The sequence below is a fragment of the Elephas maximus genome, chromosome 5, assembly GCF_024166365.1.
Source record: "Elephas maximus indicus isolate mEleMax1 chromosome 5, mEleMax1 primary haplotype, whole genome shotgun sequence".
Taxonomy (NCBI): Eukaryota; Metazoa; Chordata; class Mammalia; order Proboscidea; family Elephantidae; genus Elephas; species Elephas maximus.
The window spans coordinates 109103548-109247726 of record NC_064823.1 but is presented as its reverse complement, the minus strand read 5'-3'; the positions used below and the strand labels follow the sequence as shown (position 1 = coordinate 109247726).

Genomic DNA, 144179 nt, shown 5'->3' with positions numbered 1-144179 from the left:
AGGCAAGAGAAAGCAGAAACTATGAGACTAGGGTAAGTAGGAGTTTTGAGAAGGCAGAAGTCAAAATATAGGCAGAATAGAGAATGAGGTACTTGGCTTGGAGCATATTAGAGATAAAGACAGAAGGAAGATGTGCCCCAGAATCATCAGCCACTGGCTTGAAGGTCAACAAAGTCCAGCTTCTGGGAGAGAGGGGAGGACAGGAGGGGAGGCGGCAACGAGATAACAGGCCTCTAGGACAGCTGTAGGTTCCCTGAGGGGTGCAAACAGTTAAGCACTCAACTACTAGCCAAAAGGTTAGTGGCCCAAACCTACACAGAGGCACCTCAGAAGACAAACCTGGCAATCTGCTTTCAAAAGGTCACAGCCACCAAAATCCACATGGAGTTGCCACGAGTTGGAGTGGACTATATGGCAACTGATTTGGTTTGGTTTTGGTTTAGGACAGCTGAGGATCCTAAATGACCTTCCAGGTGCCATAATTCATTCTGCGCTCCATGCTGCTCAGCAGTCTTGTGGTTGTTCTTCTTCTCTGGAGGGTGTGTGACTTTCCCTGGTTTCCCAAGAGTCCTGGCAACAAGCTTGAGATTCCTGTTTTCGCTATTTCCATGCATACTGGCAATACCACCCTTTACTTAAGTAACAAAGTTAAATGTATTTCTTGCCTTCAAGAAGTAGGTGCTCTGTGTGTGTGTGTGTGTGTGTGTATTTGTACAATGCGTGTGTGCTCGTGCAATATTTGTGCACTGGGAAGATAAGGTGAGAGGCCAGAAGATGCGAAGAGTAGCAGAGCAGCAATAAGTTTGAGAGGACAGAGAGGGAACAAGGTAGGAGTCTAGAAAGGGGAGTAATAGAAATGGACAAACTCCTCTGGGCTTCTTCACACCTTTGTCTGGCACCAGGTCCTTGGCTTCCTGGGCCCCTCAGATTTCCTTTCTCTTAAATACACTACATAGAAAGAGAAAAGGACACATGCCCCTTCTATTTACATTACTGATCCACGGCTGTGCTTACTCGGAAAACTCAGCTCCTCTCCTTCTGAAGAAATGCCTTATGGACTGTATTAGCCAGACCTCTTGGTTGTAAGGAGTCCCTGGATGGTGCAATTGGTTAACCTGCTTTGCTGCTAAACGAAAAGTTGGAGGTTCAAGTCTACCCAGAGGTGCCACGGAAGAAAGGCCTGGTGATTTACTTGCAAAAAAATCAGCCATTGAAAACCCCGTGGAGCACAGTTCTACTCTGACATACATGGGGTCTCCATGAATCCGAGTCAGCTCCACAGCAGCCAGTTTTCCTGGTTGCAAGGGACAGAAACCCAGTTTGAGCTACCCTAAACTAATACCCGGTCCACACCCTGAGTCTGCCTCTCCTCGCTTGTCAGGCATTTCTTGCAGGCCTGCTGTCTCTGGGTTGCATTCCTGATGGGGCTGCTCCTGGGCTGGGCAACTCTGGGTCCACAATTTGACAGGGACCCTTAGGCTACTGTGACGGGAAGGGTGAGACCAGCTTTTATTTGAATCATATATTTGCCCCTTATCAAGGGTTGTGGGGGCAGGCATGGCAAGGCTGCTGGAGGAGCCATTGGGAGCCCCCATCTGAGTCGGCTGCCTGCTCTATAGACCTCACATTCACATATAACCAGCACAACAGAGACCACACAGCACATCTTCCAGGTAGACTTGCTGCTCCCCATCAGCCCAGTAGGAGGCAGCATTGCCCCTCCTTGCTGCTCTGTCTCTCTGGGGCCTGTGAATAAGGCCAGAAAAATGATTTTATCTTCACAAAGCTCTATCATGCTTCAAATGTCAAACTTCTCCAAGATTAATATAGATGTTCCTCCTTCTTTCAAGACCTCAAATTTTAAAATAGAATCATAAAATCCTAGCACTAGAAGGTGTCTTTGGATCATATCACATCTACCCCTCTGAAGAAATAGACTTATAGAGGTGAAATATTGAAATACATATTTTAATATTCAGTAGCAAATTGCTAAGTCATCTGAACCAAAAAAAAAACAAAGGGAGATAAATACCTAAATTAGGTATTGGTTATCAATTTCTGAAAGCTGGGACTAAACTTTTAAACAACTTACAGAAAATACTGAAGTAACCTTTAAGAAGAGACACTTGTTTCAAATTATTTGGACGAGCACTGTGCTATAGAAATATAATGTGAGCTTCAAACACAAGAAACATAATGTGAGCTACAAACAATAACAACAACAAACACAAGTATAGACGTGATTTTAAAGTGGCTACTGGAAAATTTATAAAAGGTAAAAAGAAACAAATGAAAATAATTTTAATGATCGCTGTTAGGTGCCATCGAGTCAGTTCCAGTTCTTGGAGACCCTATGTAAAACAGAATAAAACATTGCCAGGTCCTGCGCCATCCTCACAATTGTTGCTATGTTTGAGCCCATAGTTGGAGGAACTGTGTCAGTCCATCCCACTGAGGGTCTTCTTTTTCGCTGACCCTCTACCAGAGCATGATGTCTTTCTCCAAGGACCGGTACCTCCTGATAACGTGTCCAAAATTAAGTAAGGCGAAGAAGCCTTGCCATCCTAGCTTTTATAAAGCATTCTGGCTATACTTCTTTCAAGGCAGATTTGTTCGTTCTTCTGGCAGCCCATGGTATAGTCAATATTCTTCACCAACACCGTAATTCAAAGGCGTCAATTCTTCTTCCGTCTTCCTTTATCATTGACCAACTCTTGCATGCAAATGAGGCAACTGAAAGTACCATGGCTTCGGTCAGGCACACCTTAGTCCTTAAAATGACATCTTTGCTTTTCAACACTTTAAAGAGGTCTTTTGCAGCAGATTTGGTCCAATGCAATATGTCCTTTGATTTCTTGACTGGTGCTTCCATGAACATTGATTATGGATTCAGGTAAAATGAAATCCTTGACAACTTCAATCTTTTCTCCGTTTATCATGATGTTGCTTATTGGTCCAGTTGTGAGGATTTTTGTTTTATGTTGACATATAATCCATACTAAAGGCTGTAGTCTTTGATCTTCATCAGTACGTGCTTCAACTTCTCTTCATTCTCAGCAATCAATTTTAATAATACTATAATAACGTTTAACCCATATAGCAAAAAGAAATTATCTTTTCAATATGTTATCAATATAAAAATCATTTTGTACTTTGGAGGGTTCTAAGTCTTTGAAATCTGCTGTGTATTTTACACTTATAAACTAGTTGCTGTCCAGTCAATTGCAACTCATAGCAATCCCATGTGTGTCAGAGTAGAACTGTGCTCCGCAGGGTTTTCAATGACTGATTTTTCAGACGTACAGTATTTTTATGCAAATAACGCATACATTCTATGTTTATTTATTTGGGTAAAAATATGGCAGATCTGCAGACTACTCTCCAAGGTGCCTCTGAGTGGACTTGAACCTCCAACCTTTCAGTTAGCAATCTAGCCTTAACCATTCGCACCACCCAGGAAGCACAATTCGATTCAGAATACCCACATTTCCAGTGCTCAGGAGCCACGTGCAGCTACTGGCTACCTTATTGCACAGCGTAGAATTGAGCAATGGCTTTATTCAGGACCTTGTAAATTCTTCGGGACCCCCTGCACAGACTTCTATGCTCACTCAGAGCTCTCTGAAGAAATGCATTATACAAATAAAATACAATGGGCTGATAAATTTTCATCAAAAGGAGCTTTCTGTTTCAACATAACCTAGTTTTAATGCCACCTCCACTGCTCAGATAAACTCCAGAAGGACACATAATAATTACCTCATTATTATTCTTAAGCCATGAACTAAAGTGGAATTGGTCAGGCCAATGCCAGTGGGAGTCTGAAGGAAGAAACTGCCCTGCCCTCTCCCTGAGGGACCCTGCGCTCTGTGACCCAGGAGGACTTCAGAAGAGATCAGCCAGCTGCTGAGAACAAATGATTATTTTTCTCTTCAGTGTGAAAAACACTGGAAGCAATTTTCATATACCCACCCTCCTTTTTGCAGAGAATGGTGGAAGAGGCGGGTGGTTATCACAGCGTGTTAACTGAGGACAAAATTGAGCTCATCAAGCAGCTTGCTCTTTCTTTACAACAACAACAGCCAAAAGAGAAAAACAGCTTTCAGGATTTTGAGTCGCTTTTAAGTGCTCATGAAAGAATGCAAGAGAAAAAGCAAACCATCTGCCGTGGAGTTGATTCCAACTCATGGAGACCCCACATATGTCAGAGTAGAACTCTGCTCCACAGGACTTTCAGTGGTGACCATCTTTCAGAAGTAGCTCACCAGGCCTTTGTTTCCAGGAGCCCCTGGGTAGGCTCGAACCAACAACTTTTTGGTTAGTAGCAGAACGCTTCACCATTACTGCCACCCAGGGACTCCTTTGGAGCCTTGGTAGCACAGTGGTTAAAATGTTTGGTTGCTAACCAAAAGGTCAGCAGTTCAAATGCACCAGCTGCTCCTTGGAAACCTTATGGGGCAGTTCTACTATGTCCTATAGGGTTGCCAAGAGTTGGAATCGACTCCACGAAAACGGGTTTGGTTTTTTGGGTTGGAATGTCTTTGAAACAATAGCAGTTTCAAACTCAACATCAAAGTGGAGGCAAAGTCAAGGCCAGCCTGGGCACCAGCAAGGAGTGAGTAAGGAGTTGTTCTCATCCTTTCCTCCAGGTCCTCCCTAGTAAAGACAGAGGCTCTCACCAGTGTCCGTTTTGAGTAGTGGGTATTTCACACTCTGCTCTCCTCAGTGGCCCTTGAAGTTTATTCTGTTATTGTTGCCTGGCACATAGTTACAGAGCCAAGGTTTGTTCCATGCCCCTAACCTCCCTATCCCAGGGGCTGCTACTTTTCTTACTTTCTTGCAGCCCCACGGGAGTCCCTGGGTAGTGTAAATGGTTAATATGCTCAGCTGCTCACTGAAAGGATGGAGTCTCAAGCCCATCCAGAGGCTCCTCAGAAGAAAGGCCTGGCAATCTACATCTGGAAAATCAGCCATTGAAAACCGTGTGGAGCACAGTCCTACTCTGACACACACTGGGTGGCCGTGGGTTGGAGCTGATTCAGCGGCAACAGGTTTCACTGCAGCCCCCCGATATCGGCAGTGGTCTCTGAGGTTGAGGGTTTCTCACTAAACAGTGAGTGGCGCTTCAGGCAGACCTTGAATGGCCTCATCATAACTGCATTGAAGTAAAGTAAGCATCTGCCCTGAAAGGAGGCTATTTTCCCTTGATTTGTGGATTCCCCCTCAATGAAAGAATCCGTGAAGACAATGTTTGTTATTCTGAGCCTCTGAGTCTCTTGCTCTAAAAATCACTATTAACATTCACTGACCATTTACTCTGTTCCCCACCACTCTCTATAATTACTTGTATAACACTTATTACAATATTAATAATTTCAAATTCTGGAATTCCTCCGGCTACCACCACTGACTGCTCTGGCAGAGATCATAACAGAGGGTCCAGGACAGAGGTGGAGAAAAATGTAGAAAAAAATTCTAACTCAAAGAGAAAGACCAGCCTTGCTGGCCTGACAGAGACTGGAAAAACCCTGGGAGTATGGCCCTGGGACACCCTTTCAGCTCAGTAATGAGGTCGCTCCTGAGGTTCGCCCTTCAGCCAAAGCCTGATCAGGCCCATAGAACAAAATAAGACTATAGGGGCGCACCAGCCCTGGGGCAGGGACTGGAAGACAGGAGGGAAGAGGAAAGCTGGTAATAGGGAACCCAGGGCTGAGAAGGGAGAGTGTTGACATGTCACGGGGTTGTTACCCAAAGTCATAGAACAATGTGTGTACTAACTGTTTGATGAGAAACTAGTTTGTCCTGTAAACCTTCACCTAAAGTACAATTAAAAAAAAAAAAAAATCTGGAATTCCCGGAGGGTACAAACGGTTAACACACTCAGTTGCTAATCTAAAGTTTGGAGGTTCAAGTCCACCCAGAGGAGCCTTGGAAGAAAGACCTGGTGATCTACTTCTAAAAACTCAGCCATTGAAAGCCACGTGGAGCACAGTTCTATGCTGACACACACGGGGTTGCCACGAGTCAGAGTCAACTCAACAGCCAGCGGTTTGGTTTTAATTCTAAACTCTAAGTGCTTTACATACATTATCCCATTTAATTTTCCCAACAGCCTTCTGAAACGTGTGCTTTAGTTATTTATCTTCGATTTGCAGAGAAAGCCACCTGAGGCACAGAGACAATAAATGACGTGACAAGGTCACACGGCTGGCAAGTGGTGGAACTAGAATGCCAACCTAGCCCATCTAGCACCAGCTTTTAAATAAGTCAGCTATGCAACCCTGTAAGCATTGTATTGCAGGACCAGGCAGTGTTTTGTTCTGTTGTACATAGAACACAAGGTCACTATGAGTTGGAACAAACTCGACGGCATCTGACAATAACAACAACATTTCTAACTTACACTTGAGGAAACGAAGGTACAGAGGGCTCAAGACACTTGCCTGGGATTAACAGCTAGTCACTGGCAGAGCTGGAATTTGAACCTACGCTATTTGGCTCCAGGGCTTGAGCTGTGACTCAACAGCAATGGATTTGGATTTGGTCTTGGCGATGATTTTCTCTCTGCAAATATTGAATGTCGGCATGGGGAAACTGGGAGTTGAGAGCTGAATCTCATTAATGCCATAGCTGGGGTCTACACTTTCCTCGGGGTTGGCTGTTCAACTCCTCCTTGAATTCTGTGAGAAAACCATTGAATCCCCCCTCACCTTGTCATTTGTCATTGTTGTTGGTTAAGAGAGCTTGAATCAGTCTCACAGTACACTTAAGAGTCCCATCTACTCATGAAACCAATGTAACTACCTTTTAAGATATATCATTAATTCTAAAAGATCTTCTCCCCATTTGCCCAATTTAATGAAGGTTTTCTCTATTTAGGTCCTACAGACTATGCACCATGTTCCGAATAGCTCTGTATTGAAATAAATTAACTGATAAGCAGTCAACATTAGCAGGGCAGGGGGCAGAACTCTTCAGTTTGTGTAAAGAGCTTCAAGCAGCAAAAAAAAAAAAAAAAAAAAAAAACAGCTCTCCATTCATGCATGCATGGGCTAATCCCAGGAAGCCACCATCACACAGCATGAATTAAATCTGCTGAGCAGGGCGTGTCTGGTATGCAAGCAAATTCCTCTCTTTCTTCTATTTTTAATATTGCTGACCCACTCCACAGCCAGTTTCTCTCAACACACAGCATTCAGAATCCAGCTAAATTTTGAAGGTCTATTTTGTCCCATGGTATTATTTTATCTTGCTATCAAGCTAAATCCACCACCTCTCTGTCAGTTTGTCATACAGTGGTGGCTTATGTGTTGCTGTGATGCTGAAGCTGTGCTGCCAGTATTTCCCAATACCAGCAGGGCCATCCATGGTGGGCAGGTTTCAGTGGAGCTTCCAGACTATGACAGACTAGGAAGAAATGCCTGTCAAACTACTTCCAGAAATAAGCCAATGAAATCTATGAATCATCTGGGGTCTTAAAAGCTTGTGAGTAGCCGTCTAAGATACTTCACTGGTCCCACCCCATCTGGAGCAAAGGAGAATGAAGAAAACCAAAGACACAAGGGGAAGATTAGTCCAAAGGACTAATGGACCACAACTACCACAGCCTCCGCCAGACTGAGTCCAGCACAACTACATGGTGCCTGGCTACCGCCACTGACTGCTCTGATAGGGATCACAGTAGAGGGTCCCAGACAGCTGGAGAAAAATGTAGAGCAAAATTCTAACTCACAAAAAAAGACCAGACTTACCGGTTTGACAGAGACTGGAGAGACCTGGGAGTATGGCCCCTGGACACCCTTTTAACTCAGTACAGAAGCCACTCCTGAGGTTCACACTTCAGCCAAAGATTAGATAGGCCCATACAACAAAAGAAGACTAAATGGGCACACCAGCTCAGAAGCAGGGATGAGAAGGCAGGAGAGGACAGGAAAGCTAGTAACGGGGAACCCAAGTCAAGAGGGGGAGAATGTTGACATGTTGTGGGATTGGCAGCCAATGTCACAAAACGTGTATTACTTGTTTAATGAGAAACTAATATGTTCTGTAAACCTTCAACTAAAGTACAATAAAAAAAGAAAAAAATTAAGAAATAAAAGAAAACCCTATGGAGCATAACAGAATATCGTCTGATACAGTGCTGGAAGATGAGCCCCCTAGGTCGGAAAGCACTCAAAATACACAGTAGACACAAGCGTACCAAAGATCATGAAGAAGGTGAAGGACTGGGTAGCATTTTGTTCTGTTGTACGTGGGGTCCCCAGGAGTTGGAGCCAATGCAACAGCAACTAACAAGGACAAATAACATCAATCTAAATATAAGGCGCAGTACACATGACAGGCACTGAAACATGTGGGAAGTGACTTAAAATGTAAGGTGTAAAGACAGGGGAAATCAGTACCTCTTAATTTCTTTAAATAAGGTGGCCTCTGAAATAACCATTGGGCTTAATACAACAGACTACTTGCAGAATTGTTCAGATGACTCAGCCTCGATTCCTGTCGAGCCACTTCATGTCCTGGACCTAATTTTCTATCTGCATTTAGGTGTATATCACTCCTACAAGAACCAGCTAATACAGAAATTCCCCAGGTGGAGCAGTGGTTAAAACCTCAGCTGCTAGCCTAAAGGCGAGCAGAGCGAATCTACCAGCCACTCCTTGGAAACGCTATGGGGCAGTTCTACTCTGCCCTATCGGATCTTTATGAGTCAGAATTAACTCAATGGTAATGCGTTTGATTTTTTGGCATCCCCAGTTTGGGATGTCAGTGTTTTCATTTGTGGCCTGTTGGCAGAACATTGTAAGATGAAAAGTAGGATGTAAGCAGAATTCTTAGAATCTAGAAGGCATATTGCATTGGGCAAATCTGCTGCAAAAGACCTCTTTAGAGTATTAAAAAAACAAAGACGTCACTTTGAGGACTAAGGTGCATCTGCCCCAAGCCATGGTATTTTCAGTAGCCTCATATGCGTGTGAAAGCTGGACAATGAATAAGGAAAACCAAAGAAGATTTGATGCCTTTGAACTAGGTGTTGGCGAAGGATATTAAATATATCATGGACTGCCAGAAGAAGGAGCAAAACTGTCTTGAAAGAAGTACAGCCAGAATGCTCCTCAGAACCGAGGGCGGCAAGAATTTGTCTCACGTACTTTGGATATGTTATCAGGAGGGACCAATCCCTGGAGAGGACATCATGCTTGGTAAAGTAGAGGGTTAGAGAAAAAGAGGAAGACCCTCCGTGAGATGGACTGACACAGTAGCTGCAGTGATGAACTCAAGTGTAACAATTGTAACGATGGCACAGGACCAGGTAGTGTTTTACTCTGTTATATTATGAGTTGGAACCGACTTGACGGCACCTAACAACAACAGTAGTTGTAACAATGTGAGGTGAATGGGTCATCAGGAATCAAAAGGTGACTATTTATCAGGGTTAGTCTATTCTTCAGTTTCTTCAAAGGATTTATACTGCCCTCTGAGATGATCTTGTCCATTAGTTTATTTACTCTTATCTCCTCCTACTGGAATGCATGCTCCATGAGTGCGGAAACTTTATCCATCTTGTTCACTACTCTATCTCCAGTATGTAAAATAGTTTCTGAAACAGGATAGATACTCAATATGTATTTGTTGCATAAATGCATAAACAAATGAAAAGGCTGAAGATGACTTTTGGCTTTAATACCTTTCCCAGTGCTTAGGCGTCACCCATTTTGAGAACCCTTCTGGAAATTACCTTAAAACGCTTTTTCCATACAAACAAGGGGATCATTGAGAGAGGAGCTGCCACCGCAGGTCCAGCTGAAAATTTTCTCTTAAATTGTAAAGTTACAACCCATTGTCAGTGGAGTTTGACTTCAGGTGTCTCCAATACTCTTGAGGCTTTCACTAACACTCTGCTCAAAGTTCTCTGCCCACCACACAGAACCACACTCACATTTTCAGGTTTTTGTTGTGCCAGCATTCCTTTTCCTGGTATCAATTACCTGGATTGATACTAATTATTGATTACTAAGTAAAATATTACTTCAAAGTAGTGACTTAATACAATACGTATTTATTATTGCATAGTTTCTGAGTCAGGAATTTGGGAGCAGTATACATGAATGCTCCAGATTGGAGTCTTTTGTGAGGTTGTGGTCAAGATATCTGTTTAGGGGTGCAGTCACGTGAAGACTTGACTGGGCCTGGAAGAATCACTTACAAAATGGCACACACATGTGGCTGCCAAGTTGGTGCTGGCTATTGGCAGGAGCCCTCCATTCCTCACCACTTGGATCAATCCATGGGGCTGCTGAGGACAAGAGAAGTGGCTTCTCCCACAGCAAGCAATCCAAGAAAGCAAGATGGAAGCTGTAATATGTTTTATGACCTAGGCTTGTACGTCACATTCTATCATTTCTGCAATGCCCTCTTGGTTACCCAGTTCAGCCTGAGTCATTAGAAGGGAACTACATAAGAGCTGGGTAGCAGGAGTCAAGGAGCTATACTGGAAGCTCAAACATATTTTTCAAATAAATAAACGAATTATTTAGTCAACTCCGAGTTCTCTAAACTCGAACCATTTGGATCTAGTGTCTAGCATGAGAGCTTAGTTTTCTGGCAACACAAAACTTTTTATTGGTTTTAGTGTTTTCACTCTGTAGGGCCTTGGACAAATGATCTACTTTCACTGTGCTTCAAGTCTTAAAGTGGGAGTCATATAATCACCATGAAATTAAATAATTTTAGAGCCATGGAGAATGTTCTTTATTAAAACTGTCCCAGAGGAAAAGCCACAGGCAAAATTGTGAAGTTAGGAAAACTAATCTTTTCTAACCCATTTCTATAAACCTCCACCATCCCCACCCTCACCACCTTTGCTGCCTCAGACATGAAATATTCAGTTCACTAGACAGACACATTTTTGCAGGATTCGTTTTTACATCCCTTGAGAAAGTAGCAGTTGGTGAGAACCATTTTGGATAGATGCATTTTTTTTTTTTTTTTTTTTTGGCTTTGAAACCCATCATTAAATCTTCTGTTGAACACCTGAAGGAAATGTTAGGTGTTAGAAAATCCTTAACAGAGGAACCATTGACTGTGGAGAGATATTCATGTATCTAGATCAGACTGAGAAGTCCCTGGGTGGTGAAAATTGTTAACACAAAGGTTAGAGGTTGGAGTTCACCCAGACACACCTCAGAAGAAATCCCTCGCAATCTACTTCTGAAAAACCAGCCATCGAAAACTCCATGGAGCACAGTCCTACCCTGACACACACAGGATCACTATGAGTCAGAAGCGACTCAACAGCAGCTGGCTAACTGGTAGACCTGACTAAGGGTCAACGGATTCTCACCTCCCATCTCAAGCTCTTACACACTAATGAATGGAAGGATAAGCAAAATTTACTTGTTTGTTCATTTAACAAATATTTTTTGAGCACCACCTTTGTGCCAGGCATGGTTCTAGGTGCTAACCTTCTCACTTCAAGCCTTTGCCCAAATATCCTCTTTTCAGTGAGGCCTAGTGGCTGCCATATTTAAAATTACAACCTATCCCAGCCTTCCCTCTCCCTTAACCTACTCTGTTTTCTTATTTCATAACACGTATTACCTATTCATATACTATCATTTACTTTTTTATTGCCTTTTATTTGTTGTCTTTCTCCCCTTACTCCACTCCAGGCCAGAATGTCAGCTCCGCAATGCCAGGGATCTGAACCTGTTTTACTCACTGATGGATGCCAAGAACAGTGCCTGGCTCACACTAGTTAGTGACTAGTTGGTGAATGAATTCAATTAATGCTGGGGATACAAGGGTGAATAAAACAAGCAAAATTAGCTGTCTTCTAATGTCCACCAACAGATGAATGGATAAACAAAATGTGGTACGTACCTACAACGGAATATTACTCAGCCATAAAGAGAAATGAAGTCCTGATTCATGCTACAACATGGATGAACCTTGAAGACATCATGCTGAGCAAAATAAGTCAGTCACAAAAAGACAAATACTGTATGATTTCACTTATATGAAATAAACAAATATATAGAAACCAAAAATTAGTGGTTACCAGGGGTGGAAGGGGAGGAAAGGGGGCATTGAGTTTATGTTAAAAGTGCTGGGATAATTTGGAAAAGGATAACAAGAATGGTTTCACAACTTAAAGAATGTAATCAGTATCACCGAATTATACACGTAGAAATTGTTGAATTGGTGTGTGTTTTGTTGTATGTATTTTCACCACAATAAAAAATTTTTTTTTAATTCTCTGTCTTCTGCAAGCCCGCTTTCTTCCCTCTCTCTCTCTTTTTCCATTCATGCATACAGATGGGTTAAATCCAGGTACCATGCTATCACACTGTCCTTTTGGGCCCCTGGTGGCGCAGTGGTTAAGAGCTCAGGCTGCTAACCAAAAGGTCAGCAGTTCGAATCCACCAGCTACTCCTTGGAAACCCTATGGGGCAGTTCTACTCTGTCCTATAACGTTACTATGAGTCAGAATCAACTCAATGGTTTTGGTTTTTTTTTTTTTTTTTTTGCCTTCCAGTCATCACCCTGGTGGCGTAGTGGTTAAGTGCTATGGCTGCTAACCAAAGGGTCGGCAGTTCGAATCCGCCAGGTGCTCCATTCCCCACACAATCTGCAACTTCTATCTTCTAGAGTACCCTAAGCACTTTGCTGCAAAACCTAGATGCCCGGGTCACCCCAGATTCCTATTTCACGCTTGTTTTTATGAAGACAAAGTTTGCTCTTCAAATGTAAATTCTCCCCGCGCCAGCCATGCAGCCCAAACTGTCAGCACTGCGGTACCTCCAGCCTTAGGGAAGAAAACCAATTTGTTTTACTTTCAAATTAGTCAAAACAGGGTCACAAAGCTACTCACTTTGTGATCTCATAAAGTTAAGATCCCCCTATTTCCAAACTAATACGGCACTGGGCTGGGATTTCCAAGCTAAGAAAAAGACAAAGCGTGTTACTCTCCACAGGCCACATTAAAAGTGAGGGCATTCTGCTGACAGTTTAATAAAAACCAGGACGTGCCAAACAGAAGGCACGCAGAGAACCATAACTGGATTTAAACAAGGGGGCTCGAGAGGGCAGATGAAAGGTTCTTAATGAGCACAACCAACAACAAGAATGTTTAAAAGGGGGTTTAATTAAAGTGCGTGAAAGCGGTAAATGGCTTAAAAACATCCACGAGCTTTCGGCACAGATAATTACACTGGTGGATGAGACAAGGATTAGACGTAAGGAAGTATTTTTCTGGGTGGTGAACAAAAAGCATTGTAAGCCAAGACCAACTGGGCAAAAGACCAGAAAACTGAAGAACAGAGGTGTGTAGAGGGGGAAAGTTGCTGAAACCAGCAATGAAGAGCTGTTTCAGGAAGTTAAAGGAGTGTTTGGTGGGAAAGCAGAATAAGAGAAGGACACAAAAGAAACCTTATTGGCTTTGTTTCTTTCCCGGAAAAAGAAAGGCCGGTAGTATTTGGTCCTGCAAAGCAGGGATAGAGTTGCCAGCCTTGATCCTCTAGACTGTTCTGTCCAATAAGGTAGGCACTAGCTATATGTGCTACTTAAAATTAAAATGATAATAAATAAAATTCAAAATGCAGCTCCTCAGGCACCCTAGCTGCATTTCAAGTGCTCAGTAGCCACATGGGACGCAGTGGATAGCACAGATATAGAACATTCCATATAGGGCAACCCTACTGTAGAGCTTGACAAGTGGAAAAGCAAATACTGATCGGCATCTGTACCAGCTTGACCTGTTAGGCTCTTATTCTCTTCTCCCCCTAAAGAGGCAGACTGAGAATTTTAGAGTTGGTAAGGGCCTTGGCAACCAAAGTCAAAATTCTCAATGCTCCTGGTCTTTTTGTTGTTGTTTCTTTGTTTTCACAAATGAAAACCAGAGAGGTAGTTTAAGCCATATATTGAACATATATTTATAAAGATGCCAGAGACACTGAGGTGAATAAAACACAGTCCCAAACTTTCAGGTGCTCACATTTTACAAAGAGGGATATGAAAGGTGATAAATATAATAAAGGGTGCATAAGACACTGTAACAGGTTGGATTTTCAAAAAATGGCTACAGCAATATTTTCAGTTCCACATGTTATTCTAGAACCTTCTGCTACCCATCAAGGCGGGGGGCCTATTTCCCTTCCCCTCCAACCTGGGTGGGTTCATGAATGCTCTGATAAATACAATATGGCAGAAGTGATGCTACATGACTTCCAAGGCTAGGTCATATGAAGGATTTAGCTTCCACTTGGCTCTCTCACTTCCTCTGCCTTTGGAACCCTGCACCTTGGAGCCCTGAGCCAGCTTGTAAAAAGTCTAACTGCTCTGAAGTCACAATGCTTGAGAGACCATGTGAGAAAAAACAAAGATACATAGAGAGATACCCAAGGACCCCAAGCTATCCCAGCCCCCAGTGGTTGATCTTTTCCAGCATCAGCCACCAGCTAAATGATTGAACCTGTCATTAGATGATCCCAGCCCAGGCTTTGAGTCTTCCAGATGAGGCCCTGGACATTGTGAAGCAGAGATAAGCTGTCCTTGCTATACCATGTTGGAATTTCAGACCCACGGAATACAGAAACAAAATAAATAGCGGTTTTCACTACTAAATTTTGAGGTAGATTGTTCTACAGCCACAGTAGTTGTAACAGTCACTCTAGAAGCATTAAGGGGAAGCTCTTCATTCTACTTGTTGTTGTTGTTAGTTGCCATCAAGTCGGTTCCCACTCATAGCTACCCCATGTACAAAAGAACAAAACACTGCCTAGTCCTGCACAATCCTCACAATCATTGTTGTGCTTGAGCCCATTGTTGCAGCCACTGTGTCAGTCCGTCTCATTGAGTTTTCCTCTTTTTCACTGACCCTCCACTTTACCAAACACGATGTCCTTCTCCAGGGACTAATCCCTCCTGATAACATCTCTAAAGTATGTGAGACATAGCCTCACCATCCCTGGTCCTAAGGAACATTCTGGTTGTACTTCTTCCAAGACAGATTTGTTTATTCTTTTGGCAGTCCAGTGGTATATCCAGTATTCTTCACCAACACCACAATTCAAAGGCATCAATTCTTCTTCATTATAATACTTTGCTTTGTCTTCTTGAGCCACCTTTTGAAATCTCTGTTCAGCTCTTTTACTTCATCATTTCTTCTTTTTGCTTTAGCTACTCAACGTTCAAGAGCAAGTTTCTGAGTCTCTTCTGACATACATTTTGGTCTTTTCTTTCTTTCCTGTCTTTTTAATGACCTCTTGCTTTCTTCATCTGTAATGTCCTTAATGTCATTTCACAACTTGTCTGGTCTTCAATCATTAGTGTTCAACGCATCAAATCTGTTCTTAAGATGGTCTCTAAGTTCAGGTGGGATATACTGAAAGTAGTACTTTGGCTCTCCTGGACTTGTTCTAATTTTCTTCAATTTCACCTTGAACTTGCATGTGAGTAATTGATGGTCTGTTATGCAGTTGGACCCTGGCCTTGTTCTAACTAATGATATTGAGATTTTCCTTCGTCTCTTCCCACAAATGTAGTTGATTTGATTCCTGTGTATTCCATCTGGCGAGGTCCATGTGTACACTCGCCATTTATGTTGGTGAAAAAAGGTATTTGCAATGAAGAAGTTGTTGGTCTTGCAAAATTCTGTCATTTGATCTCCAGCATTGTTTCTATCACCAAGGCCATATTTTCCAACTACCATTCCTTCTTCTTTGTTTCCAACTTTCACATTCCAATCACCAGTAATTTTCAGTGCATCCTGATTGCATGTTCAGTCAATTTCAGACTGCAGAACCTGATAAAAATCTTCAATTTCTTCATCTTTGGCCTTAGTGGTTGGTGTGTAAATTTGAGTAATAGTTGTATTAACTGGTCTTCCTTGTAAGCATACGGATATTATTCTATCACTGACAGCATTATACTTAAGGATAGATCTTGAAATGTTCTTTTTGGTGATGAATGTGCAATGCCATTTCTCTTCAAGTTGTCCTTCCCAGCATAATAGACCGTATGATTATCCAGTTCAAAATGGCCAGTAGTGGTCCATTTCAGCTCACTAATGCCTAGGACATGGATCTTTATTTGTTCCATTTCATTTTTGAAGATTTCCAATTTTCCTAGATTCATACATCTTACATTCCATGTTCTTTTTATTAATGGATGTTTGCAGTTGTTTCTTCTCATTTTGAGCTGTGCCACATCAGCAAATGAAGGTACCAAAATCTTGATTCCATCTACATCATTAAGATCGGCTCTACTTTGAGGAGGCAGCTCTTCTCCAGGTGTCTTTTGACTGCCTTCCAACCTGAGGGGCTCATCTTCCAGCATTAAATCACACAATGTTCCACTGCTATTCATAAGGTTTTCACTGGCCAATTCTTTTCAGAAGTAGACTGCTGGGTCCTTCTTCATATTCTTCTTAGTCTGGAAGTTCAGCTGAAACCTGTCCGCCATGGGTGACCCTGCTGATATTTGAATACTGGTGGCATAGCTTCCAGCATCACAGCAACATACAAGCCCCCACAGTAAGACAAACTGACAGAAGCGTGGAAGGAGGGCAAATACCTGTTGCCCCCATAAGTCAGACTTCCATAACCCAGGGAGTTACTGTACTGACCCTTCCTCTTTGTTTCCAAGTTTCACATTCCAATGACCAGTAATTATCAATGCAACTTGATTACATGTTTGATCAATTTCAGACTGCAGAAATTGGTAAAGATCTTCCATTTTTTAACCTTTGACTTTAGTGCTTGGCACATAAATTTGAATAATAGTGGTATTAACTGGTCTTCCTTGTATTCAAATGGATATTATCCTATCACTGACAGCATTGCAATTAAGGATGGATTTTGAAATATTCTTTTTGATAGTGAATGCAACGCTGCTCCTCTTTAATTTTTCCTTCCCAACATAGTAGACCATATGATTATCTGATTCAAAATGGCCAATATCACTCCATTTCAGCTCACTAATGCCAATTATATCAATCTTCAAGTGTTCCATTTCATTTTTGACAACTTCCAATTTTCCTAGATTCATACTTCCTACATTCCATGTTCCGATTAATAATGGGTGTTTGCAGCTGTTCCTTCTCATTTTGATTCATGCCACATCAGCAAATGAAGGTCCAAAAGCTCTATGCCACCATCTGTCTGTCAGTTTTTCATATTGTGGTAGCTTATGTGTTTCTGTTATGCTGGAAGCTACACCACTAGTATTTCAAATACTAGTAGGGCCACCCATGGTATTTGCTAAGGCCACCCTAGTATTTGCTAAGACAGATTAGCAAGAAGGACTGGCGGTCTACTTCTGAAAACTTGGAAAGCCTTATGAATAGCAACAGAACATCGTTTGATATAGTGCAGGAAGATAAGCCCCTCAGGTTGGAAGGCACTCAAAAGATGACTGAGGATGATCTGCTTCCTCACTATGCTTACCAAAATAAACCGACTTCACTGCTGTTGAGTTGATTCTGACTCAGTGACTCTATAGGACAGAGTAGAACTGCTGCATAGGGTTTCCAAGGCTGTATATCTTTACAGAAGTAGACGGCCACATCTTTCTGCTGCTGTTGGTTCAAACCACCAACATTTCAGTTAGCAGCCAAGCACTTTAACCACTGCACCACGAAGGCGCCTCACTTAGGGAAGTCAAATAGGACGTACAAGAGATGCTGGTATTTGAGCTAAATCCTGAAGGATGATGCCTAGGAGTTCACTGAAGAGGCACTCTTCCAGACAGAGGATAACCAGTTGTCATCAAGTTGACTCCAACTCATAGAGACCCTATGTGTGTCAGAGTAGAACTGTGCTCTGTAGGATTCTCGATGGCTGATTTTTCAGAACTGGATTACCAAGCCTTTCTTCCAATGTGCCTCTGGTTGACTCAAACCTCTAATCTTTCGGTTAGAACATTAACTGTTTGCAATACCCAGGGACTACAGGCAGAGGACAGAATGCAAACTGCAGAGCCAGAGAGCAGCACCGCATGTGGAAACTGTTAGTAGCCAGGTATGGCTGGAGTGTAGGTGGGTGTTGTGTAGGTAGAAGTTTCATCCATTCAGTCTTTTATTCATTCATTAAATAAGTACATATGAGCCCCATTGTGTCAGGTACCCAGCTATGTACCAGTTAATATCGCTTTTCACTGCAAATCACCCCCCCAAAAAAAAAGCAGGTTAACTACTAAGGACATATTACTTACTTAATGAGAAAATCAGAGCTGGACAGTTCCAGAAAAATGGCTTGTTGTCTCAAACCAGTCTCTTGCCATCCTTCTACTTCACCAGCCTCAGAATGTTGGCTTTTCATATTGATACCTCACAGTCAGAAGTTCACTGTAACAGCTCCAGGCATCACGTCTTCTCATACCACATCCAAAGACAAGGGGCAAAAGGGTGCCAGAAGTTTGTTGTTGTGCACTTCTGTACTTTTATCAGAGAGGAAAGTATTTTTTAGAGGTCCCCACCATGCAACTTCCCCTTACATCTAATTGGCCAGGAGTGAGTCACATGGACATCCTAGCTAGGGAGGAGGAACACAGTGGGGGCTCTGGGAAAGTGAGTTTCTGGCCTTTCCAGCTTCTATTGTGGGAGACAGGCAAGAGAAGGCGGAATTGGGAAAAGTTTTGAGAAGACAGCCAGAAGTGCCTGCCACAGCTGTAGTGGGACTCAGCAAAGCAGCTGAGACATAATCCTGCTTTCAGGATGCTCGACGATGTTATGCAATGCAGAGCCACGGAAAGCCATGGGAAGATTGCAGGCAGCACACAAGTTTGTTCAGTAGCATGGTGGGAAGCAAAGGAGAGAGAAAGACGGGAAAGGAAAGTGATAGTCGTTCCCACACCGTGCCTTCACAGCTTTTCAACGCCCCCCCCCAAAAAAAACTTTTTTTTTATACTCATGTACACACTCTGTCTCAAACACACTCACACACTCAAACTTTCATACATACTCACACACATATACTCTCCCTCAAACACACTCATACACTCACACACATTCACACATTGTCTTAAACACACTCCCACACTCACTCAAACTCACATACATTCATGCACTCACACACTCACACATTCACACACACTCACACACTCTCAAACATACACACATATACCTCGCCCTCACCTATTTATGATTTAATTCAATAAGAACAATAGCACATGTTAGAAAACTCTGGTATATTATAAGAGATGGATTAGACAGGACCAAGTCAGAGTCAGGAAGATTAGATTTTTCCAAAAACCCACCCTAGTTTCAAAAAAGAAAATTGAAAGCTAAGTTTGAAAAGCCTACTTCATTATTATATGATCTATAGAAACATAAAAATTACCTTCCTAAGAATTCCTTTAAATTTAAGCTTTTTATTTAATGAGCGAAATGGAGTTAAGACAGGAAGGTGTAAGTAAACTTCCTGAGATTCGAAGAACTTTCCAGGACATTAAAAAAGGAACACAGAAACACTATAACACAAAGAAGAGTTAGTGCACCAGAGAGAACCCCCCTCCCGACAAACAGTACTTCTTTCCTCAACATAGCTGGGGAAATGTGACTATTTATCACTGAGCTGTCAAACCACTTTTTCTCTTCTCCAGTGTGGTCCTGGGCTTGATAGATAGTGTTCAAACAAGGAACAGCTCTGAGACATTCTAAAATAATAATTAAGCAGCCTACACAATTACGCCACCTGTAAAGGTCTCTAAGCATTTTTCTGTGGATAAGAAATATACATGATTACCCAAAGGCTTCTGAGTGTTCACATACAAAAGGCATATTGAGACTGTGATTACCCTGGAAGGATAGAGTAAGCATAAAAGAAAATTGGATTATTCAACTAGGAGAAGTTATCTTTTTGTGGAAAAATTAATCTAGCTACTAGGTCTTGTTTTTTCTCCAAAAAAGCATTCAACCAGGAGATTTGAAGAATCCACAGAGATGAAGAAGGAAAATATGTAAATGCTATGTGTATGGGTTCCAAAATCAGATATTTCTGAGAGAGGGCCTTTTTGATTCAAAGATACCAAACGTTGTAACGTGAAGCCAGAAAAAGATTATTGTGGACATTGCAGTCCTTTAGCCTAGACCTCGGGTTTCTCAGAACAGGGAGGTCTGACTATTGTCTCTAAGTTTGTGCATGTCTGATGCCTGGAGGGTGGTATTCATTTGATGTATTCTAAGCATGAGGGCTTTCTTTTTACTTTCTGTTGGTAATTGCATGCCTACCATTATCAGATGGGCAGAAAACAACCCCAGTGTACTTGATTTGTTTCCTTCTTGATCTCTCCTCATTACTTCATCATTATCATCATCAGTAATGGCTAACTTGATTATTTACTCTGTGCCCCGCACTAGGCTAAAATGTTTTCATTGATTATATCGTTTATTCTTCATTACAACATTGTGAGTTAGTTATTTTTTTATCTCCATATTTTTTGTTTAAAAACTGTTATTTGGGATGGTTAAATAACTTACCCAAAACTATACAGTTGCAAATGGTAGACTGAAACTTGAAGCCAGGTCTGATAGACTCCCAAGCTCTTAACCACCATGACTCTCACCATGCTGAAGAGTTGACCTGTGTTGTCTTCTCATCCAGAATGGCCTCCCCGTCTGGGCATACCCAGATTGTCCTCATCCTTTGACATTTAAATCCTCCTTTCTCCCTGAAGTCTTTGCTAATAGAGGATACTTTAACCTCTCTCTTCTCTGAATTCCTTGTAGCACTTTTCATCTAAGCCTCTCAGCTTAGCACTTGGCCTAAGTGCCTTTGATGTACACACTGAGGTCCTACTCCCAAATGGTGCTCAATAAAGTCAACATTTTGTTGGTTGCTGGATTGATGGATTGTTGTGTCCATAATAGTCAAGGCTGATTACTCTCTATTGTTTGATTCCTACAGTGACCCAGTCTATTGAGCATTATTAGATTCTTAATAAAAGTAGGACAAAGGTAGAGTAGTCACTATCAACCCTAAAATGTTCATTCAGTGCCACTGGAACACTGCAGAGAGATGCAAGTCAGCCCTGGGCATCTGACACAGCCCACCTCCTGTTACCCATGCCTCTCCCAACCAATGGTTTAGGGACCAAGAGGGAAGGTTTGTGGGAGTAGGTAGGGTTGTCAGTTAAGCAGTAGAGTAACTAGGTGGCAGAGGAGCGCGAAAGGGCAGGGTTGAGGCACATTCCAACCTTCTGTGAATTTCTATTTCCAATTGCATTATAGCTACTAGGATACATGATTGGACTAACCACAATTTTTAAAAGATGCCTAATAAACAAGATCTTGATTATCTCATGCTCTGGGTAAAAAGTGATGTGTAGATTTTTTTTTTTTCTTGTATTGTTTGGTATATTTGTGTGGACGATTAGAGTTAGAAAAATCTTCTGGCACTCCCCGTTCCCCCTGCCAAAGCCTTGGCCTGCCTATATCCTTGTTGTCCTTTGAATCTCGGTTTAGAAGTAACCACCTCTGAGAAGTCTCCCATAACCCCCTCCAGCACATTAATTCTACTGCCACATCTCATACTGTATATAACTGCCTGGATATCTGTCTGTTCCCTTGAGGGCAGAATCTATAACTTAATCATTATTAAATGCCTTGAGTCCAGCAGAATGCCAGGCACAAGTTAGATAATTGTTGAGTGAATGAAACTAGTCCAACCCTTTATAATGCCTGAATATCTTTTGTATCATCTTTGCTTTACCTGGTGGGTACAAAGCACTCACCACTCACACAAGACAGACTTCTCCACTTTTGCCGTTAGCTGCCATTGAGTCAGCCCCTGAGTCATGGAGACCCATGCACAGTGGAACCAAATGCTGCCTGATCCTGCATCATCCTTTTGATTGGTTGCAGATTGGACCATTGTGATCATGGGGTTTTCCTTGGCTGACTTTTGGAATTAGATTGCCAAGCCTTTCTTCCTAGTCTGTCTTAGTCTGGAAGCTCCACCAAAATTCGTTTGGCATCATAGCAACACACAAGCCTCCACTAACAGGTGGGGGTGGCTGTGCTTGATGTGCATCAGGCAGGAATCGAATCCATGTCTCCCATATGGAAGGCAAGAATTCTACCACTGAACCACCATTGCCCCCTTTTTTCCAGTTTTAGAGGGTTCTAATATCAATATTGATATTTTTTAAATATCAGAAAAATAATTCTTCCTTAAATTGGGCTCGTATCTGTCTTCTTGAAATTTCACCCATTGGTCCTACTTCTGCCATCATGAGCTACACAAAATAAGCCCAATCCCTATTTCATCAATTATACCTTGAGTGTTTGGAGTCACATCTGTCCTTCCCGGGCTGGGCAAATTATCTTCTCCTTAGTCTTTTTTTTTTTTTTAGTCTTTATACCAAACATCTGGATACTTATCAACACATATGAAATATATTTTGCCATAGTGAAGACTGTTTATAGGAAATCAAATAGATTTCAGACCCAAAAGAAGTAAGACAGTTCTTAAGGCCAAGAACCGCTTGTTATTTCTCTTCATATCCACTGTCTGGCACTCAATAGATATTCAAATTAAACTACTTTGTCTCTTCTTTTATTTTATAAACGGGAAAAGATGAGGATGGCTCCATAAAGTCTCCCCTAACACTGCCCTTCTTCAATCCCAGCACCAGCTCCGTGGGAAAGAAATCATCACTCTTTCAAATGCTTTCACCGCACTTTGTACAGCCTATTTAAAAATACTGATCACAGTGTATTTTAATGAACTTTTTCTTTATGTGTTTATTACCCCACTAGACAGTGAACCCCTCAGGAGGGCAGGCCCTTATTTGTTATTGTGTCACCAACACCTGAAAATGAACTTTTTAAAATTTTAAAAAGCAAAGGTATCACTTTGATGACTAAGATGCACCTGACCCAAGCCATGATCTTTTCAATCACCTGATATGCACGCAAAAGCTGGACAATGAAAAAGAAAGACAGGAGAAGAATTGATGCATTTGAATTGTGGTGTTAACAAAGAATATTGAATGTATGGTAGGCTTCCTGAAGAGCAAACATATCAGTCTTAGAAGAAATACAACCAGAATGTTCCTTAGAAGCTAAGATGGAAAGACGTCAGCCAGCTTACTTTGAACACGTCATCAGAAAAGACCAAATACTAGAAAAAGACATCATGGTTGGTAAAATAGAGGGCCAGGAAAATTGAGGGAAACCCTCAATGAGATGGATTGACACAGTAGCCACAATGGGCTCCAACGTATCAAAGATCATGAAGATGACGAAAGACCAGACAACATTTCATTCTGCTAATAATAAGGTTGCCATGAGAAGGAATTGACTCGACAGCACTTAGCAACAACAATCACCAACACCTAGCCCAATGCCTGTCACATAATAGATATGCAACGTATGTGGTAAGTGTAAAGGGATATCTAAACTAAAAATATCTTACTCGTACACGTGATTCCCTAACCTGTCCATTTGTAATAAAAGGATAAAGTTCTGCTTTGATGAGCCATTTGGGCATGAAAAGATAACTTTACACATAATGTACTGCTCAAATATTTTTGAGACATCAAAAGGGAGTCTTTCCAGTCTTTCAGAAGAAAAGGTATTTGCTTTATGTATATGCAGTTAATCTGTAGAGCACAGTGTGCCCAGAGCTGTGCTTAATTGCAGGACTGACTGCTTCAATGGAGGCACCCTGACGTTCCAAAGCATGATGCCTGGAGAGTGCAAATAGCTCTTGTTCCTTCACGGCAATCTCTTTGGAGAAACAGACATCTGAGCCAATGGTCCTCCCATGGTGTGAAAGCTTTAGAAGTCAACCCTTACAATGAATTTTTTTTTTAATTAATCTCCATCGTCACTTTAATCTTCTTTAGGGATCTAATGGATTGGTGAGTTAGAAGTCAAAAAGCCATGACAGAATTTACCCGAGAGGTATCTTCATCAGCTGTTATGAAAATGGAAATGTGTACACTAAGAAATGGTAGTGACAGACACACCAGGGCAACTTCAGTTCAAATAGAAACAGAGATTACTGAAATTTTGTTAAGTTGCCTCCAAGGACAGACACTGAATCTACAGAAGTAGAATCCAGACAAAGACTCCATGGCAACCATTACTAGGGACAAGGGTCACTATGAGTCTGAATCAACTCTATGGCAATGGGTTTGGTTTTTTTAATTAAAGGAGAAGACTGCTGGGAGCAATTGATTGACTTTTATCTTGTGGACAGTGCAAAACATATAACTGCCCTGTTTCCCTTTTGGAGTTCGCTGCTGAAAGAGTGACCTAAATTTGTGGCCCATCCTTAGGAAGGCTAAGTCTACATTTTGTGCACAGCCTCTTTGCTAACACCAGTTTATGTCTCATATTTCTAAAGTCCTCATAAATTAGTTTGGGAACAGAGGAAGGAAAAATAGAAGTCCTGTTAGTATGCACAGGGCTTTTTGACTGGTGGGCTTCTCTGGTGGTCAATCGGACTAGTATCACCGATTCTTTGCGTGATCAAGCTTTGCTGCTGTTGGTTGCTGTTAAGCTGGCTCCCACTCACGGCGACCTATGTATACCAGAATAAAACCTTGCCTGGTCCTGTGCTAGCTTCACGGTCATTGGTGCCTTTGCGTCCATTGTTGCGGCTACTGTGTCAGTCCATCTCATTGAGGGTTTCCTTCTTTTTCACTGGCCCTCTACTTTACCAAACACGATGTCCTCCTCTAGCAATTGGTCTCCCTGAATAACATGTCCAAAATAAGTAAGCCAAAGTCCCACCATCCTTGCTTCTAAGGAGCATTCTCGCTGCACGTGTTTCTTCTAAGATTGATTTGCTTGCTCTTCTGGCAGTCCACGGTATACTCAACAGACTTCGCCAGCAACACAATTTGAATGCATCGATTCTTCTTCTGTCTTCTTTTTGAATTGTCTAGCTTCCGATTGCATATGAAGCAATTAAAAAGTCAATGGCTTGGGTCAGGCTCATTTTAGTTACCAAAGCTACCCTGCTGGTATTTGAAATACTATTTGGCATAGCTTCTCACATCAGAGCAACATACAGGCCGCCACAGTAATACAAAGTGACAGACAGGTGGTGGATGATTGGGCTAGATACCACTAACTCTTTTCTCTTGGGCTGATCAGTTTTGCCCGAGAGGAATCCTCTCAGGCTAGAGAAGACTATAAAACTTCTTTCCCTTTCTGCAGGTTTTCAGCACCCAGTGGGGGGAAAGGGAGCTAGGAAAGAGAATATTCACTATTCAGTTGCTTTTAGTTGTCCATCGGGGGACTGAGGTAAGCATGTGTTTCAACCCGCCACGATGAACTGCAAGTCCTCCCAGTGGTGTCAGGGTGACGTGGGCGCTATAAGTGATTGCAGGAGCAGCAATGTCAAGTGACCATATGGCCTGGAGAACACTCAACTGAACTTTATTGGTAACAAAGCTGTGACTTTTCAGTTTAGGTAAACTGTTCTTTGGATTAATTAATATAAATTTATTGTGGTAAAATATGTATCACAAAAAAATTGCTGCTTTAACCATTTTTAAGCACACAGTTCAGTAACGTTAATTACATTCACCATGTTGTGCCACCATCACCGCTATCCATTTCCAAAAGTTTTTCATCCCCCCAAACAGCAAAAACTCCCCCTGCCCCTCCTCCCCACAGGTCCGGTGACCTGTAATGTGCGTGGGCCTCTATGCATTTGGCTATTCTAGACATTTCATATTTCTAGAGATCATACAATTTGTCCTTTTGCGTCTGACCTATTTCACTTAGCATAATGTTTTCAAGGTTAATCCACGGAACATGTATCAAAACTTCATTTCTCTTTACGGCTGAATAATATTCCATTGTATGTATAACTGCGTTTTGTTTACCCATTCCTCTGATGATGGACGCTTGGGTTGGTTCTGCCTTTTGACTATCGTAAATAATGCTTCTATGAACACTGGTGTACAGATATCTGTTCGAGTCCCTTGCTTTCAATTCTTTTAGGTATATACCTACGAGTGGGACTGCTGGGTCATAAGGTAATTCTGTTCAGCTTTTTAAGGAACTGCCAAACTGTTCTCACAGCAGCTAAACCATTTTCCATTCCCACCAGCAATTCACGAGGGCTCCAATTTCTTTGTAATACTCATCAACACTTGTTATTTTTCATTTTTTCTGATAATAGCCATCCTCGTGGGTTTGAAGTGGTATCCCATTGTGGTTTTGATTTACATTTCCCTGATGACTAGTGGAGCCCTGGTGGTGCAGTTGTTAAGCACTCCATTGCTAACCGAAAGTTCATTGGTTTGAACCCACCAGCCTCTCCGTGGGAGAAAGATGTGGCAGCCTGCTTCTGTAAAGATTAAAAAAAAAAATTTTTTTTTTTTTTTTTTAAAGATTACAGCCTTGGAAATCCTATATGGCAGTTCTACTCTGTCCTTAGGGTTGCTATGAGTAGAAATCAGCTCGATGGCAACAGGTTTGGTTTTTGATGACTACTGACTTTGGGCATTTTTTATGTGCTTATTGGCCATTTGTATATTTTCTTTGAAAAAATTTCTATTTAAGTCCTTTGCCCATTTTTTATTTGGATTGTTTGTTTTTTTGTTCTTTGAACTATTTTAACCTAGCAGTTTCCTAGGGGGCTTAAAGAATCCATCACTGAGCGTTCCAGGAAAGAGCTGTGCCCTGTGTCTGTCATCTAGGCTCTAGGGCACGTCCAGTCACTGAGGACCTCACAGTCTTTAGAACCACTGTTGAATGAGGTATGGGTACACACCAGGACAAATCTACTTCCTCAACAGGGCTGTTCGAGATTAGATTACAGGCTAGGGTACTGTAAGTGGATGCCAAGTCTCCTTCTCTGTGTTTATCATTTCTCGAGAGTCCTCACAGTGTCCTCAGGTAGGGACAGGCCTCCAAGTGACCCTCAAAACCGAAAAACCAAACCTGTTTCAGTTGAGTCAATTCCAATTATAGCAACTCTATAGGACAGAGTAGAACTGCCCCACAGGGTTTCTAAGGAATGTCTGGTGGATTTGAACTGCTGACCTTTTGGTTAGCAGCCATAGCTCTAAACCACTACCCTACCAGGTTTTCCATAAGTAACCACGGAGCAGATTCAAACCCAGGAAGGTTTGGGAGGCTGGAAGAGTTTGGAAGGCTGCTTATTTTGTGCTAGGCACTTCTACTTGCCAAGAATGCAACAGAGAAGAAAATAGGAAAAGTCCCACCCTAGTGGAGTTTACGTCCTAATGGGAATGGAATGAAGCATAGATTAAACATCAAAGGCAGCAAGACCAATTTTCAGAAAAACCTTCCTACTCATTCTAACTTGGTAAGAAATGGAAACACAAGTGATGCGTTTTGGCTTCTCATTCTTAGGAAACACAAGATCTTTATAAACGCAAAAGGAGTGAATGCACTGACCACACAGGAGCAGAATGGCAAGTTGGAGTCAGCAACCTTCCCCGACCACCCAGTGAGGTCTGTACTAGATGTCCCTGCCACATTAGTTGAGGAGCTGATGATAGAACATACCAATTTTTAAATGTCTGCATTTTCTCTGTTGAACGTAGAAACACATGTAGAGTGCTGAGCACAGCGTTTATGAGATAAATGCAATATAGCTGCTAAAATTAATAGCCCAATTTTATACCTTTATTGTTCAAGGCTGAGAGTTTACCCATCCATTAGCAGAAACACACCTCTTAACTGAAACTTTGTTCCCTGAGGCACCTGGATTTACAGTACAGGTAAAATTTCTCATGTAACTCTGAAGAAAATCATTGAGGAAATTGAGGTCTTCTCTTAATATTTAGAGGATTAAAGACTTCTTTTATTATCTTAACGTGGAGCAAAGAGTTAGGCAGGGTAGCGGACACTTGTCTCTTTGAGGTCACCCAGCATTCATTCATGCTCCTTCCAATTAACAGCCCCCAATTCTCTTTTGGAAATCCTGGTGGTACAGTGGTTAAGTGCTATGACTGCTAACCAAAGGGCAGCAGTTTGAATCTACCAGGTGCTCCTTGGAAACTCTATGGAGCAGCTCTACTCTGTTCTATAGGGTTGCTATGAATCAGAATCAACTTGATGACAATGGGTTTGGTTTCGGTTTTGGAATTTTCTTTTGGGAATTCACCTCTCACTAAGATGCCCACCACTCCTCACCCCCCATCCCAACCCACAAAGCACAAAGAATGAACATGTGACCTCAGCCAATCAGCTCACTCACACTCCCCAGCCACAGTGATTAGACCCAAGTATGAACACGTGTTCTGATCAGAGTTGATGAAATACAATGAGATTCTTTGTGGAAATGCTAGGATAGAAGAAGTTGCTCTTTCCTAATAAGCTTGAACCTGAGACCCTGGAAGATCTGGGACTGTAGCCATCTTTAAACCAGGTGGGAAATGGAACCAGAGCTAAAATTAAAGGAATGGAGTTGAAAGAGAGAAAGAAAGGAAAGACAGAAGATTAGAAAAGGGAAGAGGAAAGAAAAATTGGATCCTGGTGACATTATATAAGACCAGGATCAAAGCATACTTGAAGCGTTGTAGGGGAAAAAACATCTCCAAGTTTAGTAAAGCAAAAAGACAGTTTTATTTGGCCTATATTCAAAACGACAAAAGTTAAGAAGTGGACAAAGCATGTTGCCAGAGCTATGTCTGCCTGAGTCCAAGGAAATATTATAGAATAAGCAAGAACGGGAAAATGGACAAGCATGCTGCCACAGCCATGTCTGCCCAAGTCCAAGGAAAGTTACAGAGTCATCAGTATACATTAACATTACAAATGGGCAAAACCATTGAAAGCTTCACCTCTTCACAGACTGGCTAGAAAATGTGATCCTACATTTTGGATAGTCTTTTTTAACAATCATTGGTACAGGTTTCAGTAATGACAGTCAGGAGGGTCTTCATTGGTCCTACAAATTTCTGTTCAGTAAATGTTAATAGAAAAAGATAAGAGTGGAAAGTCTTTTGTGTTTTGGCTTATGTGAAAGTTTCCTAAAAGATATTTTCTAAGATTATTCTATCTATTGTCTTTATACCTCAGGGCCCAGTTGATGTGTCCTTGCGAGCTCTTGTGCGTCCAGCTCCAGCTGGGTCACATTCTGTATGCTCAAGGACAGGCAATAATGACCTAATGTTATTTCCTAAAACAGAAGCTAGAGACAGAGTCCTAAATTTTTCAATTATGTGAATTAATAATCTCCCATTTTTACCGAAGGCAGTTTGCATTACATTTACTGTCACTTGCAAAGGAAGAAGCCCAGTTGATAGCTAATGTGGCTATCAACACTGAGTGGTAAAGGACACCACTGATACAACCTGAAGGAAAACAGGCCAGGATCAGCAGATTTGATAGAAGATATAAGCAAGCAACAGATCTTCTGGGTCTTCCCCCAGGAGCTATGACTGCAGAGAATTTGGGAAAGGATGCCACTGTTCATGTCAGGTAATATTGTGCCTATAACCCGTAACAAAACCCATTGCCGCCAAGTCGATTCTGACTAATAGCAACCCTATATGACAGTAGAACTGCCCCATATGGTTTCCAAGGAGCACCTGGTGGATTCAAACTGCCAACCTTTTGGTTAGCAGCTGTAGCTCTTAACCAGTATGCCACCAGGGTTTCCACTGTGCCTATATGTTCATAGATTTGGGGAGGACATATGATTTGATTGATTGCAATTAAGAGAATAACAAGCTACCCAGTAGGACAGGTTTCCTAGATCTCTCAGATTCCAGAAAGAAATGTGATTTTCATAGGATTCTAACATACAGATTCATGGAAAAAATGCTGAGTCCAGGGAAAGGGACTCACTTCCTGCATTCTAATCCCAGAAACTCTTTTTAAAACAAAGTACAAAATAAACTACCCCGTGGTGCAGATATTCAGGGGATTCCAGACATAATGGAGCTATTTAAATTTCACGCAATTATTACAAACACCTGGTTTTTTAGAGACTGCTGGTCCAGTGAGTAAGAGCTTGGCTGCTAACCAAAAGGTCAGCAGTTCGAATTCACCAGCTGCTCCTTGGAAGCCCTATGGGGCAGTTTTACTCTGCATTGCCAAGAGAGTAATCCTCCTTCATATGAAAGTTTAACTTAAACCATGCTCCTGCCCCAGGAGAAAACCTCCATCCTAATTAGATGATCACACTTTGTGTTTTTTACATAGAGCTCAAGCTTCTATAAGTTTTTTCAAGGGTTCTCCATGGGAAAATGAGATTTGGGGATAGGATTAATACCAGAGCATGTACCCCAAAGTTTCAAAGAATTATCATTATTCTTAAAATCATATTTTTCATTTTCTTAGAAAATGAAGCTGAAGGGACAAAAAATTATTTGTTGGCTTGTTTCCAATGTAAAACAATATGGGTAAATGTGATGGGAAAATTTAGAAATGAATAATGGTAATGGTTGAACAACATGATAAACATAATGTTATGGCTTGAATTGTGTTCCCCCAAAAATATGGGTTTTAAATTCTAACCTCTACGCCTGTGGTTATAATCTCGTCTGAGAATGGATTGCCCTTGTTATGTGAATGAGAAAGGATTAGTGTAGGATGTGTCTTGAGCCAATCTCTTTGGAGATATAAAAGAGATTAAACAAGCGATCGAGAGACGCAGAGATGGGGGAAGACAGACGCCAAACCACATGAAGAAGCAGAAGCTCAGAAGAGACAAGGACCTTCCTCCAGAGCCGACAGAGAGAGAGAAAGCCTTCCCCTAGATCCGGCACTCTGAATTTGGACTTCTAGCCTCTTAAAGTGTGAAAAAATAAATTTCTGTTTGGTTAAGACACCTGACCCAAGCCATGGTATTTTCAGCTGCCTCATATGCATGCAAAAACTGGACAATGAATAAGGAGGACCAAAGAAAAATTGATGCCTTTAAATTATGATGTTGGCGAAGAATATTGACTATACCACGGACTGCTAGAAAATGAACAAATCTGTCTTGGAGTGAGTACAGTCAGAATGCTCCTTATAAGCAAGGATGGCAAGACTTTGTCCCACATATTTTGGACATATTATCAGGAGGGACCAGACCCTGGAGAAGGACATCATGCTTGGTAAAGTATAGGATCAGTGAAAAAGAGGAAGAACTTCAATGAGATGAACTCACACAGTGGCTGCAACAATGGGATCAAGCATAACAATGATTGTGAGAATGGTAAAGGATTGGGCAGTGTTTCATTCTGTGATACATAGGGTCACTGTGAGTCAGAACCGACTCAACACCACCTAACAACAGCAACAAACAACAACCTTCTTATACATGTTAGTACATGTGACTGCACATAATAATAATAATAAAGTTGACATCACATCAATTCTGACTCATGGAAACCCCATGTGCCTCAGAGTACAACTGTGCTCCATAGGATTTTCAATGGCTGTAATCTTACATAAATAGATTGCTAGGTCTTTCTTCCACAGTGCTACTAGGTAGATTCGAACTTCCAACCTTTTAGTTAGTTAGTAGCCAAGCATAAACAGTTTGTGCCCCCCAGGGACCTTTGCACATAATAAGCACTCCATAAATATTTGCTATCATCATCCTTGACATCAGTGTTGCTAAATAAACTTAAAACTCAGATAGGTTCCATAATTTGGGAATTACATGGCTAGTAACTGACAGAGCCCCCAGGCTTCTGTCATTTTGTCATTCTTTGGGATCTTGCATGTTGCTGTGATGCTGGAAGCTATGCCACTGGTATCCAAATACCAGCAGGGTCACCCATGTTGGACAGATTTCAGCTGAGCTTCCAGACTAAGACAGACTAAGAAGAAGGACCTGGCAGTCTACTTCTGAAAAAAATTAACCAGTGAAAACTTATGAATAGTGGCAGAATGTTGTCTGACATAGTGCCAGAAGATGAACCCCTCAGGTTGGAAGGCACTCAAAATAAAACTGGGGAAGAGCTGCCTCCTACAAGTAGATTTGACCTTAATGATGTGGATAGAGTCAAGCTTTTAAGACCTTCATTTGCTAATATGGCACGATTCAAAATGAGAAGAGACAACTGCAAGCATCCACTAATAATAAGAATGTGAAATGTACAAATTATGAATCTAGAGAAATTGGAAATCTTCAAAAATGAAATGGAGTGTGTAAACATCAATATCCAGGCATTAGTGAGCTAAAATAGACTGGCATTTCCCATTTTGAATAGGACAGTTATACAGCCTACTATGCCGGGAATGACAACTTGAAGAGGAATGGGGTTGCATTCATCATCAAAAAGAGTGTTTCAAGATCTATCCTGAAGTACAACACTGTCAGTGATAGGATAATATCCGTACGCCCACAAGGAAGACTAGTTCATATGACTATTATTCAAATAACCACTAAGGCCAAAGATGAAGAAATTGAAGATTCTTACCAACTTCTGCAGTATGAAATTGATCAAACATGCAATTGTGCTGCATTAATAATTATGGCTATTGGAATGTGAAAGTTGGAAACAAAGAATAAGGATCAGTTGTTGCAAAATATGGCCTTGGTGATAGAAATGATGCCGGAGATTGAATGATAGAATTTTGCAAGACTGACAACTTCTTCATTGCAAGTACCTTTTTTCAACAACATAAATGGCAACTGTACACATGGAACTCACCAGATAGAATACACAGGAATCAAGTAGACTACATCTGTGGGAAGATATGATGGAAAAGCTCAATATCATCAGTCAGAATAAGTCCAGGGGCTGACTGTGGAACAGACCATCAACTGCTCATATACAAGTTGAAGTTGAGGGAAGTTGGAACAAGTTTCTGAGAACCAAAGTACGACCTTGAGTATATTCCACCTGAATTTAGAGACCATCTCAAGAATAGATTTGATGCCTTAAACACTAATGATGAAGACCAGGTGAGTTGTGGAATGACATCAAAGACATCATACATGAAGAAAACAAGAGGTCATTAAAAAGACAGGAAAGAAAGAAAAGACCAAAATGGACGTCAGAAGAGACTTGGAAACTTGCTCTTAAACACAGAGTAGCTAAAGTGAAAGGAAGAAATGATGAAGTCAAAGAACTGAACAGAAGATTTCAAAGGGCAGCTCGAGATCACAAAGTAAAGTATTATAATGAAATGTGCAAAGACCTGGAGATAGAAAACCAAAAGGGAAGAACACGCTCGGCATTTCTCAAGCTAAAAGAACTGAAGAAAAAATTCAAGTCTTGAGTAGCAATATTGAAGAATTCTGTGGGGAAAGTACTAAACAATGCAGGAAGCATCAGAAGACGATGGAAGCAATACAGAGTCACTGTACCAGAAAGAACTGGTTGACATTGAACCATTTCAAGACGTATCATACCATCAAGAGCTGATGGTACTGAAGGAAGAGGTCCAAGCTGCGCTGAAGGCATTGGTGAAAAGGCTCCAGAAATTGACAGAATATCAATTGAGAGGTTTCAACAAATGGATGCAGTGCTGGAGGTGCTCACTCATCTGTGCCAAGAAATTTGGAAGACAGCTGCCTGGCCAATGACTGGAAGATATCCATATTTGTACCCATTCCAAAGAAAGGTGGCTCAACAGAATGTGGAAATTATCGAACAATATCATTAACATCACGCACAAGTAAAATTTTGCTGAAGGTCATTCAAAGGCGATTGTAGCAGTACATCAACAGGGACTGTCAGAAATTCAAGCCCGATTCAGAAGAGGGTGCAGAGCAAGGGATATCATTGCTGATGTCAGATGGACCCTGGCTAAAAGCAAAGAATACCAGAAAGATGTTTACCTGTGTTTTATTGACAATGCAAAGGCATTTGACTGTCATTCGACTGTTATCCAAACTGTGGATAACATTGCAAAGAATGGGAACGCCAGAACACTTAATTGTGCTCATAAGGAACCTTTACTTAGACCAAGAGGCAGTCGTTCGAACAGAACAAGTCAATACTGTGTGGATTAAAATCAGGAAAGGTACGTATCAGGGTTGTACCCTTTCACCATACTTACTCAATCTCTATGCTGAGCAAACAATCCAAGAAGCTGGACTATGAAGAATAATGGGGCATCAGGATTGGAGGAAGACTCATTAAGAACCTGTGTTATGCAGATGACACAACCTTGTTTGCTGAAACTGGAGAGGACTTGAAGCACTTGCTGATGAAGATCAAAGACCACAGCCTTCAGTATGGATTACACCTCAACGTAAAGAAAACAAAAATCCTCACAACTGGCCCAGTAAGCCACATCATGATAAACGGGGAAAAGATTGAGGTTGTCAAGAATTTCATTTTACTTGGATCCACAAGCAATGCCCATGGAAGCAGCAGTCAAGAAATCAAATGATGCACTGCCTTGGGCAAATCTGCTGCAAAAGACTTCTTTAAAGTGTTAAAAAGAAAAGATGTCACTTTGAAGACTAAGGTGGGCCTGACCCAAGCCACGGTGTTTTCAACCACTTCATGTGTGTGTGAAAGCTGGACAATGAATAAGATCGAAGAAGAATTGACGCCTTTGAATTATGATGTTGGTGAAGATTACTGTATATTCCATGGACTGCCAAAAGAGCAGGTCTGTCTTGGAAGAAGTATAGCCAGAATGTGCATTAGAGGTGAAGACGGCAAGACTTCATCTCACATACTTTGGACATGTTATCATGTGGGATCAGTCCCTTGAGAAGGACATCATGGTTGGTGGAGGGGAGGGTCAACAAAAGAGAGGATGACCCTAGACAAGATGGATTGGCACAGTGGTTATAACAATGGGCTCAAGCATAACAACAATCATGAGGATCGCACAGGACCAGGCAGTGTTCCGTTCTGTTGTACGTAGGGTCGCTGTGAGTCAGGAGCTGACTCGACAGCACCTAACAACAATGACAAGAAAGATTAGTTTGTGTTCAACATAGTTTAATTATTTGGATTCTTTCAAAGCATGGACATCAGTGTTAGATACAGCAGTTAACCAGAATTTGCCTTTTTCCCAACTATGTTTAGTTTAAGATAAATCAAAGTGTGCATGTGTTTATGTGGTAGATCTTGACATTTAGCAGAATGTCAAGATCTACCACAATTTCTGATTTAAAAAAAAAAAATTTTTTTTCTCCAAAATGTCCTATAGGGCTGCAACCACCTGTATTAGAAAATACATTTGCAGGAAACAGACTTTCAGAGGTGAATGTGTAGATTCTAAGGATGTGCATAGGAAGACATCAGTTTCCTCTTTGTTGCCAAACATTAATTACTATAGACTTTTTTCTTCCCGAAATGCCCTAGAGAAAGAAGGCCTGGGGTTTTCAGAAGTCACATTTGCAGTTGATGTATAAACAGAGGAAACAAAGGATCTGTTCCATTGTTCATGGCCTAGGAAATATATACAAATTCTTTCAAGCTAGGATTAATTGTTTAGTTTAAAGGCTGCTAATTTATGGGCAAAGAGTTAGAAAATAGCCAGAGATTAAGGAACTGCTTAAGTTCTCTTTCCAAGTCCTACTATTCAACTTTCAGGTTTCTATATTTGATCTCAAGAACAGCAGAATAAGAATAAATTTTGTGGAGTAGGGTCTGACTAGGACATTTGAAAATAGTATAGCCCTGCCTCCAGAAGTAATTGAAAAGAAAAGCAATATTAAAACTACAAATCACAAAACTAATGTATACTAAAATTTTAAAAGCTGCCTTTGACTCTCCCCCGCCCCTTGTGTGTGGGCTGGACTTGCTTCGGAAGAATAGAGTGTGGAATGGGAAAAACATGAAGGCTGGCAGACAATACCTTGACCAGTGATCAAGGTTAACATCACGAGTGATAAGTCATAACTGAAATCATGCAATGACAAGGGCACCTCACTTCTGTGTTATTCTTTCTAAAAATTCATAACCCCAGAATAATCATGAGAAAAGCATTAGACAAACCTACACAGAAAGACAGTCTACAAAACACCTGATCAATACTCAAAGCTGTCAAGGTCATGAAAAACACAGACTGAAAAACTGTCACATCATCGATAAGACTAAGAAGACATGACAACTAAATATGGTATTCTGAATGGGATCTTGGAACAGAAAAAGAATGGGAATAGAAAAACTGGTAAAATCTGAATAAAGTCTGCAGTTTAGTTAATAAGAATATACTAATGTTGGTTTCTTGATTTTGGCAAACATACTAAGGTAATATAAAATATTAACACTGGGGGAAACTGGGTGAGGAGTACACAAGGACTCTATTGTCTTTACAAGTTTTCTGTAAATCTAAACAATTATAAAATTTAAAGTTTGTTTTTTTTTTAATCTGCCATTTAGTATTCTGATTGCCAATATCTAGAAAATACTGAACCTCCACTTGTGGGAAGGACTGTACTTCAGTGTCCCAAGTAGTGGTTTATGACTTATTCTGCCTTCAGCATTGAACTGAAGGAATAAAGCAAAGAAAACAAAATATATGCAGCTTTGTTGTTGTTGTTGTTCTTCTTCGTGATAGGTGCCCCTGAGTCTATTTCGACTCATAGCAACCCTTTCTGGCAGAGTATGGGATCAGATTGCCAAGTCTTTCTCCTATGGAGCTGCTGGGTAGGTCTGAACCACCAATCTTTCGGTTAGCATAACCGTTGTGACACTAGGGCTTCTATGTATCCTTCAAACTGTTGCTGTTGAGTTGATTCCGACTCACAGTGACTCTATAGGACAGAGTAGGACTGCCCCATAGGGTTTCCAAGGAGCGCCTGGTGGATTTGAACTGCTGACCAAAGAAGATGTGTATATAGAAAGATGGAAAAATATTAAAATCAGTGAATCTAGATGAAGGTTATACAGGTGTTTATTATTCTATTCTTGCAACTTCTCCATAGGTTTATAATTTTTCAAAATAAAAAGATAAAAGAAACCCCTCAGTCTGCTGTGCCATGAATAGATTGAAGGAGGAGAGAAAGTTGGTCCTGGCAAGAAAGGTGTTTGGACTGGGGGGTGATGGCAATGAACATGAAGAGATACCAGTACAGTTGAGATATGTCCTAGAGGTGAAGAAATGGGCATGAGAAATGAGGGAGAAAAGGTGTTTTATTTATACTTGTCATTGTGACAAATCTACATGTCGGTTTCTTTCTGATTAGTCTATTAACATATTATCTTTCAACATATTACAATAATCACTAAAATCACCATAAGCATGAATGTAATATGCATTATCATTAATGTAATTATTGTTGAAGGAGTCCTAGCGGTGCAGTGGTTAAGTGCTCCACTGTTAGCCGAAAGGCTAATGGTCCGAACCCACCAGCTGCTCCGCGGGAGGAAGTTGCAGCAGTCTATGTAGGTAAAGATTACAGCCTTGGAAACCCTATGGGGCATTTCTACTCTGTCCTGTAGGGTTGCTATGAGTCAGAATTGACTCAACAGCAATGGGTTAATTATTGTTGTTATTGTTAGTTGCTGGCTCCAAATCATGGTGACCTTATGTATACCAGAAATAAATGTTGCCTGGTCTATGATCATTGGTGCGTTTGAGCCCATTGTTGAGGCTATTGTGTCAATTCATCTCATTGAGGGTTTTCCTCATTTTCACTGACTCTCTACCAAATATGATTATTACAAACTACACACTAATCATTTGCTTTCATTGATATAGATGAACTGCAACTACAACAGGAGTCTATGATTCAGTAGACCTGGGGTGAGATCCCAGAAACTCTGTTGCTGTTTAAAATTTCTCGGTGGCTCTGATGCACAGTTGGGTTTGAGAACCACTGCTCTAAATATAGTCTGGGTTTGGACTCTAGTCTCTGACTCTTGTTACATTCTGCCTCCTTCAGTGCTTCAGAGCAAACTGACCCTCAGACTACATCGGTTTTATTAATCACTGAGGCAGGATTGTCTGAGAGACAAACAAGATCATTCAAGAGGCCCTACAGCCAAATGAGGTGTGACGTCACCCCTTTCATTTTGAGGGCTTCCTCTGAAATAGTAACTTCTTAAGTTCTCTTTCCTAGTCCTATCATTCAACTTCCAGATTTCTGTATTTGATCTAAAGTACAACAGAATAAGAATCAATTTTGTGGCGTTTACAATTTTTATTATGTGACTTTAGCGCCAATTAGAAAACAACCCCAAGTCAAGGCGAAATATTTTAGCAAGAAGACAAGTTTGACAATTCGGTCAGTTAGAAATTCTAGACACCGTTGGAAGGGTAACAATGGAAGACGCATGTTATCAACTTTGAAGCCTCTCTAGGCTCTAGGGTACTTGAGATGAAAGAATTCCAAACACCACATGAGGACACACATCAGGGCCATTACTGCCTCTTCCAGCAATCCTTAAATTTATCTCAAATTATTGCCCTTAGATTATGGTTCTGGTGTCTGGGTATATAAAACAAATTTTTTAGAGAAACTAAAAGATCTCTTTTGGCATCCATATAAACAAGTAGTTCTGCATTCAGTCTTAGCTCTTGGTCCACAAGATTTAATGAGTCTCTCTAATTTCGTTAAGTACTTTCCCTGGACCAATTCAGCGTTGAAATAGATACAGCTAATCCATCTGATTCTACTAACATAATTTATTTCTGTCCCATAGGAGAAATTTTTAAGTTTAAACATGCTTTTTTCACGAAGATATATGTGCAAGGATAGCTACTGAAAAGATGTCACTAAAGCAAAGCTGTCACTTTGAGGCCTAAGGTATACCTGGCCCTAGCCATAGTATTTTTAATAGCCTTCAATGCCTGCAAAAGCTGAACAATGAATAAAGAAGACTGAAGAAGAACTGATGTCTTTGAATTAAGGTGTTGATGAAGAATACTGAATATACCATGAACTGCCAGAAGAACGAACAAATATGTCCTGGAAGAAGTACAGTCAGAATGCTCCATAGAAGCAAGGATGTTGAGACTTTGTCCCATGTATTTTGGACATGTTATCAGGAGGGATCAGTCCCTGGAAAAGGGCATCATGCTTGGTAAAGCACAGGGTCAGTGAAAAAGAGGAAAACCCTCAATGAGATGGACTGACACAGTGGCTGCAGCATGGGTTCAAGCATAACAACAATTGTGAGGATGGCACAGGACCTAGAAGTGTTTCATCTTGTTGTACATAGGGTTAGAATCGACTCGACAGAACCTAATAACAACAGTTACAGAAAGGTTGCTTGTAATAGCAAAATATAAATAACTTTAAATTATGGCACATCCATACTGTAGAGTTATATGCAGTGAATTAAAAAAAAATATTAAGTAGCTCTGGTATAGGAAGATCTTCTAGACTATTTAGTTTTTTTTTTTTTTTAAAGCAAGTTGCAGAATAACCTTTAATACCATTTATGTTTAAAAAAATAAAAACTAAGCGTGACATATATATGTAAGTATTTATACGTGCATTAATTAAATAAAAAGGTCTGGAAGGGCTTTCTACAAACTTCCATTACTCTTTGGGAGAGAAAATGGAATTGGGAGAGGGTAAAGGGAAACTTTCAGTTTTTACTCTATCTTGGTATTTTTGGTGAATTTTTTTACTATAATCATAATTTGTGTAACACTTCTATAATTTTCAAAAACTGTATGTAAAGTCAAATGTACAAAAAATTAATGACAAAATAAGGTTGTGAAGAGTCTTCTTTTTTATTATCTTTTGAAAATTGTGGAAAATAAGCATTAATCACTTTTGTTTAAAAAAATAAAACCAAAAACCCGTTGCCATCGAGTGGATTCCAACTCACAGCGACTCTATAAAACAGAGTAGAACTGTCCCTTAAGGCTTCTGAGGAGTGGCTGGTGGATTGGAACTGCCGACATCTTGGTTAGCAGCCAAGCTCTTAACTACAAAAGAGAAGGATAAACATGTTGTTTGGCTGGAACTAGGGACACCCAGGATGTTTCAGAATAAAACAACCCAGTAGGAGATCCAGAAATGGCTCAGGAAAGAGGTTGCCAAACTGCTACAGATTTGGACCAGTTGGTATTGGGGGCAATCTTCAATGGGTGGACAGGACATGAGAAGGCCACCTTCCCTGTGGGCCCCATTGGCTGTCCCTTAAGGAGAAGTTGTAGGATCTGCAAGTCTGGGTCTCTGACAACATAGGCTGCTTCTCTCTTCACCCCATGGTGTGAGGCGAGGAAGCCCCTCTCTATTTTGGGAAGTGCAGAAACAGCACTTGTGGAGAAAACACTGACTTAATTAGACATCAGCAGCATGATCAGCTTCCAGGGGCAAAACTTCTTTCAAAGCTAGATATAAAAAAAGTTTGCCCAAGTGCAAGGATGATGACTTGATGGTGTCAGCTCTTTCTGTACTCTCTTCCCCTCGCTGGCCAAAATAGCATCCATCTATGCCCAAGACTCCCATCTGCAGACTTTTTGCCCTAAAGGAAAAGAATGCTCAATAGCGAGCTTTAAAAGTGGGCCACAGCAGAAGCAGTGGATGATTTGGTATCCTTCAGAGAGGAATTTATACCTCTAAAGAATAAAAGAATTAAGTTTAATGGTGTTCACACAGTCTCATTTTTTTACATAACCCAGGCAAACTGATTCATTCCTATTTTAAACATGTCCTTAAGTGATGACTTGACCGGGACTGCTGTGTTCTGCTAGTCCGCTATCTTTTTTTCCCCAGGTTGCCTTTGAGTTGATTCTGACACATGGCAGCAACCCCATGTGTTAGAGTAGAGCAGCTACATAGAACTTTCAAGGCTGTGGCCTTTTCAGAAGCAGATCACCAGGCCTTTCTTCTGAGGTGCCTCTAAGTGGATTCAAACAGGCAACCTTTTGGTTAGTAGTTTAGCACTTAACTATTTGCACCACCCAGGGACCCCAGTCCAGTTGTAACAACAAATAAGTAATAACTAATACTTTCTGGACACTTGCTATATGCCAGACATTGCTATAGGCTCTACAGATTTTATCTCATTTAATTCTCACAACAACACTAAGATGTTGGTGCTATTATTGTCCCCATTTTACAGATGAGAAAGCTGAGTTTGACCAAGGTGACACTGCTGGTAAGTGGCAGAGCCTGTACTAAAATCTATGTTGATTTGATTTGAAAGCCTGTCCTCTTAACTACTATGCTATTTGGGGTAAAAGCTGTTCTTGCAGATGAACAAAAACTTGGTTCTACCCCACGTTCAACACTTGCACCTAGAATTTGCACCAGATAGCCTCAGTGGTCACCAGAACAAAGGACTCTTAGTAAGCTCCTAAAGCCAGCCTCAGTTTTCTCATCTAGAAATGGGGATTATTACTGATCAAATTGTGTCCCCCCAAAATATGTGTTGAATTCCTGACCCTTGTACCTGTGGCCGTAACCTTTTTTTGGAAATAAGGTTTTCTTAGTTATGTTAATTAGATCATACCCAAGTAGGGTGGGTTCTAAATCTAATCACTTCTGAGTTATCAAAAGAGCAGGTTAGGTGCAGAGATACACACAGAGGAACACAGGTGCCATATGAGGATCATCTACAAGCCAAGGAACGCCGTGAGCTATTGACAAGGAAGGAATCGACAATGCCAAGACCCTGATTGGGATTTGTAGCCTCCAGAACTGCGAGCAAATAATTTCTGTGGCATTTATGTTATGGTAGCACTAGCACTAGGTAACTAAGATAGGAATTAAAACAATTAAACAGACAGGTTGTGAGAATCCAATGAGGTAACATGTAAAGTGCATAGCTTTGTATGTGATGTGATACACATTAATTGCTCAATAAATGTGTGGTAAAAAATAATACTCAAAAGCATACAAATAAATACATCAGCAGGATTAGTTTATCAGTATAGCCAGCAAACACCTAGCAGTGTCCAAGTCACAGGGACTGAAGGAGGAAGTCTTGATGGAAGCTAAACTCGAAGAATCCCGATCACAACCTGTTGGGAGCTCAGTGTATGTGTGGAGGGGCTGGGGGAAATATGTACAAATAAAAGCCCTTTTAGTACCACGGGCTCCTAAAGGGAAAGAGATGCCGAAAACTGAATTCAGCTCAGAACTGAGGAAGCCATCAGAATGAAGGCCACCTATTTGCCAGTTTTGCTTGGTACTGGCTCTGATCCCACCCTTTTTATGCCAATGGAGGGAACGGAGATTAAGGAAGAGGGGGTGGGAAGGCAGCGTTCTTTACCTGCTTCTCAATCCTCCCACCAACAGAACCATCTTGGAGAAATGCAGTTAAAATGAGCTCAGCACCCTTTAAAGGAGAAAAATAAGCCACAAAAGGGCAGCATAAAAGGCTGAAAGATGTTCAGGTAAGCAAATAAAAATGATCTCAACTTTTTAACACCAGATTAGTAGTTTCCAAACTGTGTTCCAGGGAACTCCGCTTCAGGGGTTCTCCAAAAGTTTTCACTAAAATTTCACACTTAGGAGGTGGGGCCAAGATGGCTAACTAGTCAGAAGCTTCCGCTGAACCCTCTTGTAACAAAGACTTGAAAAAAACAAGTGAATCGATTACATATATGACAATCTACGAACCTTGAACATCAAACACAGAACTAAGGAATCGACCTGAGTGACAGATGACCAAGAGATGGTCCAGAAGCAGCGATGGGTTGCCAAACCCGTGCAGTGCCTCGGCACTGATTCCTTGGTGCCATTCCTTAGCATGAATGAGGCAGGGTTGTTGGTAGTTTCCTAAGAAATGGCAGATTCAGCAAAAGGAGGCAAGCAAAGTGGTGCACCCCGACCCTGTGGTGTGTCTACAGTGAGGCTGCTCATGGCATTTAGGAAGCGGCTGCTTCAGTGAAAAAAGGCAGACGAAGTGCCAGCACCCCGACCCCTTTGTGTGACAGCCATGGGTCTGGCTGTGGGGATTAGGACAAAGCTGCTTTGGCTAAAGAAGGCAAGCATTGGACGCAGCCCTAACACCCTGGGGCAATCTTGGCCGGAATCCAGCCAGTGCACACAGGCTACACAAGCCTCTGGAGTCTGAGCTAAAACAGCACTCTCGACACAAGATAAGTGAGTTTGCCCAATTTACAGTGTGGATCTAATGGCTCCTTCTTCTGAAAGTACTGTCTCCTATCTATCTGATTGCCACCCCCTCTACACCAGCCAGCTTCATTAGCAGTTGAATTCCCTGGGCCAGAGATAGAATGTGCCATGCCTTCTCTGACCCATTCTCCTGGAGTAGGAGAAGGAGCAAACTAACAAATGGGGGAAAATACTTTCCCGACTCCTCTAAACTGGAAGCTTAGAGCAGAAGGGGCTCCAGTCCAGGCATAAGCAATCAACAGACTTTGGCTTTCACCCCTACACAGAACCAGGTGGCTATTAAAATGCAAGGGCAAATCTGTTGGAGGTCTGACTGTAATTGTTTCAGGTGTGCGGTGGAGCAGCAGGTTTTGGAGGTCCGATACTGCTCTACCTATTAAACAGAGCCCTTACCTACCCATGGCAGAGACCTGAGGGCTGAGGCTCCAACCATGCCACCTAGCCACCTGCAAAAGGGGTTTGAGGATAGTGGTGCCTACCTGTCATTACAGATATAAGAATTGCACGCCTAAGGTACAGCTGCAGAGCCCACCCACCAGAGCACTATAGAGAACAGAGATGCTCCTTCCTTACTTACACTTTGGGGAAGGCTGTCAACACCCTGCCCTACTCAGAGTGTGACCCCCTGCCACTACCAGAAACCAGTGCATACAACCATCACCACTACCCCTCCAGGGTAGTAGGTGAGAGCCTCCACCACACATTAGGTGACCAACTATCAGGACACCTGAGCTGAATCTATACAAGAATAGTGAATGGACTCATAGGCTCATATACCTGGTAACAGCTCTAACCAACTGGTAACAAGACATTAGTGCTTCAAGTCTCCAATAATCAAGTTAGCACACTCTAGTATATATTTGGGTATGTTGAAACAAAACAAAGCAAGAAGCTAGGACACAGTGAGCAAACATAAAATAAATTATTACAATAACTTATAGATGGCTCGGAGAAGCAGTCGATATCAAATCACATAAAGAAGCAGACATGATTGCTTCAACAAACTGCCAAAATAGAGAATTAAGGACTCTCCTGAATAAAGATGTATTCCTGGGATGGCCAGATGAAGAATACAAAAGATTAATATACAGAACGCTTCAAGTCATTGGGAATGAGATCAGGCAAAATACAGAAAAAGCCAAGGAATGCACATACAAAGCAGTTGAAGAAATTAAAAAGATTATTCAAGAACATAATGGAAAAATTAATAAGCTGCAAGAATCCATGGAAAGACAGCATTCAGAAATTCAGAAGATTAAAAATAAGATTACAGAATTAGACAACTCAGTAGGAAGTCAGAGCAGCAGAATTGAGGAAATGGAAAGCAGAATTGGGGAGATTGAGGATTAAGCACTTGGCACCAATGTATTTGAAGAAAAATCAGATAAAAGAATTTAAAAAAGAAGAAACCCTAAGAATCACATGAGACTCTATCAAGAAGAATAACTTGCAAGTGATTGTAATACCAGAACAGGGAAGGATAACAGAAAATCCAGAGAGAATTGTTGAAGATTTGTTGGCAGAAAACTTCCCAGACATCCTGAAAGGTGAAAGGATATCTATCCAAGATACTCATCAAACCCCATACAAGGTAGATTCCAAAAGAAAGTCACCAAGACATATTATCATCAAACTTGCCAAAACCAAAGATAAAGAGAAAATTTTAAGAGCAGGCAGGGATAAGCAAAAAATCACCTACAATGGAGAATCAATAAGAATAAGTTCGGACTACTCAGCAGAAACCATGCAAGCAAGAAGGCAATGGGCTGACATATATCGAGCGTTTAAGGAGAAAAATTGCCAGCCAAGAATCATATATCCAGGAAAGCTTTCTCTCAAATACGAAGGTGAAATAAAGTCATTTACAGATAAACACAAACTTAGGGAATTTGCAAAAACCAAACCAAAACTACAAGAAATACTAAAGTGAATTCTCTGGTTAGAAAATCAATAATATCAGATATCAACACAACACGAGGACACGGAACAGAGCATCCAGATATCAATTCAGATACAAAAATCACAAAAATAAAATAAGATTAAAAAAAATCTCAAAACAAGGAATCAGTGTTATCATTATGTAAAAGATGACAATACGCAATAAAGAGGGATTAAATAAAGTAGGCATAGATCTTCCATATGCAGAGGAAATCAAGGCAATATAGGGAGATATAAGTTAGGTTTATACTTTAAAAATAGGGGTAAATATTAAGGTAACCACAAAGAAGACTAACAATCCCACACTTCAAAATAAAAACCAAGATAAACATACTCAGTGAAAACAAAGTCAGCTACAATGAAAAAGAGGAACACACAATTTACAAAGAAAAAATTCTCAGCACAAAAAAGTAAATGGAAAAATGAAACTGTCAACAACACAAAAAAAGGAATCAAAATGACAACACTAAACTAATACCTATCTATAATCACACTGAATGTAAATAGACTAAATGAACCAATAAAGAGACAGAGCGCTTTAGAATGGATTAAAAAAACATGATCCAACTACATGCTACCTACAAGAGACACACCTTAGACTTAGAGACACAAACAAACTAAACCCCCCTCCCCAAAAAAAAGGATGGGGGAAAAAATGTATCAAGCAAAAAACAATCAAAACAGAGCAGGAGTGGCAAAATTAATTTCTGACAAAATAGCCTAAGATTAAATCCACCACAAAGGACAAGGAAGGATACTATGTCATGATTAAAGGGACAATTTACTGGGAGGATATAACCATATTAAATATTGGTGCACCCAATAACAGGGCTGTAAGATATATAAAACAAACTCTAACAGCATTGAAAAGTGAGATAGAAAGCTCCACAATTATAGTAGGAGACTTCAACACACCAATTTCAGTAAAGGACAAGACATCCAGTGAGAGGCTCAGTAAAGACAAGGAAGATCTAAATGCCACAATCAATCAACTTGACCTCATAGACATATACAGAACACTCCACCCTACAGCTGCAAAGTATACTTTCTTTTCTAGTGCACATGGAACATTCTCTAGAATAGACCACATATTAGGTCATAAAGCAAGCCTTTGCAGAATCCAAAACACTGAAATATTACAAAGCATCTTCTCTGACCGTAAGGCCGTAAAAGTGGAAATCAAGAACAGAAAAAGCAGGGAAAAGAAATCAAACACTTGGAAACTGAACAATACCCTGCTCAAAAAAGACTGGGTTATAGAAGACATTAAGGATGGAATAAAGAAATCCATAGAATCCAATGAGAATGAAAACACTTCCTATCAGAACCTTTGGGACACAGTGAAAGCAATGCTCAGAGGTCAATTTCTGTCAATAAATGCACACACACAAAAAGAAGAAAGGGCAAAAATCAAAGAACTATCCCTACAACTTGAACAGATAGAAAGAAAGCAAAAAAAAAAAAAAAAAAAGAAACCCTTAGGCACCAGAAAAAAAGCAAATAATAAAAACTAATGCAGAATTAAATGAATTAGAGAACAGGAAAAGAATTGAAAGAGTTAACAAGACCAAAAGCTGGTTCTTTGAAAAAATTAACAAAATTGATAAATCATTGGCCAGACTAACAAAAGAAAAACAGGAGAGGAAGCAAATAACCTGAACGGGAAATGAGATGTGCAATATCACAACAGGCCTAACTGAAATTAAAAGAATCATATCGGATTACTATGAAAAATTGTACTCCAACAAATTTGAAAACCTAGAAAAAATGGGTGAATTCCTAGGAACACATTACCTACCTAAACTAACACAAAGAGAAGTAGAACAACTAAATAGACCCATAACAAAAGAAGAGATTGAAAAGATAATCAAAAAACTCCCCACCAAAAAAAAACCCTGGCCCTGATAGTGTCACCGCAGAGTTCTAACAAACTTTCAGAGAAAAGTTAACACCACTACTACTACAGGTATTTCAGAGTATAGAAAATGATGGAATACTCCCAAACTCATTCTATGAAGCCAGCATATTCCTGATACCAAAACCAGGTAAAGACACCACAAAAAGAGAAAATAATAGACCTATATCCCTTATGAACTTAGATGCAAAAATCCTCAAAAAAATTCCAGCCAGTAAAATTTAACAACATATCAAAAAAATAATTCAACATGACCAAGTGGGCTTCATACCAGGTATGCAGGGATGGTTCAACATTAGAAAAACAATTAATGTAATCTATCATTTTTTTTTTATCATATAAATAAAACAAAAGACAAGAACCACATGATTTTATCAACTGATGCAGAAAAGGCATTTGACAAAGTTCAACACCCATTCATGATAAAAACTCTCAGCAAAATAGGAATAGAAGTAAAATTCCTCAGCATAATAAAGGGCACTTATACAAAGCCAACAGCCAACATCATCTTAAATGGAGAGATTCTGAAAGCATTCTCCTTGAGAAAGGAAACCAGACAAGGATGCCCTTTATCACCACTCTTTATTCAATTTTGTGCTGGAGGTCCTAGCCAGAGCAATTAGGCTAGATAAAGAAATAAAGAGCATCTAGAAAGAAGTAAAAGCATCTCTATTTGCAGATAACATGATCTTATACACAGAAAACTCTAAAGAATCCTCAGGGAAGCTACTGAAATTAATAGAAGAGTTCAGCAGAGTTTCAGGATACAATATAAACACACAAAAATCAGTTGGATTCCTCTACACTACCAAAAAGAACATCGAAGAGGAAATCACCAAATCAATACCATTTACAGTAGCCCCCAAGAAGATAAAATACTAAGGAATAAATCTTACCAGAGATGTAAAAGACTTATACAAAGAAAAGTACAAAACATTTCTGCAAGAAACCAAAAGAGACTTACATAAGTGGAAAAACATACCTTACTCATGGATAGGAAGACTTAACATTGTAAAAATGTCTATTCTACCAAAAGCAATCCATAGATACAATGCAATTCTGATCCAAATGCCAATAACATTTTTTAATGAGTTGGAGAAATGAATCACCAACTTCATATGGAAGGAAAAGAGGCCCCAGATAAGTAAAGCATTACTGAAAAAAAAGAACAAAGTGGGAGACCTTACTCTATCTGATTTTAGAACCTGTTATACTGCCACAGTAGTCAAAACAGCCTGGTACTGGTACAACAACAGATACATAGACCAGTGGAACAGAATTGAGAATCCAGACATAGCTCCATCCACATATGAGCAGCTGATATTTGACAAAGGCTTCAAAACAGTTAAATGGGGAAAAGACAGTCTTTTTAACAAATGGTGCGGGCATAACTGGATAAAAAAAACTGGATATCCATCTGCAAAAAAATGAAACAAGACCCATACCACACACCATGCACAAAAACTAACTCAAAATGGATCAAAGATCTAAATATAAAAGCTAAAACAATAAAGATGATAGAAGAAAAAATAAGGACAACGCTAGGAGCCCCAATACATGGCATAAACAGTACACAAAACATTACAAAAAATGCAGAAGAGAAACCAGATAACTGGGAGCTCCTAAAAATCAAACACCTATATTCATCCAAAGATTTCACCAAAAGTGCAAAAAGACTGCCTACAGACTGGGAAAAAGTTTTTAGCTATGACATTTCCAATCAGCATCTGATCTCTAAAATCTACATGATACTGCAAAAACTCAACTGCAAAAAGACAAATAACCCAATTAAAAAATGGGCAAAGAATATGGACAGGCACTTCACTAAAGAAGACATTCAGGCTGCTAACAAACACAGGAAATACTCAGGATCACTAGCTATTAGCAAAATGCAAACCGAAACTACAATGAGATCCCATCTCACTCCAACAAGGCTGTCATTAATCCAAAAAACACAAAATAATAAAGTTTGGAGATATTGTGGAGAGACTGGAACACTTATACACTGCTGGTGGGAATGTCAAATGGTACAACCACTTTGGAAATCGATTTGTCACTTCCTTAAAAAACTAGAAATAAAACTACCATAGGATCCAGCAATCCCACTCCTTGGAATATATCCTAGAGAAATAAGAGCCTTTACAAGAGCAGATATATACACACCCATGTTCATTGCAGCACTATTTACAATAGCAAAAAGATGGAAGCAACCAAGGTGCACATCAATGGATGAATGAATAAATAAATTATGGTATATTCACACAATGGAATACTATGCATCGATAAAGAACAATGATGAATCCAAGAAACATTTCATAACATGGAGAAATCTGGAAGACATTATGCTGAGTGAAATTAGTCAGTTGCAAAAGGACAAATATTGTATAAGACCACTATTACAAGAACTGGAGAAATAGTTTAAACAGAGAAGAAAATATACTTTGATGGTTATGAGGGGGGTAGGGAGGGAGGGCAGGAAAGGGGTTTTCACTAATTAGATAGTCGATAAGTTTTATTTCAGGTGAAGAGAAAGACAATGCACAATGCAGCAGAGGTCAACACAACTGGACTAAACCAAAAGCAAAGAAGTTTCCTGAATAAACTGAACAGTTCAAAGGCCAGCAAAGCAGGGGCGGGGGTTTGGGGACCATGGCTTCAGGGAACATCTAAGTCAATGGGCATAATAAAATCTATTAAGAAAACATTCTGCATCCCACTTTGGAGAGTGGCTTCTGGGGTCTTAAATGCTAGCAGCCCTCTAAGATGCATCAATTGGTCTCAACCCACCTGGAGCAAGGAAGAATGAAGAACACCAAAGACACAAGGTAACTACGAGCCTAAGAGACAGAAGGGACCACATAAACCAGAGACTACATTAGCTTGAGACCAGAAGAACTAGATGGTGCCCGGGCACAACCGATGACTGCCCTGACAGGGAACACAACAGAGAAACCCTGAGGGAGTAGGAGAGCAGTGGGATGCAGACCCCAAATTCTCATAAAAAGACCAGACTTAATGGTCAGACTGGGACTAGAATTCTGGACCCTGGAAGTCATGGTCCCCAGACCACCTGTTAGCCCAAGACAGGAACCATTGCAGGGGCCAACTCTTCAAACAGGGAATGGACTGGAATATGGGATTGTAAATGACACTGGCGAAGAACGGGCTTCTTGGATCAAGTAGACACATGAGACGGTGTTGGGATCTCCTGCCTGGACGGAGAGGGCAGAGGGGGCCAGGAGCTGCCCGAATGAACATGAGGAGAGAGAGTGGAGGGAAGAAGTGTGCTACCTCATTACGGTGAGAGCAATTAGGACTGTATAGCAAGGTGTGTATAAATTTTTGTATGAGAGACTGGCTTGATTCGTAAACTTTCACTTAAAGCACAATAAAAATTAATTTTAAAAAAATTTCAGATTTAAAATATAAATCTTGGTTTAACAATCAAAAAGTATAGTCAAGTGTATTATAAATCAAATTTTAACTCACTGGGGATCCCAAGTAAGGTAATTTGGAAGGTAAGCTTATTTTTATGAAGACCTCAAAAATTCAAATTTCTCTCACTATTTCCGCTTTATTGAAAAGAATCCTGGATTTCAAATAAGCTCAAAAAATAAAAACGTGGGGGACTATGGTCTCGGGGAACACCTAGCTCAGTTGGCATAACATAGTTTATAAAGAAAAGGTTCTACATTCTACTTTGGTGAGTAGTGTCTGGTCTTAAAAGCTTGTGAATGGCCATCTAAGATACTCCACTGGTCTCACACACCCCCTCCCAGGAGCAAAGGAGAATGAAGAAAACCAAAGACACAAGGCAAAGATTAGTCCAAAGGACTAATGGAACACAACTACCACAGCCTCCACCAGACTGAGTCCAATACAACTTGATGGTACCTGGCTTCCAGCACTGACGGGACTGCTCTGACAGGGATCTACATAGAGGGTCCCAGACAGAGCTAGAGAAAAATGCAGAACAAATTCTAACTCACAAAAAAGGACCACATTTACTAACCTGACAGAGACTGAAGAAACCCCAAGATTATGGCCCCTGGACACCATTTTACCTCAGTAAAATATATATATACTCTTCCATCTAGCTCAACTGGCATAACATACTTTATAAAAAATACATTCTGGATTCTACTTTGGTGAGTAGTGTCTGTGGTCTTAAAAGCCTGTGAGCAGTCATCTAAGATATTCCATTGGTCTAACCCCTTTGGGAGCAAGGGAAAATGATGAAAACTAAAAACACATGGGAAAGATTAGTCCAAAGGACTAATGGACCACAACTACCACAGCCTCCACCAGACTGAGTCCAGTACACCTAGATGGTGCCCAGCTACCCCCACTGACTGCTTTAACAGGGATCACGATAGAGGGTGCCAGACAGAGCTGGAGAAAAATTATAGAACAAAATTCTAACTCACAAAAAAAGACCAGACTTACTGTCCTAACAGAGACTGGAAAAACCCTGAGAGTACGGCCCCTGGATACCCTTTTTAGCTCAGAAATGAAGTTACTTCTGAGGTCCACCTTTCATCCAAAGATTAGACAGGCCTATAAAACAAATAAGACTAAAGGGGCACACCAGCCCAGGGGCAAGGATTAGAAGGTAGGAGGGGACAGGAAAGCTGGTAATAGGAAACCAAAGGTTGAGAAGGGAGAGTGTTGACATGTCATGGGTTTGTTAACCAGTGTCACAAAACAATATATGTGCTAACTGTTTAATGAGAAGCTAGTTTGTTCTGTAAACCTTCATGTAAAGTACAATCTCCTCCAGCCCCTCCTACCTTGCTCTTGGTAACATCGACTGGGAAACCAATGCAAGCAAGTCTTGGCAAGATTTCAGTGTTTCCATTTTCTTATCTCCATTTAGTATGGACTATTTTCCAGGTAAGGTCCCTAAGTGGGGCAAATGGTTTGCATGCAACTGCTAACCTAAAGGTTGGTAGTTCAAGCCCAACCACTGGGGCCATGGAAGAAAGGCCTGGATCTGCTTCCATAAAGATCACAGCCAAGAAAATCCTATGGAACTCAGTTCTACTCTGTAACATATGGGATCACCATGACTTGTAATTGACTCAATGGCAATGGGTTTGGGAGTTTCTTTGGTTATTATCCACGCATGTCTGTGCGGTGCAAACAATTCGTGCTCAACTACTAACCTAAAGGTTGGCAATTCAAACCCACCCAGCAGCACCACGGAAGAAAGAGCTACTGATCTGCTTCTGTAAAGATTACCAAGAAAACCCTGTGGAGCAGTTCTACTCTCTAACACATAGGGTGGCCGTGAGTTGGAATAAACTCCACAGCAACAGGTATCTTATTATCCAGGTGCTCCCTTTTGGCCTTGGAGTACTTTTGTTAAATCTATTGATCCATAGCATCTACTAGTGATATGCCACGAAAGAAAACACCAATAGAAAAGGGTCAAGACAAATAGAAACATTAAGCCTGGCCTTGTTCTCTTTGAGAGATATAGAGTTCATGTGACCAAAGGCTGAACAAGTTGCGGGAGGACATCATACATGAAAAAATCAAAAGGTCATTAAAAACAGAGAAAAGAAAAGAAAAGAAAAAAGACCAAAAAGGATGTTCGGAAAGACTGAAACTTGCTCTTGAATGCAGAGTTACTAAATCGAGTGAAAGAAATGATGAAGTAAAATAGCTGAACAGAAGGTTTCAAAGGGCAGCTCAAGGTGACAAAGTATTAGAATGAAATGTGCAAAGACCTGGAGTTAGAAAACCAAAAGGGAAGAACATGCTCGGCATTTCTCAAGCTGAAAGAACAGAAGAAAAAATTCAAGCCTTGAGTTGCAATATTGATGGAGTCTGTGGAAGCATTCACTTGTCTATGGCAAGAAATTTGGAAGACAGCTACCTGGCTAACCACCTGGAAAAGATTCATATTTATGCCTATTCCCAAGAAAGGTGAGCCAACCGAATGCAGAAATTATCAAACAATATCATTAATATTACACTCAACCAAATTTTGCTGAAGATCATTCAAAAGTGGCTGCAGCAGTATAGCAACAGGAAACTTCCAGAAATTCTGGCCAGATTCAGAAGAGGATGTGCAACCAGGGATATCACAGCTGGTGTCAGATGGATCCTGGCTGAAAGAAGAGAACACCAGAAGGAGGTTTACCTGTGTTTTATTGACTATGCTAAGGCATGTGACTGTGTGGATCATAACAAATAATGGATAACATTTCGGAGAATGGGGATTCCAGAACACTTGATCGTGCTCATGAGGAACCTTTACATAGATCAAGAGGCAGTTGTTTGGACAGAACAAGGGGATACTACGTGGCTTAAAGTCAAGACAGGTGTGCGTCAAGGTTGTATCATTTCACCATACCTATTCAATCTGTATGCTGAGCAAATAACTCAAAAAGCTGGACTGTATGAAGAAGAACAAGGCATCAGGATTGGAGGAAGACTCATTAAGAACCTGCGTTATGCAGATGACACAACCTTGCTTGCTGAAAGTGAAGAGGACTTGAAGCACTTACTGATGAAGATCAAAGACCACAGCCTTCAGTATGGATTACACCTCAACATGAAGAAAACAAAATTCCTCACAAGTGGTCCAATAAGCAACTTCATGATATACGGAGAAAGGATTGAAGTTGTCAAGGATTTCATTTTACTTGGATCCACAATCAGCAGCCATGGAAGCAGCAGTCAAGAAATCAAAAGACATATTGCATTGGTCAAATCTACTGTGAAAGACCTCTTTAAAGTGTTGAAGAGCAAAGATGTCACCCTGAAGACTAAGGTGTGCCTGACCCAAGCCATGGTTTTATCAATTGCATCATAAGCATGCGAAAGCTGGACAATGAATAAGGAAGACCGAAGAAGAGTTGGCACCTTTGAACTGTGGTGTTGGAGAAGAATATTGAATATACCATAGGCTGCCAAAAGAACAAACAAATCTGTCTTGGAAGAACTACAACCAGAATGCTCCTTAGAAGCAAGGATGACAAGACCAAGTCTTACACACTTTCAACATGTTGTCAGGAGGGATCAGTCCCTGGAGAAGGACATCATGCTTGGTAAAGTACAGGGTCAGTGAAAAAGAGGAAGACCCTCAATGAGGTGGATTGACCCAGTGGCTGCAACAATAAGCTCAAGCATAACGATGATTTTGAGCATGGCACAGGACCAGGCAGTCTTTTGTTCTATAGTACATAGGGTCAGTATGAGTCAGAATTGACTTGATGGCACCTAACAATGACAATTTGGGCAACATATTGACTGATGCAGGAAGCATCAAAAGAAGATGGAAGGAATACACGGAGTTACTGTACCAGAAAGAATTGGTTGATGTTCAACCATTTCAGGAAGTAGCATATGATCAAAAACCAATAGTATTTAAAGAAGTCCAAGAGACACTGAAGGCACTGGCAAAATACAAGGCTTCAAGAATTGTTGGAATATCGATTGAGATACTTCAACAAACAGATGCAACGTTGGAAGTGCTCACTCATCTATGCCAAGAAATTTGGAAGACAGCAAACTGATTCGAAAAGATCCATATTTGTGCCCATTCCAAAAAAAGGTGATGCAACAAAATGGAGAAATTATTGAAAAATGTCATTAATATACAAGTAGAATTAAGCTAAAGATAATTCAAAAATGGTTGCAGCAGTACATCAACAGGGAACTGCCAGAAATTCAAGCCTGAAACAGAAAGGATGTGGAACAAGGGATATTATCACTGCCCATGTCAGATGGATCTTGGCTGAAAGCAGAGAATACAAAAAAGTGTTTACCTGTGTTTTGTTGACTATGCAAAGGCATTTGACTGTGTGGATCATAACAAATGATGGATTAACATTGCGGAGAATGGATATTCCAGAATATTTCATTGTGCTCATGAGGAACCTGTCCAAAGACCAAGAAGAAGTTGTTCGAATAGAAAAATGGGATGGATACTGTGTGGTTTAAAATCAGGAACAGTGTGCATCAGGGTTGTATCCTTTCACCATACTTATCCAATCTGTATGCAGAGCAAATAGTCCAAAAAGCTACTAGATGAAGAAGAACACAGCATTAGGACTGGAGGAAGACTCATTAACAACCTGTGTTATGCAGATGACACAACCTTGCTGCTGAAAGCAAACAGGACTTGAAGCACTTAGTGATGATCAAAGACTATAGCCTTCAGTATGGATTAAGCCTCAACATGAAGAAAATGAAAATCCTCACAACTGGACTAGTAAGCAACATCATGATAAACAGAGAAAATATTGAAATGGTCAAGGATTTCATTTTATTTGGATCCACAATCAACACCCATGGAAGCAACAGTCAAGAAATCAAAAGATGTATTGCATTGTGCAAATCTACTCCAAAAGGCCTCTTTAATGTTAAAAAGCAAAGATGTCACTTTGAGGACTAAGGCATGCCTGACCAAAGCCATGATATTTTCAATCACCTCATATGCATGCAAAAGTTGGACAATGAATAAGGAAGATCAAACAAGAATTGATGCCTTTGAATTGTGGTGTTGGTGAAGAATATTGAATATACCATGGACTGCCAGAAGAATGAACAAATCTGTCTTGGCAGAACTGCAACCTGAGTGTTCCCTAGAAGTGAGGATGGCAAAACTCCATCTCACGTACTTTGGACATGTTATCAGGAAGGATTAGTCCCTGGAGAAGGATATCATGCTTGGTAAAGTGGAGGGTCAGAAAAAAAGAGGAAGACCCTCAGTGAAATGGATTGACAGTGGCTGCAACAATGGGCTCAAACATAGCAAAAATCCTGAGGATGGTGCAGGGTTGGGCAGTGTTTTGTTCCGTTGTAGATGTGGTTGCTATGAGTTGGAATCGATTGGAGGGCACCTGTCTCAGTCACCTACTGCTACTAAAACAGAAATACCACAAGTGGATTGCTTTAACAAAGAGAGGTTTATTCTCTCACAGTCTAGTAGGCTAGAAGTCTGAATTCAGGGCACCGGCTCCAGGGGAAGGCTTTTTCTCTGTAGGCTCTGGAGGAAGGTCCTTATCAGCCTTCCCTTGGTCTGGGAGCATCTCAGAGCAGGAACCTCAGGCCCAAAGTAAACACTCTGCTCCCAGCACTGCTTTCTTGGTGGTATGAGGTCCCCATCTCTCTACTTGCTTCCCTTGCCTTTTATCTCTTGTAAGATAAAAGGTGGTGTAGGTCATACCCCAGGAAAACTCTCTACATTGGATCAGGGATGTGACCTGAGCAAGGGCGTTACATCCAACCCTAATCCTCTTTAACATAAAATTACACTCACAAAATGGAGGACAACCACACAATACTAGGATCATGGCCTAACCAAGTTGACACATATTTTGGGCGGATACAATTCAATCCATGACAGCACCCAACAACAAAAGGATAGACAGACAGGTAAAAATGTAGAAGGCGAATGAGACCGCTGTGAACTGAGCCTTCCTGTAAAAGTTTTTCCTCAGGCAAATATATATGTAAGTCCATATTTGATAATCTATGTTAGTTAAAAGTACTAATGCTTTCATTATAATTTTCCAAATAAATGTGTCACCCCTCCAACACTGCAGCATCAGTTTTATTATATTTCATATTTAGCCATTATACAAGTTAAGCTCATTTCAACAACAGTAAAATCTCCATATGGCAAAAGTGTTTCCGCCTTTATGTTGATGGCTATATTATTTTATGGAGAAGAAATTGAAGTTGTCAATGATTTCATTCTACTCGGAACAACAACCAACATTCATGGAAGCAGCAGGCAAGAAATCAAATAATGTATTGCACTTGACAGAGCTGCTGCAAAAAGACCTGTTTAAAGTTTAAAAAGCAAAGATGTCACTTTGGTGGAAATCCTGGTGGCATAGTGGTTAAGAACTATGGCTGCTAACCAAAAGGTCAGCAGTTTAAATCCACCAGGTGCTCCTTGGAAACCCTATGGGGCAGTTCTACTCTGTCCTACAGGGTTGCTATGAGTTGGAATCTACTGGACAGCAATGGGTTTGGGTTTGGGTTTTGGTCACTTTGATGACTAAGCTGTGTCTAGCCCAAGGCATACTCTTCAATAGTCCCATCTGCATGTGAAAGTTGGATAATGAAAAAGGAAGACAGACAAATTGGTGAGTTTGAACTCTGGTGTTGGCGAAGAATGTTGAATATACCATGGACTGCCAAAAGAACAAATAAATGTCTTCGAAGAAATACAACCAGAATTTCCTTGGAAGCAAGGATGGGGACACTTCAACAGCTTGCTTCGGACACTTCATCAGGAAAAACCAATCCCTAGAAAAGGACATCATGTTTGGTAGCAGGTCAGTCAAAACAAGGGAAACCCTCAATGAGATGGGTTGACACAGTAGCCTCACCAATGGACTCAAACATATCAATGATCATGAAGATGGTGCAGGACTGGGCAATGTTTTGCTCTGTTATGCATAAGGTCACCATGAATTGGAGCTGTCTCCACAAACAACAACATATTGTTTCTAGTTCAAGGAATGACAAAATAGATGGGTAATCCTTTAGAGCTGTTTGTCAATTTGAACGGTTAACACCTCATGTATTTTGTATTTAGAGATCTTGAATAGTTCGGAGTTTGTTAATATGGTAACTTTCCAACACTATGTGAAAATTCTATCAGTCTGAAACAAGATTGGCCATAGTCAACAACTTGAAATTGGGTGGCTGCTTTCATGGAGGTTCAGTATTCTATTCTACTTTTGTACATGTTTAAATTTTCCTATAAGGAAAAGGTTTAAAAAATAAAATATATCTGCCTTCCTTGAAATCTATTTTAGAATCAAATCCATTAGTCAGCTTAATCTAACTCTCGCTATGACAGAAGTCGCTCACCAACCAGACATGCCTAAGTATCACTAATGTCTCCCTGTTCCCTTCCACTCTGCTTTGCGATTGTTTCTTTCTTGAATATTCTTCTCACACTTCCATCATTTGCTCATTCCAAATGGCACTACAGACTTTCTGTCCAATACTTCACTCCCCATACATCTGAATTGAGAAGAGAAAAATACTGAGCATAATGCAATTTTAAGTTCATTATATATTCGATAGTTTGGGGTCATCAGACTCATGCTTGCAAATAAATTCCTCTAGCAAAGTTATGTAGGACTGTTCCGAAAATGAAAAGTAGTTTTCCAAAAATTCTGAAACAGCAAATGAGCGCCTCCAACATATCGCTTTTCAGGAGATCTTAGTCTTTGTCTATAAAACTTAATAGCTCTGCAAAGAATTTAAGCCAAACTTGAATAGCAAAAACAACACAGTTGGGTAAGGCTGTAGGATTAAAACTATGTTTTGTCACCTTAGCTGGCTTGCTGTTGGGTGATCTGTACCTCCCAAAATAAGTGGCTCTGAGATCTTTGGTTACGCTTTACATCAATTACTTCCAAAGATGTTATTCCCCGCCAACTTTTTTTTTTCCTTTCTTTCCTCCCTGCTTTGTAACATTAACAAGCTGAACAGAATAGGAATCGACTGTCCTCTACTCTCTTAGGTTTCTCCTCTCTAGCCCCTGCCCAATAGCATGCATTTGGTTTCACCCAACAGCCTCTTCCAGGCTGGAAGTTTCAGGGGTGGAGGAGACCTGTCTTCATGGAGCTCACTGTCCTCTCCTTTGACCCTGGTGATTCTTTGTTCCACGTGGGGCCCCATCTTGCAGAAAGGTGAGGGCCTGTTTGACTTAAGCCTTGGTTTGTACTTAAGATAACTGGTGCCATTTTTGGTTGTGGAACAAAAACTCATGGACAAATCCCGCGTATCAGCAAGACACACGCAGCCAGCCTTGTGATCTCAAAGTCCTGGGACGTTTTGAGCAAATACAGGGCATTTTTAGGCCATGACCACTAGAGGGCACCAATATAGCACTTGTGTCCTCAATCACCTCTACAGCCATTTGCCTTCCCCAGCTTTCACTACCCCATCCCTAACCCCAGCCCCAACACTATGATTCTAGAAAGCTCTTGGGAATACACAGCAATGTTCAGACAGAACTGGGACCTTCCCTGTTGGTGCAAATTGAAATTTCTGAAATACCCTCTGTATCTCCCATACTCTGAGCTCAGGCCCCATCTCATATAGTTTCAGACCCTGCCTCAAGGAGGGGTTCCAACCTCAGTAAACTCAGGGGCTCTAGATCCAGACACACTTGAGCCTGAGAGATTCTAGAGGGAGGCGTGGAGGTACTAGGAATCCATGAACAGTGAACGAGAGTCTAGGCTGGCATGCCCATAATCACCACATTATACGCCTCCATGTTGCCCAAGAGTTTCTATACACTACAACCCTGTTCTCTAAAATTGTTTTTGCAGATTAGGAAAAACCGAGGTCCAAGTTCAGTCTCCCTTCACATCCACGCCACCCTCTCCCCACCACCCCCTTGGGTAGGAGTTGCTATCAATTCCAGATCAAGACACTTAACTAGACCACTTCACTCTGTGTGCATCACTTTTTATCCCCTTCCACCCATGAGAGTAGAGGGGTAGGTAGACCCTGGGAAGAGGCTTATCTCACAAGCAAGCCCACTCTTTTGTCAGTGCCCTCCACCCAAAGACCAAAGGCCACCAAGCACACAACTGTATTGAACAAAGTTAATATTTAATGTTAAATCATTGGAAACCATGGGACATCCCAGAGGGTATTAGGACTTATTGTAGGATTTGGACTTTGGTTAGGAGATTTGGGGGATGGTTCAAGGAAGCAAGAGATCACTCTGGAATGGATGTCATCAGGAAGTGTGGATTACTCTTTGATCGGGTGTCTTAACACATCTCATGTAGAAGAAGGGCAGACTAGCATGAGGGTAAAGCTGTAATTGGTAAAGCAGCAGCAGTCACTCGGATTAGGGAGGAGAGGGGGATGTTTGGTTCTGGTGGTTTGCACAGTGACCTTGTTTTTGTCTGTGCTTAGATAAAATTACGGTCATATTTCTTTCTCATTTTATCACCATCACAGCGTGACCTTGTCTGATGTTGGTGTTCTGTGAGATTGTTTACGTCCAACAGGAGAACACCGCGGCCTAGGTGTGCATGACTGACTGACTCCTAACAGCATCAAAAGCCTAGCTCTCTCAGAGTACCTTCTGCCTGTCAAATCAAAAACCAGTGGCCACTGATTCCAGCTCATGGCAACCCTGTGTGTGTCACAGGATTGTACTCCATAGGATTTTCAATGGCTGCTTTTTTCGGAAGTAGATTCCCAGGCTTTTCCTCTACGGGTGAACTTTGAGCTTTCGGTGAGCAACTGAACACGTTAACCATTTGTACCACCCAGGGACTCCTCCTGGCTGTCAGGGGCTGCTTTTCTCTTTCTCACCTCTCTTCAGTCTTGTCTTTCATGCCTGGGGAACGTCGTGAGAATTACGTAAAATGTAAACAGTATAGGAAAGTGTCTGGAACTTCTTAAGTACTTCAGTAACTTCAGGTATGATATGCTTTCCATTGCTTTAACAATTGTGTTTACATCTCCCTTGAGGACGTGTATGTAGAGAAGTATCCCTTGACCAAACATCACTCAATAGCAGTCTAATCTGACTTGAGCCAAAAACCTCTAACGACCAACCAAGAAGCAATGGTCAGGGCCTGAACTCTGATCTTCCATCTCCACATCCTTTGCCCTTCCCACATGCCATGATGGTGGCACCAACTGGTGACCCACCCACACTAGAACCTGTATTCCATGTGAACTTGTGATTCCAAGTCCAGAGCCTTTTCACAGTACTCTTGAGTCTAAAATTCTTATAGCAGATGTCAAGACCAGGGCAACAACAGAAAGGGCATGCAATCTGTAGGTCACATATCTGCTAAGGGCATTTGTGGAGTTCCCTGGGACCCCCACCTAAACCTGCAAGGCAAATGCCCAGACCAGGACAGGTGTTGCAGTGAGGCCCAAGACAGAAACTAAGCAGTAACGTCAGGAGGGTCTTGTTTCTCTCCTTTGACTGCCCTGAGGCTCACTGAGCCCTGAGGGTAGGTTCTGCACAAACCTTCATTCACACAGACCCCTCAGACCATGTATCAGTTTAAAAGTCAAGCTCAATCCAGGAAGGGGTTTCCTTTCTTTTCTACAGCCTTCACCCCCACTTCTGCTGAAGCCTCTAAAGTCTAGGTAGACACACACAGCATACCTAGACTAACAATTTATACTTTTTTTTTTTTATTTCGTTCCCTGGGCTTTCGTGTAGCAGAAATGGAGGGAAAAAAATGCAGAAGCAGTTTCTTTTAAAAGTATAAAGAGTTTTCAAATGATTTATGCTACATAGGGAAATAGAATGAGTCTCTTCTTTACACAGATTTCATAATACACTAAAAATATATATATATTTTCTAATCCCTTTAGATTGAAAAAAAAAATGGCAATTCTCAGCCTGGAGACAGCTCTAAAGTGAAGAGACGCAGCTTGCTGCCGAAGGTATGAGGGCTCATTCTGAAATTTTTTTGGTTTATTTTCAGTTGTCTCAGCACAGAATGTTCTTTCAGGCAAGGTCAGTTGAGAGACTCTGAAATACAGTACAGTTGAGTTAGATCACAGGAGGAGGAGTTGGTTAAATACATAGAAATGGTGTCTTTAACTACCAAATTCTTTTGCTTCCAACCAAGTCAGGTCTAAATCCAGTATTCCTTCCAAGCCCTCTACAATGAGGAAGTGAGACAAAGCAGGATTTCAACCTGCAGCACAACCTTTCAACCTCCTCATCCTTCCCATGAGGAGCTTCTGGGCAGGTCCACGCTGCCTTAGGTGTGACCTGTATCTCCACTCTTGGGAGGGGAAAAAGTGAAAGACACATACCTGTAATTTACAACTTGAACATGATGACCCCAAGGTAAATAATACTTTATTATGAATAAACACATGGGAAATTAACACAATTAGAAATTCTTTTTATAAAATCTTTAATGTCATTTCTGACTCTGATGTCTCATAACCAAAACAAAGTTATTTTTCATTTGTTCATAAGCTCCTCATGTGCTTCAGGCCAAAGTACTATTAAAACATAAGGGAATCTAAAAAAAGGAAATCAACACAGTCTGATAAACCCATAAAATCACTAGTGACACAGCCTTAAAATTCTCACACCTTTATTTTGGATAAACTTTGGACGGTCTATTATTATGTAATCAGATTGTTTAGAAATGACAGATATTTAAATCATAAAATCTGTTAGGCTTCCAATGTTTTCACTCCTTTAATGTAAGAATTAAGCAGCAAAACACTCAGGTTCACTGCCATGATGTAACTGACTTACACGTTGCTTTAGAAATTTCGTCGCCACTGTTGTAGTGTGCCATCAGGTCGATGCCAATTAATAGCAACCCTATTAGAGCTGAACTGCTCCACAGGGTTTCCTTCTACTCTGCCCTATAGGGTTGCCCTATAAGCAAGTCAGAATTGACTTGCCAGCAATGGGTTTGATTTTTGTTTTTTTTTTAATAGGATTTTCAAGGCTGTGATCTTTACTGGAGCAGACTGCCAGGTCTTTTCTCCCATACAGTGGCTTGGGGGTTCAAATCACCGACCTTTCCGTTAGCAGTCAAACACTTAACCACTGCACCACCAGGGCTTCAGGCATCAGTCACCTCTAAGTCAGTAACTAAGACAACACCAAAAGCAGGCAGGGAGGAAAACAGCACTCCAAGGAAAAAGGGAACTGGCCTGCTTTATTTAACAGTACTGTCTGCATTGTGAGATCCAGGATACCAAACTGCATAGAATTATGACGTACTAATTATTTCCACAATTTAAATTTCTTTTCCACACAGACTTTTCCTCTGAGGCAAGCCAACTAGAAGATGGAGACTAACTAGCTCACCTTTTTATGACTCAACTTCTATCACAAAGCCTATTCGTAAATAGTTGTTTGGTTAAAAATCTCTCCACCTGGGGCATCTCTAGGAAAAGTCTAAGTGGTTTGTCTTTTAGTATTACAATGAAAATCTTCCCGGGGCAGGGAGGTGGGGGGATTGAACAAATGTTTTTATCTCCGTGTGAATATAAGGCAAACGCTTCAAAGGTTTCATTCCCAGATACACCTATTTTGCCAACGAAGTGAGGGAGAGGAATTTGGGAAATGAGGAATACGTCTCATTCCCCAGAATTGGTGTCACGTTGGTAACAGGCCTATCCTATAAGCCCCACTCGGAAGATGGAGAGAACAAAGCTTAGAAAAGTAAAAAACATCCCGATGTTTTACCTTCCTACAGCCTTCATGGCAGATGGAGGTGACTTTCCCAACAGGCCTCTGTTCCAGTTCAGTCAGGTTCAATTTAATTCCCCCATGAAGACAAAACAGGAACCAAGAGGCTCACCACTTGGGACACATTCCTCTGCTCTCAATCTGTGAGGTTTTAAACTGAATCTGGGCAATTGAATTCATATAACAATCTCCTGTCCACACACTCACCCCTTAAAGTGAAGGGGGTGGGGCAGCAGGGGCAGGTCTGTTAGCAAACCCACTGCAGTCAATTCCAACTCATAGCGACCCTATAGGACAGAGTAGAATGCCCCATAGAGTTTCCAAGGATCACCTGATAGATTCTAACTGCTGACCTTTTGGTTAGCAGCCGTCGCTCTTAACCACTATGCCACCCACCAGGGAGCCATCTTTATAATAGATAGCCTTCCTGTCCAGGAACATATTCTAACACAGGCCTGATTCTCACCCCACCTGGGCACTGACCCACATCTGCCCCCCTGTGGCGGGCCCAAGTAGTGAGTGGTGTGGACCCAGCGGGGGATTTTTGAAACTGGACGTTTCATTCCCCATCTCAGAAATAGGCCCAGACGCAGGAGGCTCATAGTCTGCACACAGGCGTCAAGACCACACTCCTACTCCTTGCTAGAATCCAGATGCTAATCAAAATCATAGAGCTGGAAGCTACTTCCTTATCTTGAGATTGGATCTTTCATTTTGTAACTCATAAAGGAGACTTTATATGCAAAGCCCCAGCCAAGCAATTCATTTTGATGCCGAATTACCAACCAGTTGCCATTGAGTAGATTTTGACTCATGGTGACCCTATGTGTGTCACAGTAGAACCGCACTCCATAGCGTTTTCAGTGGCTGATTTTTCAGAAGTAGATTGCCAGGCCTTTCTTCCGAGGTGCCTCTGGGTAGACTCCAAACTCCCAACATTCAGGTTAGCAGCCAAGCACATTAACCTTTTGCACTCTCAGGCACTCCTATGTATTAATGTAATACTCTGAGGTATTTACCTATCCCTAAATTCTTTTTTTTCACCAATATTCTCTATTTTTTATTCTCAATTTGCTCTTTCCCACATACTGACTTCTAGATTAATTCTGATCTTGTTCACTAAAAAAAAGTGAGTTATCTCTAGAACATTGATTGACTTCATCAACCTTCACAGTAGCAGTCTTTATATCTTACAATGACCAGTATGTTCTTTGCCTTTCCACTGAATGATTACCTGAACATGGAATTGCCTAACTTGGACTTTATAAAAATCATTTTAAGTCCATGTGTGTAACATTACCCAGATATAATTCTCTAGGAAGAGAATTTCCTAATTTTATTTATTTTTTTGCAAACAATTTTAGAGGCAGGGTGTTAAACTGATTGAAATTTCACAAGATTGACATTATTGCTTAAAGTGCTTGAATTGGTTACACAGAGAAAAAGGTACAGATTAAATTAAAAGTATAAACTTTTTTAAGCAACAAAATCAAATGAATTGCCATACAAATACAGTACTATTTTGGTTACACAGAAATGGAAGCCAGAAATAAATTAATGTAATACTAGAAAAAAGAAAATTAGGCATAAAAAGAGGAAATAATTTTCCCTGACCCATGCCACTTACATGAGTTAACCACAATAGTGCTGAAAAATGCCTTGACCATATAATAGCAAACGGGCAAAACATTTAATGCACAATATTTTAATACACGTGAACATACCAAGTTGATCAAAAATGCAATGTTTAAAGATACAGTCCATCTGTAATAAAACTGCACTCCAATATCTAAAATATGCCCTAAGCTCCAGTTAGAACATAGTTCACTGTTAGGCATGCCCATGAAATTAAAGGTATCCATAAAAATAAACACATAGGGATCACTTCCATCATTTTTTCCGTTTCATTTTAAATCCAAAATATCCCAGGCCATAAAACCAAATACGACTGACCTCCTGTTCAAACCATCATCCTGCTTGCTTCTTGGCTCTCTTCAAACCCGTCCACTTCACATTACCTCGTAATGGAAAAAGTATTAACGCAGCAGGACTGGATGTCAGCCTTTTACCAAAATTTATTTTTAAACAAATGACTTTTTAGCATACTGTACCATAACCTAGATGCCCAAACCAGTAAGTAACCAATAAACCAAATATGTCTTCTCGGTTTTTTTAATGTGAAACCCTGTAACTTATTTTAAAACACCCAGCAGTTTAAAAAAAAAAAAAAAAAACAGCAGGCCTGCTCACTCCTGCCAGAAAATGGTACACAAAAACCCTGGCCCTCTCTCTGAGTGAATCCTGCTGGGCCTTTGTGCTATTGCTGACCTCAGAACGGTCTCCTGTATCCCACAGCATCCTCTGCTTTACACTACAAATTAAGGGATTAAAAATTTTAAAAACTGTTTATTTTTACATAAAGTGAAATGACTGGCGGGAAAAATGTAGCTGCCTAGCGTTTGTTTCATTTATTAAAGAGTAAGAGGAAAGATATTACTAGATAGCTTTAAAGTTAAATAGAAAAAAAAAAAAAAAACTAATGGAGTGTTGGTAGATAAGTGCATTTTGATCTTTCTCCCATCTTTTTTTCCTGCATCATGCAACCATTTTAATTCTTTACAATTATCTTCCATACGTACCGCTTTTACTCCAAAAATCTATCCATGAACACTGAATTGTAATGACCCTTTCTAGTAAAAGAAATTACCCCAGTCATTATACCTCCAAAAAAAAAAAAAAAAAAAAGAAATGTACTGAACATATGACTTGCATTTAAATATTACTTCTATAGGCTTTCAGTTGAAAATTTTTTCCTAATAAATTAGCTCCAAGAGTTATTTCAAAGGTTTTCTAATGGTTTTTCTTAGGAATCAGTTCCAAATATATTAATAAGAGATCAACCATTATACATATTTTTGTAACTTTATAACCTGAAGTCAAATGCATGGGTTGTATATAGTCCAAAGATTTCCCTCTATCAATCACCTTCAATTGGAAAGTATCTCTCCTTAAAAAAACAAAATAAAGACTCACCTCCCAACCCATGTAAGTGATTACCACAGCATATGTTTAGTGGAGGAAATTAAAAAAAGACAAAATATTTATCAATGTGAATTTGCCTCTAAGCAAGGCAAGGTATATTTCTGTCACTTGTATAAACCATAAAGATCACCCTGTTTTTGTCTTCTCCACTGAAAAGTAAAACATTTCACCTCAAGCATGAACAAATGAAGTGTTGGCATGCTTACTTAAATTCTGAGCAATTAACAGTTCAAGATTATTTCAAAGATAAGAAATCCAGTTTTCATCGAGATAAAGTGCTATCCTCTTAACTGTTGCAAAATGACTGCCAACATTGTTCAATTTCAGTTCACATTATAGCAAAAGTTTGCATGTTTGTTCACCGATTTATTAAGTAACAAAATAATACGTTCACAGTATACCATAGTGTATGGAAGATAAGTGGCTTCCCAAAGAGAAGCCAAGATCTACAACTCATAGTATTTGTAGGAAGCCAAAAACCAGCTCGACGGCCAAACGTCAAATCAACCCTTTTAATAAAAGGTACTAATACTCAAATGCTCTAATAAATACAGATATAACAAAAATGAAAATAAGAAAAAAGGGCTACAGTGAGATGAGGTTCTTCCAAAAAAACTCCGTCTTGTCATGCATTCTAGGAGACTGAGCCAAAGAAACAGCCACCATTCTGTCCATCCCTCCACCTGCCCACAGACACTTCCTTTGAGCCCCCGTCATACCCAGCTACTTCCAGTACTCCCTACAGGGAGGTCCCGCATTAGCCCTGGGACTTGCCAGGGCCTCAGTGAACAGACGGAAAATGTGAAAGCCTTAACAGCTGTGCAGATGCGGTGCCTTCACTGTTCCTGATGCAAGAATGATGCTGGTACTGACCAGCTATGGAGAGCTGTGCCGGATGCAGCCAACGTGGCGCCTCAGCCCTACAACCACAGACTTGTGTAGAGTGTCAGCAGGACTGGAAAGATACCTTGGAAAGCTTAGCAGTGTTGGATAAAGGATAAATACTACTCACAGGACCTTACAGAAGAAAAGGGTTTTTTTTTTTTTTTTAAAGATGTCACTAAAAACAAACATCATAGAGTTCTTTTCCTGAAATTTCATTTTGGTAGAAAGATTAAGAAAAGTAACTTTTCACTGTCCACAAAAGCATTCTCCTCTTGGCTTTGCCTGCCCTGAGCTCCATGCCTTCTTAGCCCCTGGGATTCTAATGGTACAGCCGCTACACCATGAACAGCCTTTCTTCACCCCATTCTCCTCGTGTAGGATGATTTTAGTCTTAAGGTTACTCACTCTTAGACATTTTCCCTTGCGTCAAAAGCTACAGCTACAACCCTAAAAGGTGAACGTCTACCCAATTCTTCTGTCCTTCTGTCAGAAGAGAGGCAAGAGAAGCTAAAAACGGGTAGCGATGCTTCCAGGGATGAGTAAAAAGGAATGTATTGTAAGGAGACCCTGGAAGATATTTATGAAGTTTAGCAAAGACCCCAAGTAGACTGTAGACATTCATTAAGAAATGCCATTCTAATTCAACCCGACATGGTGAGTGGCATAGTGCACACCCAGTCCTTCAGTTAGCAACTGTTATTCATATAAATCTTACTACAATCTGATTGCCATTAACTCTACATCAGACTAAAATAAAACCAAGAGTAGTGCTGCATGTAAAAAAGGGGAAGGTAGGGGAAGAGTCTAACACAGCCAGACCATTGAGACTCCCAGTGATGCCATTGGTGGGCCTCCAGAGAATAAGAAAAGTCTGCAGGGAAACCAGGGAATAGTGCTTTGAACATTCTCCCCACTTGAATGAGTTCCACGGTTCTTTATTCTCTTGACTGATAGAATAAAATATATCCAGATTCTGAATTTTTTGATATATCTGATGTCAGGCCATAGAATTCTTCAATCGCTTGAGCATCTATTTTCTGCAATGAAAGAGAAATCAGTACAACTGTTTGACATGCTTACTGGGAGAAGACAAGAAAAACTAACGAAATACACAGCAAAATCTAAGAAACACTACTTGTTACAGTATCACACTTAGGAACTCTCCATAGTAAATGGATAATTCGGTAGACTTGACAGCTACCCTAGCAGGCTAAAATGGATCACGTCTTTGAGTGTGAAGTTCCCTCCCAGCTAGCATTCCTTTACAGCAAAATCAATATATGGAGTCCTTCTGTGTAATATGAGGATCTCCATGTTCAACAGACCAGGAAAAAAATTTTAAACAGTAATCGATACAAGAAAAATCTAGTATAATTAAAGATTTTAATAGAACTCTGAAGTCTCTTATTTGGCCTGTACCAGAGAGGGCTTTGGATGTGGTATGAAACAGGACCTACAAATTAATATAACTCTTGGTGGCATAGAGATCCCATATCTATGGCTGATCAGGTAACTTAACAAGAACACAGTATTAATGAGTCCACGTGATGCTAATCCCCTTTCCCATGAAAAAGGGAGAATGTAGTTTTGATAGAAAAGTAAGTTTTCCAGTTAGATTATCAGAAAACAGGCCTATGTTAGAAAATGTCCACACATATACATGCCCTAAAATACCATGTATGCCCTATCCTCATTGGAGAACAATGGGCATACCAACCTCTACGATGTCATCATCAAACAAAAGCCAGAAGCCATGACTTTTCACAATAGTAATATAATGCCCACGATTGGGACCACTGGAAAAGAACAAAAGAAAGGTGCCAAGTTAACATTTAGCTCTTTATAACATTTCATTCTTTATAACAGAGTTTTATAGAACGCGATTTCACTCCTTATTAAGTAGTGAGTCACTGGAATTGCTAGGTGGGAGAAAGAATTTGCAATAACTAATTTCTCTGTCCACATTCATTTGGCCACAAATTATGAAGGAGCTCCATTTGCCGGTACCATGCTAGGCAAAGACATAGGAAACACCTGCCTTCTAAGGACCCCAGTCCAGTGGAGAAAACAGACATTCAAATTCAATAAATATTAACAAATAATTACTATCCTCCTGTCATGGACTGAACTGTAGGCCCCAAAAATATCTGTCAACTTGGCTGGGTCATGATTCCCTTGTGTGATTGTCTACCATTTTATCATCTGATGTGATTTCCCTATATGTTGTAAATCCCATCACTATGATGTAATAAGATAGATTAGCGGCAGTTATACTGATGAGGTCTATAAGATTAGATAGTGTCTTCCTCCAATCTCTTTTGAGATATAAAAGAGAGAAGTGAGCAGAGAGACGTGGGGACCTTATACCACCAAAAAAGCAGTGCCCGGAGCAAAGTGTGTCATTTGGACCTGAGGTTCCTGAGCTGAGACGCTCCCAGGCCAAGGAAAGACTGATGACAAGGACCTTCCACCAGGGCAGACAGAGAGAGAAATCTGTCCTCTGGAGCTGGTGCCCTGAATTTGGACTTCTACCCTAATGGACTGTGAGAAAATAAACTTCTCTTTGTTAGAGCCACCCACTTGTGGTATTTCTGTTATAGCAGAACTAGATGACTACGACATCTATGTGCCAGGCTTTATTCTGACTGTTGGAGGGGAAAAAAACAGTGAACAAAGTTCCCACTTTCTTAGAGCCTGGGGTGGGGGGTGGACAATAAACAACTTAAACATACAAACACATGTCTAGTGGTGATAAGTTCCCCAAAGAAGAATAAAGCAGGATACGGGATATTGCGGGACAGGCAGGAGGTAGGGCCATACTACGTGATATAAAGTGGTAAGAGAAGGCCTCTCTGATGTCATGGGATTTGAGCAGAGGAAATTTCCTTGAAGGAAAGTGGGGGGGAAGGGAGCAAGCCATGTGACTATGCAATGGAAGTCTCTGGAATAATGAATAGCAAGTGCAAAGGCCTGGGGCAGGGAGCTTAGTGTGTTCCTGGAACAGCAAGGAGGCCAGAGTGGCTGGAGCAGAATGAGTGAGGGGGAAGACAGAGGGAGGGGGTCAGAGAGGAGGTAAGGGGGAGATCACACCAGGCATCATGGTTAAGGTTTTGAATCTTGCTGTGAGTGAGCCAGGAAAGACACTGATGAACTCTGAAGAGCGACGTGATCTAAATTTTAGAAAGATGTTAGCAAGCCACAATGCATGATAACAGATAATAAAAGGTATACGCTACGCAATATACAAAAAAAGTAGAAAGAACACTGGGCTTTTTGTTTTATATAGTTATATACGGAGCCCTGGTGGTGCAGCAGTTAAGAGACTGGCTGCTAATTAAAAGGTCGGCAGTTCAAATCCACCAGCTGCTCCTTTGAAGCTCTATAGGGCAGTTCTACTCTGTCCTATAGGGTCACTACGAGTCAGAATTGACTCAATGGCAAGGAGTTGGATTACGTAGTTATATGGGCGCAATGGTGGTTCAAAGGTAAAACTCTCTCCTTCCGTGAGGGAGACCCAGGTTCAATTCCCAGCCAACGTACCTCGTGTGTAGCCACCACCTATCAGTAGAGGCTTGCGTGTTGCTATGATGCTGAACAGGTTTCAGCAGACTTCCAGACTAAAACTAGGAAGAAAGGCCTAGCAATCTACTTCCAAAACTCAGTCAGTGAAAACCCTCTGAGGGTCACAATGGCCCAATTCCATTCTACATGGGGTTGCCATGAGTCGGGGGCGGGGGGCAACTGGACAGCCGCTAACAACCACAACGACATATAGTTACATTAGATTTATAAATCAAGAGTTTTGGGTTTTTTTTTTTAAGCACCATTACATTTGAAAAGCTAAGCTTCCCCTTAGTTTGCTTTCTTCAAATGATCTGTCTGATCCTTCCTGCCTTTCTCTAACCTCACTGCAGTTACTCTCTCCCTTTCCTGCTATGCTCCAGCCTACTGGTCTGCACTCTGCCTTCTCAAGCTTCACGCCCTGCAAGTCCTGGGCCCCCGCACTGGCTGCTCACTCTGCCTAAAACAATCTGCCCCAACCTTTGAGTTCTTAGCCCATTTCATCCTTTAGGCCTCAGCTCAAACGTCATCTCCCAGGTAAATCTTCCTTGACCATCTTCCCAGGAAAAGCGTCTCCTACTACTGCTCTCTCTCATCACTAGGTATTCCTCATACCACCATTCAGAATCACAATTTACCTTCCAGTGGTTTGGCTTTGGTGATGGCTGTTAATTATCTACCTTCCCCACTTCAGGAGGGCAGGGTCCCTATGTATCTTGTTACCACTGTATCTTCAGAGCCTGGCACAGAACCCAGGAACATGGGTTTGAAAAACACTAGCTGCAGAAATCAGTGCTGGGCCCGCGCACCCTCTGTAAGAGTGGGCCAGAGGTCCTGGCATGGACGGAGGATAGGCTCAGTCCCCTAACCTCAGTACATCACATACCCACAGCTGGAAGCCAACTGATCCCCAGGCAAATGCCAGCCCTGGTCCCCTGTATGAAAACAATCCTATCTCTAGTGGGAAGGAATGTAAAGAATTCTAGTTCAGTAGCATGCGTGACTCGGCACCAATTCACCACTGCTGCCTGGTTGCTCTGGCCTCAGGCCCCCATCATAGAACTGACTATTCCAGAACCTCATTGGCCCCCCAGTTCCTCTAAATGTGTCTCTGGCTCCCCTCACCAGTCCTCCTAGGGATTAGAGTTCTGCCCCCAAGGCTCTCAGGCACCCACAGAGATCCATACTGAAAAATGGATGTCCTGGGCATCTGAGTACTTGCCCCCTCACCAAGCCTCCATGGTCTATCTACACCACCAGAACCACCCATCTGCCCGCCATGGACTAGGCTCTGCCTGCCCCAAGACTTCCTCCCAGCCCCTGATGTGGGGTTCCGCCCAGTGTTCATTTTCACAGCTAGCTTCCAGACCGCCAGGCCACTGCGTTCTTTGAAAGAATGAATGTTAGAACTATCCTTCAGAGGAAACAAAGCTGGTTTAGGACTGGCCAATAAATACAACTCTTCGAGAATGTGAGAAAATACCCAGTGACTTAAATTTAATAGGCATGAGGAAAAACAGGGTGCTTCAGATGTGAAGTTATGGCTTCTGATGCCATCCACACAACAACAGACTAAAAAATAAATCAATCCCTTCTTCTGCATGGAACCATGCATCCTCAGGGAGGCTGTTCCGAGGCCACCTCTCAGTAAGGGCACATTCACCACAATCCAGGCAGATGGCAAGGAAAAGACACTTTCCCTATCACATTCCCCAACCTAAAATGGAGGAGGGCAAAAGGGAATGCTGTGTCCGTCCCTGGCAGGGAACGTAACCCCATCCCAACTGAGCAAAGGATAACAAACAGGTGAATGTTCAACATGTATCTCCATGTTCACACCAAATTACAGAATAAGCAGCATTTGCTCAAAGGACTTTCAGCAAAACACTTTGCTTCTCCTTATCTAGGGACCCTCTCTCTTTTATTCTCTGTTCTCTGATTATGTACTTACCATAGAATATTAGAAAAAGACTGAAAAATGTACAAAGAATAAATTTTTGATCATTCAAAATGCCACAAAATCCTTAATATGATCTATTCTTTCCCATCTTTATTCATACATTTTAAAGTACATTTGAGATGATACTATAATCTGGCTTTTTAAAAATTAAAATCATAGTATATGCATTTATTTCTCCATGTTATTTCAAACTCTTATCAGCATCATTTCTATCCCATGGATGGTTATTAAATTATTTCCCTTATAATAGAACACTTAGATTATTGTGCTAGTTGTTTTGTTTTACTTTGTTTTATTTTATGTGTGTATGCAGGCATTTTGTATTTATTTTGAGATTATAAATAAACAGGAGCTTGGAAAAGAATCTCCATAATATTATTACTGTGTCTCACAGCCAACTAAGAGTGCTTGTTAATTGCCACTGAGCTGATTATGACTCACGATGACCCTGTGCATGCAGAATAGAGCTCCTCCATAGGGTTTTCAAGCCTGTGATCTTTCGAAAGCAGATTGCCTAGGGCCTGTCTTCCAAGGTACCCCTGGATTAGTCTGAACCACCAACCTTTCAGCTAGTAGCCCAGCTAGTAGTTGAGTGCTTAACTGTCTGTACCACCCAGGGACTCCAGTAAGAGTGCAGCTGGGTCTATTTTGGCAACGGAACAACTTTTAGAATGATAATGAGCATGCAGTATACAACCCTGACTCCCACCTGCCTTTACCTGCCACAGTGAACCACAACAGCAACCAGGTCATACATGCGGTCCAGGTTCACTGCATCACTGGAGGTGTTGAAGAGCCGGAGCTCCAGAGGGAAGACCACGCGGTAAGACAGCTTGGTGTACCTGTGGAGCTGCTCCATGTACTTGAACCGCTTTAGGTGCAGGGCCAGAATCATGGGAAGCTTTTTCACTCTCATCCTAGGAAAGATGAAACAGAACATCAGTTGTTCCTAAAACCTGTTGCAGGGATGGAATACACCATCACCTGCACAAATGGAGAACAGACTTCAAATCAGCACATAACCAAACAATTCACATAAAATACAAGTATGCTCACTTATCTACCTATACTCCTGGCTAACTGGAGCCACATTCTTGGCTAAACTCACATTCTTGGCTAAGTGGAGTGCAGCCATTGAGAGCGAGAGACAGAGAGAAGCACAACTATGTGACTGTTTGATCAAAGGAGACTGTCCAAAATTTGTGCACCAGTAACAGTATGATGTGAAATTGCTGTCACTCTCCTCTGCCTCCCAGAGAGAAACATTTGGATAATCTACCCCGTAATAATGGTGAGGAGAGCTGACAGCTATTGGGAAAAGCAGTTGGGAAGAAGACAGAGGGATGCAGACTGGACTCAGAGGTGCTGAGGACCAGCAGGAGAAATCTTCAGAAATCACACATTCCTGGTCACCAGGAAAACCAAACACATTAGGCTCACTCTCACTCCTTACTCGTGTGACCCTGGGACAAGTGCCTTCCCTTCTCTGGCTCTCAGTTTCTTCATTTATAAAATGCAGACATTGGCTTGGGGCTACATTTCCCAAACTGGGCTTGTCAGAACACTGGAGACAGTACCAGATGTGGGGCACTGTGGCCAGTTGAGCTCGGACAATGCTACCTTCTATTTTGAAGACCCCCAGTGAGCATACTATGAGCATACTGAAGGTTTTGAGAAACTGTTTTGTTTGATGTAACATTTCTCAAACTTATATAAGCACAGAAAGCTTTTTTCCCTCTAGACGATTATTAATATACCGTACGGTAAAAAGTCACACAGATACAGTTTACATGGATAATGCTTTGCCAGAATAAAGGATCTTCCAGTTAGTTACCTTCCAGATCCACCATCCTATGAACTGACTCAATTGGTATAAATACCATTCAGCTTGTCTACATTTTCAATGCAAATTATTTGAAAAGACCAAGTTTCAAGAGGATATTTTTTCTTATATGAATAATTTATTTGTTGCTGAAAATATACACAGCAAAAATACATCAATTCAACAATTTCTACAGGTACAATTCAGTGACACTGATTACATTCAAGTTGTACAACCATTCTCACCCACCTTTTCCAAAGTGTCCCTCCCCCTATTAATATAAACTCACTGCCCCCTAAGCTTCCTACCGAAACTTTCAAGTTGCTATTGTCAATTAGACTCTACATAGTTAGTTCTTAAAAGAGCACAATGTTCAAGACAGACATTTTTTACTAATTAAGCTAAACTATGCTTGGTTTTAAGAACACTTCAGGGGCTATTTTTGGTTTAGAGATTATCTCAGTGCAATAGTTTCAGGGGTTCATCCAGCCTCATTCCTCCAGAAAGCCTGGATTCCATGAGAATTTGAAATTCTGTTCCATGTTTTTCCCCCTTTTGATTAGGATTTCAAGAAAATATTAAGAAATGTATTACTGTAAAGCCCTGGTTCATAAAAATAAGCAAAATAAAAGTATCAGTAGAAAGACAAGAAAAATGGGGAAGCTCATATTTTACAGAACACCTGTCATTTTAACATATTAAGCCTCCAGGGCTGAGCAGAAAACACCTTAATGCCACATCATAAGACCTGGGACTGGCCTTAGGCAGACTTAGATTATAAGGATGGGGAACAGAAATGAGCTCCCTGCCCACTACCTCCTCCTCTGCCTACCACAATGGCTAACGTTCTCTAAGTTTTGATGCAGCAAAGAAAGCTGTGCACCTCTGGGGGAAGAGGGCTGAGAGGCTGGGCAGAGAAATGACTTCAACCTCAAGTCTCTAGACCCCTGCGGGCTTTGGAAGGCAGTAATGAGCATCTGTGACTTACTGTGAATATTCCAGAACCACTGGCAAGGGTAAATTTCACTCATAGGAGGGCTTCAGGGGCTAATTAAAATGTCAAGTTTCTTGGCTTCCGGGGACAGATAACGCGGAGTCACTGGTTATCTCATACTGTCCAGGAGCTGTAGTTGGCTGGTGCTGGTAAAACGATGCGGAACCTTGGGTCCTGTATCAATCCAGAATGCCATGTTCTCACCTATCTATGTAACTGATGTGTCACTGATTTCTTCATGACTCCCTATGAAGTGATTAATTTTTTAACCTCTTCTGTATCTAAACGAGAAGCCTCAGTGTTGTAGGAAATACTGGCAATGATAACACTGGTTGCCTAGTATGTGTCATGTACTATGCTAAGTATTTTATAGAATTTATCTTTAATCCCAAGAGGATAGAGATGATGCTTGATTACCACCTGTTTACCTAGCACAACATCTGGCACACAGCAAGACTCCATAAATATTTGTTGAACGAACAAATGAACGAACGAACAATCACACAAATAGACAACTCTCCAAAGTAGATATTCCTCTCCCACTCTTATAGGTGAGGAGGGTAAGTGACTTCTCCAAAGGTATGTAGCTCTGAGTCCACGGAGCTGAGATTCAAAACCAGAATTCTGGGCTCCACAATCTGGTCCCTTTTCACCACATAACGTCATCCCAAGCTAAATCCTTTACCCACCTTTTCTGGGCCTCTTGTTTGCTGCAGCATGTTTCACAATAGTATTTCTGTTCACTACACAGTGTTTCTGTGTTGCTGAAGTCTCTGCAGAGAAAAATATTTTCACATTTTTTAAAAGTCCAAAATGTACTTGGTATACCCCATTTTACAGCCTTCAAGTTGACAAGGAGTTAATGCATGGTGCAAACAGTTAAGTGTGCAGCTACTAACCAAAAGGTTGGTGGTTTGAATCTGCCCAGAGGCACCTCAGAAGAAAGACCTGGTGATCTGTTTCCAAAAGGTCACAGTCACTGAAAGCCCTGTGGAGTACCCACTCTGACACACATGCGGTTGCCAGGAGTTCAAATCAACTCAGTAGTAACTGGCATTAGCTACGGATAATGTTTAAGTGAATGTGGGAAAGAAGTACTCAGAAAAGATCTTTCTTAAGACTAGGTGTTATTATGCCATTAGACCATGCCTACTAGATTAGGTTAAAATTTCACCCTGAGTGAGTTTTAAGCACAGCTGTCATGGACTGAATTATGTCCCCCAAAATATGTTGTATTAACTTGGTTAAGCCAGGATTCCCAATATTCTGTGTTTTCCTCCATTATGTGATTATAATTTTATGTTAAGAGAATTAGGGTAGGATTGTAACACTGCCCTTACTAAGGTCACCTCCCTGATCCAATGGAAAAGGAGTTTCCCTGGGGTGTGGCCTGCAAGCAGAGAGTTGGGGACCTCAAACTACCAAGAAAGAAGCACCAGGAGCAAAGCGTGTCCTTTAGACCTGGGGTTCCTGCACAGAGAAGCTCCTACTCCAAGGGAAAATTGATGAGAAAGACCTTCATCCAGAGCCAACAGAGAGAGAGCCTTCCCCTGGAGCTGACTCCCTAAATTTGGACTTCCAGCCTACTAAACTGTGAGAAAATAAATTTCTCTTTGTTAAAGCCACCCACTTGTGTTAATTCTGTTATAGCAAAACTAGATGACCAAGACAACAGCTTTATATAACGGGACATAGACAGATAAAAACTAAGGTTTCTAACTGACTGTCAGAAAAATTCAGGGCTTAACAGTGTTTACCTTTCAATTTAAAACGAAAAATTTTAATAGAAAAATACAGTAGAAGTCCACAGTAACACTAAGTCAGCTCCAAAATGGTCAGCCACATAAAATGCAAAGTGACATTACTGTGAAGTTAATGAAAAAAATATATTTCAAAGGTGGTTCACATTTTTGAAGAGCACAAAAGATACTGAAACCTAAGCCATACACAGCTGACCTGAGGCTGAACTAAGAAAGTCCCAGAGTATCAGCTGATGACCGCCTCCTGCCGACTCTGCTCCCAAAGGGAAGAACCTTAGCCTGCCTCCTTTTGAGAGCAAATGCCATTATGTTTGTTACATCTGCATTCACTTTCTCAGCAGGTTTTCCTGTACTACTTATCGTTTTCATTTTTTAAATGTCATGCATTTTCATTCTTTTCCGGTCATGGAGATTGTACTTAACATTCCTGTGGTACTGCTTCAAAGCCGCAAAGAACGTCCAGAATGTAATAACACCCTGGAGTCTGGAAAAAGTCTGTGACATTTCTTATCCATAAGTGCCCTAGCACCAGAATGATCAGATTTTATTAAATTGGAAATGTTATTTAAATGGTGTTAATGTCTTAACCAGCTAAATAGAGCACATCAAAAGAAAACACAGATTGTTCATTCATTGAATCCGCAAACATTTACTGACACTACTCTGGTCTAGGTCCCGGGATTGCTCAGTCTAACAGAGACACTTGCCAATGAACCATTTACAACAGGAAGTATCCAGAGCAGCTTAAACATAAATCACTTCACATGATTCCCGTATGAAACCCTCCAGCAGTTCCTTACTGTGTTTGGGAATAAAATCCTGGAGGAAGAAAATTATAACTCCTTGCTGTGGGTCATCAGAACCCTGCCTACTCACCTCTTACCCCTCCTACCTCCTGCACTCTGCTCCAGCCACACCTCCTGTCCCTCCACAGTGTCAAACACCTCTCTGCCTCAGGCATTTTCAGGTGCTGTTCGTTTTCCACACTGACAGCTCCACTGACAAATGCTTCCATGGCTGGCTCCCCTCTTGCTCAAATCAGACCAAATGTCACCTTGTCAGAGAGGACTTCCCTTGCCCCTCCATCCAAAGCCATCTCACCATCCTATCCGAAGCCCCTATCATGTGGGTGTTTTATTTCCTTCCAAGCACAATGTATCCCTACCTGAAACCATCCTCCTTCCCATTTGACTACTTGCCTCTCCTCTATGTGGCAGGGGCCCCATCTGTCTAGCTCACTGCTGTATCTCCCCAGCACCAAAGACAGGTCTGACATAAAACCAAAACTCACTGCCATCCAGTCGATTGCAATTCATAGCGATCCTACAGGACAAAGTAGAACTGCCCCATGGGGTCTCCACGCCAATCTTTACAGAAGCAGGCTGCCACATCTTTCTCCCATAGAGCAGGCTAGTAGATTTGAACCAATGACCTTTCAATTAGCAGATGTGCACTTAACCACCACGCCACAAGGGCTCTTTCGGGCCTGACTTAAGGGTGGCTCAATAGTATTCGTTAGTTGAATGAAGGAAAAAACAAAGACAGAAGCATGTATAAGTCCAGAGGGAGCATGGAGGAACAAGGAATGAAATTGAACAGGGATAAAACAAAACAAAAAAACAAACCCAGTGCCGTCGAGTCAATTTCGACTCATAGCGACCCTATAGGACAGAGTAGAACTGCCCCGTACAGTTTCCAAGGAGCGCCTGGCAGATCTGAACTGCCAACCCTTTGGTTAGCAGCTATAGCACTTAACCACTTTGCCACCAGGGTTTCCTGAACAGGGGTAATTCAGGACATTTCATCCAGCTCAAGAATCAGAATTAACCAAGGAAAGCACAGCAGTGAAGTTTAAGGAATTAAACACTTTCTACCCACTCATTTCTCAAAAAAGCTTTCTTTGAAGTATTTGTAGATCCAAATAGGTGGAAATACAGCAGAAGTTAGTCCCCAACTTAAAGACCCAATTTACAAATAACCACCATCCTGCCCAGCCTCAGCTAGCTGGAAGCTTGTTTCCATGATAGACAGGACAATACTTTTAAGGCATCTGCAGCTTGAGAACTGGAAAAGGAGGATAAGTTAGGAAAGAGGCTTCCAACCCCAGCAGTAAACTCTGAGGCAGAGAAGGTCTGGCTAAAGGGTACCTCCTCCCTATAGACCTATACAAAACCAACCCAAAACAGTTCCTGTCAAGTCGATTCCAGCTCATGGTGACCCCACGGGTGTCAGTATAGAACATAGGGTTTTCAATGGCTGATTTTTCTGAAGTAGATCGCCAAGCCTTTCTTCTAAGGTGCCTCTGGGTGAACTTGAACCTCCAAACTTTTGGTTAGCAGTTGATTGTGTTAACTGTACCACCCAAGAACTTCTTATAGTCCTATAAAACCTGTTACCTGTTGCTGTCGAGTCGATTCTGACTTACAGCGACCCTATAGGACAGAGTAGAGCTGCCCCATAGAGTTTACAAGGAGCGCCTGACCAATTTCAACTGCCGACCTCTTGGTTAGCAGCCATAGCACTTAACCACTACGCTACCAGGACACTCTAAGACAGAGTAAAACTGCCCCATAGAGTTTCCAAGGAGCACCTGGTGGATTTGAACTGCCAACCTCTTGGTTAGCAGCTGTAGCTCTCAAACACTACACTACCAGGGTTTCCTATAGTCCTATAAAAAAAAAAAACCTCCCCAAATTTCTACCTCAAGAGTGCCTACCTTAAATTTCACTTGCTATATTGCCTAAAATTCTACCAATTGTAGATTCATTTAGGTTGATACACGTCCTTTATTTATTTATTTATTTTCAGTAAAAGATGGGGGGAAAAAAAAAGAGAAGACACCAGAGTCAAACGGTAGCCCCTGGGGTCTCCCCTCCTATATCCGAATACCCTTAAAACTGTGCAAGGAGGAAAAACTCTTACCTTATTCCCCCAAGAAGGCACAAATCGAGAACATCTTAAGTTGCTAATGCTGACAGGTCTAAGAGATACGTACAGTTGTTGAAACAAAATAGGCAACACAAGCCAAGGAAACTTTTCAATGAGGGAGTCAAAAGTGGGGGGAGAGGCCTCTGTGATGCTTGGGATAAATTTCCAGAGCACAGAAAAGAGGTTAAAGGTGCAAAGTGCAACACTCTATGCACTTCTCTAAGAAGAGTCACAGTAGAAACAAAACATCATTTAAAGTACACTTTGGGAACAAATCTAAGAAACATATGGCTCTATAAAGGAAACTATAAATTTTACAGAAATGCATGCAACAAAACTTAAAGAAAATGGAGAAAGAATATGCTCCTGGACAGGAAAGCTACTTATTATAAAGATGGCTCCCTGGTGGTACAGTGGTTAAGAGCTATGGCTGCTAACCAAAAGGCTGGCAGTTCGAATCTACCAGGCACTCCTTGGAAACCCTATGAGGCAGTTCTACTCTGTCCTACATGGTAGCTATGAGTCGACAGCAATGGGTTGTTTGGGTTGTATCATACCCTAGCTGGTTTCTATATTTAATATATTTTCAATTAAACATCTTCATTGTTTCATTCAACACAATAATTCAAAAACTTGGGGGAAAAAAAATGGTCCCCAGGAGTTTTCAAGCCATGACCCATATAGAAAATGATACTAGTTAGAGCAGCACGCTGAGGTAAACCAGTGCAGCTGCTTCTGCGGCTGGCCTTGGGACTCTGGGCACCCCCAGGCCTGCCCAGCCTCCAGGAGCTGAAAGGATCAATATACACCCACACTCCATTTTCCCTGGCATGCCAGTTTGGAAGCTTTGTTCTAGAATCTAGAGCAGTGGGTCACCTGGCTGCTCATTAGAATCACCTGGAGGGCTTTAACAAAAAATCCTGAGACCCAAGTGCGTGGCCCTAGCTAGCAATTACATGAGCATCTCTCCAGGTGAGACCCAGGCACCCGTTAGTGTTTGTAAAGCTTCCCAGGTAGTTCCAGAACATCCCTGTGCATCTCAATCACCTGGGAACCTTGTCAGAATGCAGATGCTAATTCAGTCTTGCGTGGGGCCTGGGCTTCTGCATTTCGAATCAGATCCCAGGTGGGGTCAATGACACTGGCCCACAGACACTGTTTGCGTAGTAAAGACCGAGACCAGTGGTTCTCAGGCTTTGGTGGGATCCGAATCATCTGGGAAGCGAATAAAAAATACAGGGAGCCGTGCTCACTGAAGCTGAATAGGACCCGAGCCTCTTTTTTTCCTTTTTTAACCAACTTCCCCAGGTGATTCTGATAAACAACAAAGTTTGAGAACCAGTGACTAGAGCATTAAAGAAGATTTTAAAAAAGAAATCCATGAGAAAGGCTTCTATGTCAGGTATTAGAAAACAGCGTGTATCAATAACAACAAAAACAGAAACACATCAATAACAACAAAAACAGAAACACAGGTCAGGAAAAGAGAACAGAGAAACCAGCCTGCCTGTGCATGACAAACAGCATGAGGGTGAATGCTGGGATGTATATGAACCTAGAACATAAGTTTCTAAAGTAAGTAGGAAAAGAATTGAAGAAGATTAATTTTTAAAATAGAAAGAGCTTTGGGAGAATTAAAAGGCTGCCTTCCTCCTAAAACCTAGCTGAAGGCCGCTGCACTGGGAGAGCGAGAATTTTAAATGAGAAGAGGGCTAGGGGAAGGGGAAGGTGGTTTTAGAACACAGAGCACTTTGAGGAGAAAAGGAAGTTTCTGTGAGAAAGCCACAGGCAGGGACTAAAGCACCTCAGTGGAAAAGATACCAAGAAAAAAAAAAAAAAAAAGGAAAGATAATTACAATAAACCTCAGGTATTTTAAGTTTTTGCGTGAGGCCATCCCCGAACTTTTCAACAGGAAAACGAAACCCTTCTTTCTCAGTATCTTCCTATGACACAGATGGCTCACTTTGCTGAATTAGAATTATAGCTCAACTACAGTGTGGATTTAGCAACTTCTGTAGACCTGCATCTTGAATTTAACCACTATTTATATCATCATTTCTCTGAAAAAAGGTTCAGTGAAAATATACTGTAATCTATCACCTAAAGTCCTTCTAGAAGGTAACCAAAACTTGCCAAACCCACTGCTGTCGAGTCAATTTTGACTCATGGCCACCCCACGGACAGAGTAGAACTACCCGACAGGGTTTCTGAAGCTGTAATCTTTACAGAAGCAAACTGCCACATCTTTCTCCTGCAAAGCGGCTGGTGGGTTCTGGGTTCAAACCGCCGACCTTTCTGTTAGCAGCCGAGCACTTAACCACTATGCCACTGGGGCTCCTTGGAAGGTAACAGGGATAAAGGAGATGATGCATAAAGAAAAATGCATAATTCTAATTTTCAAAGTAAACCCTCAAGAATGCAAACCTAATTAAACTGTGAAAGCTGCCAGGAGAGATCAAGTCATTATTCCTTCTTTTCTCTCTTAGAGATGTTATAGTGTAAAAACATCACAAAGTTTAGTAAAGCAAAAAGAAAGTTTTATTTGGCATATATCCAAAAAGGCAAAAGGGGGAAGCATACAAGCATGTCGTTAGAGCCATGTCTGCCCAAGTCCAAGGAAATATTACAGAATAAGCCAGAATGGGAAAACGGACAAGCATGCTGCCACAGCCATGTCTGCCCAAGCCCAAGCAACATTACACAGTCATCAGTACACACTGGCATTACAAAATGGGCAAAACCACTGAAAGTTCACCTTTTCACAGACTGGTTAGAAGCTGTGACCCTACATTTTGAATTGTCCCTCTCAACAATCACCAGTACAGGAGGGTCCTCATTGGTCCAACAAATTTTTTATTCACTGAATGCTAACAGAAAAAGATTCTGTGTTCTGGCTTATGTGAAAGATTCCCTAAAAGATACTCTTAACTACTGTCTTTATACCTCAGGGCCCAGTTGATATATCCTTGGATGTCCTTGCGAGCGCTTTTGAGCCCAACTCCAGCTGGGTCACATTCTCTATGCTCAAGAACAGGGGATAACGGCTCCAATATTATTTCCTAAACCAGAGATAGCAAAAGCTAATGGAGCCACTGACATTATTTATTCCCTGGCCCTTCTGCTGTCCTTCCTTCCTTTGGGGAAGGTTGGAAAGCTGCCACCCCATCACAGAACTCTCAGCAGTGAATAGTAACACCTGGCAGGCTTCTCATTTATGTGAGGACTTAGGCATAGGTGAGGCGAGGTACAGGTAGGTTACTCAAGGTCTAGTTTAGGGACAAAGGGCAGGCATGTCAGGATTATCAGACTGGAGGGTCCAATCAGATGATAACCTAATGTAGTTTAAAAGGCATTCAGAGGTGATTTCATACTCCTTGTTACAGAGTACCTATCAGCTGGAATCTACTTGATGGCAATGGGTTTGGTTTTTTGTTGTTGTTGTTAAGGATTAAATTGTGTCTCCCAAAAATGTGTTGGACTGCTAACCCCACACCTGTGCATGTGATTCCATTTGGAAACAAGGTTTCCTTTGTTGTGCTAATGAGGCCATGCTGGTGTAGGGTGTGTCAGGCCTAATTATTTTTGAGATATAAAAAGAGCAGATTAGACAGAGACAAGCAAGGACAAATCAGTGGGAAGACAGATGTCACATGAAAGTTACCAAAGAACAGAAGCTGAGAGAGACAAAGACCCTTCCCCAGAGCCAACAGAGAGAGACGTCCCCACAGCTGTTGCCCTCAATCTGGACTTCTAGCCTCCTAAATTGTGAGAGAATAAATTTCTGTTCATTAAAGCCACCCACCTGTGGTATATCTGTTACAGCTGAATCGACTCGACGGCAGTGGGTTGGGTGTGGTATTTCTGTTACAGCAGCACTAGCTGACTAGACACTCACTCGTTCCAGCCTTAACATTTCCAAATGCTTCTAGCCTGCCTTAATCAGGTATGCACGGCCAATATATATGTTTCTCCAGAAAAAAATGCATGCATGTGAAAGCTGGACAATGAATCAAATAAACCAAAGAAGAGCAGACACCTCTCAATTATGGTGTTGGCGAAGAATATTGAAAACACCATAGACTGCCAAAAGAACGAACAAATCTGTCTTGGAACACGTACAACCAGAATGCTCCTTAGGAGCAAGGATGGCGAGACTGCATCTTAAATACTTTGGCCATGCTGTCAAGAAGGATCAGTCCCTGGACAAGGACATCACGCTCGGTAAAATACAGGGTCAGTAGAAAATAGAGCCTCAATGAGATGGACTGACACAGTGGCTGAAACAATGAGCTCAACCAAAACAACAATCGTAAGGATGGCGCAGGACCAGGCAGTGTTTTGCTCTGTTATGCACAGGGTTGCTGTGAGTCAGAACTGACTCGACGGCACCTAACAACAACAACAACCAGAAAAAAAAATATGGAAACATAAGTCTGGGACTACACTTCTTTATAATAAAGTTCCCAAAGGTTGAAATTATAACTAACCACTTAACCCTTTACCGGGATGATCTCAGAGCTATGGCCACTGCCACTGCCCCTTTTGAACAGCCTGGGAATTTTATAGAACTAAGGAGAAGCAGGAGCCCTGGTGACACAGTGGTTAAGAGCTCGGCTGCTAATAACCAAAAGGTGAGCAGTTTGAATCCACCAGCTGCTCTTTGGAAACCCTCTGGGGCAGTTCTACTCTGTTGGAGAGGGTAATTACGAGTCGACTCGACAGCAGGTATGTTTTGTTGGTTTCAAGGGGAAGCAATCAACCTCTTTAACTTCAAATTCTCAGCAAGAAAGGGAGTGGTCACGTAATACATTCCCCCCATTCTCTCATCTGTGACTAATGCTGCTGCAACCTTGCTTTTCTAATCCCTGTGATCACAAAACTCAGTGGAAATATAAAAAATGGCTTCTTTTAAGAGGAATGTTAAGAACCCACACCATAAAAAGAACCATCCTGAAGAAAAAAGACTGCCATCCTAGCCTACAAAACTCTTTTCAAACAAAGAGATAACAAACTTGTCCCAGAGACCTGGACCTGATTTAGGAAATAATATTGGAATCATTATTTCCTGTCCTTGAACATAGAGAATGTGACCCAGCTGGAGCTGGGTCCACAAGGACTCACAAGGACACATCAACTGGGCCCTGACATAAAGACAATAGACAGAACAATCTTGGAAATTATCTTTTAGGGAAGAGCACTATCTTTTAGGGAACTTTTCACTTAAAGCCAATCAAACACAAAAGACTTTCCACTCTTATCTTTTTCTATTAGCATTTAGTGAATAGAAAATTTGTTGGACCAATAAAGACCCTCCTGTACCAATGATTGTTAAGAAAGACAATTCAAAATATAGGGCCACAGATTCTAGCCAATCTATGAAAAGGTGAAACTTCCAATGGTTTTACCTATTTTGTAATGTTCACGTATACTGATGATTCTGTAATAATACTCTTTGGACTTGGGCAGACATGGCTCTAGCAGCGTGCTTGTCCGTTTTCCCATTCTTGTCTATTCTGTAATATTCCTTGGACTCGGGCAGACATGGCTGTGGCAGATTGCTTGTCCACTTCCCACTTTTGCCTTTTTGAATATACTTTTTGCTTTACTAAACTTTGTGATTTTTTTTTACCCTGAAACAACCTAAGGCATTTGGAGACAAGGGCAGAAATGCCAGATCCAACAGGAAGCACTGAGGTAAATGTCAGGGCATGGGGCGGTTGAATCCCTCTGACCCCGGGGAAAAGCAATCAGCCCCCAGCTCCACACAACACATTATACCCAGATGAACCTAGAAGCTCTTGCAAGCTGAAATTGGTGCCTTTGCCTAGAAAGGTGACTTTCTAACAGTAAGCTACTACAGGAAAAAAAACAAACCATCCAATTCATAGCGACCCTATAGGACAGAGTAGGATGGCCCCCATGGTGTTTCCAAGGAGCAGCTGATGGATGTGAACCAACAACTCTTTGGTTAGTAGTTGAGCTCTAAACCACCATGCCACCAGTGCTTCAAGCTACCACAGAAAGCCCCTTTAATCTATTCTTCTAAAAGTTTCCAAGTAACTTGAACTCCTGAATGAATAGCTCTGTCACCTGATTAAGGACAGAAACCAACAGTGCCTTGTTTTGGCATTACAAAACATCTCTGAGCAGTGATACCGGCTCCCTGACCACTGTCTATACCGGCATCCCTACTATCAGGCACTCTCTAAACCAAAAGCCAGACCCATTGCCACGGAGCTGATTCTGACTCATGGCAACCCCATGTGTTACAGAGTAAAACTGCTCCATAGGACTTTCTCCTGCAGCACCACCAGGTGGGTTCAAACCACCAACATTTACATTACCGGTAGAGCATAAATTGTTTTGCACCACCCAGGGACCTAGCTACTCTCTAGACCTGTCTTACTTCCTTCAAGGCACTGATCACTGTCTGTATATCCCCACAAGAATGTAAGTGCCCCAGATCAACAACCTTGACTGATGTCACTTCACTATCCCCAGTGTCTAGAACAAATTATAAGCACTCATGACCTCTTGTTGAAAGGAAGAGAGGGAACAAAAGAGTAAGGTGCTGAAAAGGGGACTGTGTCTTTATATCAATTTTGAACACACTTCCAAGTACACAAGTCAATACACAATTTATATAGTGATGCTAGGCAAGGGTCGTGACCCTCGGGGCTCCTACCTTCTCTCAATGATAATGGAAGAATTTCTTTCCATGAATGATCTACACAGAATGCTGAAAGATGGAGGGAAAGGCAATTCCCTGATTGGTTCTCAACTCAAAGCACTAATTTTTCAAATAACAGGACAGACTAGTTTAGAGTAATGGTAGGCATCTGTAGCGCTGAATAACTTAATTGTGTCACTGTGTTTGATGAAAGTCAAAAGTACAAGATTAAAAACTTATTGTAAAATTAATAACTAATGAGCTTCCACTTGGTCCTCTCTCCCCTAGCAGAACTCTTCTGTAGACCACGTTAACTTATTTTAATCTTTATTGGGAAACAGGAAACAGAAAATAATAGGATTATATTGGTTTAGGCAAAAAGGAGATTCTCTCCTAAAGATATTCAAGATTTCTTCCCCATGTATTTGCCAAACTGATGAGAAGCTAGAGCCCTGCTCAGAGTTCATGAGGTTACCTTAGACAGTGGGTAATAGACGTATTCTGCTCCACATCAACGGAGAGGTCAAGAAAATCTTCATCTTTGCTACTAACCTGAAGCGGAAAAAAAGAATGAAAAAGTATTAGGCAGAAAATACATAGTACGTAACACTACGAACAAAGATATTTACAGGTCATCAAAAACTACAGCACGAAAATCACATATGGCTACATATACCCACTGGCAACCAGAGTTACCTCAAAAACAAAATCTACAGAAAATCCCAAGTTCTCAATTTAAACCTCACCCTCCTGTCCCAGTTTCAATGCGAAACCTTTAATAATTAAAACTTAACCAGATTTCTTTCCTCTCCATTCACATTCCCTCATTGTTTCAAAATAGGAGGTATGAGATGAGTATAGATATAGTCCAGACCAGAATATGATGAACACGGAAATGAAACGAGGACAAGAGGCTTACAAACCCACTTCCAGATGATCACTTTCTCCAGTCCCTTGAGGTGGCTCCCTTCCTCTCATGTCATTCACATCGTGTGGGTGGGGCCAGGAGCCTAAGGTGGGGTGGGGTGGAGGGTCTCACTAACCACACGCAGGGCTATCCTGTCCCTGAAGGGTCACCATTTGCAGGACCCTGTGCCACTCGCCTGGGGCCTTGGCTCGCACAGGTCCCCCACACTGTCTCCTGCCTTCAGCTGAGCCAGTTCACTGGTCCCAGCTGTTTCTCAGCACTCCACAGTTCACACCACACCGATTCTGGGTGTCAGACATATGGAAGCTCACCAAGTGAGTGCTCGCGTTCCACCAGTTCACTGACAAGCCTGGTGCTTTACTGTCTTGCTCCTAGAGTGGGAGGGACAAACTGGCCTAGCACCAACTTTCAAATGCTCAGCCAGCACTTTAAAAGTTTGGCAGCTACCCTTTGACCCAATATATTCCACTGCTACAAATTATCTAGGTCCCTGGGTGGTGCAAATGCTTTGCACTAGGCTACCAAACGGAAGGTTGGCAGTTCGAACCTACCCAACACCACCACGGAATAACAGCCTGGAGGTCTGCTTCCATAAAGATTACAGCCAAGAAAATCCTATGGAGCAGCTCTACTATGTAACACATAGGGTCACCATGAGTTAGAACTGGCTCAATGCCAACATTTTTTTTTTTTTAAGCAAATTATCTAAAGAAATATACAGAGATGTGGACATTAGAATGTATAATGAGACGTACTGTCTAAGTCCACATCTCTATCACTTATAAGGTGGGTGATTTTGGGTCAGTTGCTTAGCTTCTCTGTGCCTCAGTTTCCTCATCTGTAAAGCAGGAACGATAAGAGTGTCTATCTCATAAGATGGTTGTGAAAATGAAGTAAGATAATACATGTAAAATGGTTTTAAAAGTGTCTAGTAAAAAAAAAAAGTGTATAGTAAGCATTCAATAACTCAGGGAGGGGTAGAAAAGTAAAAATGGCCTAACATTCAAAAAGCTAGGAATAGTTTATCGCATTAAATGAAAAAGCAGGCTACAGGACTACATATAGGTTGATTCCAGTTCATGTTAAAAAAGGCACGTACATATTTGTGCAAACACACACATGCCCTTATCACTATCATCATGCTTATTTTTTTATGGCACTTATTCCTGCTGTGTAGAATGCATTAACGGTCCCAGATCTTCACCATTCCTTATACTGACTTCTTTGCCATATGACTTTACAGATCCTCTCATCAGTGGTAAGTATGTTTTCCCACCCTTGCTTCTGAGTTCATCCACGTGACTTGCATTGACCAGGGGAATGCTAGAAGACGTGCCATAAACAGAGGCTTGAAAAAGCACCTGTGCATTTGCTCTCTGGCACTTATCTCATCACCATGAGGAGCACAAGTCCAGGCCAGCCAGATGAGAGACACATGGAGAAGAGCTATCCTAACTAAGGTGCTCCAGCCAAGCCCAGTCCAGAGCAAAATGTCCAGCAACCTGCAGACACATGAGTGAACCAGCTAAAATACAAACACATAAGTTCAGCCAAGTCCCGTGAGTTCAGCATAGATCAGTTCAACTCTGAGCCAACTGAGAGTTGCATGAGTTATCATAATAAAGGATAGTTGATTTAAACCACAGAGGTTTTTTACATCTTCTTTGTGGGGTGGGGTAGGTGAAAGTTTACAGAGCAAAGTAGTTTCTCATTAAACAATTAATACACATATTGCTTTGTGACATTGGTTGCCAATCCTGTGATGTGTCAACACTCTCCCCTTCTGGAGCTTAGGTTCCCCATTTCCATTTGTTCAGTTTTCCTTTCCCCTCCTGCCTTCTCATCCTTGCCCCTGGGCCGATGTGCCCATTTAGTATACGTGGTTGAACGTGTGTTACCGTTGGTTTTACAGGCCTGTCTAACCCTTGACTGAAAGGTGAACCTCAGGAGTGACTTCAGTACTGAGTTAAAAGGGTGTCCAGGAGTAAACCACAAGTTTTGAGGTGGTTTGTTACAAAGCAATAGATAACTGATAAGATATTAAAAAAAAAAAAAGATATACATAATGTTAAATAGCTGTATTTTTATTTGTATATTGTCCGTCTCCTCTCTACTAAAATAAAAGTTCTAAAAGACTGGTTTTGGTAATGGCTAAGATCCTGCCACACCAACACACCTCCAAAAAACTATAAACTCCTCCAGGTAACTATATACTAAAAGCAGCTACCTTAAGACACCTGGAGACTGAACACTGGCAGGCAAGTGGGGAGACTGCACTTGGAGGGGGGGATTATATGGAATGAGTTCATGGTTCCACAGCTTTCAGCTGGTTTCAGTGGGTAAAAAATGCAGTCAATCTGGTATGGGGATCCAGAAGGCTGAACCTGGGAAAGCATGTAACTAGAAAGAAGGGAAAGAGTCTGAGAAGATAGTCCCAAACTGTCTGCACACATCTCTGACTGGGCCATGAACCACTACAGAGCAACTCGGCTAGAGACAAAAGTCCTGACCCAAGAATCAAGCAGATGCCCAAGAAGAGTTTGTAGTTTGAGTCCAACCAAGATAATTGCCTGCTATAACTAAACAAACTATACTCACTGAAGAAAAATAACAGAATCCACAGTCTCTGTAACTTGACCTTCGTAACGTCCAGGATAATATCCAAACTTACAATATGTGAAGAACCAGGAAAATGGACAACATTCTTAAAAGAAAAGAAGACCAATCCTGAGATGGCCCTGATGTTGGGGGAATTCGCAGACAAGGATTTTAAAGCAGCTTTTATAACCACCTTCAGTAAAGTAAAATATGCTTGACATGAATCACGAAATATGAAATCCCAGCAGAGGAACAGAAAAAAGAACAAAATGGAAATTCTAGAACTTAAAAATACAATACACTAAATGGACTTAACAGCACAGTCAGATCCAGGACAGAGGAAAAAAGAGCAAAAGAACTTGAAAACAGATCAATAAAAGTTATCCAATGACAAGGATAAAGAAAAAAAATTGAAGTAAAAGTGAAAAGTTAGTTGGGAACTTGCTTGGATAATATCACGCATGTAATTAGAGTCTTAAAAGGGGAGAAGAGAAAGGATAGGGTAGAAAAACTATTTGAAAAAATAATGGGTGAAAATTTTCCAAGTTTGGAGGAAGACCCTCAATGAGATGGACTGACACAGTGGCTGCAACAATGGACTCAAACATAGCACAACGATTGTGAGGATGGTGCAGCACTGGGCAGTGTTTGGTTCTGCTGTACGTGGGGTTGCTATGAGTCAGAACTCAACAGCACCTAACAACAATAACAACACATAATCTATATATTCAAGATACTCAACAAACAACAAGCAGGAGAATACAAAGGGCAGCCAAGCACATCACAGTCAAACCTGAAAGACAAAGACAAAAAGCAAATCTTAAAAACATCAAGAGAAAAATGACACATCACATACAAAAGAATGATTCGATTAACAGCTGACCCTGCCCCCAAACAGAAACTATAGAGTCAGAAGACAGTGGAACAACATCTTTAACGAGCTGAAAGGAAAAAACAAAACTATCAACCCAGATTTCTTACATCCCATAAAAAACATCCTTCAAGAATGAAGATAAAAGAATTCATTAACAGACCTGAGTACAAGAAAGGCTGAAAACAGTTCTTCAGGCCAAAGGGAAATTATACCAGCAGAAAACCACTCTTTCCTCAGGAAAGAATGAATGGCATCAAGAATGGTACTTGTCTGTGTAAATACAAAAGACTATTTTCTTTGCCTTTTTCTCTTATTTCTTTATAGTACATTTGCTTATTTAAGGGGAAAATCATGACATTGTCCAATGGGGTTTGGGGCACATGTAGATGTAATACACACAACAACTATAACACAAGGCAAGGTGGGGGGAGAAGGCAATATGTGCCTAAACTATTTATAACTTTGTAAATTTTATGTGAAATAGTGCATTATTAATTGTATGTAGAGTGTAAAAAGTAAAGAATGTATATTGTAAACTCTAGAGCAACCACTTAAAAAAAAAAAACACATACTAAGAAAAACCAAAACCAAACTCACAACCGCTGAGTCAATTCTTGACTGAAGAAAAAAAGCCAAATGAAAAACTGAATTCTAAAAGAAAATATATTCAAAGAATTCAAACCCATAGCAGAAAAGGAGGAACAGAGGTGGAATAAAGAGAGAAAAAATAAAAAGCAAAGAATAAAATGGTAGTCCCAAACCCAACTGTATCAATAGAGCTGACCCTCAGTATCCATGCTATCCTGGTACGGGGGCGGGGGGGGGAGCCCTGAGTTGGTTCCAGAACCTGAGAATACCTAAATCTGCAGATACTCAAGTCCATTATATAAAATATATAAAATGGCATAGTATTTACATGTAACTTACAAACACCGTCCCATATACTTTAAATCATCTCTAGATTACTTACAATGCTTCCATCCATCAGCCAACCCCACCCCACCCCCCATCCCCTGCACTTCAGCCCCCAGAACCGGGCCCCACCCTGTACCCAAATGGGGTCAATGCCCTGCCTGTGGCAGCCTATTAAAAAAAAAAAAAAAAACCCCACTGCCATCGAGTTGATTCCAACTCACAGTGACCCTACAGGACAGAGCAGAACTGCCACATATAAAGTTTCCAAAGAGCACCTGGTAGATTCGAACTGCTGAACTTTTGATTAGCAGCTGTAGCTCTTAACCACTATGCACCAGGGTTTCCACAGCAGCCTATGCTACCCAAAAAGAGAAGACTAACTGTGGGGAGCCAGATCCAGCAGCCCACCGCCGGAATAGCCCGAGCTGAATCAGCCACAGTTGGTTTTCAATCCACAGTTGGTTGAATCCACAGATGGGATATGGAGGGCAGACTGTAATTACATTAAACATTAATGGACTAAGTATTCCAAACAGAAGGCAGAACTTGCAGAATGGATTTAAAAAAAAAAAAGGCAAGATCAGCTATATGCTGTCCACAAGAGCTACAAATTAAATATAAAGACACAGATAGCTTCAAAGTAAATGGGTGACTTAGAAGATAAAGTACTTAGGAATAAGTCTAACCAGAAATATAAAAGGCTTATACAAAGAAAATTACAAACCACTACCTCAAGAAACCAAGAGAGACTTACGTAAGTGGAAAAACATACCATGCTCACGGTTAGGAGGATTCAACATTATAAAAATGTCAATTCTATCCAAAGTCATCTACAGATATAATCCAATCCCAATCCAAATTCCAATGGCATTTTTTAACAAGATGGGAAACAAATCATCAATTTTATATGGAAAGGGAAGAGGCCCTGGATAAGTAAAGCATTACTGAAGAAGAACAAAGTGGGAGGCCTCACACTACCTGATTTTAGATAGGGTCAGTATAAGTCGGAATCGACTCGACAGTGATGGGTTTGGTTTTGGTTATATCGCCACAGTAGTCAGAATAGCATGGTACTGGTACAAAAACAGATACATACACCAATGGAACAGAATTGAGAACCCAGATGTAAGTCCATCCATCTATGAGCAGCTGATATTTGACAAAGGCCCAAAGTCCATTAAATGCAGAAAAGACAGGCTCTTTAACAAATGGTGCTGGCATAACTAGATATCCACCTGTAAAAAAAGGAAACAGGACCCATACCTCACACCATACACAAAATCTAATTCAAAATAGATCAAAGGCCTAAATATAAAATCTAAAATGATAAAGACTATGGGAAAAAAAATAGGGACAATTCTAGGGGACCTAAAAACCTATTGCTGTCGAGTCAATTCTGACTCATATCAACCCTATAGGACAGAGTACAACTGCCCTATAGAGTTTCCAAGGAGCACCTGGTGGATTCCAACTGCCAACCTTTTGGTTAGCAGCCCTAGCTCTTAACCACTATGCCACCACAGTTTCCAGGGGCCCTAATACATGGCATAAATAGTATACAAACCATAACTAAGAACGCACAAATACCAGAAGAGAAACTAGACAACTGGGAGTGCCTAAAAATCAAATACTTAGAAGCTCATCAAAAGACTTCACCAAAAGAGTAAAAAGAGAACTTACAGACTGGGAAAAACATTTTGGCTACCACATATCCGATGAGGGTCTAATCTCTAATATCTACAAGATACTGCAACACGACAACAACAAAAAGACAAAAAATCCAGTTAAAAAATGGGCAAAGGATATGAACAGACGTTTCACCAAAGAATACATTCAGGCGGCTAACAGACACATGAGGAAATGCACACAATCATTAGCCATTAGAGAAATGCAAATTGAAACTACAATGAGATACCACCTCACCCCAACAAGGCTGGCAATAATCCAAAAAACTCAAAATAACAGATGTTAGAGAGGCTGTGGAGAGACTGGAACTCTTATGCACTGCTGGTGGGATATAAAATGGTACAACCACTTTGGAAAACAATACGGCACTTCCTTAAAAAGCAAGAAATAGAATTACCACATGATCCAGCAATCCTACTCCTAGGAATACACCTGAGAGAAATAAGAGCCATCCAATGTGCACACCCACGTTCACTGCAGCACTATTCACGATGCCAAAAAGATGGAAACCACTAAATGCTCATCAACAGATGAGTGGATAAACAAATTGTGGTACACACAAACAATGAAATACTATGCAACAATAATGAATAATGATGAATCTGCGAAACATCTCACAACATAGTTAAATATGGACGGCATTATGCTGAGTGAAATGGGTCAGTTACAAAAGGACAATATTGTATGAGACCACTCTTATAAGAACTCAAGAAATGGTTTAAACATAGAAAAAAGCATTCTTTGATAGTTATGAGGGTGGAGAGGGAAGGGGAGAGAAAATCACTAACCAGACAGTAGACAAGAATCAACTTCAGTAAAAGACAACACACAATACAGGAGAAGTCAGCACAACTGGACCAAAGTAAAAGCAAAGAAGTTTCCTGGACACATCCAAACACTTTGAGGGACAGAGCAGCTGGGACTGGGGCCTGAGGACCGGAGTTTCGGGAGACATCTAGGTCAATTGGTGTAACACAGTTTATAAACAAAACGTTCTACATCTCACTTTGGTGAGTGATATCTTGTGCCTTAAAAGCTTTTGAGCAGCCATATAAGATACATCAATTGGTCCCATCCCACTTGGAGCAAAGGAGAATGAAGAAAATCACAGACACAAGGAATATGCTAGCCCAAAGGCCTAAAGGACCAAATGAACCAGAGACTCCACCAGCCTGAGACCAGAAGAACTAGATGGTGCCCAGCTACCACCAATGACTGCCCTGACAGGGAACATGACAGAGAGTCCCGGACAGAGCAGGAGAAAAATGTAGAACAGAACTCAAATTCATGTAAAAGGATGAGACTTAATGGTCTGACAGGGACTGGAGGAACCTCCAAAACTATGAATAAAACAAAAAACAATTATACATGAGGAATGCACTTCTTAGTTCAATCAGATATACAAAACCAAACGGGCAGCTCCTATCCAAAAGCAGGATGAGAGGGCAGGAAGGGACAAGAACTGGTGATATGGATGCAATATATGTATAAATTCTTTAATGGGAAATTAACTTGAGCTATAAACTTTTACCTAAAGCACATAAAAAAAAAAGTACATACCTTAATTTAAAAAATACCTTATTGTTAAAAGATGAAAGTAAGTAAATGGGTGGAAAAAGATAACACTATGCAAATGAGCTAAATAAGTACGTAGAGAGCTATAGTAATATTAGATACAATAGATTTTAAGACAAAACCGTGTTATGAGAAATAAGAGGGCATTTCCTAATGATAAAATGGTCAACTTATCAGGGGAAATATAACAACCATAAATATGGAGGCTCCTTATAACAAAGAGCCTCAAAAATAAGGAGTCCTTCAGTGGCACAAATGGTCATGTGCTCAACTTCTAGCTAAAGGTTGACAGGTTGAACTCACCCAGAGACACCTTGGAAGATAGGACTGGCAACCTGCTTCCAAAAGGTTACAGCCTTGAAACCTCTACCCTGCACACACAGGGTTGCCATGAGTTGGAATCAACTCAATGACAACTTACAACAACAAAAAAACTCAGAGCACTGTGAAATGAGAACAAATGACAGAAAATGAAGAATACATGGCACTGTTTGCCAACAAAAAAGGAGTGAACTGACACATGCTACACCATGAACGAACCTCAAAAAAACATAAATCAGACACAAAAGACCACATACAAGGCATATGATTCCATTTACACAAATGTCCAGAAAATGCAAATCTATAAAGACAGAAAGTAGATTAGTGTTTGTCGAGGGCTGGGAACAGGGATTAACTAAATGCTAGACACGAGCAGGGATCTTATTGGTGTGATGGAAATGTTCTAAAACTGGATTATGATGACAATTGTGCAACTCAGTAAATTACTAAAAATTCACCAAATGGGTGAATGGTATGGTATATAAATTATACCACAACAAAGTTGTTTTTAAAAAGATAATAAATTCATGAAACCAAAGCTAACAGAATTAGAGAGAGAAGTAAGACAATTCCACAACAATAACTGAGATTTTAACGTCCCTCTCTAAAAAACCCAAACCAAACCCACTGCTGTCGAGTTGATTCTGACTCATACCGACCCTACAGGACAGAGTAGAACTGCCCCCACTGGTTTCTAAGACTATAAATCCTTATGGAAGTAGACTGCCACATCTTTCTCCTTTGGAGCAGCTGGTAGATTCAAACCACCGACCTTCTGGTTAGGAGCCCAGCACTTCAACCACTGTGCCACCAGGGCTCCTTCACTAGAAAAACTAGGCACCAAAAAATAAATAAACCAAAAAAAACCACCGTAGGAGATCTGAACAGCACTATCAACCACCGTGACTTAACTGACAGAGGATATGATACCCATCAACCACAAAATAAACATTGTTTTCAAGCCAGCAGTTCTCAGCAAGGGGAACTTTTACCTTCCAGAGGACATGTGGCAACACTTGCAGACATTTTTAGTTGTTACAACAGTGGGGATGCTACCGGCATCTAGTGCGTCGAAGCCAGGGATGCAACTAAACACCGTACAAGACACAGGACAGCCCCCACAACGAAGAATTATCTGATCCAAAATGACAGTAGTTCCAAGGTTTTCAAGTATGTTTACCAGCATAAATCATGAAATATATCTCAGTAAATTTTAAAAGACTGAAATCATATAGAGTATATCCCCGAAGTACAAAGGAATGAGAAATCAGTAACTTTAAGACATCTAGGGAAAAAAAATATTTGGAAATTAAACAGCACGTTTCTAAGTAATACAAGGTCAAAGAAGAGATTACAAAAGAAATTTAAAAATAATGAGAATGATCACACATTGTGAACAATCTAACTAATATCACAGAACAATTTGTGTAGAAATTACTGAATGGGAACCTAATCTGCTGTGTAAACTTTCACTGAAAAGAAAATATTTAAAAAATAAAGCAGCATACAATGTTTTGTGTAGAATTAGTTGGGAACATAAGAACATGCGTTCATGTTATGCTGTCATTTTCAAAAAGAAACAATGTAAGAATAAAAAATTAATAAAAAAATTACCAGGGAAGAGAAAATAACATATAAAAATGAAAAAAAATCAGAAATTATTTTGAACTAAGGACAAACACAAAAATCTGTGGGATGCAGTAAAAACAGTGTTTAGAGGGAAATGTATAGCATTAAATGTGTATATATTAATGAACAAAAGAGCAGGGACTGTCTTTTTTGTTTTAACTGCTATAACTGTAGTATCAAAAATAATTCCTTTGGTCTCAACCCACCTGGAATAAGGAAGAATGAAGAACACCAAAGAGACAAAATAATCATGAGCGTATGAGACAAAAAAGATCACATAAACCAAAGACTACATCAGCCTGAGGCCAGACAAGCTAGATGGTACCCGGCCACAGCCAATGACTGCCCTGACAGGGAACTCAACAGAGAAACCCTGAGGGAGCAGAAAAGCAGTGGGATGCAGACCCCAGATTCTTGTAAAAATACCAGTCTTAATAGTCAGACTGGGACTGGAGGGACCCCAGAGGCCACGGACCCCAGACCTTCTGTTACCCCACGGCAGGAACCATTCCCAAAGCCAACTCTTCAGACAGGGATTGGACTGGAGTAGGGGATGGAAAATGATACTGGTAAAGAACAAGCCTCTTGAATCAAGTGGTCACATGAGACTAAGTTGGCATCTCCTGTCTGGAGGGGAGATGAGAGGGCAGAGGGGGCCAGAAGCTATCCGAATGGCATGAGGAGAGAGAGTGGAGGGAAGTACTACGCTATCTCATCAGAGGGAGATTAATTAGGAGTGTATTTTTATAGCAAGGTGTATGTAAATTTTTATATGAGAGACTGACCTGATTTGTAAACTTTCACTTACAGCACAACAAAAATTAATTTAAAAAATAATTCCTGGCACTTAGTAGGGACCAAATAAATACTTACTAAATGAATAAAGAGTTGAACAAAAGACAGAACAAATGGAAAGGCATTTAACTGCCAATAGTGGCATCTGAGTGGTAGAATTATGGAATTATTTTCTTTTTGTATACATTCCTGCTTGATTTTTTTTTTAACAACCCACAAGTACATTTTTTAATTAGCAGAACTTGTTTGTTTTACCTAAATGATCCTTATCTGCGAGAAAATAAAAGGATTAAAGCCAACTGAAATCACGTATAATTTAGATAATTAGTTCTTAAGCTCTTCTACTTGAAGAGAGAAGAAAAAGAAAACATTTTCTCCTGTTGCATACGAGTCTCTTCATGGTTTCAGGGAGGGGGCAAAAGGTACAAATCTAATTAACTGAAAAAAGTCACTGTAACTTTCTCAATTCCAAATGCAAACTACGTCCAGAAATGAAAGCAGGGCTCAGGGAAATCAACCCTGCAGGACTAAGTCTTTCCATTTGGGTTTTTCTCTCCTCTTTCCCCAGACTGACAGAGTCAAAAGCAATGACAGATCAAGCAATTTTTTTTTTTTTTTTGCCTCTCCCTTCTAAGGAAGCTGCCAGAAAATGAAACCATTTTCTTCCCACACAGGAGGATGTCACTCTGGTCTAACTGAAAACACAGCTTGTCTCCAAGGAAACATATATCAGTAAGAGATGGCAATATTCTCAGCAACTATAGGCTACATCTTATTCTCCTTTCTTTTCCTCCACATTCTGGGCATGGAATTCCCCCTCTAGCTTAAAAAGGACAGAAGAAACCTTACTTGCTCTTCTTTTTCAAGTAGTTAATTAATTACAAATCAATTAATACAGCAAATTAATATATAAGACATATATATAAATCATAAAGCTTTGCTAAATTCTTGAATAATTATTTAAAGGCATCTTCAAATGGGCTTCTAAATTCCCAGATTCCTTTCACAGGATTAGCAGCAAACGTGACTAGGCATTAGACACACGTTTCTCAGTCATGAGCTGACAATGTACCAGCTTAATATGGCACCAAAATGGTGGGCTTAGGAAAAAGGTAAGGTCAGCCAATCTGAAGCCCTGGAACTCAGCATCTCCAAAAGGACTGAGGAGGAAATCACCTCCCCACACTACCCATTACCACCCCTCTTTCTGTGAAGGCCTCAAAAGCTTTATTGGATAAGTTTTAACCTCTGCAAAAAGGGCAAAAAGGAGCTGTAAAATCGGTACTGTTAAAAATAATCAAAACAAAGAAATGGAAATATAAGGTTCACCCTGAGCTTGCTCTCTCAAACTCTAATTGCCGCGGAGTCGATTCTGACTCCTAGTGATGCTACAGGACAGAGCAGAACTGCCCCCATAGAATTTCCAAGGAGTGCCTGGTGGATTAGAACTACTGACCTTTTGGTTAGCAGAGGTAGCTCTTAACCACTACACCACACCACCAGGGTTTCCTTACTCTGAGCAGTTATTCTACATGTATATAGGGGGACCACTCTGATTCAAAAAAAAAAAAAAAAAAGTGGCTGAAAGTAAGCTAGTTACAACGAGGTTTATAAAGAGAAGAGGAGGGAGAAGAATAGACAACCAACCATTGGCTAATCTCAACATAACTGATTGAATCCTGCCCTCCCCCTTTTATTGAGATCATCTGATAATCGGGTCAAACGGTAGTCTCCGTCCTCACCCACCTGCAGCCATGATAGCTTTTGAAAGTTAAATTAAGTAAACCTGGCTTCAAATGGGAGAGAAAAGATTAGCAACTCTGGGTGAAAAAAAAACCATTGGCAGGATCAATTCTGGGGTCAGGGTTTGTTTGTTTTACAGTTAATAGTTGGTTTCGTGGGTAAGAAAACCCTGAAAATCAAAGTTAAGATTAATTTTTCTCTTTGGCAGTACTTGATAAAGCAATTCTTTAAACAACCTTTTGACTCCAGCAGCAGATATAAATGTGTCTTTAAGCCGCAGAACAAAAATGCAACTGAATTATAAGAGGGGAAATTAAAACAACAAAGTTAAGCTCCATCTGTCCTAGCAAACCTTATGAACCAAGCAAGGGCAAGGGAGAGCTCAGGGTAGCATGGAAAAGCCCCAGTTTCCAAGTGCCTTTGTCAAGGTTATCTGGAAAAGTCAGCACTGAATTATCCCCTTAAACCAGTCTCTGCAAATCTACTGCAGAATGAAATGGTTTGTCTCCATAAATCCCCCAGTTGGCATTTGCAAAGGCAATCACAAGCAACATTTACAAAGGGTAATACCCGGGGAGCGCGGTGGGGGGGAATCTTTTTTTTCTGAAAGCACGAGGCTGGCACAAAGGATTTTCTACAATTGGAGGAACTCCGGATTGAGGTAGCTGCAAGGGCAAGACCTCCCCAGGGGCTAATTTGTTGCTTAGGATCCACTTCAATTTAATCCCACTGTGAGGTTTCACAAACTGGGACTTGCCAATTCTTACCGAAGCACTGCCTGAGGGAGGCCTGCCCTGAACAGAGGGCGTTCCTCAAAGGGGTTCCCTGCTTCTCATCCAGAGACTGAAAACCTTGTAACCCTAGGGCTTCTTTCACACTGAACTGTCAACATTTTACAATAACAAAAAAAGCCTGCAGGCTAGGTACTTTCTTAGAAAGTGGAGGGCTTTCTAATAACCAGAGCTTTCTAAAAATGGAATGTATTGCCTTGGGAGATTGAATTCCCTGTCTCTGGACAGATTCCAGCAGATGCTGGTGACCAACTGGCCAGGACGTCATATGAGGGACTTGGGCACTGGTAGAGAAAGGATTAGATTACTCCTAGGATCCTGTCCAGTCTAAAGATCTAATAAAATGGAGGTGATTATCCAACTAACTCCAGAGAAAAAATATTCTTGACTCAGATCATCTAATCATTTCAGGGGCAGAAAAAAAGCAGGTTTTTCAAACTACACCATTTTCCAGAAAGACACACCCACACACTCTCATTCACTTCCATATATGAAGTGTAAATGACTGGAATCCTGTTATATCAAACTTCACAGTATCATCCAGAATTTTTTGGAGGAATCTTTGGGCGCAGGCTTCTCATCCATGGTAACCCTCCAGGAAATAACAGGCTAGGTAATAGCTTTTGGAATATAAATTTGAGGATGCAATCTTTGGATAGGTGTCGATCAGCTGACCTATTCATAGAGAATAATGAAACTACAAATGTGACTGAGCCTACCGTCTGAGCCTTCCAGAAAATCCACAAAACAGATTGAGTAAGAGTGTTAATTTCAGGGACAACCAAAAGGATTAGACCAGCTATATAATCTGGTGCAGGTTTCCAGGCAACGAATACAGAAATATGATGTCCTATTGTTGTGGTTCCTATACCAAAAGCTCACAGAGCAGTCTGTATTTCTCCTTCACAACATTCACTGCGATTTTAATTACATAGCTAAGTATTCACTTTGTTGTTAATGTCTGCCTTCCATGCTAGAAATTCAAAAAAGGCAAGGCCCTCCCTGCATCTTCAGTGCCTCATGCCTTTACATAGCAGATAATGCATAAAAGCATTACTTGTTGAATAAAAGAATCCTTGTCCATACAGCCACCAGATTAGCAAAAGTGAAGACATCTAAGAGTTGTTGGTATAAACAAGGATGTAGAGCAACAAGAATGCTCATATATACACTGGGTGTGTAAACTGGTACAACCACTCTGGAAATCCGACACTATCTAATGAGGTAAATGATAAACACACATATACAAGCTGACAAAAGTACTTTCTTTCTCTCTGTAGCTCTCTCCCTACACACACACACACACACACACACACGTACACACATACATATGCGCATATACACACACATACATGTCCATCCTGGGTTTACGTGCACCAGATTCTATGTATTAGAATGTTCACTGCAGCATTATTCGTAATCGTTCAAAATTGGAAACAAGCTGGCAGTCTAAATGAAACGTGAAGAAACTACTGTACTCTCAGCAGGGGAGTAACATGGAGGAGAAAAAGCAGAGAACCAGTAGGAAGTTATCACAGTAGGTTAGCTGAGACTGATGGGTGGCCCGAGCTAGGGCTGGAACAGTGAGGACCAAGAGAAGTAGGTACAACAGATAGGACTTGGTGACAGAAGAGATACGGGAGGTAAGACAAGGATGGTGCCAAGAAGTACTCTCCTTATCAAACAAGGAGAAAAAAAAAGATTGCAAATCTGCAAATTTTAGTATTTACAGTAGAACCCTAATTTTTATTTTTAAAGTCATGGGATTATTCTGAAAATGAAATCAGTATCAAAAAGAATTTAAGAACTCCAATGGATTAACACACATGAAAAGCTAAAATTTATGAGTTCATTACAAACAAAACAATGTGACAATAATAACAAAAAGATGGGAAAAGATAAAAGGAATGAAGTATTCTAAACGTTCTAGCATTGTTGGGAAAGTAGTAACAAATGAAATAAATCAAGGATGTATGCTCTAACCTCTAGAGTAACCTATAGAAGAATTTGTATCTAACAATATAATGCAAAGTTTTTTTGATTGATTCAAAAAAGGCGAGAGAGAAAAAAGAACATAAAATAGGCAGGTAAATAAAAACAAAGAGTAGGTGGTAGAAACACACTACCCTTTTACTATACATGTTAAACAACGCCAGGAAGATATTTTCAGAATGTGGGAAAATCTACAGGACAAACAACTCATTTCTTCAACAAATAAATTGCAAGAAAAAAAAAGAGAGGAAAGTGGCCTACAGATTAAGACACATACTGACCAAAGGCAATGTGTGGGCCATGTCTGGGTCCTGATTTGAATCAATCAACTGTTTAAAAAAAAACTGTGTGTGTGGTGGGGAGGGGGGAGGGAGAGACGGGGTCGGGGGGAAGAGAACAGAGCAGCCCTGGTGGCACAACGGTTAAGAGATGGGCTACTAACCAAAAGGTCAGCAGTTTGAATCTACCATCTGCTCCCTGGGAGCCCTACGGGGCAGTTCTACTCTGTCCTATAGGGTCGCTATGCGTTGGAAGCAACTTGAAGGCATATAACAACAACAACAACATATATACATAACCAAAAAACCCACTGCTGTCGAGCGGATTCCACCTCATGGTGACTGTCCTATAGTTTCCAAGGAGTGGCTGGTGGATTCTAACTGCTGACCTTTTGGTTAGGAGCCCAACTCTTCACCATTGTGCCACCAGGGCACCGTGTATGTACGTATACATATATGCATATATATCTATGACATGATAAAGAAGTTTAACAGTATACTAATCATGATTTAAAGGAATTATTTTTAGGTGTGATAACAGTACTTGTACTTATGTTTTTAAAAAGAAGTCTCCTAACCACTTACAGATGTACAACAAAGTAATGAAAAAATTATAAATTTTTATAAATGATAGGTTATCTGAGAACTGCTTAAAAATAAACCAGTTCAGTGAGGGGGGGAGGGAAGGACAGATAATCAAGATGGCCAGTGTGTTAACAATGTGTTATTAACAATGGTCCACACAGAGTAACAGACACATGCGCTTCATACTACTATTCTACTTTTTCTGTTTGAATTTTAGTGGCATATTTTTTTTTTTATAAAATATAAAGGGAAGAAGAGAGGGAGGAAGTGAGAGAGGGGGTGGAGGCTGGGAGGACCACTAGACAAATAAGCATGTACAGAAAATGTTTTGGCAAGACATATTTCAAATGTTCAAGTGGTTATCTCTAGGCTAATGTGGTCACAATTTTTTTTAATGTAACGAATTTACCATCCCTGCGTAGGGAGATTACCAGTAATTTTTAGTGTCTTTTTGCTTAGCTGTGTTTTCCAACTGCTTCTACAATGAACAAATCAGAATGTTGATTCGAAAATTCTTTAAAAGGCAAGGACTGCCAAAAACAAAAGCCTGCTATCAACACATAGCTGTTGACGTGTAAATTCACATTTCTTAACCATTTCTAGGTCACAGACCCATTGTAGATTATGATGAAAGTTACTTCTTCCATCGGAAAAATGCACGATCCTACAGAGTTTTGTGTACAATGCCAAGAAACTCTGAGAACCCACATATTTCTGCATTGTTATTAAATAATAATAATAGATGACATTTATAGCATACTTACTACATGCCAAGCATGATTCTAAGTGTTTTACAAGCGCTCAGTCATTTACTCCTCTTTGCAACCTTCTTCATCATCCCCATTTTACAGACGAAGGGAGTGAGGACAGAGAGGCTGAGTAACTTGCCCAGCGTCCCACGGCAATTGAGGGGCAGAGCCAGCGTACAAACTAGAGCAACCTGGCTCCAGAGCTGGACTCCTAACCACTCCATCATATGGCCACTTGTTGAGTTTAAACTAAATATACCAAATAAATGTGACATCCTAAATCATGCTCTGGAGAATATGTCTCCAAATTCAACTAACATTAAGTGCCTACCATGTGCCAGATTCATCCCAACACACAAGCTATCCAACCCTCACAGCAGCACTGTGACTCTGCCCAAGGCGCCCAGCAAACTGCTATAAAACAGGATTCAAGCCTGTGTCTTCTGACTTCAAGCCCACCATATCACACTGATGCCCTTTAAGTTGGGGTGATGTTCTGTGCTGAATTACACACGGCCTGCTGGTTACCAAAATCTTCTCAACATAGCTGGCTAAGGTTCAAATCAATAGTTTAATTTGTGGATCCCAAAACTGCCCAAGCACCCCTGGGTGGCACAAGCATTCTTCGGTTATCTGCTAACCCTAAAGGTCAGCATTTCAAACTCACCCAGTGGCTCTATGGAAGAAAGGCCTGGCGATCTGCTTCTATAAAGATAACAGTCAAGAAAAACCCTACGGAGCATTTCTACTCTGTAAGACACACATGGGGTCATTACGAGTCGAAATTTGACTTGAAGACAACGGGTAATGCGTTAAATTGCCCATGGTTTAAAGCAAGCAAGCCTTTGAGGAGATCCACTCTCCTCAGTACTCTGCTTTAGCCAGCTGACACATCTTGGATGGACATCAGCTTCCAAAAGATTGCATCTGAGTTTCATATAACAGAATGGAATTGTCCAACATATTAAATGAAGGCAACTGCTAAGCGCTACAATACCACACCGCACTCACACCACAGAGCCTGCATAAACGCAGATAAGCAATTTAAGTGAAAGCCCTCTGAATGCTTACGGTTTCACAGTTCAAGCATCTAGTTTCATTGGTGAGCGTTCCCTGAAAAATCTCATGGACCCAGGTGAGCTCTGGTTTATTGTTCTCCGCAGGTTCGTTCATGTTGCCATTTTTTAATTTCCCATTTTGCTTTTCTTGTTTCTTCTCTTCCTGCAGGATGTCCGCAATAGTGTTTAGCAAATAATTTAAAAACTCGTGAGCATCCTGCTGCATGTAGTTATCAAAGAGATCTGGAAAGGAGAAGGTCATTATTTCAATCTCTGCTTCTCAAACAGCAAAGGACCTGCTTATTTTATATTTGTATGCAAAGGGCGGACAGGTACGGAATATAAATGCATTCACTTCTATTATGCAGCTTCAATGGGTAAGTTTTAAAAGAACTTTTGTTCACTTCCATTTTCTGCCACCCGCCAAGAACTAAATTTCCCAAATCTCCATAAGTCATCAAATATATAAAAAGCAACTAAAATTTTTATTTGTTCTACAAAAAAAGAACAGAAAACTACTTGATAAAGTATCAATTTTTAATATGTCAACAACCAATGCTCAATTATTCATCTTGTAATTTATCCAGAGCAACTGGGGTCTCTTCCCAAAGATCATATCAAACCCTAGACCAGCCTGGAAGCGGCCAACACAGGGAGATGAGGGACATATGCGTGAAGATGGGTCTATCTGATAGCGCTCTGAAACTATATACAAGTGATTCCAGAAGCCTACTGCTGCTCCCTGCTGAAAGGACAGTCAAGAGTTGAGTGCAGCTGTGAAACGGCACCATTAATCATGCTTACAACCAGATTGGGAGTGCTGTGCCTCCTTCCCTACTCCAATTATTTTTATCCTCGTATGTATAAACCATAACAACTTCGAAAGGCAGCAATCAAATTAAACGAGATTTTATAAAACAAACATCTGATTAACTGTGCGAGTCTGTTGGAGTAAGCATGAATCCAGCACAAACACAAGTTGCCATATCAAATATTATTTCTGTAGTCATAAAAATTACCAAGGCAAAATTTCTGGAACACACACCTCATTTCTACCACCACTGCCATGCTACCCCCCAAAATTCAAGTCACAGCAGGGCATTTTTATCACATATAGACATCAGTTTGGTATCTTTTAATTGCCTTAGGCAAATTAAAATCAGAGGGATTATTTTTAAATCAGCAGAGGCTCTCATTAGATAATATGCATTTGTTTTCATCACTCATGACAAGTTTATAAGATAGTACTATTGTATTCAATTACTGCATCAGCCTATTTACTCCAATCAGTGTCCCACTGAAAGTCTGCCTGGGTAATTCTTCCCCTGACAATGATCTTGCCCAGAAGAAGACTCTTCCCAACGTGAAGGAAAACAGAAGATCCTCCCAAAATAAGCTGCTAAAGCTGAATTTTTAAACACAGTTCTACTCTACTTTTGTTTTACGTATACTGGTTGGGAAAGAGAAATTTTTTTTCTTTAATATTTAAGTAGGTGATCACATTTATTTTTCCTTTAAAAAATTAAGTGGATTAAGGAGCATCTTGAGGGCAGTGAAACTCCTCTGCATGATACTACAATGATGAACACTTGACATTATATGCTTGTCAAATACAACACAAGTAGTGAACCCTAATGGAAACAATGGACTTTGGTTAATAACATTTCAGTATTGGGTCATCGATGTAACAAATATACCACAGGCATGCAAGCCGTTAGTAGTAGAAGAAACAGCATGGGCGGGGGGGATGGTATGAGAGAACTCTACCATCTCATAATTTTTCTTTAACGGCTCTAAAAAATAAAGCCCCCCCCCCCAAAAAAAAAGCAAACAACAAAATAAAACCCCTTCTCACTTTGTGGCTACACAGAACTGTCACCACTCACCGTTCTCTTTTCTCAGCCTGGAAATGAACTTCTTTGGTGGGATCACACCAACCTTCTTCTTCTGCGTGGCAATGCTGTGGAAAAGGTCTGCCAGGCACGTCAATAAGTTTTCCTTCTTTTTTTGCTGGGCCTTGTATGCCAGCACATTCTCACGGAACGGCCGGCAGAAGTACAATGCCTGAAGCACGGAGTTACAGTAGCACGTGTTCCCAAACTGCCAAAGGACAACAGGGATGGCTCAAGGCATAGTCTAGGGATATGCTGCCCTCTGGAATCCATGGGAAGAGGGAGAAGGCCACCCTCAACAAACCATTTCAGATCTCCCTTAATCTGCGTCCAGCTCCCCATATCAGAAAACTAGCAAAGCACTCTATACGTTATTGGCTGTCTGATCTACATCAACAGGGAAAGAATAAAAGCTCACATGAACCTTGAGACCCTGTCTCTTTGAAACAAAGCAACTCTGGTGCCTCTCTAGCACATAAAAGTGTCTAAAATGATAATAAGTACTCTGCCTTGATAAAGAGTCTAATGAGACCTTCTCATGCTTAAAAAAGAAGAGGAAGGAAGAAATATCTATATAACATGGAGACCCAGAAAGGCAGCTGGCTAAATAAAAGATGTTACATTGCAAAACACACCAAAACGCTCATGACAGTGAAAATACAAATCCAAATCAAAAAGAAATTCAAGAAGTAGGAACTACTGGCTCAGCTGAAACAGCCTCAATTGAATGAGAACTCGTTTTAGCATTCCAGGGCCCCTGCCCACCAGCTTCAGACCACATTTCCCCACTTACCGCAGTGCAGTAGAGGCAGAAAGATGCCTCCTTAAGTAACCCCACCAGCTCCTCACCATCTTAACTTCTAAATTACCCTTCATCTTGTTGCCACCAAGATGACAACTCTATACCAGTACAATACCACCCCAGTCCCGGTCCCTTACAGTCAGATTAGGGCCCATACGATAATATTTAATATTTCTGCAAAATCATGGATACACAGGTGATGACTGTAGAGGGGAAAATATCACCACCTCATTGGTTTTCAACTGACTAGAAGACCAACTCTGAGGAGGACACAGCTGAGGCTGACTATCACTTTAGAATTTTCCATGCTCAGTAAAAGGAAAAAGAAATAACAAGATTAATAACACAAATCACAAAGTGCTGCACGTAGGATTAAAATAGAACACAAACCCCTTCTGAAACAGTTGTAGGCTTGTGTGTCATTTACCCAAGAGGGAGACAGATGCTCTGCCATACTTAACATGACATTTCTACATATGCTAAAATAGAAAATTACCTATTTTTACATACTTTTAATCCACTTCAACACAATTATGTAACAGACAAGCCTCTTCTTACAGAGAAGCTGGAGCTTTCATAAATTACCACTGGAAGGGAGCATAAATGGGGCAGTTAATAAACCTAGATCTCACAATTCCTCCACAAACTAAGAAATGGCCTAATTCATTTTCCTTCAAGAGCTAAGCAGAGGTCTGTGCAAAACGGCTAAGTGAATCTGTGTTAAGAGACTGAAGTCAGTATTTCGCCAACATAATTCCCTCTATTCCAGTACTTTAGCCTTCCTCCTTCCATCCTTTGTCTTTCTCAGTGTCTCTCCTTTACTACACCCCCTTCAATAACACTTGGTGCTGATCCAATGACAATTCCTGGGGAAGGAAAGGAACTAACGTTTACTGAGTGTCCACAATATGCCTCTCAGCCTCATGTAAGGATCTTAAACAGGAGCTCTCAATTATGCTTTACCATAACCCCAAGAGATAGGAGACATTTTGATTCCCATTTTACAGATGGGGAAACAGAGGCTTAGAGGGGTCAGGTAACTTGCCAAAATCACACAGCTAATGAGCAGCACAGGCAGAGTTCAAACTACTTAAGTCAGTGTTACAGTACTTCAAGGCCATGTTCTTTTCATTATACCACAGGATGGCATTCACTTGCAGATATTATTTCCAGCTTCCCCAACAGAAATTTCTACCTATCACACCTGGGCACTAACAAAATGTGCTCAAAGCAGTTGTTCCAGAAAACCAGGTCTTTGTGAGTGAACACTTGATGTCACTTAAAACTTCCACATGGAGAGAAAGGATCAGGTGAGAAGAAAACTCAGAAGGGTGGTAGGTAATACTGCCTTACTACACGGTTATAATCAACTTGGCAAGGAAGCTGAGCCTGGCCATATATAAGGGGGCATTGCTGAGCATGGGGGGTGCAAACTGTTAATGAACTCTGCTGCTACTGGAAAGGCTGGTGGTTCAAGTCTACCCAGAAGTACCCTGAAAATTAGCCAAGAAATCAGCCATCGGAAACCCTACGGAGCACAGTTCTACTCTGACACACATGGGGTCACCATGAGTCAGAACCAACTCAAGAGCAAATAGTTTTATTACTCAGCACAGGTAAAATGTAATTTTGAGATAAATGTGTCCCAGTTTTTGCCCACACATGGTGCCCCTGCTTCAGGCACCACCACCAAATTATAGTCAGTTACTGGTGATGAGCTGGTAGCACTTTTAAAACTCTGGCTGTACAGATACATATTGAAACAAACACCACCTAAAAATCATCCAGATTGATAAAGGGAAACCATAGAAAAGTAGATTTGGCTACAAAGGCTAATAAAATAGCTGTGAAAGTTGCGTGTGCAAAGGAAATCTCTTAAAGCACAGATTAAAAAAAATGACAACGTGATGCAATAATTAAACCCATTTTTTCTGGGACAGCTCAAGACTTTCAAAAATGGATTAAATTTTTCCCTTCTAAAACATTTGCCATTTCTAGTTACTAAAGAGCAAGAACAACAATTACTTAAAAATTGGTAATAGTGAAAATGCCAATGAAGTTGCTTAAACACTTTAAATCATTTGATTAAAATAACACATTTTTAAATACTTACATTGACCAATCCAAAGTAGTGTTCATTGATTGGAAACTGCTCTGGACCAATGTCTTTTTCCAGAGCAGAGGCATTGGTGCCCTACAAAAGAAAAATAACAAAAGTTGTGTTCCACGTAAAAGAGACAAGGAAGTAAAACAATACTTAAAAGAGTCAACTATTGAGACAAGCATATCCCCTGCTCCCAGTGCTCATGCTGAAAGAAAAGGTGTCAGAAGTAAACAGGTAAGTTAGTTAATCATGTCATCCTATGCCTCTCCTCATCCAACTTACTCATCCCTTCAAACATACTTTACTTGGCCTCCATTATCTTCAATTAGGAGAGGAGTTTTTAGATAGGCAAATAAGTGAACTCTCAGTGAACTTCCAAATAAAAGATTTTAAGCTCAGATGGCAGCATCAGCTTTTATAATATTTGATGGTGTACAGAATCATATTACCACTTTCAAAGTCAACATCTTCTTTCTAATAAAGAGTTATTGTGAATCCACTATGTGCCAGGCACTATTCTAGGCACTGACAACAGAACAGTGAGCAAAACAGATACACAGAGTTTGCATTCTAGTGAATAAAGGCAGCCTGGAACAAAAAATAAGTCTACTAGACAGTACATGTTGTTGTTAGGTACCGTGGAGTCGGTTCCGACTCATAGAGATCCTATGTACAACAGAACAAAACACTGCATGGTCCTGTGCCGACCTCACAATTGTTATGCTTGAGTTCACTGTTGCAGCCACTGTGTCAATCCAGCCCCCTTGAAGGTCTTCCTCTTTTTTGTTAACCCTCTACCAAGCATGATGTCCTTCTCCAGGAACTGGATGCTTCCTGATAACGTGTCCAAAGTACGTGAGACAAAGTCTCGCCACCCTTGCTTCCAAGGAGCATTCTGGCTGTGCTTCTTCAAAGACAGATTTGTTCACTCCTCTGCAGTCCATAGTATATTCAATATCTTCACCAACACCATAATTTAAAGGCATCAATTCTTCTTCAGTCTTCCTTATTCATTGTCCAGCTTTCACATGCATATGAGCCGAACGAAAATATCATGGCTTGGGTTGGGCATACCTTAGTCCTCAAAGTGACATCTTTGCTTTTTAACACTTTAAAGAAAACTTTTGCAGTTTTGCCCAATGGAAAGTATATTAGGATATGATAAGTACCAATCAAAAAAAAAAAAAAAGCTGTTGCCATTGAGTTGATTCCAACCCATAGCAGTCCGACAGGACAGAGTAGAACTACGCTATATGGTTCCCAAGGAGCAGCTGGTGGATTCAAACTGCCGGCCTTTTGGTGAGCAGCCGAGCTCTTAACCGCTGCGCCACCTGGGCGCCACGATAAGCACAGTGGAGAAAATAAAGTAGGAAATAGGGAACATAGGGAGTGGGGGGTGGAAGATAGGCATGGCAAGGGGGAGGAGTGGACAGTCGCAGCTTTAAGTATGGTGGTCAGAAAAGGTCTTACTGGGAAGGGGAAATGTCCAAGGAATATTGTGAATAATGGAGAAACACAATTTAATACTTAACAATTTCCAAACACATCAAACTGATAAGTCACCTGAACCCAAGTTTTATACTCCAACATGAGAATAATAACAGCTACAGAATACTTCATTATGTGCCAGGGACTCTGCTAAACCAAAAACCAAGCCAAACCCATTGCCATCAGTCGATTCCGACTCATAGGGGCTATGTTAAAAAAAAAAAAAAAAAAAAACATTTCTGTCGAGTTGATTCCAACTCAAAGTGACCCTATGGGCAGAGTAGGACGCCCCATAGGATTTCCAAGGAGCGGATGCTGGATTCAAACTGCTGACCCTTTAGTTAGCAGCCATAGCTCGCCGCAGCTCCAAACCACTGTGCCACCAGGAATCCAGGGACTATGTTAAGCACTATTAATTCTCACACAACAATCCTGTGAGGTAAGTACTACTACTATTCCCACTCAACAAACAAGAAACTCAAGGCTGAGAAGGGCTAAAAAATCTGCCCAAGGTTCACAGTCAGTAAGTGGTAGAGCAAGTGGGGTTCAGTGGTAGAATTCTGGTCTTTCATACAGAAGACCTGGATTCATCTCTCAGCCAATGAACCTCGTGGGCAGCCACCACTCTGTCAGTGGACACTTGCATGCTGCTATGATGCTGAACAAGTTTCAACAGAGCTTCCATACTAAGATGGACTAGTAAGAAAGACTTAGCAATCATCTTCCAGAAATCAGCCAATGAAAACCTATAGATCATAAGAGTCCAACTGTTAACTAACTGAACATAGGAATGGTTCAGGACCAGGCAGCACTTTGTTTCATCGTATGTGGGGTCACCGTGAGTTGGAGGCCTACTCAATGGCCACTAGCAACAAGTGGTAAAGCTAGGATTTGAATCCACAGAGTCATACTTGGGAGTCAATACTCTTAACCAAATGCTGTACATACAAGAGCAATTACATTGGTCAAAACCATTTATTTAGCCCCGCTAAGGCCCAGACACTGGCAATATCAAACCGATTATCATTCCTCCCCAATACTTGGAAAACTCTACTGGGATTAGGAAAAGTGCCTAAAATTCAGTCCAACAAAATCAGTAGTGTGGGGGTTGAGTGGGATAAGGTTCCATTTGCACTAGTGGTTCTATCGTTAACATTCTCACATTCTGTTTATCACAGAAGGTTCACAGGTCACAGAAGCACAAAGATTTGGGACAGAGGTATTCTCAAAAAGGAAAAAGACAATTAAGTTTTGTTAAAAAAAAAATAAATCTGCTGCTGCTATAAGCTCTTGACTCACATAAACTAGTATCTATCTCCCCTGGAGGGAAAAAAATAGCCCAAAATAGGGTAAGAACTGACCAACCTGGCTACTGGTTATTTTTCGTGTGCGTGCGTGCGTGTGTGTGTGTGTGTGGTTTTTGCTGCTTTCACAAAAATGCAACTCCATATAAAAGGCTGAATTTTTTTTTTTTTTTAAGTAACACTCATCAAATTATGGTGGAATTTTATGACATAGATAAAAATCACTAAGTTTCCAATAAAGCTACATCTCAACCATAAATCAATGTAAATAATATGTACTAAATACACCCAATAGCCATTTTTGAACCATAATTAGAAATAGATGGCTTAGAGCCCAGGAAGAGTGTGAGATATAAAAAAGCACAGCACAAAGAAACAGATTTCATTAAATTTTTCTTCACGAGGTAGCAATATATTCAAGTTAATCCACAATTTTTGCTATTAGAAAATTCCTGGTTACAGTCTACTTTTTTCTACCGATCTTAACATTTTCCTGTTGGCATGGTGGGGTGGTGGTGATGATTCATACTGAGTACACTGACCTTGGCAGATGGCAGTGTTTATGAGGAATACTCTGAAGGCAAGGGAAAGGGAGAACTCAAGAAGCACAGCAGGAACACTCAAAGCATGGCACTGAGACAGAAGAAAGGAGGCTAATGGTGCCCTCAGTGACACCCTGCTCTTCCCTGAGGTCAGTGCTCCCCCGCCATTCTGCAGGTCAAGCTTGTTCCTTCATTTGCACAACACACACACACACACACACACACACACAAGGGGCTGGAAGGGTGCAGAGGTGAAGTCGGGTGTTTAGATTGAATTTGGTCCCCCCAAAATATGAGCTGTAAATACTAATAGGGTTTTCTTTATGTTAATGAGGCCATATCAGTGCAGGGTGGGTTTTACACCAATCACTTTTGAAATATTAAAAGAACAGAGTAGGTGCCCTGGTGACACAAAGCATTAAGCACTGGGCTGCTCATCAAAACGCTGGAGGTTAGAACCCCCACAGCTGCTCCAAAAGAGAAAGACCTAGTAATCTGCTTCCATAAAAATTTTAGCCAAGAAAACCCTATGGGGCAGTTACTCTGTCACATGAGGTCACTATGAGTCAAAATCAACTGGACAGCACCTAACAACAATAACAGGCACACAGAAGAAAAGCTCACATCGGAGAAGACAGATGCCACACCATGTGAAGATCACCGAGGAACTGAGGAACAGAAGCTGAAAAGAGACAAGGACCTTCCTCTAAAGCCAACAGGGACTGAATTTGGACTTCTAGCATCCTAAACTGTGCGAAAATAAATTAGTTAAAGCCATCCACTTGCAGTATTTCTGTTATAGCAGCAGTAGGAAACTAACAGGGGACCCTGATCCTCAGTGCTGCTTCTAGACCACTCACTGCACCTCTACCCTCTTGTCAAACCTTCAACATGGGGGAGGCCCATGCCTCCCAACCTTATACAAACACCTTCCTCTCTCCTCTTCTTGGCTGAAACCCCATTCATGAAAGACATACCTGTATACCCCATCTCCTGCCATCAGCCTGGGTGATTTCAACACCCATGTGGATGAGCCATCCCCCACCCTGCTGCTCTCTCAGCTCCTCGATGTCTTTTCCAATTCTCTTTTACTCCACTTCAGCCGACCCACTCCCAAAGACATACTCCGGATCTGGTCACCACCCTGAAAACCTTCATTCCAGTTCCCACTGTTTGCTCACGCCCTCCCTCCATGCTGCCTGGTGGCTTCCTTGAGTACCCCCATCACAGCTACACTTAAACCCACAGGAATTTCTGACTTCTCTATTTTCTTATTCAGCTTAGGTTCTATGGGTTTCTGATTTCAATTGCTCTTATAAATATACCTCTTACTCTGTCCTTTGGTCACATCACCTGGCAAAAAACCAACCCAGTATGAACCAAATTACTTACTTTCTCTGAACTCACACCTAAACAGATTTGCAATGTTAGGGGGGGAAATTCACGCTACCAAGCTGACTGGAGTCACTAGAAACTCAAGGGTATCAGTGACCCTCAACACATCCCACATTCAAAAATTTTAACCAGCAGACAGGGTCATTCTCTTCCCACTCCCAATCCTACAAACCACAAACCCATATGCCGCTGTCTCGTTAATGATGGGCATGTTTCCCTCTTATGCAAGGCCAAGCTCTCCTCCTCTATTAGATCCTTCCTATCAGAATTTAAAGGAGTCTTGGTGGCACATTAGTTAAGCACTCAGCTGTTAACCAAAAGGTCAATGGTTCGAACCCACCAGCTGCTCCATGGGAGAAAGATGTGGCAGTCTGCTTCTGTAAAGATTATAGCCTTGGCTTTGTGAGCGGAAATGTAGAACAAAATTCTAACTCACAAAAAAAGACCAGACTTACTGGTCTGACAGAGAACTGGAGAAATCCCAAGAGTATGGTCCCCGAACAGCCTTTTAACTCAGTACTGAAGTCCTCCTGAGGTTCACCTTTCAGCCAAAGATTAGATAGGCCCATAAAACAAAATGAGACTAAATAGGCACACCAGCCCAGGGGCAAGGATGAGAAGACAGGAACAGCAGGAAAGCTGGTAATGGGAAACCTAAGGTCAAGAAGGGGAGGGAGGCTGCTGACATGTCGTGGGGTTGACAACCAATGTCACAAAACAATATGTGTATTGTTTAATGAGAAACTAATTGCTCTGTAAATCTTCATCTAAAGTACAATAAAAAAAAAAAAAGTAAAAGCCCTCAATGTTAAAGAAAAAAAGATTACAGTCTTGGAAACCCTATGGGGCAGTTAGTTCTACTCTGTTCTATAGGGCCTGACTATGAGTTGGAATCGACTTGACCGCAATAAGCTTTTTTTTTTTAACCAGATTTTAAACATCCAATTATTATTTATGTAATAATAAACATCTCTCCTATCCCCTAAACTATATACCTCATGGGATCAAAGAATGTGCCTCATCTGCTCAATGCTGTATTCTCTGTGGCCCACAATACCTACTGATGGGTGGATGGACAGACAGACAGGGATGGTTATGGTTATCTGAATAGCTTCCTTGTACACGACAATTTGGACTCAGATGTGTGTGCTCTCCCTAGCTACTGCACACCAAGGCATAAGTAGTACCCTCTGCCATTTCCACAATCCTCCTTCCCTTCTGTAGACACACACTCTAGGGATTGTTCCCCATGGTGTTATGGACTGAACTGTGTCCCCCAATAGTATCTGTTGTAAAATTCTAACTTCTGTGCTGTGGTTACAATTCCATTTGGGAATGGGCTGTTTTTGTTCTGTTAATAAGACAGAATTAGTGTAGGGTGTATCTTGAGTCAATCTCTTGAGATATATATCAAAGAGATTAAAAGCAAACTCGCAAGCAGAATGGAAAAAGAGAGATGCCAACCCACATGAAGACTGCCCAGGAGCAGAAGTTCAAAGGGACAAGGACTTTCCTCCACAGCCAACAGAGAAAGCAAGTACCCTAGAGCAAACACCCTGAATTCAGACTTCTAGCCTCCTAAACTGTGAGAAAATAAATTTGTTTGTTAAGGCCACCCTCTTGTGATATTTCTGTTACAGCAGCACTAGATAACGAAGACACATGGATACAGAAAGTGGAAGTTTTGCCACAATAATGACATTTGGGACTAAATTCTTGCTTCACACGCTAGCATTTTCCACTGGTAACATGAATTTGTGTGCATCTTTAACAGATTCTGGAATTAAACAGGTTAAAAGTAAATCTCTCCAGGATAAAAGAACACAGATGGGTGGGGACTGTTTCCTGAGATGACAGCGATGATGAATGCTTCCTATACACAGGCGCTGCTTTAACCGAAGATCAATTACACAGGGTCGATCAAAATTTTAAATGACCACGTCTTTCAACCCTCCAGTTCTACTTTAAGCAATTTACTCTACACAGGTGCAAAAAGATACGGAGGCTATAACAAAGATCCCGATAATATAAAACAAAAAACCAAGCCTGTTGCCATCAAGTCAGTTCCAGTGCAGTACCTATTTGGAACCTCCAAATAATCTGTAAGTGTGGCTTAAACAAGATGGAAGCTTTTTCCCTCTTTCATGTGAATGTTCAAAAAGAACCAGTGCAGAATTGATATGGCTGCTCCATACCAATCATATCAAGTACAGGGGATTCAGGCTTCTTTTGTCTTGTTGCTCTGCCATCCTCGAGTCAGCTTTTATCATTGGAACCGAGGTAGCTGCTCCAGCTCATGCCATCAAATAACCTCAGCCGGTAAGAAGCAGAAAAGAAGGGCAGAGGCTGCTCCTTCCTTCTCTTGGAAGGGTGCTCCAAGAAGCTGCACACATCACTTCTGCTCACAATGCTGCTGGCCAGTATCTAGAAACATGGCCATCCTAGCTAAACCAAAAAAACCCACTGCCATCGAGTCGATTCCAACTCATAGAGACCCTATAGGACAGAGCAGATCTGCCCCATAGAGTTTCCAAGGAGCACCTGGCAGATTTGAACTGCCAACCTTTTGGTTAGCACTCATAGCACTTAACCACTACACCACCAGGTTTTCCCCATCCTAGCTACAAGGGAGCAATTTGCTAGCTGCAAATGTGGTGCCGACCTGAGCAGCCATGCCCAGCTAAGCCTTCTCTTGCTATAGAAATGGGAAACGGATATTGAAGGGACAATTGGCAGTCAGTGTCTCAGACAGTCCTCACAACAAGGTTTGTAACAGAAAAAAATTGGATGTAACCTGAACTGGTTACATAATGGTGATAAGCTATATAATGGAAATCATGCAGTTATTTAAAAAATAAAACTACCCTATGGATGAATCAGTGGCTGTCCAGTCGATTCTGTCTCATGGCGACCCCGTGTGTGTCAGAGTAAAACTGCTCTATGGGTTTTCAATGGCTTTCTTCCAAGGACCCTCTGAGTGGACTTGAACCTCCAAACTTTAGGTTAGCAATTAAGCACATTAACCATCTGCACCAGCAAGGGACTTCTATTCATGGAAATGTGTCCAAGGTAGAGTGATAAGTAAAAACATGTGATAGATGAACAATGTGTACAGTACAATACTTGTAAGGCCGTTCATTCCATCAACAGATACTAAGCCCCAGCTTTGTACAAAGGAAACAAAGGAGACCAGGCCACTGCATTCAAGCACCTACGTTTTAAACAGAAATTCCTCAAAGACTACTTGAGAAATTATTAACAGTAGTTTACCAGTGTCTGAGAGTGGGGCTGGGAGATGAGGAGTCAAGAAAGGGGCTTTTCATTTTATCTTCTCAACTGCTTGAATTGTTTACAATGAGTGTGTCTTATTTTTGTAATAAAAAGTTAGTAAATGAATAACCTGCAGACCAGTTACCTAAGACCCTCAACACACACCTCAGAGTTGCATTTGGCCATTCTTTTTTCTCCCCAACACGAGCCTGGCTTTTAGTCGCTTCACCTCTCTTGGCTTTGGTTTTCTGGCAGAGAGGTCGGGCTGCTGATACCCAGCCTGCCTGTTCCTCAGGGAAGCAGAGAGAATCTAGCACAACTGAGAATGTTATCAGCACTATGCAAATCGTAAAGCATATTACGAACCCCAGAGACTACAATTCTATTGCTAGCACCCAGCACAATGGCACAAAAGGCAAATGGGAGGAACTGAAAAATAATTGTTATATGACCAGCTGCAGAACAAAGAACATGTCCACAGGGGGAAATCACAGGTTGTGCAGCTGTAAGAAACAGCAAGTTCTTATTCCCATCAGTAAAAAATATGGGAACCTTTAAGAAACAATGCACCCACCTCCACAAAAATAGACTCTGGGCCGGGACAAGTTCCAGCAAGAAGACTGTAATGCTAGTTCTTCGACGTACCTCTGAAAGCAATTCTGTGACTGCAGAGAGGTGGCACAGAAACACAAAACAAACAACAACAACAACCCAGGAAGGAAGAATCATAAATGTATGAGACGGGTATAGAAAGTAATTTCTTTTTAAAGCAATTTATAAAAAAAACAAATTAGAAGTTCTTCCTTGAGGAGGTGAAAAAATAAAAAAAGACAGAGGGAGGGAGAGACAGAGCTTTGCCAAGAGGAAAGAAGCCTTTCAAGGTCTGTAAAACCAATGAGAACATTGTCAGAGCATGGGGCGAGGGGAAGTAAAACAACACAGAGATCAGGAAGAGTCCTGCAGATCAGCTAGGCCGTTTCGTTTCACAGACGAAGAAACCAAGGCCCAGAGCAGTAAAGTTACTTGCCCAAAAGCACCCCAAGGCAGCCCATTTATCTTCATTCTAGGACATGCTGCCTTTCAAGTTTGTACAAGGTAGAGAAGGGACATAAGAAAGGCCAAAAATAACACGTAAGACTTTCTAAGTACCCAGAGAACATGGATATATGACCACTAAAAATAAAATAGTTGCCCTTACATTGATCCCAACTCTTGGTGACCCCATATGTGTCAGCAGCACTGTGCTCCAGAGAGTTTCAATGCCTGTGATCTTTTGAAAGTAGATCGCCAGGCCTTTCTTCCAAGACACTTCTGGGTGGATTCAGTTAACAGTCAAGGACATTAACCATTTGTCCCACTCAGGGACTCTAAAATATATGACATGGAAGGTGAATGCTCTTGTTAAATCCCATTTTTAGGTCTATGTTCAAAATGCTATTTTCCTTATCAAATATGTTTCCTGAGTGCACGAAGTACATAAAGAACTAGTATGCCGAGACCTCCCATGATGCAGGTGATCCCTGTAACCTTACGGAGAGAGTGAGGCGTAAATGAAGTGATGTAGCCCAAAATCCAAGAATGAGTCAGGAACAACCTGCCAGAATCCAAGGATGGCTTGGGAAGAATTATGGCCCCTGGTTCCTCAGGCATGATTAATAATAATTATAGATAACACATAAGTACCATTTACTATGTCCAGTCATTGTTCACTTTTCATGTTGATCCTTACAATAACCCTTCCAGGTAGATAACATTATTAACACCATTTCAAGGATTAGAAAACTGAGGCACAGACGGGCTAAGTAACTTCACCCAAGTTCACACAGCTAGTAATCGGTGAAATTAGGTTTGAACTCATACAATCTGACTCCAAAGTCTGTGCCCCTAACCACTACACAATATCGATTGTGGTGGGCAGAATAGTGGCCTCCTAGAGACGTCTATGGAGCCCTGGCCATGCAGTGGTTAAAAGCTACAGCTTCTAACCAAAAGGCTGGCAGTTCAAATCCACCAGCCACTCCTTGGAAGCCCTAAGGGGCAGTTCTACTGCCCTACAGAGTCGCTATGAGTTGGAATAGACTCAAAGGCAACACTAATGGGTTAAAGATGCCCGAGTCCTAATTCCTGAAACCTGTGAATCTGTGAGGCTGCAGGGCAAAAAGAATTAAGGTTACAGATGAAATTAATTTCATGACCAGCTAGACATACATGGCCCACTTACATCTTTGGCCTCTGGGGTTTATTGGGACACTCAAATCCCACCCAGAGCACTTTCTGGCATCAGGGTGGGGCCTTGCATAGCAGTGCAAACCAGAAGTTCGTTGGCACCATGGCACTGTGCTGAGAGGTCAGTGTACAAGGGGCTGCATCCCAGAGTAGCGCTTGTGTGAAGGTTTTGTCTTTTACCTTCTTCACAGCAAGATAAGGCTTGTAAATATATTTACTGTTTCATGAGTGTTACTGGGATGGTGCTGTTCGTGATTAGGAAATCTTCAATGGAATGACTTATTTTCAGGGGCCATGGAGTGTAATCACACTTTTTAGCACTGAAAGACCACTGGGACATATAAGTTCCAGCTAGATTTTTCATTTCTCGGGCTTATGTGCAGGGAGATGAGCCCTGTAAGTTCATTTACTGTTCCCTGAGTGTTATTGGGAAGGTGCTTTATTGTCAGAACAAGCCAGGAGTCAGCAGCGTGCCAAATGAAGTCTGGCTCCGACAGGTTGGAAGGTATTTACCTGTTAAGCGAACCAGAAGGCAATGTAGAAAATGCAGCACTAAGAAGGAAACTACAACAGCAATCGTGTGCAGCCATTGCAGGGTGCCCTTATGTGTTATCTCATGTTTTGAAAAGGCTCACCAAATAAAATAAAATTGCTAAGATAACATGTTTTCTTGCCTCAGCCCACCAATCCTACCCCCCAGAGTCCAGTGATACATGTGTCCCACATAGTATTTCCCAATTCATATTACCTATCTAAAATTCAAGCACACTCAATGATAAAGCATGCATTCCATTAATGAAAAAACATCACCAATGAAAAAAACTTTTTTTAAATTGGGTCATGTAAGGGTTAAGGTTGCTAATCAGCTGGTCTTAGATTATCCTGGATCATCCAGGTGGGCCCAAGGTGATCACAAGGTAAATGAAAGTGGAAGACTGAAACAGAAAATTCAGTAACTTCAAAGCAATATGAGATGGACTGAACTCACCTTTGCTGCCTTCGAAAATGGAGGCAAGAGGCCATGAAACAAGGAATGAGAGGGGCCTCCAGAAAGTGGAAAGGTAAGGAAATGGATTCTGCTCTAGAACCCCAGGAGGGACACAGCCCTGCCAACACCTTAATTTTAGCCCAATGAAGCCCACTTTGGACTTCTGACCTCCAGAATACTGTAATAAATTTGTATTGTTTAAGTCACTAAGTTATGACCATTTGTTACAGCAGCAAGAGGAAACTAATACACTGACTCTCAAGAAGGCAATCTACTCCAAACCACAGGACTGTGGAAACTGAATGGGTCACAAAGCTGTAGAGGTAGCCTCCTACTTCTGAGTAGATGTAGTCAAGAAGACAAGACTTTTCAAAATGGCTTCGGGACTGTAAATCTTCATCTAGCTTTAAAGGAAAAGGAAATACTAACTTTTAAAAAGCAAAAAGAGAAAACAGCACCAGAAGGTAGAAACAAGTTGTAAGGAGTGAACCACTTTACACCCAACATTGGAATGATGTGCAATGTTATTCTCTATTCCCTAATAAAAATGGTACAAAAAGAGACCTACCAGAAATATATAGGCCAAGATGTTAACATAGTGCATCTCTTGGCATTAGGATTGTTAGAGAGGCCAGGGGAGGAGGGGACCGTCAGCTTTATATAATTTTGTATTTCACGGAATTGGCATAAATTATATATCAGAAAAAAATTATAATTTTCTTTACCCAAAGGGAAGTAGCAGAATATGTGTTGGGTCTTTAAGAGACAGAAATGCAGAGTTCTCGATGATAACACTGCAGATTGTTATTACTAAAGAGGCTCAGGACCAGTTCAGCCATTTCCCAGACCCCTCAGCTGTCCCTTCTGCCTGGAACATTCTCCCCCCTCCCTCTCCTCTGGTCACCTCCTACTTACCATTTAGCTTAAATATCACATCTACAGAAAGGTCTTCTCTGGTTCTCCTCTCCTTCACAGAATCTGTTTCCTTCTCATTTATCTCAATTAGTAATAACTTATTTATTTGTGATTACTTAACATCTGTCTTCCCAATAGACCACAAGGCAGCAAATTACAACCCATGGGCCAAATCCAGCCTCCTGCCAACTGTTTTTGAAAATAAAGTTCTATTGGAATACAGCCATGTTCGTTGTTTATGCGTTGTAGTCACTTTCACGCTTCAACAGCAGAGATCAGTAGTTGTGACAGAGACCTTATGGCCTCTAAGGCCTAAAATATTTTCTATCTGGCCCTTTACAGAAAAGCTTTCCAACTCCTACACTAGACCATAAGCTCCACGTGGACAAGGATTATGTCTGAATGGTCTGCCAGCACCTAGCAGCGTGTCTTTAGTGGCAAAATTCTCACCTTCCATGAAGGAGACCCTGGCTCGATTCCTGGCCAATGCACCTCACGTACAGCCACCACCCGTCTGTCAGTGGGGGCTTCCATGTTGCTATAATGCTGAACAGGTTTCAGTGAAGCTTTTAGACTAGGCAGCCTAGGAAGGAAGGCCTGGTGATCCACTTCTGAAAACCAGTCAATGAAAACCCTATGGATCACAACGGCCCAACCCTCAACTGTTATGAACTGAATTGCGTCCCCCAAACACACGTGTTATAAATCCTAACCTCTATACTTGTGGCTATAATCCAGTCTGGGGATGGGTTTTCCTCATTATGTTAATGAGGCAGTATTAGCCCAGAGTGTGTCATGAGTCTATCTCTTTTGAGATAGAAAAAGAACAAATTAAGCAAGCTGAGTTAGGGGAAGATAGGTATCATGCCACATGAAAATCAACACAATCGCCAAGGAATAGAAGTTGAAAAGAGATTAAAAAAAAACTTTCCCCCAGAGCCAACAGAGAAAGCCTTTCCTTAGAGCTGGGTGCCCTGAGTTTAGACTTCTAGCCTCCTGAACTGTGAGAAAACAAATTTCTGTTTGTTAAAGCCCCCCACTTGTGGTATCTCTGTTATAACAGCACTAGATAACTAAGACAGCAGCCCATCATGGGGTTGGCGCAGGACCAAGTAGCATTTCACTCCATTGTGCGTGGGGTCACCGTGAGTCAGGGCCAACTAGATGGCAGCTAACAACAACACAACAACAGGAGAGTGTCTGGTACACAGAAGGAACTCGATAAATCTGTCAACTGAAAAAACTTAGGCAACAAGGGAAGGATACGTACCACTCATTCTTTAGAGAACATCTATATGTTTATTAATCTTACCTACAAACCTGAGGCAGATCAGGTACTCTTGTTATCCCCATTCTTCACATGAAGAAACTGAGGGGACCTGCCCAAGCTCACTCAGGCAATAAAGACAGAGCCAGGATTCAAACCTACACCATTCGATTCCAGAGCCTGAGCCCTTGGCCGCATGTCATGGGAGACGATCACCTCATTCACATTTTAGCCGCAGATATAAGACAGCCAGGACTGTCTCCCAACCTGTCTGCTTTGGCTGCTGGCTCTCACACATCATCCAACCACCAGGCACACAACCTCCAAAGTAGCTACTGATGGATGCCCATCCCGCCAAGTCAACAGACGGGTCATCGGAGCTGCCGTCCCACTGAGCAACACTGAACATAACTCTCCCTCCCAGATGAATCACAAACAGAGAAGACTATCCCCATTTTATAAGTGAGGAAAATCAGGTTGATGGAAGAAACTCATCCAGGTCAAGGCAGAGGTCAGTTTTGAACTCACGGCTTTAGTACTATTATACCACAACCTCAACTTCTGGTCCAACAGTGCTCATCCAGCCTCCCTTCCTCTCCAGAATTTGGTGAGGAGCCAGTCATCAAAAAGCATGTGAAGGGCATTCTCAAATGTATAAAGACGAAGGTTTATTAGTGGTTAGCAGGAGCAGGAGGGAAGGTAAGAAGAATAGTCACTGCTTAGGGGACACTGACTTTCTTTTAAGGGAGATGGAAAAATTTGGAAATGGATAGTGGTAATGGATGTACATGTTACTAAACTGTACACATAAAAAAAAAAGGTTGAAACGGCAAACCTTTTGTTATATATTTTTGGCCACAAAAAAAGAAGGGGCATTTTCATTCTGTACTGTAATAGCTTGTCATTTCCATGTCTTACGTGATACAGGATATAGGGAGGAATAACTCCGAAAAAAATCTCAACATGATTTCTTTTCATGATCTCTAGTTTATGACAAACAAGCAAAAATGTCTCCTACTGAAGAAAGATGACCCAGGGATACGTGACTTCATAATGATTCCAAGTCACTGTAAGAAGGAACACTGAAGAACAGTTAAGAGTCTTTGGCTTGTATCACAACTTGAAACAAATTTAGAGATAGTAAAATAAATTCCTCGCAGGGAAAGGAAAAACTCCAACTCAAAGGCAGAACAAAGAATACCAGACCTGTGTTTTCTGGCAGAAGGTGGAGAAAGATGAAATGTTCGCCCAGTCACTGAACGCAACCAAAAAAAAAAAAAAAACCCAGCTGCTGTCTAGTCAATCCTGACTCACGCTGACCCTATGTGTAACAGCAGGACTGTGTTCCATAGGGTTTTCAACGACTGATTTTTGGAAAGTAGGTCACCAGGCCTTTCTTCCGAGGTGCCACTGGGTGGGTTCAAACCATCGACCTCTCAGTTAGCAGCCTCGATTTCTCAGTTAGTAGCCAAGCACTTAACTGCACCACCCTGAATTCAGCCAGCTAACAGCAAAAAACTCATTCTCAATCTGACCTTCTACAAAGACATTAAGATTCCTTTCCAACTGTCTCCCAAGCAACTGCTTTCTCCAGAGGCACATTTCCTATCCCTTCCTACAAAAGGCAACATGGATGGCGTGGGATCCTGGCAAACCCTTGGATGTTGGGCCCTGCTCTGCCATTATTACTAATAGGATGACCTGGTACATCCCTCTCTCTCTCTCATCGTCCCGTGTCACTCCATCCCTCAAGGTCTTCATCAGTGAAAACTCTGGCAGCAGTATCCCTACCTCACAGCGTGGGAAGGACCGAAGGAGTTAATGTTCCTGGCATCCCTGCCCTTGGGAACCAAGCCCTTCTGGATCGGTACTGCGCCGTCAGAGATATTTTAATCTAATATGAAAACAACAGAGGTTCTTGGGTGAGACAAACGGTTTGCACTCAGCTACTAACCTAAAGGTTGGCAGTTCAAACTTACCCAGCAGCTCTGTGGGAGAAAGACCTGGCAATCGGCTCCCTTAAAGATTACAGCCTAGAAAACGCTATGGGGCAGTTCTACTCTACAAGACACACGTGAGGTCACTATGAGTCAGAATTGACTCGATGTGGCAATGGGTTTGGGCTTTTTTAAAAAATAATGAAAATATCCTGAAATGTACTGACCATGAAATACAAAATTCTGTGCTCTCTCACCCTCAAATGGGGTAATGGGAGAAGAGATGAGCAAGGAGTCCTTCATAGCAATATTACTCCAAGTGCTATGGTCTGCTATAGTTACGTTCAGAAACTGAAACGTGTATAACAAATGGATAGAGTAATTTTATATCTGTCAAGTTCAGTAATAAAAATTTGGGGTTGTGTTTTATATATCTTTGGGGTTTTTTATTTCATTTTGCTAGTAATTCTTTTTATTGTATTTTACAGAAATACCGGTCCGTGACAGGTTGAAAATAGAAATGAAATGGATTCTTCCCGGCAGACTTAAAATAATTGCCAATAGTCAAACATTTAAGTGGAATTGAGCTTGTTTTCTTAAACATGAAGGAGCCCTGGTAGTGCAGTGGCTGAAGCACTCAGCTGCTAACAGAAAGCCCGGCAGTTCAAACCCACCAGGCGCTGCTCGGGAGAAAGATATGGCAGAATGCTTCTGTAAAGATTATACCGCCTTGGAAACCCTATGGGGCAGTTCTACTCCATCCTATAGGGTCGCTATGAGTCAGGATCGACTCAAGAGCAGTGTGTTTGCTTTTTGGGGTCTTCCCAAGCTCACTCCTAGTAAGAGAAATGCAAGCTAAAAATACAGCAAGACACCATTTTTCCCCTGACTGGCCAAGATAGAAAGGTGTTTGGATAGCACATCGCTTTGGCAAGAGTTTGGGGAATCAGAATTACATACATTGCTGGTGGGGGGCAATTTGGCAAAATCCAGCAAAGCTACAAATGCAATTCCATTTTTAGGAAGCCTGCAAGAGACAGATATACTCCCACAAATGCAAAATGATATAGGGACAAAGTTGCTTACTGCAGCCTTGTTTGTAAAAACCAAGGACTGGAAAAATCCCTAGATGTCCCATCATTGGAGGCCTGGATAAGTGAACTCAATACATTCAAGCAATGAATACTCTGCACCCATAAAAAAAGAATGAGGATGCCCTTTAAACACTAACCCAGACCCACCTCCAAGATAAAAAAAATTCGAGGGGGCAGATCAGGAGAGATTTGTGCATACTGTGTGAAGTATTTGTGTTTCAAAAAACTAAGGGAAAAGTATACACAAATTTGCTTGTACATGTATAAGACATCTCTGATGGAAGCATAAAAAACTACCAAGTATTGGTAGACCAATTGGTAGACAAGAATTAGATGGAGAGTGTATTTTCAAACACATTCTTTTTACATTTTGAATCTTCTACCATGTGAAATCATATTACCTATTCAAACACATTATTTATAAATCAAAAAAGAAAGAAACTGAGCTAAGCTGCTCCATGTATTTCTGAGTTAGGAACATTGAACAGTCTACACCAAATAACACAAAACAGTATATTTATAAGCTTATTGTTGTTGCTATTGTTTTTGTTGTTAGTTAGCTGCCGATGAGTCAGCTTTAACGGACAGCGACCTTATGTGTAAGAGAACGAAACACTGCCCTATCCGGTGTCATCCTCACAATTGTTGGTATGTTTGAGCCTACTGTTGTAGCCACTGTGTCAGCCCATCTCATTGAGAGTCTCCTCTTTTTTCACTGGCCCTCTGCTTTACCAAGCATGAGGTCCTTCTCCAGCGACTGGTCCCTCCTGATGACCCATCCAAAGTTAAGCAAAATGAAACCTTGCCATCTTCGCTTCCAAGGAGCATTCTGGCTATACTTCCTCCAAGAATTATATAAGCTTATTAGATGACCAGATATCTTTTACTACATGATGATGGAGTCCCTAGGTGGATGGTTAAGCACTCAACTACTAGCCAAAAGATTGGTGGTTCAAACCCATTCAGAGACGCCTCAAAATACAGGCATGGCGATCTGCTTCCAAAAGGTCACAGCCTCGAAAACCCTATGGAGCAGTTCCACTCTGCACACTTGGGGTTGCTATGAGTCAGAATCAACTCAACAACTCAACTAACAACAACAACACTACATGATATGTCCTCATTATCAGGAAAGGGAAAAACATTAGATCTTGACTGATGATTACAAAAGCTTTGCCACATGCCATCCACACTGTGCCTTCCAACGACATTTCTGACCAAAGTTCCAGCTTCTTCCTCTTTTGGTATTTCTCGGTTTCTCTTTCCTGGTCTTCCCTTTGACTGGAAACCGTAGCTACTTTAAAAACCACTCGCACTGACAGCACCTCATCTGCTTTCCACCACTGCTCATCAGCAGAAGTGGTTCTTGCCATTTCATAGACCCAGAGAGGCAGAAGTGAGCTGCCCAAAGTCACCAAAGCTAAAAAGTAGCAGGGTCAGGATTAGAGCCTGAGACTTCAGATTCCTAGCTGTCATGAATTGAACTGTGTCCCCAAAAAATATGTGTCAACTTGGTTAGGCCACAATTCCCAGTATTGCGTGGTTGTCCTCCATCTTGTGATTTTCCTATGTGTTATAAATCATAATCTCTGCCTGTGGTTAAAGACGATTAGGGTGGGATGTAACACCCTTGGCTCAGATCACGGACCTGATCCAGTGTAAAGGGAGTTTCCCCGAGGTGTGGCCTGCACTACCTTTTCCTTACAAGAGATAAAAGGAAAGGTAAGTAAGCAGAGAGTTGGGGACCTTATACCACCAAGAAAGCAATGCGGGGAGCAGAGCATATCCTTTGGACCTGGGATTCCTGTGCAAAAAAGCTCTTAGTCCAGGGGAAAACAAAGGAGAAGGACCTTCCTCCAGACCTGACGGAGAGAGCCTTCCCCTGGAGCTGATCCCCTGAATTTGGACCTCTAGCCTACGAGATCGTGAGAGAATAAATTCCTCTTTGTTAAAGCCATCCACTTGTGGTATCTCTGTTATAGAAGCACTAGATAACTAAAACACTAGCTCACAGCTCCTACTACAACATTTATGCTCTTTTGTTAATGAAAAACAGTAAGGCACTGGAAGAAAACAGTAATAAAAATGACCAAGCAGTGGCCTAAGCATTAGTCATAAATGATTCCACTTGGGCCTCACAACAACCCGGAGAGGTAAGTTCGTTCATCATCTGCATGTTCTGGACAAGACATGGAGTCTTTGAGAAAGTAGATAACATCAAACTCTCATACCCCATGATGGTGTGGAAACTCCACCCAAGTCTCATCCACAATGCTAACCTGCCACCCAAGGCTCTAGAAACCAGTTAAACAATGGTGCTCCTCTAGTAGCCAGTTTTTTGAACCACCATAAAGAACCTCTTACCTGGGCCAATGTCGCCCAAACTTTGGGCCATGAACCCTGGAAGGATATGAGATCACCTTACATAGCACAAGTAAAAACATTTCTGACTTCAACAATTATGTACTTGATATGTGTTAGAAAAGCATATAACTAGCTCACCAAACCTATTATTTCACAGATGTCTTGTCATAGAATGAGCCCAAATTAAAACAAGGTGAGCATATTTGAAGAAAACTATTAAGTAAATGGAGCCCTGGTGGGCAGTGGTTAAGAGTTCAGCTGCTAGCAAAAGTTCTATAGTTCAAATCCACCACCACTCCTCGGAAACCCTATGGGGCAGTTCTACTCTGTCCTATAGGGTCGTTATGAGTTGAAATCAACTCAACAGCAATGGGTTTATTAAGTATATAAATGCTGAAGGTACACAGAATAATGAGAATAATAAAGGACAAAAAGCTGACATTTGAGAATCACGGATCTAAGGAATTGGATCCGTTCCATGGTTTTCTCTATGGGAAGAGAAGCTTGGGGATAACATATACCCCAGAACACAATCCATGCTATTTTTGAATTTCACTTTATTAGGGGTCCCTGGGTGACACAATCAGTTAAGTGCTCAACTACTAGCTGAAAGGCTGGCACTTTGAACCCACCCAGAGACATCTCAGAAGACAGGCCTGGTGATTTACTTCCAAAAGGTATCGGCCTTCAAAATGCTGTGAAGCAGTTCTACTCTGCACACATGGGGTCACCATGAGTCAATATCGACTCAATGGCAACAAAAGCAAAACCAAACTAATTGGGGACCCTGGAGGTGCAAACTGTTAATACCACTTGACTGCTAACCAAAAGGTTAGAGGTTCAAGCCCACCCAGAAGCATCTTGGAAAAAAGGCCTGGTGATCTACTCCTGAAAAATCAGCCACTGAGAACCCTATGGAGCTTCCACTCCTTAGCATATACCCAAAAACTTGAAAGCAGGGACTCAGACAGATACTTGTACACCAACGTTCACTGCAGCACTATTCACAATAGCCAAAAGGTGGAAACAACCTAAATGCCCATCAATGGATGAATGGATAAACAAAATGTGGTACATACATACAATGGAATACTACTCAGCCAGAAAGAGAGATGAAGTCTTGATACATGCTACAATATGGATGGAGCTTGAAGACATTATGCTGAGTAAAATAAGTCAATCATAAAAGGACAAATATTGTATGACCTCACTTATATAAAAAGATAAGAACAGGCAAATGTACAGAGATTAAAGTTTATTAATGGTCACCAGGGGTGGGATGGAGAGGGAAAAAGGGGGGATTACTACTAATGCAATACTGGGTTTCGGTTTATGGTGATGGGAAAACTACATTGATTAAGGGTTGGGTTGCAGAGCCAGTTAACATAACTGCTGTCAATAAGTTGTATACTTGTAAAAAGTAGACTTGGCAAAAGTTGTATGACAGATATATTTACAACAAAGACAAAAAAAAAAAAAGGAGTAACTACTGAAGCTACTTATGCACAATCGTGGATTTGGTTCCTTGCTTTGGAGGTTTAGGGTCATGGTTTCATGGGACATCCCAGTTAATTGGCCTAATAACATGTTCAGTGCTTCTGTTCCACATTCTAGTTTGTTGTGTAGTGCCTGGGGTCTTAAAAGCTTGTAAGCAGCCATTCAAGGTACAATAAATGGTCTCTACTCACTGGAGCAAGAGAGGAAGAAGGAGAGTCAGGAAGGAGGAGGAGGATGTGGAATATGTGGCTAATTTTGCCTCCACGAACAACTGCCTCTTTTGCCATGAGACCAGAAGAACTGGATGGTGCCTAGCTATTATTACTGAACATTTTGATCAAAGATTCTATAAAAGAATCCTGATCAAGAGGTGGAAAATGCAGAACAGAATTTCAAATTCTCATGGAATCTAGAATTTCTGGAGCCATGGAGGCCAGATAAAACCCTGAAACTACTGCCCTGAAATAATCTTTAAACCTCATACCTTAAGTCTTCTTAAAACTACACAATAGTTTAGCTTAACTAGTCAAGGATGTCTGCCTTAAGCGTTGTGCTCTTTTAAGATCTATCTATATGGAATCAAACTGATAATAGCAACTCAAAAGATTAGATAGGAAAGTTAGGGGACAGCTGAGTTTATGTTAACCGAGGATGAACAACTCAGAAAAGGAGGGTGAGAATGGCTGCACAACTTGAAGAATGTAATCGGTGTCACTGAATTGCACAGATGGAAATTGTTGAATCGGTGTATATTCTGCTGTGCATATTCTCAACAACAAAAAGAAAACAACGGGGTCGCTGTGAGTCGGAGTCAATTCCAAGACAACTGGAAAGTAATTGCTTTCATTTATTGAATACTTCCAAAGTACAAGGCATTGCTCCAAGTGCTTGACATATACGATTTCAATTAATCCTCACAACAACTCCATGAGACAGGTGCTATTTATCCTTCTCTTCAAGTGAGGAAACCAAGACACAGAGTTTAATTGCCAAATGCAGGCAATTTACCCTCAGAGCCTGCACTCTTCTCTTCACCCCATACTGCCTCCCCCCAATTGACAAGGCAGAATCCCCAGTACCACAGCACCCTGAAAACTTGCATTCAAATGGCAGTGTCCTATGGTACCTTAACCTTAGGGTCCAGTTTGCCTTGAACAGTTCAGATGACACCTCTAGTAGATGAATTAATACCTATTAGTTTTAGCACCCTTTTCACTTTCAGAAGTGTCTGATTTGGAGAATAAATTAGAGGGTGTCACCACCATCCTGTTGGCTGCCCCACTGCAGAACTGAGTTAGGAGAGAGCAGAGACAGGGACAGCAACTATCTCCCCTCCACAGCCCCCACGGCCACAACCAAACCAAGCAGTGAATTCTACCTCTGTGTCCACCCAACTTCCAAACCCAATCTCACGCCTCCCAAAACGCCCCTCTAAACGTAGGTGGCCAGTCAAAAGTAAGTAGGTTTTCAGGCTACATTGATACCTACAGAGCCAACAGCTTTGCAGGAACATGGCTATGTTGCCTGAAGGAAAGTGTTAATTTACTACAAGGGTGAGAATAATTATGAAAAGTTACATGCATGAGGGCACCATCACAGCTTACAAACTGCTACCAGGGCAGGACCACCTTTGATTCTCCCAAAAAAAGCTGTGACATGTATTTCATTATCTGCCTGTTTGTTGTAAAGGGATGAAGAAACAGGCTCTAAGACTTACCAAACTAGATGCCAAATCCCACACTCCTCCACTCTACCACTACATGGAAGATGGAAATTGTGTGTTCTGCTTTTCTTTTTTCCCTAGGCCCTTGTTGCTTCAAGTGCGTGCCCCAAGCCAGCAGCATCTACATCACTGGAGAGGTTACAAATGAAGTCTCGAGCCCCATCACAGACCTACTGAATCAAAATCTGTATTGTAACAAGATCTGCAGGTAATTCCTATGCACATTAAAATTGGAGGAGCATGCCATTACTACACGTCAAGATATTTCTTGCATTTACCAAGCAACATCTCTTCAGTCATCCAATAACTATTTATTGAACACCTACCACATTATGTACTGAGAACTGTACTGAAAGCTGGGATACAAACAGTGAATAAGATAAATATAAGTCCTGTCCTCATGGAGTTTCCAGTCTAATATAGGGTTTTTTTTCAACCTGGAATGCTCATCAGAATCAGCTGTAACACTTTATTTTTGGGGGGGGGGAAAAATAATAATAAACCTGCAGATGTCTGAAACCTACCCAGACCTTCTGTAACGGTTAAAACTGTATATCAACTTGGCTGGCCATGATTCTCAGTGTTTATATGTGATCACTCCCATGACGGGATCTGCTGTGAGTAACCTATCAGTTGAAAGGGAGTTTCCTCGGGCAAGTGGCCTGCATCCGAATATAAGTGGACATTCTGGCTTTTGCCCTCTCTGGATCCTGCAGCTGCCTCCTGTTCATCTGACCTCCGATTCTAGGGACCTGAGCTAGCAGCTTATCAGCCGATCTTGGGATGTGTGGATCTTCACAGCCTGTGAGCAAGAGCCCTGCTCTCCAACCTGCTGATCTTGGGTTCACCAGCCCCTGTAGCTACGTGAATCAGGAGACACCTATATCCTGATCCACGGACTTGGGACATTCCAGCCACTACAATCGTGTGAGCCACTTCCTTGATACACACCTATATATACATTTATATGCTTTATATATATTTATATACTTTACCGATTTTGCTTCTCTAGAGAACCCAGCCTAAGACACCTACCTACAACTACTTATAGTTAGAAACCCTGGGGCTGTGCCCTAGAAGCTGCATCTCAGAAAAAATCCAATTGGTGCAAGGACTTCAGACAGCATTTTAAAAAACACCTGGTAAAGCTGAAGGCGGCCACATGAGCAGCACACTTCTCCTTCCAGGACTACATCCTGGAGAAGTGAAGGCACGTGTGAAAAGTAGACCAGAACAAGAACATTCACTGCAGCACTGTTTCCAGGGAGAATATTTTGGAAACTGACTAATTGCACCTAAATAAGAGAATGGATAAATCGAGTTAAGTCAAGGAATACTGTTATAGCACAGTTAGAACGAATAAACTGGAAACCCTGATAGTATAGTGGTTAAGAGCTATGGTTGCTAACCAAAAGGTCAGCAGGTCAAATCCACCAGGAGCTCCTTGGAAACCATATGGGGCAGTTCTACTCTGCCCTATAGGGGTCGCTATGAGTCAGAATCACCTCAAAGGCAACAGGTTTGGTTTTTTTTTTTGGTTTTATATATGTCAGCCCGGGGACAGTTTTACTCTGTCCTATAGGGTTGCTGTGAGTCGGAATCGAAGAGATGAGGGTGGTCAGCTGTATCTTTAAAGTATTATAACTAAAAAAAAAAAAAAAAGGCTAAATTTTAATGTCTGTTCAATCTGTGGAGTGGATATTTGGGTGTATGTTGTATTTTGTTTTGCATACTTTTTCCCATACTTTTCCAGGTGTTAATGTTTCATAATTAATTTTTTTTTAAAGCTTCAGCGGTGACAAGAAATACACACCATGTTGTAGAAGCATACAGTAATAAAACTCTGCTTATTTATTCAATGTTCATAAACACAACGACAGTATGGCAACAATCTGAAGCTTCAGGACTTGCAGAATTTTAGAAGCCTCTACATACCAGGTGATTTCCACCTATGTGCAATTTTTTTAAGTAGGCCAAGATTACCCAAGAATAGCAATATCTCTCAAAGTGTGGTCCTCAGCTCACCAACAACAGAATGGGATGAGGGAAAAGACACTTATTTAAATGCAGATTCCAGGGCTCTACCTTAAACCTGTTGCTGTGGAGTCGATTTCCAACTGGGTGGACTGGGAGCTCCCCTATAAGACAGAACAGAATAGGGTTTCCAAGGAACAGCTGATGGATTCGAACTGCTGACCTTTTAGTTAGCAGCCGTAGTTGGCAGATCTTATCCACTGTGCCACCAGGGCTCCAGGCTCCACCTTGGACCTACTTAATAAAAATCTCAAGAGGTAGAACCCCAGAGTTTGAATTTTTTATTAAGACTATGCACACGTGGGCATGAGTATTTGGTAAAAAGAGGAGCCAGTAAAGTATAACATATTTTTATAGTTGACATTTCTGTGTTCATGCTCTGAAAATTAAAATAAAGTGAAGGGAATGTTTTCTAAATGTTTGAGATGGTAATTCCACAAGTACATTCAAGCAGATCCTGATAAAACTAGTTTCCTACACAGGGTTCTAACCTGATGGAGCCCCCAAAAAAACAGTATTTTAGGGGAAGACCATAATTTCATGGTGCCTTACTAAAAGAACTTCAAAAAGCAACTGGGTAAACAGAAAAACTGCTCAAGTCCAGCCAAGCTGTTGTTCTCATGGGGAAAAGGCCCCAGACGCTTTCACCAAAGCCAGATTTCCAGGTGTGCCTTGAGCATTGCACTCTTTTAAAGAACAGTCTACACAGGGACAAACTGATAACAGCAGCTTGAAAGGTTAGACAGGACACTTAGTGGGCACTGAGTTTATATAAATGGCGAAGGAACAACTCAGGAAAGGAAGGTGAAATGGATGCACAACCTTAAGAATGTAATCAATGTCACCAAACTGTACATATACAGAAACTGTTAAATTGGTGTATGTTCTGCTGTGTATATTTTCAACAACAACAACAACAAAAATAAAATAAATAAGCCCAGTCCAATTAAACAAAGCTACTCTCCAACATGAAGCCCTGGTGGCACAGTGGTCAAAGCAATACACTGCTAACCGAAAGGCAGGGGGTTTGAAACCACCAGTAGCTCTGCAGGTGAAATGTGGCAGTCTGCTTCTGTAGAGATTTACAGCCTTGGAAATCCTATGGGGTTGTTATGAGTCGGAATCAACTCGACGGCAGTAGGTGGGTGCTTTTCAAAATACACAACTCTTGTAGCACAATGGTTAAGTGCTCGGCTGCTAACAAAAAGGTTGGTGGTTCAAATCAACCCAGTGGCTCTGTGGCAGGAAGACCTGACAAACTGTTTCCACAAAGACTGTTTTGCTGTTGTGTGCCATCAAGTCGATCACCACTCACAGCAACCCTAAAGGGTAGACTAGAACTTCCCTGCAGGGTTTCCTAGGCTATATTCTTTATAGGAACACATCACCAGGACTTTTTTCCCATGGAGCCACTGGTGGATTCAAACCGCTGACCTTTCAGTTACCAGCCGAGCATTTAACCATTGACACTTCTATTATATCACATGGGGTTGCTGAGTCAGAAGCAACTGGACAGACCTAACAACAACTCTCTAGCATGAATAACGTGACCTGAACTCAGACCTGCCTAACACAATAACATTTCCCAAATTTCCTCTCGACACTCAAGATATCTTGTCAATTCTAGCCTACAATCCTTTTGTGACAAGTTTTCACCCCTTTCACAATGACCACAGGAGTCTCTCAGTGGTGCAGTTAACACGTCAGCTGCTAACCGAAAGGTTGGAGGTTTGAGTCCATCCAGAGGCACCTCAGAAGAAAGGCCTGGCAATCTACTTCCAAAAAAATCAGCCATTGAAAAACCCTGTGGAGCGCAGTCCTACTCTGACACACAAGGGGTCGCCATAAGTCGGAGTCAACTCAACAGCAACTGGTTTGATTTTGGTACAGGGCCACTTGGTCATCATTCTCTCAATACATATCCTTTGTGCCATCCCTACATTTCTTCAATTTTTCTCTGGTCTCCCTGATTTTCCCCTTTATCATTCCTTTCCTGGTTTTCAGACAAAACCAACACTGCAACCTTGAATTTCCAATTCCAGAAAACTGCTCCTGAGCCCCTGGGTTAAAAAAAATCCAGCACAATAAACACATGAAAAGATGTCCAACCTCACTAGTAAACAGGAAAACGCACATTTTAATCCACAAAGATACCATTTCACACCCAAAAGATTGACAAAATGTCAAGTCTAAAAACATCAAGTGCCTATAAGCATGTGCAGCAAGTGGGACTCCCATACGCTGCTGGTTTGAATGCAAATTGGTAGAACCACTTTGGAGTGCAATCCAACAATACATAAAATTTGAAGACACCCATTTCCTTTGATCCTCCTGTTTCCCTTCCAGGTATATACCAGAGAGACTTTCAAACATCCTATACACACAGGAATGTGACTTAAGACAGTTTTTATAGCACTAAAATAACACACACAAAGAAGTGTAAACCTGAACGTTTATCAACAATAAAATGAATGAATACAATGTAGCACACTCATTTGATGGAATAGCATACAGCAATCAAAATAAACTAGAATTACAGTTGTCTACAGTATCTAATTTCATAATTTAAGCAAAAATAAACAGAAGGATTTGTTTGGTATTACAGAGCATTTCTACAAACATGAGGGAACAATACTATATTTAGCTTAACAATACTAAGATAAGAATGTACACATATATAGTAAATGTATAAAAACATACTATAAACACTAAATTCAGAACAGTGGTCACTCTGTGTAGGGGGAGGGGTAATGAAACGGGGACGAATACAACTGTATTTGTAATCATTTTTATTTCTTCACTGGGTGGTGGGTACATGGGTGTTCATTCTATTATTTTCCACACTTGTCCACAGGCCTGAAATGTACCACCACCCAGAAAAGAGCCCCAAGTCTGAGCAGTGGTGAGTTCTGAAAGTGGAACTTGGGTGATTTCCAGCCACAACTGGGCAGGAGGAAGGCTGGGCCTACAAATGAAAAGGGAAGCCCTGGGAACCAATGGGGTTTCCCCCCATACTCTTAAAACTACCCCGTGCAAATAATCATGATCAAAATTGTGGAAAAACTCCGCACAGAGGATGTTTGACATCTCCAAAATTTTAAGCCATAATCCCAGCAGAGACATATTCCAAAAAGCCTTTAGTGCCAAGAATTGGTTGCTGACACAGAATTTACTTATGGCAAGAAGTTTCTGCTCGTTCATTCTTGGGTGGCCTTCTCTCTTACAGGAGTCCGTGGGTGGTGCAAATGGTTGATGCACTTGGCTGCTAACTGGAAGGTTAGAGGTTTGAGTCCACCCAGGAGAAAGGGCCTGACATCTACTTCCAAAAACTCAACCTCTGAACACCCTATAGAACACAGTTCTACTCTGACATACATGGGATCGCCATGAGTTAGAAATGATTGACAGGGACCGGTTTACCTGGTCTTGCTCTTAAAATACCAGCAAAGCCTTTCGATTCCTTAGACTAACATTACGTTTTACCACAATTAAACGTTCACCATAAAAAAGTTGCGTTAAAATATTTAGACCAAAGATGTTAAATAGACTAAAAGACACCATCTTTTACAACTCTTCCAGTCAGTTTGCTTTGGGCTGGCTGCGCTGATAGGCTGGAGATAAAACCAAAAGAAATCATTCTGACCATACCACAGAATTCAATGCCATCATAAAACCTCAACTCATTCAGAACAACTGGGAAAGAAACGGCTGGGGGCGGGGGGCGGTAATGCACGAGGGAAGAGGTCTACGAATTAGAAAAATTTCCCGGAATTGCTAAAGGAATCAGAATTGAAAATTACTTTCAATTACAATTTTTTTTTTTAGTGAAATCCAAATAAATAAGGTTTTATCGTACAGGTGAACTGGAACACATAAACTTGATACCCAGAGAAATGGTATTTAATTCTAATTAAAAACTGGCATTCAATTTTGTTTACCCTTAGGAATCCCTAGGAATCCAAGAAAAACAGAAAAATCTGCAGGTCAAACTGTCAGTTCCTGACCTAACACAAATTCCTACATATTAGATCTCAGGGGCCAGAAAAACAGAATTTTTCTTTAAACATTAACCCACCCCACCTCAGGCTGCAATTTCTAAAATTGGACAACTATCAGAGTACATCCTCATATATGACTTGAACCACTATAAGCTGGTACATTAAGCTAAACTTATAATCTCCAATTATCTTTGACTTAGCAACGATTCCAACTCATAGTGACCCTACGGAACCCAGGGGAACTGCCTATGGGGTTTCCAAGGAGCAGCTGGTAGACTCAAGCTTTTGGTTAGCAGCTGTAGCTCGCCATAGCTTTTAACCACTGCACCACTGGGCTTCTAAAGCAACAGTAGAGTAAGAGGAAAACTATCACTTCCCCCAGATTATAAGGTTTACACACGTTACTCAATGACTTATTTTTCCAACTATTCTCAAATATTTGCCTCTGGTTAGTAGTTGGCTTCCCAAGATGAAACTACCATTATAAAAACTCATTTTGTTCCAAAATTTTTACTAATTTTACTTTCACAACAAGGTGACTGCATTTATTTAAAATAATTCATATCTGGTACTTGACTGCTGTCAAATAATTTCCTAGGGCTGTTCAATGCATGCTAAAATGTTTTTTTTTGGGAAGTATGACACAGTTTTAAAGCAGGTAGTTCAGAATGCAAGTAATTGTTAACCAATAAGAAAAGCAGAATTTTGTCAGCCTTTTGTCTATGTCTAAGAGTAAGAACGCTCACTCTGTTAAAGTAAAAGCAAAGAGATTTATTGAGGGTAACGTAATTCACGAATTGGGGAAACACGGCAGAGAGGAATTGACCAAGTGCTCCCACCTTGTGAAGGAGAGGTGAGCCTTTTATATGGTAAGATAACCCACTGCCGTGAAGTCGATTCCACCTCACAGCGTTCCTGTAGGACAGACTAGAACTTCCCCATAGGGCTTCTGGGGCTGTATAATCTTTACCAGAAGCAGACTGCCACATCTTTCTCCCGAGGAGCAGCTGGTGGGTTCAAACTACCAACTTTTCAGACAGTAGCCAACCACTTTTAACCAATGCACCACCCACCAGGGCTCCTTATATGGTAAGATGGAGAGGGTAAACACATGACAGGGCATGAAAAATGGGGAGCAGTAGGGAGAGACCACCAACATCATAATCAACAAAACCTTCCCAGAACAGCTATGTTCTCATGCCCACCCTTATTTGCTCATGAGAAGTTAGGTTAAAGTTTAGGGAAGTCGCCGTTTTCATTCTCAGGAATGCAGAGGCTTTGGACAAGCTAAAGTCTGATTCAAAATGCAGTCTACTTAACAATATGGAGTTTGATTCAAGCCAGGGCTAGCTATCCTGTTCCAACCAGGCACCTCAATATGGAGTATTCTACATCTAAGAAACACTTCTTACTTAAAAGCTTTTAATGATCAAAAAAAAAAAATTAGCAGTTTTACAACCGGAGGGAAAAAAAAAGAAAAACAAAACCCAGCTGTTGTGGGGTCAATTCCTACTTACATAACCTCATGTGTGTCAGAACAGAACTGTGCTCCACAGGATATTTAACAGCTGGTTTTCCTGAAGCAGACCACCAGGCCTTTCTTCAGAGGTACATCTGGGTGGACTCGAACCACTAGCCTTTTGGTTAGCAGTATTAACTGTATGCACCACCCAGGGTCCTTGAGAAAAACTAAGGTCCCAAGAAATACAACATTTGCAAAGCGAGGGCACCATAATAGTCATGCTCAACTGAAGAGACACCCAGTGCTACAGATTCCAATTCTAAATTACATTTCCTATGATCCTGACCTCGCATAAAATAAAAGCCACAAGCAGAAGGAACACAACTTATAATCTATTTGATACACAGCACTTCTCTGAGATACACCTCACAGCCTCATTAACAAATGAAAATCAGATGCTTTAGACCAATTTGCACGGGTCCAAGTCATATTTCTAGAAGGCATATATGCTTTCTCCTAACAAATGCTTCCTCTTTTGAAAATTCTTTAAGCTCTTCAAATGGAAAATAAAAAATAAATAAAAAAGGCCTTCCATCTATAGGGTGATAAAAATACGCAGGAAGTTAAATCCATTGGCCTGGACAAAAATCAGGGGATTCTCAGGGAGGGGGGGGCAGACATTTCCTCATCCTTGGTAGCAGCTACTTCATTTTGAAAATTACGACACACCAACCAAACAAGCTTTACTTATCTCTGAACCAGACGTTGTCGCGAGGCCAAGCAGACATGCCCCAAGCGAGTTCATCAAAAATTACTGTGGCAGGAATTGACACAGAAGAAGAAGTAAAACAAATGGGAACTAGCACTAAAATTCCAGTGAACAATAAAACTTCAGTGGTGGGGAGAGGGGGCGAGGGAGAAAGATGTGGATAATTCCCAAGTACCCTATATCTAAACTGGCACCACAGAATGTGGGGGAACGAGAAGGTGTTTATTTCTCAACCTTATAAAAGGATTTGCCAACAATTTTTGTTTCTGCTGTCTGGGTCCTTTCTTGTCTGGTGGTAGGAACAAATCCACTTTTCAGTACTAAGTCCTGGTTTGTTCAAGTGTTACCCACAGGATGGTATCTTTCAACATTATTCCTAGACACACATCAACATGATCAAAATGTGCGCAATGACTTGCTTAAAACAAAAAAACCAAAAAAGCAATCCTTACTTGTTCTTACTACAACTCAAACCAGCTGGGACTAAATGGAGTCAGGAGGGATGATCAGTAAGAGCCTCAGGGAAGAGTTAAACTGGGAGGACCCCATAAAAGACCTACCTGGAAACAATTCATCAAGTGAAAATTTTAAAGGAGTCCAATGAATATTTCCATCTGATCAGGTAGAAAGACAACAGTCTTTCCATCTGATCAGGTAGAAAGACAGCAGTCTCCTCATCACCAAGCCTTCCTCTCTGGGAAGTGAGACTGAGAGGGGCAGGGGTGGCCTGAGCAGCCTCATAAGGAGCAGGGTTAGGGCTTCCCACCCCAGCCCTTTGTTTACACTGCCACTCAGCTTGGTTTGCATAAATGAAAACATGGGTTGTTTATACTAGTAGCTCCACTCTCCCTTAGAAAATTGGAAGGTGAGACAACAATGAGGAAGATGACATTGACAATAACAGCAAACTGCAGAAATGAGTTGCTGAGGTACAGGGCCTAGTACACTGCAAGTCTTTGCTGTTACTGTCAATTTTATACTCACATATAAAACAGTAACCATGATCAACCCCATTTTACAGATAAGGAAACTAAGAGAATAACCTGTTCAAGGACACAAAGCTGGCGTAAGTAGAACCAGAGCATGAACCAAGGAAAGCTGACTCCAGGGCCCAAACTCTTCGTCACGTGCTCAAAACAGTGGCTAAATTAGAACGTAAAAACTCCCTTCTTATGAATTACTGGTTCCACACTTTACCTGGGTGATGATGCTAACTTTGGCACCTTTTGAGGTCTCCACGTTACGCGGCAACTCTCCAGCGGACAAATGTTGGGCCTATGGTAGTACTGGCCTACTCCTCTTGTGTCCTCCCTGGCTGAGGCTTTGAGCCTCGAGTTTTATTGGAAACGGGTTGTGACATTCTGCCCAGATGTGCCAAGAAGACCCAGCTGCACTGAGGACAAAAAAAAAACAAAACTGGAGGGTGGCTTCCTTTTGGGGCATGCTAGCTTTCAAGTTTCCATCCTGCTTCAGGGCAGAGAAGAGTCACCACACCACTGCGCTGGGACGGTGCCTGCCTACCCTGTAGGCCTGAGGCCACCCCAACAGTCGCATGAGAGCATGTACAAGCCGCTCTGGTTTCACAGTTCCCTTCAGGATCGTAGCAGAGAAAAATCCCTAAGAAAGACATCACCTTTTCACTATACCAAGCAACATTAATGCTGCTCAACAGGAAGGACCAGGACCCGTCTCCGCATGGAGAAGGAAGGGAGAGAAAGCGAAAAGACTCTGAAAGCCACCCACCACATCTACTCTCCCTGTGCCAGCACCTTGGCAGCTATCACTTGGATAAGACTCAGTATTTGCTCTGCTGGCCACGATAGTGGCCACGACCAACAAGGCTGAAAATTGAAGCCAGCATCAGTGGGTCTCAATTCCATCCCTGAGCTAACACATGCTTCTCTAAGGCTCCCATGCCATGTGTTGATCTTGCAACAGAATGTGAAACAGAAGACTTAAAAGCTGTGTGATGGGGGAAGGGCAGCCAGATCACCTTACCCCCAAGGCTCCTCAGGCAAGCTCCTCCGATTCTCTTTAGGGGCCTGTACTACTAGCTTCAAGGGAGTTTCTCCCAAAAGTGGAGTTAAAACAGCATGTGTCTTAGGGGACACTGAGCTTCTGTTAAGGATGATGGAAAATTTGGGGCACGGTTAATGCTGATGGTTGGCCTACATGAATGTATTTCATGCCACTGAACTGGACACATGAAGACTGTTGAAATGGAAAATGTTGTCTATATATTTACCACAATTAGAAAAAAAAAAAAAGCACATGTCCCAGGTGGGGGAGGAGGGGGGCCGACGTCAGGGTTAGGGGAGAGCCTTGAGGGTGAAGGCAAAGCACACACCCCGCACCCTGCACAGGAGGGCAATGCCTCACTCCAAGGGTCAAGCAGCACTCCCAAAGGCTCTGACAAGTGGTGCCAGCAAAATGCACCCTTGGGACCCAAAGGCGGGATGATGTTCTTGCAGAAACTGAAAGGAAGGGAAACCGATGGGAGAAACACAAAGCGACCACTTCGTTATGGACCTGAACCCATCAGAGCCCCAAGTGATGTCCCTTTGCTTTGCTGAGTCCACGCCCACCAGGCACCACTGGGTCTACACTGGAGCAGGCAGGAGGACCCTGCAGACCTCCTTCTCCACACCCACAGCCACCCCCACCCTGAGGGCGTCCAACCTTCTTTCACTCATGGAGAAACTGAGGCAGCCAGAACAAATCACCAAGCTTTCCCAAATCAGGTTGAAGTTCACTTCCCTAACCACAATTTTGCACTTTTTTACAGCTTTATTACACTGCAAATTTCTCCGGATAAACTGATTGCCGCTGCAAAGCGAATTTTAAATACAGTCTAACGCCGGAACTCAAAATGAGAGGAGGGCGGCCAGGAAGCCCAGCAGGAATTTAATGCAAAGACAGGATGGGTGCCCTCCACCCCAACCCCTGCTTATCCCCCAACCCTCTCCCGCGGGACGTCCGGGTTCCTCCTCCCCACCCCGCCAACCCGTTTCCACCGCAACCCGAGGGCTGGGGCCCGGCAGCGCCGGCTGGCTCCGGGGTCCCAGGTCTGAGAATGCGGCAGGGGGCTCCGGCCGCTGCTGGGGCCGCTCCTGGGGCCGCTCCTGGGGCCGCTCCTGGGGCCGCTCCTGGGGCCGCTCCTGGGGCCGCTCCTGGGGCCGCTCCTGGGGCCGCTCCTGGGGCCGCTCCTGGGGCCGCTCCTGGGGCCGCGGCCGACCCGCCCAGCCCCGGGGCCGGGAACTTCTCTCCGAAGCTCAACAGACCGGACCCACCGCCCTCGCCCCCCACTCCACCGCCCCCCGCCGCCGGACGCGTGTGCAGCTCGGGTTTCCCTTTCTTCGCCTCCCCCGCGCCTCGGGCGCGACCCCCGAGGCTGTGGCCACTCACCATATTACAGATGGAGGCGATGTTTCGGACAGTCATTAGTCTAAAGGTTGCAGCGATCCCGCACCGCCATCTTTATAAGGTGAAAACAGGACTGTCCATGGTGGAGCGCTCGCAGGAGGGCGGCGAGGCGGCGGCAGAAGGCGGCCTGGGGTCCGGCTCTCAGTTTGGCTGGGAGAGGGAGGCCGGGAGGGGGAGGAGGCGGCGGGAGGCGGCGGGGGCGGGGAGGAGAGCGCAGGGGGAAGGCGGGGAGTGGCGGAGCGAGGGAGCCTGGGCCGTGGCCGGCGGCGCCGAGAGGAGGGGCGGCCCGAGCGTGCCCGCCGCGTGGAGTCTGCTGGCCGCTCCGAGCGCCCCGGCCGCGCGCCCGGCCCGGCGTCTCCCGCCTCCTCTGCCCGCGCGCCCGGCCGCCGAGGTTCGGTGTCTTCCTTTTTATTTCCTGCTTCGCTATTTGGGCTGTAATGCGGGCCCGGGCCCTGGCTCGCGCGGCTGCAGGAGCTGCGCCTCGGGTCCCCCGGGCCCACCCCGACGCAGCAGCGCTTCCTCGGTCCTCTGGGTCGTGGCGGAGGCGGCGGACCATCAGCTGGGACCTGCGCCGCTGCTGGGAGAGAAGGGGCAG

At 41.6% G+C, this 144179-nt stretch overlaps 1 protein-coding gene across 1 annotated transcript; it reads right to left on the bottom strand.

The window, feature by feature from the left end:
* Window positions 1-66490: 66490 nt before the first annotated feature.
* USP46 (ubiquitin specific peptidase 46) lies at window positions 66491-143705 on the bottom strand. The gene is made up of 9 exons (XM_049886253.1): window positions 143567-143705; window positions 109898-109978; window positions 106977-107190; window positions 105104-105333; window positions 87049-87125; window positions 75904-75987; window positions 73118-73315; window positions 68595-68673; window positions 66491-67914 (listed from the first exon to the last, which is right to left on the bottom strand). Exons 1-9 carry the CDS (start codon window positions 143600-143602, stop codon window positions 67813-67815), a joined length of 1101 nt encoding a protein of 366 aa, XP_049742210.1. The 5' UTR covers window positions 143603-143705; the 3' UTR covers window positions 66491-67812.
* Between the last annotated feature and the right edge of the window lie 474 nt (window positions 143706-144179).

Excerpts from the sequence above, each read along its gene's own strand:
- USP46 (XM_049886253.1), bottom strand. The coding sequence starts at position 143,602 with ATGACTGTCCGAAACATCGCCTCCATCTGTAATATG. Across the intron at positions 107,191-109,897 it reads ACTACTTTGGATTGGTCAAT|TTTGGGAACACGTGCTACTG; the intron begins GTAAGTATTTAA and ends GTCCTTTGGCAG. Across the intron at positions 105,334-106,976 it reads CAGGCTGAGAAAAGAGAACG|ATCTCTTTGATAACTACATG; the intron begins GTGAGTGGTGAC and ends TCTCCTTTCCAG.